Source organism: Ovis canadensis, chromosome 12 (genome assembly GCF_042477335.2).
Source record: "Ovis canadensis isolate MfBH-ARS-UI-01 breed Bighorn chromosome 12, ARS-UI_OviCan_v2, whole genome shotgun sequence".
Classification (NCBI taxonomy): domain Eukaryota; kingdom Metazoa; phylum Chordata; class Mammalia; order Artiodactyla; family Bovidae; genus Ovis; species Ovis canadensis.
The window spans coordinates 81485400-81628405 of record NC_091256.1 but is presented as its reverse complement, the minus strand read 5'-3'; the positions used below and the strand labels follow the sequence as shown (position 1 = coordinate 81628405).

Below are 143006 nucleotides of genomic sequence, written 5' to 3'. Positions count from 1 at the left end.
TGATTTTAGAGTCCAAGAAAATAGTCTCTCACTGTTTCCATTGTTTGCACATCTATTTGCCATAAAGTGATGGGACCAGATGCCAGAAGCCTTACTATCATTTCGATCCATTGAGAGACCACAGTCTTGGTGTTTGTAGAAGCTTTGGAGCAGGTCTGAGTGAGGAGCAGTGTAAATCTAGCTACAAGCACACATAGCAAAATTCTAATAATCATAAATAATATTTGAAGTCCTGATCTTATCTAAGTGCCCAGAGCTGAAGACAGCCAGCTGAAAACGTTGACAGGGAACAGAGAAGCTTTGTGCTATTTTTCTAATGTTTCAAGTTCTACTTCAGATTCACCAGAAAGTTTGTGTGTGTGTGTCTGTATGTTTTTAATATTTATTTATTTGGCTGGACCAGGTCTTAGGTGTGGCCCTTGGGATCTTTAGTTGAGGCATGCGAACTCTTAGTCGTGGCTGTGGGACCTCGTTCCCTGACCAGGGATCAAACCCGGGCCTCCTGCATTGGGAGCATGGTGTCTTAGCCACTGGACTACCAGGGAAGTTCCGAAATTCACTGCAAGTGTTAATCTAGGTGCAGCAGGAGGTGTTGGCTAGGTCATTCTATCAACGGCTGCCCCATGCTGCAAGGAGATAATGAAGCCCTATTTGATTATCTAATACAACCCTCACTGGGGAACCCAGGGATTCCCATTGTTGTTGGGCCAAGCCTCAAGTGGTAGATTTTGTTAATTCAGCTGTGGTCCAACAGGTCAGTATGGACTGCACCAGTTCAAGGAACAAATCCTTTCACATGGCAATCAACGGAGAGTACATGAGGGTATAAAAAGCAGGCAGCCGAGTCTCATCTCGACCAATGAGATTTTGGCTGGATTTCTTTCTCTAACAAGAACTTGAAGTTAAGTGAAATGCTATGGTATAAAAAGGCATTATCCTGTCACATACCAGCTGTGGAAACATTCATAAGTCTATGGTTCTCCTTTGAAATTACTTACAAAGGTGGAACCTGAAGGAGAACATAGTCTCCAGTCAAGAGTGTGATTATCCCCGAAAAAAAACGAGTGTGATTATTCATGTTTCCACTGACAGGTTATGGACTTAGGGGTACGTTCCAGTCATGGACCATGCAGCCGTTACAGCCTATTAAGGGGCCAACAATCACTTGGCCCCGGTGCAGCAAAAGGCTTAACACAGGCTTGTGAGGTCACATTTCTTAAACATTTTAGTCAGCCATTTACTTCTCAACAGAGGTAAAAGAAAAAAGAAGATCCAAGCAGGTGAAATGTTAGAGGAATAGGACTTTAGAGAAATGTTTTGTAACAGTGTCAAACAGAAACAGAGTAGAGACCACGATCTTATCATTTTACCCTGTAGACAACTTTTACCTCGATAGAGGTAAAAGAAAAAAGAAGATCCAAGCAGGTGAAATGCAAGAGGAACAGGACTTTAGAGAAATGTTTTGTAACAGCTGAGGGTCGGACAAGACTGAGCAACTTCACTTTCACTTTTCACTTTCATGCATTGGAGAAGGAAATGGCAACCCACTCCAGTGTTCTCGCCTGGAGAATCCCAGGGACAGGGGAGCCTGGTGGGCTGCCGTCTATGGGGTCTCACAGAGTCGGACACAACTGAAGTGACTTAGCAGTAGCAGCAGCAGTGTCAGACAGAAACAGAGTAGAGACCATGATCTTATCGTTTTACCCTGTAGACAACTTTAAGGGCTAAGTGCTTAAAATCTACCAGACCAAGGAGAAATTGGTGATAAGGTGTAACTAGGCTTCCCTGGTGGCTTGGACGGTGAAGAATCTGCCTGCAAAGCAAGAGACCCAAGTTCAACTCCTGTGTTGGGAAGATCCCCTGGAGAAGAGAATGGCAACCCACTCCAGCATTCTTGCCTGGAGAATTCCATGGACAGAGGAGCCAGATGGGATGCAGTCCATTGTGTTGGAAAGGGTTGGACATGACTAAGTGACTAACACACATAAGTAGACTGACCTTAAATCTGGAAGATTGAGGTCATGGAAACATATCCCACCCTCAGAAAGAAGTCCTCCAGCCTCTATAGTTTGAGAATAGATCACTAGAAGAATATCTCCCCATTTGCCAGGAAAGTGCCCTCGAGGAAGGTAAAAAAATTCAGCTAACATTAAACAAATTCCAACAAAATGCTGACCGGTCATCATCTTGGACAGAGTAAAGTCACTAAGTGATATTCTGAGACCACCAGCCAACTGAACAGGCCTTCTTTAGCAAGGATATTGAAGTAGTATAATTAAACTCAGTAAGTTTATCAGAACAGTAGAGCAGCTTTTATGAAAGGCTCCGTAATGAGGTTAGAGTAGTGTGTATGTCCCTGGAGAAGGAAATGGCAACCCACTCCAGTATTCTTGGCTGAAGAATTCCATGAACAGAGGAGCCTGGTGGGCTATATATAGTCCATGGCATCACAAAGAGTCAGACATGACTGAGAGACTAACTTTTCATTTTAGTGTGAGTGTATATGCCAGCCTGCTTCTGAATATTGGGAAAGCTGTGAGCATCAGACATTATCTGCTTCACTTTCTAGTTAATTTTTATTTTATTTCTCCAGTCACTTCACAAGTCCAGTTGGGCACTGGAGCCTTTTTAAGATGAGAAACACGGGAATTCCCAGTGGTTAGGACTCCACGCCTCCAAAGCTGGGGCTGGGGTTCAATACCTGGTTGGTGAACTAAGATTCCCACAAGATATGTGGTGCAGCCAAAAAAAAAAAAAAGAAACATGAATCCAAAAATTAGCACCTTCCAGCGTTGTAGGACAAGACTTAGTTAAGAGTGCCCGTTATGGTTCTTTTCATCTAGGATGTAAAGAGTCTTTAAAAAAAAATTTTTTTTAATTAAAAAAATAATCTTTTCGAAGATGTTATTTCCAGTAGACAAAGCCACCTGCTTATAGAATATGATGTGTGTTGTCTCGTCTCTGAGGAGCACCCTGTGGACAGATAGTACTATGAGGGTATGTTTTTTATCTAAGGCTCTGATTAGTCCATTGCAATAATGAAGCATGTCTCCTTTAATCAGTTGAATATATCGAGAGCAGAGAGAGACAAATGCGTAAGTCTGCTGGTGATGATTTCTAGTGGTGACAGACTGCTTCCCAAAGGAAGTGCAGAGTAGGCCAAACCCCACAGACTTGCTTCATAATATGGCCAGTAGAATGCATTCCCTGGCCACCATGCAGTTCTGAGAGCACACGCCACATAGGTGTAACCTTTTCTCTTTTTTAAAAAAATACTTATTCACTTATTTTTGGTTGCCCTGCATCTTTGTTGCTGCACTTGGGCTTTCTCCAGTTTCAGAAAGCAAAGCAGGGGCTACTCTCTAGCTGTGAATGGGCTTCTCGTGACGGTGGCTTCTCTTGTGTAGCATGGGCTCTGGGCATGTGGACTTCAGGAGTTACGGCGCACCAGGCTCGTTGCTCCGAGGCAGTGGACTCTTCCCAGACCAGGGATCGAACCCATGTTCTCTACATTGGCAGGTGGATTCTTATCACCGTACCACCAGAGAAGTGCCTAACCTTTTCTAACAATATTGCTACATTCTTCAATCTAATGAAGAAACATAAATATCATAACAAGCACAAATTTATAGCCTTGGGAAGGACACAACTGAATTAAATCCATTTGCCATATCTTAACAGAGAAGGCAATGGCACCCCACTCCAGTACTCTTGCCTGGAAGATCCCATGGGTGGAGGAGCCTGGTAGGCTGCAGTCCACGGGGTCGCTAAGAGTCGGACATGACTGAGCGATTTCACTTTGAATTTTCACTTTCATGCATTGGAGAAGGAAATGGCAACCCACTCCAGTGTTCTTGCCTGGAGAATCCCAGGGACAGGGGAGTCTGGAGGGCTGCCGTCTATAGGGTCGCACAGAGTCAGACACGACTAAAGTGACTTAGTAGCAGCAGCAGCCATATCTTAAAAGCCCTTTGTAGTGGTGGTGGTTTAGTTGCTAAGTAGTGTCCGACTCTTGCCACGCCACTGACCACCAGGCTCCTCTCTCCATGGGATTTCCCAGGCAAGAATATTGGAGTTGTTGCCATTTCCTACTCAAGAGGATCTTCCAGACCCAGGATCAAACCCATGAACCTACATCTCCTGCATTTCAGGCAAATTCTTTAACCCTGAGCCACTGGGGAGCAAATCAAAACATCCAGGGACAGTTTGGATAGTTTCTCTGTTTGTTTGTTTGTTTTTTTTTTAAAGGATGTACAGCACAAGCTAATTGTGCCTCCTTGGAGGCCTTAAAAATATTTCCTGGGTCTTCCCTGGTGATGCAGTAGATAAGAATCTGCCTGCCAATGCAGGGGACACAATTTCAGTCTTTGGTCCGGGAAGACCCCATATGCCGCAGAGCAATTAAGTCCACGAATCACAAGTAAAGAGCCTGTGCTCCCGAGCCAGCGTGTCTAGAGCCTGTGCTCTGCATCAAGAGAAGCCACAGAAGCGAGAAGCCCTCCCACTGCAGCACAGAGTAGCCCCTGCCTGCCAGAATTAGAGGAAGTCCACGCGGAAAGCAGCAAAGACACGGCGCAAACAACAGGAAATAAACAAAACAATTAATTAATCAAAAAAATTCCCCAACAGTATTATCTCATTTATCACAGCCCAGTGGGTCATCTGATGAGTCATTGTCATCAGGAGTCTTTACATGGACTCTGGCAAGACAGCTCTTCTTTGAGGGCCATACCATAGATTAGTTAATAGGCTAAAAATACAGCTATTATCAGCCCAATAAAACCTTTGTGCACTGCTTTCAATTGGCCTTCTTTGATTACTTCCATGAGATCCTCTTTGAGAATGTAGACAAAATTTAGTAAAATCTTTCAGGTTGGGTGGCTCATAAGGTGGCTGTTCTCGCAGCCTGATCAACCAGATTATTTACTTTGGTTTCATTTGAATTTAATTTGAATGTCCAAGCACCTTCATGATGACCAGGACAGATGGAAGTTGGATTGATTCCAACAAATCATTCACCCAATTTCCATTCTTAATCTGGTTTCCTGGAATCTTTGTTTCCAAAGTGCCAAAGTTAGAAACTACCACAAAGTGACTGTATCAAACCTAGTTGAAGCACAGAGCCCTGTGTGCTGGGCTGAAGTAGCAGCAGTCACTGGAGCTTCTTCAATTACTTCAAAGAAGGAAGTGATTGCGTACAATGTGTTCGTTTGCCATTGTTCATATACAAAAGATCAGTTAAAAACAAAAAAAAGGAAACATCAGTAAACTTAAACTTGAGTGAATTTAAATTTCAGCGTTAGCTAGGTATTTCTTCTAAGTCAGCTCCAAAGATTAATAACTGATCAGTCAGGGTTAGACAGTCATAAGGAGTTTGGTCAGTAGGTAAAAGGAGAAGGTTTGTAGGGTTAAGGTTGTTGTGCTGGGAAAGGGTTTTGTGAGACGTTAGTAACAGCATTTCATGTGAGGTAATATGGCTTACAGAAAGGCATTGAGTGTGATAAGAACTGAGCAAAGTTTCTTCTGCTCCGGGAACATAGATGATGAGTGGACAGCCCATAACCATTTCCTGAGTTGATTTTCTAGAGCTGCTTTTGAAATAGCTCTCAGGCACAGGGGAAGACCTCTGGCTACAGGGACTAATTATTGACTGCAATGACCAAGGACTCAGTGTTGACCTTTGTGCCTTTTTGTAAACATCCCTGAGGCATTCTCCTCCCTTTCCTACACAAAGAAGGGGGAAAAGAAGCTGGTAACTGCTGCTGCTGCTGCTGCTAAGTCGCGTCAGTCGTGTCCAGCTCTGTGCGACCCCAGAGACGGCAGCCCACCAGGCTCCCCTGTCCCTGGGATTCTCCAGGCAAGAACACTGGAGTAGGTTGCCATTTCCTTCTCCAATGCATGAAAGTGAAAAGTGAAAGTGAAGTCGCTCAGTCGTGTCCAACTCCTAGCAACCCCATGGACTGCAGCCTACCAGGCTCCTCTGTCCTTGGGATTTTCCAGGCAAGAGTACTGGAGTGGGGTGCTATTGCCTTCTCCGAAGCTGGTAACTAGGAAGACCTAAAGCAGATGCTCTGAGGACTTCCCTGGTGGTACAGCGGATAAGAATCTGCCTGCCAATTCAGGGGACATGGGTTCGATCCCTGGTATGGGAAGATTCCACATGCGTCAAAGCAATTAAGCCCGTGCACCACAACTGCTGAATCTGCTCTCTAGAGCCGGCATGCTCCAGGGCCCTGAGCCACAGCGAGCGAGCCCAGTAACCTAACTACTGAGCCCAAGGGCTACAACCACTGAAGCCTTTGAGCCTAGAGCCTGTGCCTCGAAACAAGAAAAGCCACCGAAATAAGAAGCCTGTGCACCGCAAAGAAGAGTAGCCCCTGCTTACTGCAACTGGAGAAAGTCCAGACCAACCAAAAATAAAGTAAAATAAATAATTTTTTAAAATAAAGCAGGTGGTTTGAGAAGTTTGATTTTCAGGATCTGGAGAGTCATAAAGGTGTTTTCTTCCCAATTTAAAGGCTCTGGTCTTTCAGCTTTAAGCAATGTATAGAGTAGGCTATTAAGGAAAAATAAGGTATCCAGTTCCCATAGTATCCAGCCAGACTCCAAAATCATTGGTGTTGTCTTTTGGTCTGTGGCTACTGGAAATTTAAGACACTGAATCCTATTAGGGTCTAAAAGGAGTCCTTATCTGATAGCAGGTATCCTAGGTATTTGGAGAAGGCAATGGCACCCCACTGGATTTTCCAGTACTCTTGCCTGGAAAATCCCAAGGACGGAGGAGCCTGGTGGGCTGCAGTCCATGGGGTTGCTAGGAGTTGGACATGACTGAGCGACTTCACTTTCACTTTTCACTTTCATGCATTGGAGAAGGAAATGACAACCCACTCAGTGTTCTTGCCTAGAGGATCCCAGGGATGGGGGAGTCTGGTGAGCTGCCATCTATCGGGTCGCACAGAGTCAGAGACGACTGAAGCAACTAGCAGCAGCAGCATCCTAGGTGTTTAACTGGCATTTGAACAACCAGTAATTTCTCTTTAGAAACCTAATGAACTATAGTTGCTAATGGCTTGAGGAGACTGATGCCATTTTGCTTACTTGTTTCCTTAGAAAAGGAGCAGAGAAGAAGCTTATCAACATGTTGTAAGAGGGTAGATAGATAGACCCTTTAGATCTACTAAATCACTGTTTAGGATCTGTGAAAAGTAGAAAGGGCTTTCAATCTAGCTAGGTGTGTTGTTCTTCCCACATGAAAGCAAATAAAAATTGACTTTCAGAATCCACAGGGATGCTGCAAAAGGCACCACAGAGGTCTTCTATGGTGAAAAATTTACCCTCTCTAGGTATTGTCATTAAAAGGGTATGAGAGTTAGGGGCGGTCAAATGATGAGGGATAACAATGTTCTAAATAGCCCTCGAATCTTGGATGAATCTCTATCCTCTTCCTTGGATTTCATAGGGAAAATGGATGTAAAACAAGGGTTGGTGCAGGGACTGTGGGGCCTTGTGTCTTATATTCCCTTGTTATTGGTTTGAAGAGAAGTGAAGCGAAAGTTGCTCAGTCGTGTCCAACTCTTGGCAACCCTATGGAGTATACAGTCCATGGACTTCTCCAGGCCACAATACTGGAGTGGGTAGCTGTTCCCTTCTCCAGGGGATCTTCCCATCCCAGGGATCGAACCCAGATCTCCTTCATTGTAGGCTGGTTCTATACCAGCTGAGCCTCTAAGGAAATTCCTGCCCAGGCCTCAGGAGTTAAAGGATATTGATTAATGCTTGGAAGAAGTTTACCAGGATCAATTTGAATTTGAATTGGGGGAGCTGGATGAATCCACGCAATGTCAATTGTGGATTTTGCCCAGCATTTCTCAGGGACTTCTTTGAGGAGTTTTAACTTTCAGTTCTTTCAAGCTTGTCCTAATGGCAAAAACTGCTAATAATAGAACTGAGGAGCTGGAATGCCGTGAGTTGTCCAGGGAGCTGAATCAATCTCGAGAATAATTTCCCGTTTTGAGAAAAAGAGATGAGAGCGTGATACTGTTGCAGTAAAAAGGAAGAAAAAAGAGGAATGAGGCTTTTTTCTTTCCCTTTCCTGAGAACAAAGAAGATAAAGAGAACAGTGAGCAGGCCTGAACACTCCTAGTTTTTTGTTTCTTTTTTTACTTTAACTGCTCCTAACTGCATGTCTGTAACTAAGTTTGCTTTGCCCTCTAACTCTGCAGGAGCTACACTTGGCACCTATTTCCCTTTGATTCTAGGCTAAATACATCTTGTATCTGTTTACCCTTACAACACCCTTAGCCTTGTAGTTAAGAAGGCCGCAGAACTACTGAACTGCCAGACTCACAGGATTACTTATGCCAGTCTATGACTGTCTTGTAAAGGGCAGGAGGAAGAAATCAAGATCCAAACACTTTTGTTCCTCATCACCGACTCCTGACTGCGAGCCCTTGTCTTATATAAGCCCCCAGACTCCTTGTGGAGGCGGGAGAGGGGGACGAACAGTCCTTGCGGCACGAGCCTACTGTGCTTCCCCTCTCCACCAGCTGGGAAATAAAGCCACCTTTCTATTCCCTCTAAACGCTGCTTCTGCACTTTTTATTCGGCTTCAGTGAGCAGAAAAAGCCAAGATTTTGGCCAGCAACAATATTTCTCTAAAACGGTCTCTTTCTGGGAAGTTGACAGGAGCAGAACTGACCAGAGGTAAGGAATGATTGTCCTGGAGGGAGCCCAGTTGGAAAGGGAAGGGAGTGGACTTGTAAAACTATGGAGGGTTTTCAGGATATTCTCACCATTTGAATTCTCAGAGGAAAGGGTTGTTTGAGATTGGTGGGGTTGAGCACAGAAAGTGTGTCTCCAGTGTCAGGGAAGACAAGAAGGAGCTCACTTCCAATCATAAGTGAATTGTTACCCAGTTTGTTCTTGGAGCAAGCACAGTCCATAAGAAGAACTAAAGGATTAACTTGAGACAATTGTTTAAAGTGTTTTAGTTTAAGGCAATCCTTTTTCCAATGGCCAGGCTTCTTATTCAAATGGCAGACATTTTTAAAGTTTGAAGGCTTTTGATTTAGTTTGTTGAAGCCTCTGGGAGGAGTCTGATAGCTGTTGAACCAGTAAATTAATGATTTTAGTGGTCTTTAGTTTATTTGAATTGTGAATGAAAAAAGTGAAAACGTTAGTTGCTTAGTCGTGTCCAACGCTTTGCGACCCCATGGAGCCTGCCAGGCTCCTCGGTCCATGGAATTCTCCAGGCAAGAATACTGGAATGTGTAGCCATTTCCTTCTCCAGGGGATCTTCCTGACCCAAGAATAGAATCTCAGTCTCCCGCATTGCAGGCAGAGTCCAATAGGTTTGCCAAATTAACCAAATCAGGAGTTGCCATGATTTCTCAATTAAGTCAGGCTCACTCTGCCCGAATTGAGATCTTCACCTGGGCCATAAAGACTATTATCTAAACAGAGTCCAGCGTTTTCCTTAGAAACAGTTTCAAGTCTGTTGTAATATCATGCACAGGTTTGTTAGTCCTTCAGTGGATGCTTTGATTTTATTCCAATCAACAGGTGTTAGGAAGGCCTGAGAAATGGCTTTGTATAAAATTTTGCTATTTCTTGGGCTTTAGGGCTATCAGCTGGCAGGATACATTGTAGATCCTTCAAAGGAGGATTCCAGCCAGCTTTAGCCATCCAGTGTTGGGCCTGACCCCTCAACAAAACTGATAAAAGATCAGGAAACAAAGGCTCATAGGTTTGAATGACAATGTTAAATTCCTTTGTAAAATGTTGAGGGTCTGCAGTTACCCGGGAAGTTCTTTGACTATAACTAGCAACTCTTAGTCCAAAGTATATAACGTACATTTTAAAAGGTGCCCTCATCACTAGGTTTCGATTTAAATGTATGGGTTTTCTATTTATTTTTCAGCTGCACTACACAGCTTGCAGGATCTTAGTTCTCTGCCCAGGGATGCAACCTGTGCCCCCTGCAATGGAAGCGGGAATTCCCTAAACGTTGAGTTTGAATTGGTTGAATGAAAGAGATTGGGGGTGGAGCTGAAGAAGGGGGCCTCAAGTTTTGGGGGGTAAAGTGGGAGTTCAGCAAGGGAAGCAGAAAAGGAGGGAGATGGGGGTAGATGCAGAGGACAGACTTGAGCAGGAAGGATGACAGAATTATGTCTTTTGTAATTGAGAAATCTTTTCAGAAAGTTTAGAATTTGTATCTTGGAAGCAAGTTGTTTTGCTGTATCTCACTGTTCATTGAACCCAGGGGAGGCAAGGCACGAGCAGGGAAGCAGGGAAAAAACTCAAGGAGCTGTAGACCCTTATTCTCTTCTGATTGCTAGAGCAGCCATTGCCGCAGAACGTTGTATTCGCTCCTCTCGTGGTTTACGCAGCCATAATGCACCCTCACGGGCGTTTCAGGTGGAGCTTATATAAGTACACAGAACAAAAGCGCCCTGTGGCCAAGCGGGTTCATTGTGATACGCATGCGCAGTGCTACAAATGATCTCAGCCATTACATAATCATTATTTACCAAACGTGGGGCCAGAGTGAGAGGCTGTGGGGTGAGAGCCTGACCACCACCATCTTGGCTAACTTAGTCTTTCCCTACGGATTGGGATTTCCCTGATAGCTCAGTTGGTAAAGAATCTGCCTGCAATGCAGGAGACCCCTTTTCGATTCCTGGGTTGGGAAGACCTCCTGGAGAAGAGATAGGCTACCCACTCCAGTATTCTGGCCTGGAGAACTCCATGGACTGTATAGTCCACGGGCCACAAAGAGTCAGACACGACTGAGGGACCCGAGGGACTCTCACTTCACAGAATTGATTGGGGATCAAAGAATTGCAATTAAGGTCACATAGATTCTGATAGCAACCCAAACAGTGTCCTGCTAGGAAGTGAAAGTCAGGAGCTTTTAAAGGCAGAGAAAGGAGGTTCGTATTACAAAGAATTTTAAGTGGAATTGGAGGCAGAAGCTAGGCTAAACAGGTTTGGGTGCAGAGGCTAACACTAGAGGGAGGGGAAAGCTCAGCTCATGATTGTGATAGGTTTCAGGTGTTCTTGCAGAGTCCTGTGAATATTTGTGGTTTGGCCCAGTTCAAAAGGTCATAGTTCCATCTCTGTGTAAGATTCACCTTGTTAATGGCCTCCAGGCTCCATTTTAAAACACCTTGCTATCAGTGAATTCATTTTCTTTCACATGAGAAATGGAATATTTCCTGCCATATCAGTAAACAAGGGTGTCACAATCATCAGCAATTGCAGTCCTCCACGGTGAGCTAGTCACCCTCGAAGAAACTCAAGAAGGAGAGTAATACCTGCCATCTAGCAGCCATTAGCGGAGAAGGCAATGGCACCCCACTCCAGTACTCTTGCCTGGAAAATCCCATGGACGGAGGAGCCTGGTAGGCTGCAGTCCATGGGGTCGCAAAGAGTCGGACATGACTGAACGACTTCACTTTCACTTTTCACTTTCATGCATTGGAGAAGGACATGGCAACCCACTCCAGTGTTCTTGCCTGGAGAATCCCAGGAGCCTGGTGGGCTGCCATCCATGGGGTCGCACAGAGTCGGACATGACTGACGCGACTTAGCAGCAGCAGCAGCCATTAGACTGCAGCCATTCCCTACAGGGAGCCCTGAGGAACTCAGGATGTGAAAAACACTAGATACTGGCCCCAAATAGCTGAGGTGCATGTCAAAAGAATGGTTTCAATGAGCCCAGACTCTTGCATTCCCATACACAGAAATGTGCTAAATTCCTTAACCTGGGTTATCTGGTTTTCTTTAATTTACAAAAAAATCTGCCCTTTGTTGCAAAACATCTATATAACCTGGTTCTACCCCCAACACACACACACCTCCCTCCTCCCTCTCCCCCCCTTACCGGCCCCCCCCCCCCCACTCTCAGAGTCACTCTCTCAGGATCACTTAAGATGCTACCTCTAAAAATTTCCACCAAATAAAACATAACTGTCAGGTTGCAGTATTTTTTCAGTTGATATACATTTTACAAAACCTTACTAAGGTCATTCCCACTCTAAGGTTATAGGATACAGTACTAGGCATGTGGCCAACTATGTAAAATTAACTGTTTTAGTTACATTTCAGAAGGGGGAGAGGACATGATTTATCATGTAATACAGATTAAATTTTAAAATCGAGGTTCACATGACCCCCTCCTTGGTTTTGATTAACTTGCTGGAGCAGCTCGCAGTACTCAGACACACAGTCTACTTACTATTTACTGGTTTACTACAAAAGAATAAGATAAAGGATACAGATGAACATCAAGATGGAATAGGTGCACAGGGCAGGGTATGTGGGGAAGGATGTGGATTTTCCATGCTTTCTCAGGAGCACTACTCCTCCACAGCTTCAGGTGTTTGCCTGGTGTTAAAGAAACTCTCCTAATCCAGTACTTTTGGGATTTTGTATGGGGGCTCCAAAATCACTGCAGATGGTGACTGCAGCCATGAAATTAAAAGATGCTTACTCCTTGGAAGGAAAGTTATGATCAACCTAGACAGCATATTCAAAAGCAGAGACGTTACTTTGCCAACAAAGGTCCGTCTAGTCAAGGCTGTGGTTTTTTCCAGTGGTCGTGTATGGATGTGAGAGTTGGACTATAAAGAAGGCTGAGCACCAAAGAATTGATGCTTTTGAACTGTGGAGTTAGAGAAGACTCTTGAGAGTCCCTTGGACTGCAAGGAAATCCAACCAGTTCGTTCTAAAGGAGATCAGTCCTGAGTGTTCATTGGAAGGACTGATGTTGAAGCTGAAGCTCTAATACTTTGGCCACCTGATGTGAAGAGCTGACCCTGATGCTGGGAAAAATTGAGGGCAGGAGGAGAAGGAGACGACAGAGGATAAGATGATTTGATGGCATCACTGACTCAATGGACATGGGTTTGGGTGGACTCGGGAGTTGGTGATGGACAGGGAGGCCTGGTGTGCTGCAGTTCATGGAGTCACAAAGAGTCGAAGATGACTGAATGACTGAACTGAACTGAACTGATAGAGGCTTTCTCATATAGGCATGATTGATCATTCATTTCGTTTCTAGCCCCTCTCTCCTATCTGGAGAATAGGAGGTGAGGCTGAAAAGTCCATGCTTCTAATCATGGCTTGGTCTTTCTGGTGATCAGCCCTGTGAGGGGCCCACCAAGGGTTGCCTCATTAGAAGCAACTAGCGACACTGCTGTTACCCAGGAAATTCCAAGGGATTTATCAACTCTGTGTTAGGAACCAGGGTCAAGGACTGAATATTAAAACAAAAATGCTCCTAGTGCTCTTACCACTTAGGAAATCATAAGAATTTTAGGAGATCTGTGTCAAGAACAGTGTGTGGGGCAGGGTGGTGAAAGAGACTGATATGTATTTTATGATCCCACAGCTATAAAAAAGTTTCTTTGTAAGCAGTATTTTACTGTTTAAGGAAATTTGTTTTAACCAAAAGTTTCGGACTTACTAAGTTTGTAAGTAGTATTTAAAATGCTTTGAATGATCTGTCTTGTTAGACTTTTAGCGTTGGTGCATGGGTAGATGTAGCATTTGCCACTTTCATTGTGTGGATACTCCCATTATGGTCAGTTTCAAGCTATCTACATATGTCACTGAAGCTGAAGTAGAAATCTGATATTAGCAACTTTAACAAATTATGTATTGATTTAAACACAAGTAACCACGTTTTGTTTTCCTGAGCACAAAATCCTCCCTTACCATTAAAAAACAAACAAAATAAATTCAAATGAACACAGCTGGAGTAAAGGAGCAGTCAGTCAGAGATGAATGTGTGAATGGAGACCTTTAAATTTGTTTTTCTGAATCTCACCATCTTTAAAACCAACATGCCAACCAGAAATCTGATAAATCCATTCAGGTAAAGGAAACAGGAACAAGATGTAACATGGACAATTTACTGTGATTTGACATTGATTATATTTAAATCACTCAATGGGCAAGTTTTAAGCAAGATAGGAAATGCAGGACCAAATTTAGCAAATCTGTGGGAGGTTTTAGGGCAGGATGTTCTTCCCACTGCAGCACTGAATTCCTAGCACACCTACACAAAAAAGTACACATAATTCCCACCATCCTTCCATGCCACTACAATGGTATGCATGAATTACTTGGCTGATGCTCTCAAGAGCATCAACAATGTCACAAAGAGACCCAAACGCCAAATTCTTAGGCATTGCTTCAAAGTCATTGCCTGGTTTCTAACTGATGCTGAAGTATGGTTACATTGGTCAATTTGAAGTCATTGATGATCACAGAGCTGGGAAAATTGTGAACCTTATGGGTGGTTAAACAAATGTGGAGTGATCAGTCCGAGATTTGGTGTGCAACTCAAAGATCTAGAAGTATGGCAGAATAATCTGCTCTATCCTGTCTGTTTGGTTTCATTGTACACTAAGTCCCCTACATACAAACAAGTTCCATTTTGAGAGCACGTTCATAAGTCTAATTTGTTTATAAGTCAAACAAATCAGCCTAAGTACCCAGTTAACACAGTCAGCTATATAGTACTGTAACAGATTTATAATTCTTTTCATACCAATAGTGCATAAAAACAAACACAAAAAATGAAGAAAACATTTTTAATCTTATGGTACCGTACCTTGAAAAATACAGTAGTACAGTTAGTATTCAGGGGCTGGCACTGAGCAAGAAGAGTTACTGATTGGAGGAGGGAGTGGAGATGGGAGATGGTAAAATTGAGGGATTATCAGCAATAGGAGGTGGAGGGCAAGCTGCAATTTCATTCATGCCTGATGCTGATGGAACATCCGCTTGCCTCTTTGAAAGTTCACAGCTTGATGTTTCGTATGTAGGGGACCTACGGTACTGATGGATTCAACTAGCATCGTGGATGAAGAAGAAGAAAGATGAAAACACATAGAAGGGAAATTCTAGGATTCTTTTTCTAGGAATGTAGTGTATACATACAGATAAATCACTTCAGTGGCGGGGGGAGGTGGGGGGCAGGGGGGAAGGGATACATTTCAATGGGGAAAAGTACATCTGGGAGGATTCTAATTTCCAGCTTTCTCCACTTCTCTATTCCCAACTTGACCTTTCCACAGAGTAGAACAGCATTGCCTTGGCTGCTCAGGGAAACAGACATGGTAATACTGGTGCCAACTGAAAACAATGCTGCTAAAATCTACCCCCGCTCCGTGACATGTGGATTTGACATCTAGTGACTTTGTTCTGGTTTGTAACATACTCTCTTAGTCTTCAGGAAACCTTTGCTCAGGAACAGCCACATCACTCTTAATAGTATCTTGGACCTTGGCTCCTGAGTATCATTCAGATCTCACATGGCTGAACTATTACTTATTCAGATCTGTCTCAGACTTGCCATTCCACACCCATAAAGTGGCTCAGTCTCCTCTTGACTCCCAACGAAGTGATGGTCTCAGTACTGTCTTCTCTTGCAGAGATAAAGTTTCGTGTTATGTTATATATCCAAACATGTGATATTGTATAAAGTATGAGTCATACTAAATAGGTTAATAAGTACCTACCAATGAAGCCTCAAGATAGGGGGCAGGGGTTAAGACATTAGAATGATAATACAGAGAGACACTACTGAGTTTTCTCCTTTCCGTACTTCATTCATTACTTTCTGGAACTTTGTTGAAAGAGCATATGAATTTTGTCAAATCCTTTCATAGGAAATACCTTACTTTTCATAAATCAAAGAAATTTAAAGTCAGAAGAAATCTTAAATCTCACGTAGCTCACTTTTCCTTGGAGTTTGGGCATTCTATCCACGACATACCTAGTCCAACACCCATTGCCTCTTGCTCTTGTCTAGACATGTCACATGTTGTCTAGACAGGTCAACTCTTGTCTAGATGTGGCAACTGCTGGCTCCCTCTTATGGTAAGTGTAATTAGTATATGCCACTGCGTGCTACCCTTTACGGACATCCTCAGATCATCTTCCAGGGAGGAGGTCTACCACCATAAATTCGGTCTAAAGATCCTGTTATACAGAGTGAAGTAAGTCAGAAAGAGAAAACAAATATTGTATATTAACGCATATATACGGAATCTAGAAAAATGGTATTGATGAACCAGTACCAATGATACTGATGAATATTTGCAGGGCAGACACAGAGAACGGACTTGTAGACACAGCAGGGGAAGGTGAGAGTGGGATGAATTGCAAGAGGAGCATTGAAACATATGTATTACCATACAAAGAACAGCTAGCTAGTGGGAGGTTGCTGTGTAACATAAGGAGCTCAAAACACTTCTCTGTAACAACCTAGAGGGGTAAGATGGCATGGTGGAGGGTGGGAGGTTCAACAGGGAGGGCACGTATGTATACTTATGGCTGATTCACGTTGTTGTGTGGCAGAAACCAATATAACATTGTAAAGCAATTATCCTCCAAGTATAAAAACAATAATAATTTTTTAAAAAGACTTCACCTTCTAATACAAGCGGTATGGGTTTGACCCCTGATTGGGGTGCTAAGATCCAACATGCCTCACCACCAAAAAACAAAACATAAAACAGAAGTAATACTGTAACTAATTCAATAAAGACTTTAAAAATGGTCCACCTTAAAGAAAAAAAACAAGATGGGATGAAAACTAAGAATACATGAACATGAGATATGACTTTGAGGAGATACGAGTTGATAATAATGGCTCTGGACAACATTTTACTGAGTATTACTATATATCAGGGGTCAAGACACACTGAAGTTCTTTATATTTATTAGGCATTTATTTCTCACAACAATCTTATGAAGAATATCGTCCCCCCCTTTCCCTGTGGAAACTGAGGCACAGAGTAACTAATCCAGTCATGCAACTAGTAAGTCAAACAGCTAGGGTTTGAGTCTAGCTCATTTGGCTCTGGAGTGTGTGCCCATGTGAAGTTGCTTCAGTCATGTCCAATTCTTTGCAACCCTATGGACTGTAGCCCGCCAGGCTCCTCTGTCCATGGGGTTCTCCAAGCAAGAATATCAGAGTAGGTTGCCATGCCTTCCTCCAGGGGATCCTCCTGACCCAGGGATCGAACCCACGTCTCTCACATCTCCTGCATTGGCAGGCAGGTTCTTTACCCCTAGCACCACCTGGGAAACCTATACTAGACTGTCTCAATAACTAAGAATACCTGAATCATGTGCCAGGTGTTCTTTACTCACTTAATCCTCATGTTAACGGTCTAATAAGGCATGTGCTATTACAGATCAGCTCAGTAACTTGTCCAAGATCACACAGTTACTGCTAAGTCTACTGCTAAGTCGCTTCAGTCATGTCCGACTCTGTGCGACCCCAAAGACGGCAGCCCACCAGGCTCCCCTGTCCCTGGGATTTCCAGGCAAGAACACTGGAGTGGGTTGCCATTTCCTTCTCCAGTGCATGAAAGTGAAAAGTGAAAGTGAAAAGTGAAAGTAAAGCCGCTCAGTCGTGTCCAACTCTTTGCGACTCCATGGACTGCAGCCTACCAGGCTCCTCTGTTCATGGGATTTTCCAGGCAAGAGTACTGGAGTGGGGTGCCATTGGCTTCTCCAAGTGAGTACTAAAGTTGGAATTCAACTCCAGGTAGCCAGGCTCGAGGTCGGATACTCTTCTCTACTATTCTAAATCCTCTTGCTGCTATGCTCCATGATAATTACAGGGTCAGAAACAGAACTTCGTTAAGTGCAGGGAAGGCAAAAGATAAAGTGGGCAAGAATAAGACAGGCTTGAGCTGGTGATAATGTGGAGGGCAATTTTCTATTTTGTTGGCCAGGTTGCACGGCATGTAGAATCTTAGTTCCCCAGCCAGGGATCAAGCCTGTGCTCCCTGCAGTGGAACCGTGGTGTCTTAACCACTGGATTGCCAGGGAATTCCACCATGGAAGGAAATTAGATACCATGCTAACTGGTGTCCAGGACACTCAGAGGACTCCCAATCCCATTTCTTCTCGCTAAGGACCACAGAAAAGACAAGTTATTTTTAAACAGATGGAGCCTCAACAATCAGAGAGAAGGGCCTCCCTGCAGGGCATTCAGGAAGCTCTTCTGTGCTGAAAGAAAGAAAGAAAGTGAAGTCGCTCAGTCATGTCCAACTCTTTGTGACCCCACAGACACCAGGCTCCTCTGTCCGTGGGATTTTCTAGGCAAGAGTACTGGAGTGGGTTGCCATTTCCTTCTCCAGGGAACTTCCCGACCCAGGGATCGAACCCAGGTCTCCCACGGAAGTCCTCTGTGCTGAAAAGTGAAAGTGAAGTCGCTCAGTCGTGTCCAACTCTTTGCGAGCCCATAGACTATAGCCTACCAGGCTCCTCTGTCCATGGGATTTCCCAGGCAATAGTACTGGAGTGGATTGCCATTTCCTTCTCCCGGGGATCTTCCCAACCCAGGGCTCGAACCCTGGTCTCCCGCTTTGTAGACAGAAGCTTTACCGTCTGAGCTACCAAGGAAAGGAGAAGTTATCTTTCCAATCTGGCAGAAGACAATCTCCAACCTTCACTGAATAATGGGGAAATGGGGCCTTCACTGGATAATGGGGAAATGGGGCCCTAATGTACTTTGCTACTTTTTGGTTTCAGGAAGGGGATGCCTGAATGTTTACTGTAAACATGTGGATTGGAGGTACTACTGGGGGAAGTAAAGAAAGGTCCATTTAAAATTCTACCCATTGCTGGTGATCATTTTGAAATGTATAGAAATACGGAAACACTATATTGTGCACCTGGAATTAACATGTTGTAGGTCATTATACTTTAAAAAAAAAGGGGATCTAAACTTAAATTCTATGCACAGATTCACTTTCTGAACAGTTGGTTTTTTGTTTTTTTGGTGAACTATGTAGAAGGTTTCCTAGTACATGAAGGTATTTTAAAAGCCTCAGAATAATGAATAGTAAGTTGTGCTGAATATCATGCAATGCAGTTAGTTCATATCTCAGAAATCCATACAGACTTCTTAACAGAATGAAGTCCTTTGGATTTAGTTATTTGTTTGTTCACTCGGGGACATTACTAGGTTATCTAAAATTATAACTAAATCAATGTTTAGAAAATCATGTTTGTAGAAGAAATTTGCAAGTTTTTTTAAAAAAAGAAATAGATTCACTTACAAAGTAAGCAATTATTTAAAATATACAAAGCTTGTTAGTTGCAATCATTCAGTAAATATTTATTGAAAACCTACTGCTAGGTACTGTTTCAAGTTCTCAGTATACAGCAACAGCAGCAATGCAACAAAACTTTCAGCCCTGCCTTCAAGGAACTTACATTTTAGTGGGGAAGGAGGAAATAACCAAAAAAAAGAAAAGAAAAGTAAAATATAGGACATTTTAGAGTGTGCTAAGCATTAAGGAGAAAAATAAAGCAGGGGAAGTGGTTAGGGTGATATATGCAATTTACATAGGATGACTAAGGAAGACATTAAAATTCCTTAAGGTTTAGGATTATGTAGTTTTCACTTTCACTGAGAAGTATCTGACAATAGGTTTATACGCTACCAAAATAATGATATTCAGTTCAGTTCAGTCGCTCAGCCATGTCCGACTCTTTATGACCCCATGAATCGCAGCACACCAGGCCTCCCTGTCCATCACCAACTCCCAGAGTTCACTCAAACTCACGTCCATTGAGTCGGTGACGCCATCCAGCCATCTCATCCTCTGTCGTCCCCTTCTCCTCCTGCGCGCAATCCCTCCCAGCATCAGGGTCTTTTCCAATGAGTCAACTCTTTGCATGAGGTGGCCAAAGTATTGGAGTTTCGGCTTCAGCATCAGACCTTCCAACGAACACCCAAGACTGATCTCCTTTAGGTTCAATAAAGTGTATCGGGTTTTAGCATTCTAGGTAGCAACACTGTTTAATATTAAGTCCATTGTGAAATACCCCTAGTTTCAATTTCACTTTAGTAATGAATACGTGTCTAGAAAAATGGTCCATAGATAGCCAGGGGGAAGCTGCTGCTGTATGGAACAGGGAGCTCAGCTTGGCGCTCTGTGATGACCTAGAGGGATGAGATGGGGAGCTGCCGGGTAGGCTCAAAACAGAGGGGATATACACATATATATAGCTGCTATATATATATACATATATATTGCTGCTATATATATTCGTCCATGGGGTTGAAAAGGGCCAGACACAGCTGAGTGAATGAACAACAACAAAGAGGTGATTCACATTGTTGTACAGCAGAAACAAACACACTGTAAAGCAATCCTACTCCAATTAAAATACATAAATAAACAATGTGAAAGTGAAAGTCATTCAGTCCACCTCGACTCTTTCTGATCCCATGGATTGTAGCCCGCCAAGCTCCTCTGTCCAGGGAATTTTCTGGGCAAGAATACTGGAGTTGATAAGCCATTCCCTTCCTCAGGGGCTCTTCCTGACCCAAGGTCAACCCCAGGTCTCCCTCATCCCAGGGAGATTCTTTACCAGGGAAGCCACTTGGAGTCTTTTCTCTTTTTCTTCAAATTTAGTTTCCCAAGAAGTAGCAGGGCTGAGATTTTCTGTTGTCCAAAAAGACTTACAAGGCCACGTGCGCTCTTGAGAGCAGGGAATATGTCTGCCTTTTACTTTTTTATTCCCCAGAGTCCATGACGGTGTGAGGCACATTCCTTTCAAAGTAAGTCTGGTGCCTGGAAGCCAAAGAATGAGTTCAGTTGACTACTAACTTCAAGCGTGGGTGCACGGGAGACGGTTAAGCAACTGGGCCTGCTCAGACACAACACATCCCCAGGAAACTCCTATTTCACAAGGGCAGATTTCTGAAGAAATCTCTTTACTTGGAACAGAATGCTTTCTTGCGTTTTTCCAATGTCGAGATAGCACGAATTCATGAAACCTGGTCCAGTCTGCTCTACAAGCAGGGTCTGATATCGACAGACAGCTGCACTGGGCCAGAAGGCCAAGTTCGTCCTCTGCCAGTATCAGACTTGGCTCTAGGGGAGCCCCTGTAAGCGGAAACACTGATGACCGCTTCTTCGTCTCTGCTCTGTTTCTCCTATCCCCTCGCTCTCCTCCCAAGCTACTCGATCCAAGGGTCGCCTCTCGCCCGCCTGTCCGCCCATCCCCGAGTCTGAGGACTTCTGCCCACGGCATCCTTCCAAGGGGCGATCACCCAGCCGCGCGACCTCCACCGTGGCCTTCCTCCTCCGCCACCCGGCAAAACGTGCCTCGCCCCGCCCCTCCGGGCGCGCCCTGATTGGCTCCCGCAGGCGAGGGCGCCCGCTGATTGGCTCGCGGGCCACCGTGCGGTGACGCTGCGTTCACCTACCCGGCCTGGTACCCGGGGGACGCCTGCCAGGGCCGCGCGTGGGGACCAGGACCTCGCCTGCTGACTGAGGCGGCACGGCTTTGCGGTTCTCGGTTCACACCCAGGCTCCCCCGGCTGGGGAGACCGTCGCAGGAGCGCCGGGCCGAGGGGTAGGGGTTTTGGGGGGGGTGGCGCCGGGAGGGCCTTGGGGCGCAAGCTGGGGGAGGGGTGTAGGGCTGGGAGGAGAGCTGGGGTGCCCGGCGGCTCCGGGTAGCCCGGGGACATGGCGCGGCCGGACGATGAGGAGGGGACCGCGGTGGCGAACGGACACCCGCCCGCGAACGGATACCTGCCGGTGCCGGGGGAGGCGCCGGCCGGAAAGGTGAGCGCGGAGACGCAGAACGGGCCCACGGCCGGGTGTCTGGCCTTGAACGGGGTTTCTCGGGACAGCCCCAAGGCCACCGCCTCGGGAACCCCGGACGGGCCGAAGACTCCGCTGGCCCCGGAGGAGGAGACCCAGGCCCGGCTGCTGCCCAAGGACCCGGGTGAGGAGACCCCGGGGGGCGAGGGCACGCTGGTGCCCCGGATCGCGCTCTCGCCGAGGCGCTTTGTGGTGCTGCTGACTTTCAGCGCCTACTCTCTGGTGAACGCCTTCCAGTGGATCCAGTACAGCATCATCAGCAACGTCTTCGAGGGCTTCTACAACGTCTCCTCGGTGCACATAGACTGGCTGTCCATGGTGTACATGCTGGCCTACGTGCCCCTCATCTTCCCGGCCACCTGGCTGCTGGATACCAGAGGCCTGCGGCTCACCGCCCTGCTGGGCTCCGGCCTCAACTGCCTGGGCGCCTGGATCAAGTGCGGCAGCGTGCAGCAGCATCTCTTCTGGGTCACCATGCTGGGCCAGTGTCTGTGCTCCGTGGCCCAAGTGTTCATCCTCGGCTTGCCCTCTCACATCGCTTCAGTGTGGTTTGGGCCCAAGGAGGTGTCCACAGCTTGCGCCACCGCTGTGCTAGGGAATCAGGTAAGGACTGGGTGATAGGTGAAAATTGAATCCTGAAGGACCAGATAAAACGGTTTAGGCTGCGGGGTCTAGGAATATGGATGAACCCTTGGGAGGCATCCTATAAAGGAAGGAGAGATGAGTAGTCACAAAATAGGAAGCAGTCTTGGATGAAAGAGGAGTTTTGGTTTATTTGTGGAAACAGAACTTTCAAACCCAGTTTTAAATGACTACCTTGTCATCTCTGAGAATTACCTATAAAGTAATTAATGGTATATGCCCATAAATGCATAACACTTGTGAGTGTAGCTGTGAATGAGACTAAGGTAGGTATTATTTTTGTCACCAGTGTATTCTTTGCAAAAGGAAGGTATTGGATTCAAAGAAGTTTGTTTTTAGTTTGAGTGGTCAATGTGAACAACTTCTGTTTAATTTTATGTATTAGCAGTCAGTGGAGTGCCTGGTACATAGCAGACGTTTATAAACGATTGCCAAATGTTCTAGTGATAAGGACCTCACAGCATTACTGTGTCCAGTTACCAACTTTTAATGGTGAGAAAATGCAAGACAAATCGCAGATCATGGAATCCATTGTAAAAAGGTGGCTTATTTTGCCCAGTCTCCATTAAGGTGTTTCCTAGACTTTACCAACACCATAGTTTCAAATTCCATTAGCATTCCAGTTCCATTATTAGGTAAAATATATGTGTGTGTGTGTGTGTGTGTGCGCGCGCACATGTGTGTGTGTGTTATTTGCAAAATGGTCCTTTTAATATAATTTAAATTTTGCATATGGAGTTCTGTGATAGTTTATGTAAATTATATTGAGTGTTCAGCTTGAGAAGAATCAAGTTAAAAAAGTATAACAAAAACGTCACTTCTGTCTATTCATATATCACTTCATGTAGCTCTGTAACCCACTTCAGTACTCTTGCCTGGAGAATCCCATGGACAGAGGAGCCTGGCAGGCTACAGTCTGTAGGGTTGCACGGAGTCGGGCACGACTGAAGTGACTAAGCAGCAGTAGCAGCTATGCAGCCAAAGAATGTTACTCTCTTCTGATCTGACACTTGCTTCAAGATCAGAGTAAAATCTATTTAAAATCCGTGTAAAGAGAAACTCTACATGTGGGCCTACTGCTTTTATTTATTTCCTTTAAAAGTAGAGAAGAAGGGATAGTTTGAAATATAGTTGTCTATTCAAAATAATTTGTGACATATTTTAGTTGGTTGCTTCTGCATGTTTGGATAGGAACTGTTCTTTAAAATATTTTTCATTTACAAAATCATGTTCAAGATTAATACTTCATTGAGCATGATAGAAATATCAACTCCTTACCTATGGATTATCTATTTCATGAATAGTAAATAGAAATGTTTTCTTATAGATAGATTTCCCTCTGACACTTAGCATCGCTCTGGGCCTTCCTCCTACATTCTCCCTAAGTGTTATCCTTTCTTGTCTCTGGTAGCGGTGCACTTGCTCACGACCCCCAGCTATGCGTCTTAAGCCTGTTTTATAGAGTGATCATTCATAATAATATTCAACATTATTGAACATTCACAAAGCCTGGTACCATGCTAAGTACATTACACACACTGTATCATTTAATTTAATTTAATAAGTTAGGAACTATTAGTCTTCTCCTTTTATGTATACAGAAGCAGAGACTTGAAGGGATAAAATTATTTTCCAGAAGCCACGTACCTCATTAGTGGCAGCATTCACACTCAGGTCTGTCTGATTCCTGAATCCTGTTTTTTTTCTATCCATCTACAGTACCAAGTCTCTAACCTGAGAGAAACCTGTTTTAAGAAAAAAATTTTTTTTTAATTTTTAATGTTTCAGCCAAATTGCACAGCTCATGGGATCATAGTTCCCCAACCAGAGATTGCCCCAGCAGTGAAAGCATGGAGACATAACACTGGGCCATCAGGGAATTCCCAAGAGAACCTTATTTATTTATTTATTTGGCTAGTCTTAGCCCTGACATTTGGGATCTAGTTCCCCGACCAGGGATGGAACCTGCACCCTCTGTGTTGGAAGCTTGGAATCAACCACTGAACCACCAGGGACTTTGTAAAACATAGATCAGATCATGTCATAACTGTGCTTTGAATTCTCCAGTGATTTTCCATAGTAATTAAAATCTAAATTCTTTACTCTGACAGTACTTTACTAATATGTTTTTGGTTGCTTAAACAACACTAAGCTTGCATTTTGCATAAGGGCCTTTGCAAAAACATTCTTTCTGCCTGGACGGTTCTTCCTCATAGGATCACATTGTTACAACCTTATTATCACTCTGCTCTCAGTTTAAATTCATTTAAAATATCATTCAGTGGCATTTCTTGAGGATCCCATTTAAAGTTGCCCAGTCAATCTATTATTAAACCATTGTTCTTTAATCCTGTGTAGTGCTTATCAGTGTCTGATATGTTTATGAAAGTGTTAGTCGCTCGGTCACGTCCAACTCTTTGTGACTCTATGGACTGTAGCCTGCCAGGCTCCTCTGTCCGTGGAATTCTCCAGGTGAGAATACTGAAGTGAGTTGCCATTTCCTTCTCCATAGTATCTTCCTGACCTAGGGATCAAACCCAGATCTCCCGCACTGCAGGCAGATTCTTTACCATCTGGGCCATAGTAATTGTTAATTATTGCTCATCTCCTGTCCCCACCATTAGAAGCTCAGTTTCATTAAGTAGGCACATAGTCTGAATGTACAGCATTTACTATAGTGCCTGGCACATTGTAGTTTCCCCATAAGAATTTATTCAATAAATTAATGAGCTTCAGACTCATATAGATACTGGTCAGCCAGATATTTCCACTTGACTCTCCCACATGACCCCACCAATCAAAATTTGCCTTGTCTTCTAGCTCATTGCTTTCCATTTCTATGGCCTTAGCTTAGCCTTGGCCATCTGCAGCTCTCGCCTAGAGCTTTGCTAACGGATTTTCCTATCTGTGCTCTTGCTTTCTTCCCTCTAATTCTCCACATGCATCCAGTGTGGTCTTTCTAATGTGCAAATCTGTCCTGGGCACTCGCCCCCCCCCCCCCGCCCCACCCCGCCTTCATTGTCTTGCATTGCCCTTAGGGGAAGAAAGTCAAACTCTCTTAAGGACTAAGTGAGACTTCCTGTTCTGCCTTCTGCCAGTTGCTCAGCATCACCTGTCTGCAGCCCCTGTTTCTCACATCCACCCGCTTCCTTTGCTCTGAGGGAAGCTGTGCACTGCGTACAGTTTCTCAGGCTTCCCTGGTGGCTGAGACAGCAAAGAATGTGCTTGCAGTGCAGGAGACCTGGGTTCGATCAGTTTCTCACAAGGCCATGCTCTCTGTTTCCTGTGTACATGATGTCCTTGACTGGGAACATTTCTTGTTCAATTGGCAAGCTCTAACTTCTTATCTGGATCTTTGCCCCTTCAGAAATTTTTCTGGAACCCCAAGTCTATATAAGATGTTCCTCCAAAGTACTCTCTTAACTAAGGTGACCATATGTTCCAACCGGCCTAGAATCGTTCAGATGTACACCTGTTGTCCAGCGCAACTGCTCGTGGAGTCCCCTTCACTCCAACTAGTATTCTTGCTTGGATGATCAATTACACAATCCTCAGCCTTGACAGCCTCTCCTCATCACAATACTGTACTTAGGACACTCTTAATTACCCACTAAATTGTCTCTATCCAGCTTCTTATAGGGAGAAAGTGAAATATTTGGTAAATGTTACTATCTCTGCCTCAGGCTCCTTTTTGAAACCTATCTTGGGCCCTTCCTTATCACATCCAAAGAATCAGATCTCTCCCTCTGTTGAAGCTCCTTTAATATCTCGGTTTTATTTCTCTTGTTATGATTATCATCAGTTCAGTTCAGTTCAGTCGCTCAGTTGTGTCCGACTCTTTGCGACCCCATGAATCGCAGCACACCAGGCCTCCCTGTCCATCACCATCTCCCGGAGTTCACTCAGAATCATGTCCATTGAGTCAGTGATGCCATCCAGCCATCTCATCCTCTGTCGTCCCCTTCTCCTCCTGCCCCCAATCCCTCCCAGCATCAGAGTCTTTTCCAATGAGTCAACTCTTCGCATGAGGTGGCCAAAGTACTGGAGCTTCAGCTTTAGCATCATTCCTTCCAAAGAAATCCCAGGGCTGATCTCCTTCAGAATAGACTGGTTGGATCTTCTTGCAGTCCAAAGGACTCTCAAGAGTCTTCTCCAACACCACAGTTCAAAAGCATCAATTCTTCGGCGCTCAGCCTTCTTCACAGTCCAACTCTCACATCCATACATGACCACAGGAAAAACCATAGCCTTGACTAGATGGACCTTTGTTGGCAAAGTAATGTCTCTGCTTTTGAATATGCTATCTAGGTTGGTCATAACTTTTCTTCCAAGGAGTAAGCGTCTTTTAATTTCATGGCTGCAGTCACCATCTGCAGTGATTTTGGAGCCCCCAAAATAAAGTCTTGACACTGTTTCCACTGTTTCCCCATCTATTTCCCATGAAGTGATGGGACCAGATGCCATGATCTTCATTTTCTGAATGTTGAGCTTTAAGCCAACTTTTTCACTCTCCTCTTTCACTTTCATCAAGAGGCTTTTTAGTTCTTCTTCACTTTCTGCCATAAGGGTGGTGTCATCTGCATATCTGAGGTTGTTGATATTTCTCCCGGCAATCTTGATTCCAGCTTATATAGTCAGCCCAACTTTATTTTACTGAGGTGAAATTCACATAAAATTAATCACTTTAAGTGTATATGTCTGTGGCATTTAGTCCATTCACAATGTTGTACAACCATCGCCTCTAGTTCCCAAACATTTTCATCTGCCCTCAAAGAAGACCCAGTTCCACTAAGCAGTCACTCCTCATTTCCCCCCTCTCTCTAGCCCCTGGCAACGACTAATCTGCTTTTTCCCTATGGATTTTCCTAGTCTGGTATTTCATATAAATAAAAGCATGCAGTATGTGACCTTTTGTGTCTGGCTTCTTTTAGCATGTTTCCAAAGTTCATCCATGCCACAGCGTCTGTTGGTATTTCATTCTCTAAATAATATTTCATTGAATGATATACCACATTTTGTTTATTCGTTCACTGATGGACAGTTTGGTTGTTTCCACCTTTTGGCTATTGCAAATAGGGCTGCTTTGGATATTCATGTGCAATATTCAACACCTGTTTTCAGTTTGGGGGGTATATACCTAAGAGAGGAATTACTAGGTTATATAGTAATTCTATGTTTAACTTTTTAAGGAACAGCCAAATTGTTTTCCTTGGTAACTACGCTGTTTACAGTCTTACTAACATTGTACAAGAGTTCCAGTTTCTTCACATCATAACGTTTGTTATTTTCTGGTGTTTTTTTTTTAATTATAGCCATTCTAGTGGGTATAGTTTGATTTGTGTTTCCCCAATAACTAATAATATTGAGCATTTTTTCATGTGCTTGTTGGGCACTTGTATATCTTCTTTGGAGAAAAGTCTGTTCAGGTCCTTTGCCCATTTTTGAATTGGTATGTTTGTCTTTTTTGTTGTTGGGTTGTAAGAGTTCTCTATATGTTCTGCATAGTAGAGCCTTATCAAATATATGCTTTACAGATATTTTTCCCATTCTGTAGGTTGTCTTTTCTCAGCATTTTGTGTGTGCGTGCACGTGTATTTTTATTCTCTTTTCTGATTTAGGTTGCCAAAAGGTAAGGAGTGTATCTTACACAACTTTATAGCCGCATCATTTGAGTGTGATTGGAGCTTAGTAAATGTTTATTGACTAGGGAAGACATTTGTCAGCGATTTTCCTTCAATAGTAGAATGGTAAAAACACATTAGAACATGGTTCTTTAGAGCTTACGAAAGCACCTTATACATAGTAGGTTTTTTTTTAAATGTTGTATTAATTACTTTTTTCTCTTATAATAGGAAGAATTAACAGAACTGTTTATTTTACAGCTTGGAACTGCAGTTGGCTTTTTGCTGCCACCAGTTTTAGTGCCCAGCACACAGAATAACACACAACTGCTGGCTCGTAACATCAGCACCATGTTTTATGGAACATCAGCTGTCGCCACACTTTTATTTATTTTAACAGTAATTGGTAAGTGAGTTACTTTCCCTGAAGCTTAACTAGATAAGTGCATGACAAACATAGGAAAATAAAAATAACCGGCCCTGAAAACTTGTATTGATGATACTCAAGTGCCGTTTGCCTATTGCATTCTCGCTGTTCACTTTCTTGATTAGATCATGAATGCTGCAACCCTAGGGATATGCTGTGGTCCATTACATCTGTCTTAATATTGTTCAGGGTTGGAAGACTAATTTCATCTCATTTATCTCCCTACTAATTTTTCTTTCCTGATAACTGTTGGTTTCACGCATATTACCTGCCTTCTCTTTGCATATCCATCTACACGTTCTGCATCTTAGACACTAACCTCTCCAGGAACAAGTTCTTGTCATGCTTTGCAATGGTGCGAATAGGCCATCACCTTCCTTTGAATGATAAATCCTTCCAGGGATCCCCAATTTAACAATTAACTGGATCTGACAATGTTGGCCAGAGAATGATCCTGGGCAGCAGCCAGCTATTCAGCAGAATTTCAAACTGTGGCAACTGTCTGCTTGTTAGGCCACTCCAGCAGAGCTCTGTTGCCACCACTCGTCCCCGAGTCCTCCCGTCCGGGCCTGTCTCTTGAAGCAGTCAGTCAGGATCAGCTGCAAGCAGCCATCATCAGTTTGGAAGACGGTTTGGGAAGGTCTGCTTTTTAAAGTTTGTTTTTCATGGGAAACAGTTTTGATTTCAGGGAAAAGAGTAGGTGAGGCTTACTTAAAGTAATACCGCTGCTAGCATGGCTTTTGGGCACTCAGTATATCTTAAATGGATTTGAAGAAGAAAGGAACCATAAAGTTGAAAGGCTGTCTTTTAATCATTAAAATTTATAGTTAAATTTCATTACAGCTGGAGTTTTAAATTTTATATATTAATTTTTACCATGGTTATAATAGTAATGAAAAATACAAGTTTTATGATCACCAGATTAAAAAATCCTCAGTTTTCAGAGAAAATTTGTGTTTCAATAGAGATCGCCTTTAGAGATGAACTGCTGGACCCAGGGAGAGGAAACTCAGCCCACGCATTTAATTTCCCTTAAAATAATGAACAAAATATTCTCTTGGTAGCATTTAAAGTATTCTGACATGTCTAGGCTACTATGGTTGGTTTTTTATGTTCCAGTTAGGAAGTGGCATATTTGCTCTGTGCTGACGACCGAAAAAGGACAAATTATGCCCTGTAGTCTTTTGGCAGGCTAACAAAATTTTAAAAGAAATCTATATTTTTTAAAAAACAAATACCTCTATCTACTTTTCTGGTATCCATATTTGGTTTGCTAGATGAAATATGAAATATAGTTTATATACATTTTGCATAAATGGATCTTCCATTGGCAATAGGAATTATTAAAATATAAAATCCTTTTTGCTTGCTATGTATCTTTGCATAAATTCTGGTTTTCCTTTTTTATTGTCTTCAATTGCTTATCTCTTTGGAAGAAGTGAGAGTAATAGATTGTATATAAGATATCTCTAGATATAAAATCATATATATTACACATATGTATTTAAACGTATATATATGAGATGCTACAAACGCAAGATTTTTATTTGTCAAAGGAATGGGACAAAAAATAATAATAGGTGTGACAATTGGCATATCACCCTGTGTTACTTAAGAAATTAAAAGAGAGCTATTCATGTATATAATTACTTATTTATATACTTATGGCTTATGAATAGACAGTGGAAGTGGAAATGGGAAGGAAGAATGGAAAAAAAAATGGAATGGAAATGTAATAGGAAAAAAAAGCTCGTTGTCAAGTTTTGTTTGGTGACCTGTAATCTTATGATACTAAACATAGTATATAAAAGCAAGATAATATACAGTTGTGTTATGCAAGTGTAGTTTAAAATTGTGACATTTAAATTTAAAATGTAACTGTTTTCCTTATTAGTAAATAATTCCTGTTGAGGAAAATCTGGATTACTTTAAAAACCTCAGTTCAGTTCAGTTCAGTCGCTCAGTCGTGTCCGACTCTTTGCGAACCCATGAATCACAGCACGCCAGGCCTCCCTGTCCATCAGCAACTCCTGGAGTTCACTCAGACTCAACGTCCATTGAGTCCGTGATGCCATCCAGCCATCTCATCCTTTGTCGTCCCCTTCTCCTCCTGCCCGCAGTCCCTCCCAGCATCAGAGTCTTTTCCAATGAGTCAACTCTTCGCATGAGGTGGCCAAAGTACTGGAGTTTCAGCTTCAGTATCAGTCCTTCCAAAGAACACCCAGGACTGAGCTCCTTTAGAATGGATTGGTTGGATCTCCTTGCAGTCCATGGGACTCTCAAGAGTCTTCTCCAACACCACAGTTTAAAAACCTACTTTCTTAAAATTCCTCAGTTATTGAGGCAATCCTATTTCCTTCTAAATTCTACCCATAAATACTTTGGAAACCAACCAAATCTTATAAAATAATTTAGTTTTGCTGATGCTTTTCAGTAATGTGATATATACCAAATTGGTATTGAGCATTCTTCCAAAAATACTAACTTGAGGATTCATGCCATGTAATCCTATTACCCTTTGCAAGTGTAATCCATCTAGCATTTCTAAAAATTGATCCCAACCTTCCACTGAATTTCATACTAATACCCCATTTTTATTGGGAGAACACTTATAGTCTCTAACATTTGATTTATATGCCCTAAATATGTTTAAAAACATACTACACGGTATATTTCATTTAATCTTCACAGCCCTATAAGGGCAGCACTATATTATCATTTCTATTTTATAGATGAGGAAACTGGGGCACAGAATTTAAGTGAATTTAACTTACCCATGGTCACAGTTAGTAAATGCTAAAGACAAAATTTTGAGCCTAGGCAGTCTAATTCCATTAATAAAATGTTACTTATGCAAACATATCATTTTAATTTTTACTTAGTCCAATTTTCAATTCAGATTCCTTTTGTGTAAGTGATAATGCTGTTCTATTTGAAAGTTGTTCTTATGCAGATCGGTAAACTGTATCACCTAAGTATGTCAGTTAAAATCCTTATCATCCTGACTCACTGAAATGAATAGATGACAGAAATCAAAAGTTAATGGCAGTCAAAATATTTACTATTAAAGTTTTAAAAAATATAAAACATATATGCCTAATTTTACTTTTTATTCTTATATTCAAGATATTTATATATTGGTTGCTATTATAAACTTCTAATAGATATATATTTTATATAGTCTATCAGAATTTCAAGTCCTGAGAAAAGTCTCTGATTTTATTTTATTTTTAAAATTTATTTATTTATTTATGGCCACACTGCCCAGCATGTGGTATCTTAGTTCCCTGACCATTGCCCCCTGCAGTGGACCTGCCAAGTCCTAACCACTGGACTGCCAGCGAGTTCCCTGAAAATTCTGATTTTTAAAAATAAATATTCCTCAAAAGGAGAGTGCTCAATAATTACAAAATTATTTTACATATTTTATATCATGTAATCCTCATACCAGCTTGTTGTTATTATCTCCATTTTATGGATGAGAAATCTATCTTAGCTGAGAAGCAGGAATTGATTTCTTCAGAGTCATATTGTAAGTTGAGGCAGAGCCAGGATTAAAACCTGTGTTTGTGTTATAATAAGTTAATATGTGTAATGTCTGCTTGAATCACACAGGAACAAATAATGAAATCAAAAGATAATATTATAATCTGATTTCAAAAAATAGAGGTGGTCCTAAATACAGTAGATTTGTTACTCACTCATCATAGGAGAAGTGTGAATGTGTTGCCCAAAAACCCTGTGGCTACTTTCCATGCCTATTGCCAAGGGTGGAGAATAACAGTTTTATTAGTTAATTATTTTATTTGTACAACTTTTTGGTGGGGAGAAAGTAGAAGTCTGTTTTTCAAAGGAAAAAGAAAAAAGAGCAATGCAGCGTAAAAAGGGTGACAGATCAGTGGTTTTTTGATTCTTCTTTTTCTTCATAGACTGAAGCCTGACTTTACTATATTGCGTTGCTAGTAGATAAAGGCTTGATTTTGTCTAGGAGAGCAGCTAACTTCCTGAAACTAAGAGATAGCCCTTGTGTTGAGAAAACAAGTCTGATGGAATTATAGACTACCAGAACTTGTTTTCATTTTGCATTTGAGTTAAAATCTGAGCCATTTAGACTTATTCTGCCACAGTAAATAAAAAAATCTTAGAGACTTAAGACTCACTGAACACCCATGACTACATCATAAGCATAGCTTTTACATTCTGAAATGTTAAACTGTGTGAGTTCTGTTTTACCACTATTAATAAAAAGAGATATCTCCTGTCTTAACTAGGATGCAGAGTCTTTCAGGAAAGGGCAACAGACGTCCTCAACAGTGCAAGGAGCACATAGGGTGAAAGGAAGAGGAGGGATTGCAACCACTTAAACGCTTTATGTCTACCAGTCCTCCAATGTAAAGATATTAAAAAGTAAATATTTATGTTGTAAGACCTATAATAATAGAAGTCTTTTAGCTTGATGTTTTCTTTGTATCATAATTAATCCATGGTTTGATGAGCAAAGAACTGTAATTTTTAAATTTTTTAGCAGCAGATAGAGAATTAAAATATTGTATACAAGTTTAAAAACAGTTTCTTTCTCTTGCAGTAATTTTCAAACCTGGCTGGGTGTTGAGTTTTGTGTTTAGTACAGATTCTAAGGTTCTGTTTTAGACATCCTGATTCATTGAGCCTTAGGTAGACTCTCAGAATCTGTATTTTTAAAAATTTCCACATGATTACAATCGACAGCCAGGTCCATCAGATCTAGCCCACTGTCAAACTGCAAAGCAGGCCTTCTTTGTTGGAAGAAAGAAATAGCCACTATTTAAAGAGAAAGAGGAAGTTCTAATATTTTAGAAAATATTCCTTTATTCTCAATCCATCAGTGGCATCTAAGATGAAAAAGTTCTAGAGCTCTTCTGTATAACATTATGCCTGTAGTTAACAATACTTATTATACACTTAAAAGTTTGCTAAGAGGGCAGATTTCAAGTTCAATATTCTTGTATCAGTAAAAAAAATACCAGAGGCAAGTAACATTGGTGGAAATTGAGACATGATTATGTGAAAACTATATAACTATGTTGATGCCTGCCAACATCATTGAGTGCCAACATCAGACCATTTTAGATTCAGTGAAATACAGCATTTCCCATCTATTTTAATTTAAAATTTTGAGCCAATACCCAAACTAGATTTTAATTTCTGCTGTACCAGTCTTAGCAGATCAGCTCTTCTAGTCTTGATTCCCAGCTAGCGAAACCCTACAGAAATCTCTCCTTTGCCATCTGTTGCAGGAAGTTGGTAGATCCTCCGTTGCTCAGCAAAAGGGCAGTCTCTAAATGTCTGGCTGAGAAGGTTGTGTGATATAACTCCGTAGAAATGAGCAGTACTAGAACTTAAGATCTCTGAAACCATGTATCATACTTTTATGTCTCTCAGCTCTACCCCTGGATTTTCCATATGCAGCCAAGGTGGGTCAGCAAGCAGGACCTAGCTCTGCTCTGAATCCTCTTGGACCCTTTCAGTTCTAGAAATGATGAACTTTGTATCAGGTTTCAGGAGAAAAGAGGTACTAACTCAAGCCCGTCCTCTAAAAGTTCAATAAGGTATTGGCTTACTCATATCTAACCTTCTCTCTAATTACAAATTGAACCAAATTTAGAAATAGAATACTTAACATAGTAAAAATTAATCTTGCTTAACTAAAACTGGAATAATCCCTGGGCAAAGTTTAACGTAGTATTATTGATGGTTTTGTAGTTCAGTTATGTGAATTGGCCAAATCTCTGAGTTTTAGTCAGTCTCAGAGGGTTGAGATGATAATACCAAACTATTCTTCACTTAGAAATTAGTGAAAATGAAAAGCCTTACCACAAAAGACTTTTACTACCTCTTTAAACTTAAACTAAATTTAGTCTGCTTACTAAGGAAGACACGTATATTGAATTTCCTTTTCATGTATGTTGCCAGCATTCAAAGAAAAACCTCAATACCCACCAAGCCAAGCTCAAGCAGTTCTCCAAGACAGTCCACCTGGAGAGTACTCCTATGTGAAATCAATAAGGAACCTATTTAAAAACATTCCTTTTGTCCTTTTATTGATCAGTTATGGTAAGTGGTTTTCTTTTATTTTTGTTGATGTCTGTGTAAACCTTTGAGCATTGCAGATTCTTTTCCTTTAGTGGTTTGAGTTTTAATTAATGAGATAATGAAATAGGTTTATTAACTCTATAATAATAGCATAGTCATAAACTTAAATTTTGAACTGAAAGCAAAAACTTCAGAATGAGCTTTTTAACATGTTTTTAAACAACAAAAACAAGTTATAGCTATTAAAGACAGACGCACTTTCTTCTTTCATGATTTCTTCCAGGCTATTTTTAGGTCCTTAATGAATTACAGTTCTGACTGCCAGAAGGAAAATGTCATCAATAATTCCTATCTTTGACCTTATGCAAGCTGTCATCTAACTGGAGTATTCTGTCAGAATCTCATCCTTCTGGATCTCCCAGCATAGCAGACAGATATTCTCCTAACACTGTAGCTTTGACTGTAGGCACCAACACATTTGTTCCAACTGTTTATTCTTTATTTCTTATATTAACACTGTTCATTAGCTAGTACCCCCTATTTCTCTCTTACTTGCCTTCAGATGTCACCGTGATTGTCTTTATATTTTCAGGTGTGGGGGGTGCACTAGAGGACAGTTCACCCAGAAGCTGAGGAGGAAGCATTTGACAGAGTACAGTACCCATAGGTTAAAGACTCTTAGCTATCTGTGAGAAAAATAAACTTTCTGAACCTGACAAAGTTTATCTACAAAAACCCTGTAGCAAACATCTTTCCAAAGACAGAAGCTCAGAAGCATTACCCTTGAGAATCAATAAGAAGTATCCCTTAGAACAAGGATGCTTATTGTCACCACTTCTGCTCAGCATCCAGCTGAAAGTCCTGGCAGGTCCAGTAATGCAGGAAAAATTAAAAGTACATGAATTGGAAAGAAAAAAGATGCTTTATTCACAGATAACATGGCTGTGTATATCAGAGGTCAGCAGACTGTCTTATGAGCCAAATCTGGCCATTGCCTCTTTTTATAAATAACATTTTATTTACTTACAGTTTTCTACTGTGGCTGCTTTTGCACTACGAGAGCAGCACCAAGTAGCCGCATCAGAGACTGTACGGCCTGCAAAGCTAAAAGCATTTACTGTCTGTCCTGTTACAGAAAATGTTTGCTAACCCATGGTCTAGAAACGAATGCAAGAGAACATACCTTCTCTGTTAGAATTAACAATATTAAATACCTAACAATGTGAAAATATCAACTGCATGTCTATAAAAAGATGACTTTTTATAACAGTGGCCAGAAGTATAAGATGCCTGGGAATAAATCTACTCGAAAGAACTTCATGGAAATCAACTACGCTAGTGCTCACACTCAGTCACTCAGTCGTGTCCGACTCTGCGACCCCATGGACTATAGTCCGCCAGGCTCCTCCGTCCGTAGGCAAGAATCCTGGAGTGGGTTGCCATGCTCTCCTCCAGAGGATCTTCCCAGCCCAGGGATTGAACCTGAGTTTCCTGCGTCTCCTGCATTGGCAGGTGGGTTCTTTACCAGTGAGCCACCTGGGAAGCCCCCAAATCAGCTATACTTAAAGAAGAACTTTATAAATTATAAAAACACTGAAAGATGTAAGTGAAGGACTAAATTAAGTGGAGGGATATACCATGTTTATGGAGGACTCAACATCGTGATAATGCCAGTTAACTGTACAGGACCACTGTGTTAACAAATGCCGGTTGTAGATTTGGGTTGATGGAAAGGTCAGACACATACAGAGGCTCTGGAAACTGAACAGAGTTTACTTGTTGAAGGAGTTAGCAAGAATGAGTTGGGAAACACTGTAGAGAGTTCAGATATTCCCGAGAACAGTTGGAGAAGCTTGTTGACTTAATGTTCATCGCCAAAGGGGTCATAATGTCCAAATGAGTAAGGGTCATATCCCACCTTTTAGAAGTGTACTTGGCTGCTCCACCCATGCCTAGTATTATGTAGAAAAGATGGGGGCAGACTTGCACAGGGGATAGTTTGGCTAGGCACCACACTCCTAGGACAGGCTTCCAGCGGCCAAAACTCAAGAAACCAAAAAGACTGAGAAACTTTTTTTTTTGGTGTTAGTGCTCTTTGGAGAAACTTACCATCACTTATATCCCAACTGTAGCTACTTGCTGTCTGAAACTCAGACAAGTGTCTCACTCTAGATTCAGGTAGCAATACTCGTGGCTATTGTAATTCTTTATCCAGACTCTGGCTGTCCTCGCTGAGTCTGGAGGAGGAGTGAGACCACCACAGGGTACAGTGTGGTAGAGTACACTCAAACCTCCGCACAGGGCTCTTTTGCTTTCCTTGGCCTCCTCAGCCTAACCTGACTGGGTCTCTGTGTATTCCTGAACTCAATGGGAAGTGAGTAACAAAGGCTCTCTACCCAGGGGTTTCTGATAAGATCTCTGGACATAGCCTCATCTAGCAATCTCCAACTTAAAACAGGGTTTGTAATGGAACTTGGCTAATTGTAAGATTCCGGTGAAAGAAGTAAGGGCCAAGAGCAACAAAGATAGTTTTGATAAAGATTAAGGTGAGGAACTAATTCTCAGATATCAAGGTTTCTAGAGCTGTGGTAATGAGATGCCATGTATTAGTAAGGGATAGACTGTTAGTTAGACAGTCATTCACAAAGAGTTGGACACGACTGAGTGACTGAATTGAACTGAGACAGATCACTGGAACCCAATAGAGAACCCAGGGGCCTACCCCTGTTTATCAGTTGGCATAGGCTAGGTTAGTAATGAAACCCCACCAAAAAAAATCTTAATGGCCTACCATATCAAATGGCACAGCCTGCCGATGCCGCATGTCCACTGTGGACAGCAGATGACTCAGAGATCCAGGCTGATCTCAGAACATGCTTCCATGATTACTAAGAAAAGGAGAACCAGCACTTATGTTCGCTTTTATAGTCGTATGTCCATGCCACTAAGTGTCCATGCCTGCGAGAGGAAAAACTAGAATGTTTGCAAACAACAGAAGATCCCCTGGAGAAGGAAACAGCAATCCACTCCAGTATTCTTGCCTGGGAAATCCCATGGACAGAGGAGCCTGGCAGGCTATAGTCTATGGGCTGTAGGCTATAGTCATGGGGTCACAAAAGAGTCAGACACAACTTAGCAACTGAAGAACAACAGCATGATGACTAGACTAGAACATTATGCATATATGAAAACTTGATATTTGTAGAAGAGAAACTACGTAGTAAATTGTCCCGGGACAATCGATTATCCATAGAGGAGACATAATGTGCAGTTAGAACATGAATTGTGGATTAAAGACCAAAGGGTAAAAATCAGAACTTTAATTTTTGGTTTTTATATTTTTTGGCTGTGAGGGCTGGCAGGTGGGATCTTAGTTCCCTAAACCAGTTTCCAAACCCACTCCTGCAGTCAAAGTGCAGAGTCTGAAACCCAGGGAAGTCGCCAGAACTTTCATGTTTTAGAGGCAAATATAGGAAACCATCTTTATTATTATTAAAAGAATTTTCTGATGCCAAAAAAAAGCCCTAAATTAAAAGACTGATAAATATGATTAAATTAAACTAACGATATTTTGTAGAAAGACATGACATAAACCATGAGAAAATGTCTGCAGTGCATGTAACCAACAAAGGCTTTGCACCTACAATAGAAAATTGACTCCTGCTAATTAGTATTAATAAGAAAAGAGCAAACTGTCCAGGAAAATCAGAGGCATTTACATGTTTGTGTGTGTATGTTGCTCATATATGATGCTCAGCCTTACTAGGAATCAAGGAAATGCAAATCAAAACCAGAGTGAGATACAATATCACACACATTTGAATTGGCAAAAAAAATTTTTTTTTTTAAATCTGATGAAGACAAATTTATCGAGAATGTAGAGTAAAGGAACTCTTGGTAGTATAAACTGGTACAACCATTTTGAAGAGCAATTGGGCTATATCCAGAAAGTAGAAGTTTTACTAGATTTTTGCTTAGAGAAACCCTTATATACATAAGAACAAAAGCAATATTTATTGCAATATTGTTTTAAATAGTGAAAAACTAGAAAAAGCCTTAAAGTACCTATTGACTTAGGACAAGAGATAGTTAAAGTGAAGTATATTGGCATGGTGGACTATTAGAAACCAGAGAAAACTGATGAGGTAGAACTAAAATATCCATGGATAAACGTCAAAACCATGATACTGAGTGATAAGAGCAGATTGCAGATGGACAATGCCATATTATTCATATAAAATTTAGATACAGGCAGAATAATTCTGTTGTTTATTGGTACACATATGTTATAATATCTGCAGTGATAAATATGAAGGTCAGGGTAGGGATTACCTCTGAGGAAGAATAGGATTAAGGAAGATCTGAAAAAATGAATCTGAAGCAAAGATAGCAAAATGTTAACGTTTGTAAGAGAGTGATGAGTAAGGGTATTTGTTACAGTCTCTGTACTATTTTGTGTGCTTGAACTATTTAATAATAGAAAAATAATAAGCTTAAATTTCAGCTAGGTTAAGAGACTTAGACTTAAAGTGGTACAACATATATGAAGAAACTCCATTATTCAAACCTAGTCATATGCTTCCTGATAACCATCTGTTTTTAACTTTCCCTTCTAAAGTATTCTTTAATTGACATTGTCTTCCTAATTTCCTTGTGCGTCTTTGACACAGGGGCCAGATGGCTGCAACAGGGGTTCTGTCTTAATGCTTTAGCATTCATGAACTTGCCTAGGTGCTCAGGAAGCAATCAGTTGCTTGATTGCTATTACACAGTGTTATGCATGGGACTGTGATTTCTGGCCCGTATGTCTGAATCTAAATAATAGGAAATGATGTAATGACAGGATTCTACAATCGTCATCTCTCCGAAGTTTAGGTGTTAACATTGATCAGTCTACATCTTGAAAGGGAACAGCGAGAGGTCTCAATTTTTTCTGTCAACTAAGAAGACATTGTATTTTCACAATTGTCACAGAGTGCCCCATATCACTTTATAAGCTAGTACATGGCACATTGATAGTTTTCTCTTTATTATTGTAGGTATCATGACTGGAGCATTTTATTCAGTCTCAACATTATTAAATCAAATGATACTGACACATTATGAGGTAAGCTTCTGCCAGTACTGTGTTCCATGACTGGTCGAGAACTTTTCTTCAGCAATATAATTCCTGTGAACATGATCATAAGACTAAAGATGTATGACATTGTTGCTATAAAAGATTTTATACTTGTTTCAATTATGTTTAATTCAATTTATAAAACAAGTTAGAATGCAGAAGTCATTATAACAATACCTCTGTCTTTTTCTTTATTCTTTTTTAAAGGGATAGTGTGACTAGTTATATGAGACAAGACCAAAAAAATGTAAAAGAAACCAACACAAATATAAAGAAGTAAATATCCAGCCCTGATCTCTCTTTCCTTTTGAAAAGAGAAAGCAGTTATATGTAAAAGCTATCAGATTTTCTTTTCAGACACCTATAAATTACTTAAGAATTCTAACAAAAATCATTGTTCTTCTAACCATGGAGGATCAAGAAAAATTTCCTTTTTGATTTCTCCCATATGTCAGGTTTTGTTTTGTTTTGTTTTGCTTTAATGTAGAATGTCCATTCACCCTAATACACGTACTGAATTCTTCATGTTATATTGTATGCTTAATTGTATCTGCTTATTTCCATTGACATGAGAAGGCATGGGAATGTGAAGGATCTTTCTGAATTTGAGGTGTCTGATCAACTTCTTTTGAAAAAAATTTTAAGGGAGAAGAAGTGAATGCTGGAAGAATTGGGCTAACACTAGTATTAGCTGGAATGGTGGGATCTATTCTTTGTGGCTTATGGCTGGATTATACCAAAACATACAAGTAAGTGAAGCAGGCAAATGTATGGTCTACAACCTAAGGTATTTTGGTTTTATTTTTTTTTATATTTTTTATTTTTTTTGGTTTTAAAGGAACCTTTACTTTTCATTCTAAGAAACTTAAAAAGTGTTTTTACTAAAAAACTTGCATTCTAGACACTCTTAGGTTCCCTTCCCTTCTGAATGCTTCAGTGCTCTCTCTGTTATCTTATTGGTCATGTTTATTCCAACTTGAGAATGTGGATACCTTATGAACTCTCCTCTCCTCTAATAGTACTCGATGTATACCACTCCAGAATAGATCAGTTCTATTCTAAAAGGAGCCCTTCCTGAGAAACATTTGACTTTTGATAGAGACTTTTACATTGCTATTTTCTCATGTTGTGAACTTAGAAACAAATAAAAAGTTTTTTCCTATCAAAAAATTATTGGTGAGCATAAGGCATTTTAATAAAAAGTTTTTGGCTAAAATGCCCTAAAACTGTAATAACGCTTGACTATAATACTGTAATAGATAATATGAAGATTCTATATTAACTGTGTATCTATATGGAACCAGAAAAATGCTAATACAAAAGAAAAAGTGAGTAATACCAACTGGGAGACTGAGAAAGGGGCTTTCCGAGGCAGCATCTTTTGCACTGGGCCTTAAAAGAACAGCTACATCTAAAAAAAAAGTAGAAGAAGAATAGCTGCATTTCTTAGTAGACAGAAATTTCTCATGTGTTTGGGAAAAATGAATGAATGAAACTGTGAATGAATGAAGTAATGGAACTGTGTCCTCTACACCTTTCAAGGCCTAAGATATATTTGCTATATCTGATATGTTTGATATTTGATATCATTATCTAAGCCCTTTCAAAGTACCTCTGATCTTAAAATGCTCCAAATAATTCTCACATGATTTAAAACAGCACTTACTGGGGCTTCATTGTAATGGAATGGTAGCTTAGAATGAAACCCATTAAATTTGTAGATGAAGAGAGTATGTGTAAAGGATTTATATTTATCAGTAGTCTTTGGTCCGTCTTATAATTAGGAAGTGGATCGGCATACAGATGTTCTTTGTTGCCCTGGCTTTCTTCTCAGGGTAACTGCCGTTCATTCCCCAAGCTCTTCTCATTTGCATCACTCTTAGCCAAGAACCGTGGGAAGCAATACTTGATCCCTGTCCTTAGGACCTTTGCAGTCTGATTGGGAAAAATTAAGGTGTTCATGCATGTAAAGTTCAATAATCATATAACAGACTAAAATAGATGTCAAGTGTCAATCATGTACATAGAAAATGATCAGGGAGTTTGAAAAAAAAAAGGAGAATCTTGTAAGCTGCAGTGGTTAGGAAAAGTATTATGGAAGAGGCAGAATTTGATCTGAATCTTGAAATACAGATAGGGAACCGTCTGTATCCCATTTGGTGCCATAAAAATGATTTTTATCCTTATGGGTATTCCTTTGTTTGAGCATTGGACTTTTGTTGTCAGCTGCAAACTGAAACTTTTGAAACTTCAATTTAGTCTTTCAAGTCCATGCCTGGTGGAACCATTTTCCATAGATAAGAAAGGGTAAGTCTTGAAATCTGAAAAATTTATTACCGTATGGACAGAGCAGAATTAGCCGCATGACTTTTATGTGCCTAAGAAAATCTGACAGAACACTAACAATTCTGTTGTTTTTGTTTTAGACATACTACTCTGACTGTTTACATTCTGTCTTTTGTTGGAATGGTTATCTTTACTTTCACACTGAACCTTGGACACATTATCATCGTGTTCGTCACTGGAGGGTTGCTTGGGTAAGCATTGCACGTGTTAAAAGGAATGATAGTGTGCTGTTAGAATTCTGAAGTATTACTGCTGTGGCTTTCATTTTTTAGATTTCATCCAAAAGTCCTTTAATATTTTAAACTTTAAAAAAGATCCCTCTTGTGCACACAAATGTGTAATTCAGAATTATTTTTTGCGATGCTGTAGGTGAAAAATGGATGAGCCTTACTTAACCTGAAGTCTCTTTGCTTGGCTGGAAAGACAGCTGACTTAGAAAACTAGGAGTATATTTTTCTCTGGAAAGAAGTTAGAAATTGTTTTGCTTCCTAGTTCACGGTTTTTCTTCGCAGTTCCCCTGTCCTCGGGTTAATTGGTGAATCATAATAGTGCCTTCCTTTCACACGCCAACCTCAAAGCTTTCGCTTATTTGATAATTGTAGCAAGTCTGAGAAGTAAAGCAGTTGCATCGACAGGTGATATCGTCCTTCCAGTGATTTCTTCTGTAATTTTGAATTTATTTCCTGTAGTTTCTTCATGACTGGTTACCTCCCACTGGGCTTCGAATTTGCTGTTGAAATCACTTACCCTGAGTCTGAAGGGACGTCATCTGGTCTTCTTAATGCCGCCGCACAGGTGAACCTCTGATTTCTCTTAAATCTGAGACCGTTAGTTTACCAAATATTCTAATGAATAATGAATTTGGCTGTAGCTTTTGTTTTTAAAAATTCCACCTTTCAATGCATGTTTCTAGAAGCCATATCATATGAATAAAATAGTTAAGTTCTGAGGGAAATACTGTAATTGCTTTTAAAAGCAATCTTAATAAAATACTTCTCTTATTTTATTTTAGATATTTGGAATCTTATTCACATTGGCTCAAGGAAAGCTTACATTAGCATATGGTCCTAGAACAGGGAACATTTTCCTCTGTGTCTGGATGTTTGTAGGCGTCATTTTAACAGGTAAAGTAGGGTGTATGCCTGCTGGAAGTACTAGTGCCACACTGTCTTTGTATATTTAATTTCCATTTCTGTTGCTTCTCAAGGATATTGTTTGCCTTCAGGAATATGAATCTGTGGATTCATTTTTGAGGTTTCAAATTCAATACAGTTACCATGCTTGGAAAACAAAACCGTTGTAACAAGTGTTAGTAAAGACTTGGAATGGACAGAACTGGCCTCAGGTTCAGATTCTGCAGCTCGTTAGCTGTGTGACTTTAGACAAGTTACTCAACCTCTCTCATTCTCCTTTTCTCATTTATATTAACAGGATATTAAAAGCCTGCTTTTAGGGCTTTCTATGAGGACTAACTGAGATGGTTGATGAGAAGCTCCTGGCAGGGCCTGGCACCTACGGCCTGTCGGATCACGCAGGCTGCTATCTCAGCCCAGTCTCCCTGGGCTCAGCCCCACCTCCCCACACGTGCTCCCCCTGGGGTCCACCCCTGGTTGGGGAACTAAGGTTTGACAAGCCAAGGGGCGTGGCCCAAAGAAACAGAAGCGAGATTAATACCCAGTAGTGCTTCCAGGCCCGTCTTGGCCTCTACTGTTATTTTACGTTGTTAGTTTCTTTCTGCATTCCTTGTCTACATGAGAGACAGAAGCCATGGAGACTCAGAGAGGGTTTTTTTTTTTTTTCTTTTGATCTGCTATAACTTTTGGGGGCTTCCCTGGTGGCTCAGAGGTTAAAGCCTCTGCCTGCAATGCGGGAGGCCTGGGTTCGATCCCTGGGTTGGGAAGATCCCCTGGAGAAGGAAATGGCAACCCACTCTAGTATTCTTGCCTGGAGAATCCCATAGACAGAGGAGCCTGGTGGGCTACAGTCCACGGGCTCGAAAAGAGTCGGACACGACTGAGCGACTTCACTCACTCACTCTGCTATAACTTAATTCAAGGATAGACTCTAACAGAAAGATGGGAATCAAGGCTTCTTTTTATATTTGTTGAACACCTGGTCATCCTTTTTGAAACCCCCAGAATGAGCTCTTAGCAGTGATAAGCACTTACTTTGGGAATATACAGCCACTTAAGGTCACTGTCATTTATCCATTACACTCAGAGGGACTGAGTGCACTGTTTCCTCAAAGGAAAAATCCTGCCAAGGAAGCGTTTCCCCCCATTCTCTTCAGTTAGTGAAATGAAACACATAAAACTGAATGTTTTGTGACTGAACGTATGTAATGTAGTACATAAACTGCCTTAACTACTGATCTGTCATAAGTAATTCCATATTGCTTCTTAGTTTCCAGGAGAGTAGCACATAGGCATCAAATAGAGTGTTACTGTTGCACCAAAAAAGGGAACAGTTTTGTGCTATTCTCTTTATCTTATGGTAAGATTCATAAATGTTAATTCAAACAGGTCAAGTACAGAAAGTTAAGAAGTATAAAAAAAAGATCTTTAAAATCAGTTTTACATTGACAGTTTTATCATTTAAAAACGCTAATTAATGTTTCTCATGTGTTGAGTGTTTTACTAGAGGGAGTATGATGGATTTGTATCCAGTAGTCATTTGTACAGACAGAGGAAAGAGGGCTGAGAGATTGCTGAGGTGTGCTGAAGGTGATACCTTTTCTTTTTTACATTTTTTTCCTGAGATTTGTTGGCAGGTCTTATTTTAACAGAAGAATTACCATTTAAATGCAGTGCATTCTGCTTTTCTAGGGTTGATTGTTCTCTGTGAAGCGGTGTGCATACATATCCACTCCTTAGCCCATTTACGCACATTGAAATAAAATGTTTCTAAACACGTCATAGTGTTTCTCAATCCTTTGGTTAATATTAATAGTAGAGAGTTTACCCCTGTAAAAAAATAAAATGAGTAGCATCTTTGATACAGTGGACTTGTAGAACAGTGTCAGGCAGACCAATTGATGTCAATCACTGGTGCAGTTTAGAGAGTGATTTATTTATTTATTTTTGGCTGCACCAAATCTTCATTGCTGTGCACAGGCTTTCTCTAGTTGTAGCAAACTGGGGGCAACTCTGTGTTGTGGTGTGCGAGCTTCTCGTTTTGGTGGCTTCTCGTTGCAGAGCATGGGCTCTAGGGTACGCAGGCTTCAGTGGTTGCGGCGCGTAGCTTAGTAGTTCCGGTGCCTAGCTCGGCAGTGGCGGCGCGTAGCTCAGCAGTGGCGGTGCCTAGCTCAGCAGTTGCATCTCATGGGCTCTGGAGCACAGGCTTGGTAGTCGTGGTGCATGGGCTTAGTTGCTCTGCAGCATGTAACATCCTCCCAAATCAGGGATGGAATCCATGTCTCCTGCATTGACAGGCGGATTCTTACCCACTGGACCACCAGGGAAGCCCAAGAGGAGGTTTTAATATCAAGCTGCTTGAAATTGGGAGCTCGTTACATCACCAGTTTCTTTAAAATCATTTAAATGCAGTCAGAAAGGCCATTTTACATATATCCAAGTATGTTTGTGTAAATAATCTGAATTTCTAAAATGTTGCTATCAGTAACAATTCTAAGGGGTAGTGTGAATTTCTAAAGAAGCAGTAGTCTAACTTTTAAGACTGATTTTACTTTTACCTTTCATTTCGACTTTGCTTTATGACCAATTAGATTATTTAACTACCCACCAATTTGTCCCTTTTCTTATTTTACACTCTTTGTGTAGTCTATGGCTTTAACTGCCACATTAACACTAGTAACTTTCAAAACTGTACCTCCAGACCCTGATCTCTTTTACATTTCAGACCAATATGTCTAATCATATATTTATCCTTGGACCTGAATGTCCCATGGGATTTTATACTCGACCTTACCATCTGGTAAGAACAGAACTTACCATCTTCCCACCACACCTATCCTTTTTGTATTTTCAGTTTCAATAAGTAGGACCAGAGAAAGTGAAAGTGTTAGTCACTGTCATGTCTGATTCTTTGTGACCCCATGGACTGTAGCCTATACCAGGCTTCTCTGTTCATGGGATTCTCCAGGCAGGAATACTGGAGTGGGTTGCCATTCCCTTCTCCAGGGGATCTTTCCCACCCAAGAATCGAACCTGGGTCTCCAGCCTTGGCAGACAGATTCTTCACAGTCTGAGCTACCAGGAAAGCCACTGTTCATTCAGTTGCCCAAGCAAGTCGCCCGCTTCCCCCTTCCCAACCCCCATGTTTCGTATCCTTTCAAACCGCTGAGGCTTACCTGTTCGATTCTAAACGATCTCTGGATTCTGTCCCTGTGTCACCATTTCTCACATGTTCAGGCCTTACCAGCTCCAGCAGGATGAAAGCCTCTTGACCGGCTTTGCTGCCTCTAGCCTTGTTGCCGATCACACCCCACCACACACACACACACAGCTGCCAGACTGAGCTCCTCCCCAGTCACTCACAGTGTCCCCCGTCTCCCTCTTGGACGTGATGCTTCATCCATCACAGACCGCCACGGGCGCCGAGAGTAGACTCCACTCTTCCCGTCCTGATCTCTTGGCGTGTACTGGCTTCCGCATGCCTGGAATGCCTTCCGCTCTCCTCTTATCTGCTTGACAAGTTCCCACTTATTTTTTCAAGCTTCAGTTCAAATGTGTCTCCTCTGATAAGCCTTTCCTTATTTCCTTCGGCTGCCACAGACATTTTCTCCATGCTTCCACTGTATCCTGCCCCTGCCTGCATTACTGGGGTTGTTACACAATGTTAAAATTGTTTGCATGTCAGTGTTTCCCATAGATTGTTGTTGTTTAGTCACCCAGTTGTATCTGACTTGTTTCAACCCCATGGACTGTAGCCCACCAGGGTCTGCTGTCATGGGATTTCCCAGGCAAGAATACCCGAATGGGTGCCATCCCCTTCTCCAGGGGATCTTTCCGACCCAGTGATCAAACCCATGTCTCCTGATTGTAGGCAGATTCTTTACCATCTGAGCCACCAGAGAAGCCCTTCCCTAGACTAGAGGATCCTTTAGGGAAAGAACTGCACTTTTCATCTTTGTGTCTTAGTTCTTAGCATCCTGTATTTATTCACTAATAAATGACTTGCTAATTAAGGTAATGACTTAGGTAGTGTTCTTTTTTCAGGCTACAAGAATGTTATGGGATATTATGGTATTATAGTGTGCTACATTTGACAATATCAAAAAAAATTTTACACTGCTTAGAAAAAAGTATATTTATACATACTCTGTGGTAACTTCATTGTTCCTTCTCTGTTTGCAGCATTAATCAAGTCCGATCTGAAAAGACACAATATAAATAAAGGAATTACAAATGGCGATATTAAAGCTGTAAGTAGTGAATATTTTTATGATTATACTGTTGAGAAATGTGCATAGAGTAAGTGTAAATCCATCTATGTAATCAGCTTGTTGTTTAATTCCTGAGTCAACTGTGGATCTGTCATGATGACATATACCAGATACGTAATGTAAATTTTTTATCTTCTTATTCTTTCTACAGATACCAGTTGATAGCCCCACAGATCAAGAGTCAAAAACTATCCTGATGTCCAAACAGTCAGAGTCAGCAATTTGATGTGAAAGGAAAAGTAACATCATGTGATAATTGAGTAGTAAAGCCTGATTTATAGGTTATGGAGAATGGACACTTACTTGAAAATTATTATGTGACTCCTAAATGCAGTTACTGTCTTTATTTAATTGTTAATTTAAAGTACTTTTGCTGACATTTTAACATAGAAAGTAGAAGCTTAGGAGGCTTTCTAAAGTGATAATATGGAGGTCCATGCCCTTCAAATTGCATAGGAGTACATGCAATTTGTTTATTTAAATATGCTATCCAGTGGAACCAAGTGAACAGTATATTCCTAATTATCTCCCTTTCCACCCCTGATAGCTCAGTTGGTAAAGAATCCACCTGCAATGTAGGAGACCCCGGTTTGATTCCTGATCAGGAAGATCCTCTGGAGAAGGGACAGGCTACCCACTCCAGTATCCTTGGGCTTCCCTTGTGGCTCAGCTGGTAAAGAATCTACCTGCAATGCGGGAGACCTGGGTTTGGTCCCTGGGTTTGGAAGATGCCCTGGAGAAGGGAAAGCCTACCCACTCCAGTGCTCTGGCCTGGAGAATCCCATGGACTGTCCATGGAGTCGCAAAGAGTCAGACACGACTGAGCGACTTTCACTTCACTTCACTTGGCGTTGTTCACACCACTGTCTAAGCCCCTCAGTGTGAAAACAGTATACCAGTACGATACTTTCAACCCACCAGATGACACTATTGGATGAGACTTTGAGATGACCTCTATGATTTTCCCCATTTCTTACCATTCTCATTAGAAACTGCTTTGTAACAGGTACTGTCTGTGGCCATAAAAACCCTTCCGTGTGTAGACGGATCTCATACCTTTGGTCTTAGGCTTATATTCTTGTTAAGCGAAGAAGCCCAGACACAGACTCGTCACCCTGAGTTCGTCTCTGTGCTGCCTTCCTGGCCATTGTAAGCAAGCTAACACTATATTTACTATGTTTTTTCCTCCAACTTGAAATTGAGTAGTTTTGTATCCATTGCCTTTTTTCCTTTTGTTCCCCCTTTAGTGTATAGCTTTCCACTAAGAACATTTCACCCTGTGTTTCCTGGGCTTTTTCACGGTGTCTTGTATCACACCTTAGACTTTGGCCTTGACGATTCCTGAGATAAGGAAATCTCTAATAACTTCAGGGAGACCTGGTGTTCCCCATTAGGGGAGGCCTCTTGAAATGTTGTCTGTTCTGATTCTACAACATGGTTTCTTCAGACCATTCTCCTCCGAGGAGTCCTGTGCCCACGTCTGTGCTCCCTCAGTGCGCTGGGCACGTGGACTCCTTTCTTCACCACAAAATGTGCACAGGCTCCGACCTGCTGGAACAGCCTGCTGTTTTCTGTGCTCAGGGTAAGGAAAATAGGACCAAATGCGTTTCCACAGTGCCTACCACTGCGTTTTGTTTACAGTGAGAATCTCAATGTTGTTCACGTCCTGGCTCTCCAAGCTGATAGGGAACATCTTTAGGGTAATGACATTGAAACAGCCATGATATTATGTCCACATAAACACAAAAAGCCAATCAGGTGTTCCCTTGAATACCCTTGAAGTGAATTAGCAATTCTGATTTGGGCGCGCTATGTGCATTGCTTAATATTAAAATTATAGCAATCTCCATAACCAAACGACAGTAAATGATGTGGAATCTTACCCTGGAGAACTTGTTATCAGAAGAACTTAGCTGGGAATCAGGAACTTCAGGTCTGTGTCCTGGTGGATCTGTTTCTAGCTTCCCTGTAAATCTCCAGGCAGCATTTTCCTCATCTGTATATAATGAATGTAAAATCTGATCTCAAAGATCATTTTTTGAATCTTAAATGCACTCATCAGGGGATAGACCAAATCATTGTAGCACAGGAACTTAAATCTAGCTGGAGGAAAATTCCCTGGACAATTGAATAAACAACTGTGGTTGTTACCTTGTAGATACAGGGAATTTAAAGTCTGTTTTCAGCCTTTTTGTTCAGTTGGTGATAGCTCAGGCAGATGATGCTGTATCACTAACTTCCTCAGATAATCACATCACAGATTTTATGGCCAAAAATATATTTTAAGGTCCCTCCTTTAAATGATTGTTTTTATTTTTAAACTGTCAATGTTGTTTCAAATAATCATGTCCTTGTCAAGTTCCTGAGGTTTTGGACAAATTACAGGTAAAAGTTGGAATATTTTATTCCTGAAAAGTGTATATACATATATGTCATGTGTATTTGTCCTAGTTGATTAGAAAAAGAATGAAATACTATGGGGCAGAACACAAAATGAATTGATAAGTTTTTTGTATTTTTAGTTAAATTTGTAATATGTCAAACAAGAATATCATATGATTCTATGTTGTATCTTTGAAAAATGGACTTGGGTAACTCGTGTACATTTTAATTGAGTGATTTGAGAAAGAAACTGGATGCTTTCAAAAGTATTTTGAAATGTTGCAAATATAGCTTTTGCCTTTTGTGAATGTTGGAGAAATATCTTTTAAAATGTGTTTTAAAAATATGTGTAAACGAATAGAATATTGCCAGAAGAATGCCTGTCTGTCTTAAGTCATTTTTTATGTTCTAATTTCTGCTCTTTGTACTATTTAGCTATATGCTTGTTCTTCAGTATTTCAGACCTCAGATAAATTTATTTTTTTAATGTTAATTTTGTATGGCATTTTTTAAAAAATTCTGATACTTCAATACACTTGGGGAATAGGAAAAGAGTTGTAAGATTTCAGAATGAGCCAAGAGAGAAGTGGTTTGTGGATTACCAGGTAACAGATCTCACCAGGGTCAGGGTCAGGGTCAGGGTCAGGGTCGGAACCACAGCGGAGCCAGGGCTCAGTCTCCCCGCCTTGCTTTGGTGTCTGCCTCTCCCTGGCCAGTCTGGCGGCCCCGCCATGAGCCATCGTGCACACTCCACCTAAGCTCCAGACTGTTCTCTGCCTTTTTTATCCTGCTAGCGTGTGCCTGTGTGAGACCTTATACCTAGAATATGTGTCATTGTTCCTAAAGGCCTTGTTGCTTAATAAAAACAATTTACAGGTTTCTTCACTGAAAATACATGTTCATAGTTCATAACATTAAGTGAGATAATACATGAAGTGAAAGTGAAGTCGCTCAGTCGTGCCCGACTCTTTGCGACCCCATGGACTGTAGCCTACCAGGCTCCTCTGTCCATGGGATTTTCCAGGCAAGAGTACTGGAGAGGGGTGCCATTACCTTCTCCAGGGGATATTCCCAACCCAGGGATTGAACCCAGGTCTCCCGCATTGTAGACAGATGCTTTACCATCTGAGCCACCAGCATTTAGAATTAAGGTTGATACAGTCAACACTCAAAAAGTTGGGTATTATTTTAATGTATTAATGACTGGTAACTAGCAGCAATCACTACTTACATGTGTTTAGATTTGAAGAGAGGCATTCAGGTGACTTAAAAGAATACCAGTGAGGGAACTCTGAGGTCCTGTGGAGGGTCAACAGAGAAGATAATTGGGGAGCAGGGCAGTGGAGCCTGTTCTATTGAAATCAGACCAGGCACAGGGCTGCCCATTCCAAATCCTCCCAAAACTAGTCTTATGTTCTAATAAATAGGTTACTATCTGTTAAGGAAATTGTAATGAAGACTAGAAGCCAGATAAAAGATTAATCTACAGCAGAGACTCCCAAAGTTTTTATTTTTTAATTTTTTAATTGTTTGGCTGTGATGGGTCTTAGACGCGGCATGTGGGATCCTGTTCCCGGACCAGGGCTTGAACCTGAGTTCCCTGCATTGGGAGTATAGCGACTTAGCCACTGGACCACCGGGGAAGTCCCTCCCTAAGGTTTTGATCTCGGAATTCTTACACACTTAAAAATCCTTGAGGATCCCAAAGAACTTCTGTTTTGTGAGTTATATGTCAACGTGAATCATATTAAAAACAAAACCGAAACTGTTCATTTAAAAATAACTATATCGACATAAATTTCATTATTATGAAAATAACCTTTCTAAAACAAAGGAAGTGAGACAAGTGACTCTAAAGAATACAAAACTCTCTAATGTCTAGTGTTATAGAAGATAGCTGGATTCTTAGATTCTTCATTCAAACTGTAAAGATTCCCTATTTTGACGTTTGAAGAAAAGCCTAGCACGTATATGGACTTGGAAAGGGAAAAGTATTTCACTAGTCTTTTCAGATAATTGTGGGTATTCCTTAATACTATACCAAAATCTGAATTGGTAGTGTCTTAAAGGTTCCTGCTGCTGCTAAGTCGCTTCAGTCGTGTCCAACCCTGTGCGACTCCAGAGACGGCAGCCCACCAGGCTCCCCCGTCCCTGGGATTCTCCAGGCAAGAACACTGGAGTGGGTTGCCATTTCCTTCTCCAGTGCATGAAAGTGAAAAGTGAAAGTGAAGTCGCTCAGTCGTGTCCAACTCCTAGCAACCCCGTGGACTGCAGCCTACCAGGCTCCTCCGTCCATGGGATTTTCCAGGCAAGAGTACTGGAGTGGAATGCCATTGCCTTTTCCCATCTTAAAGGTTAGTTGCTGTGAAATCTGAAACCAGAGTTCCTACTTTGTTACATTAAAACCTAACGCTCTCTCTTGTTCTGTAAAAATATTTCATAATATTATGCATTTGGAAAATAGGATTTCACTGAAGTGTGCAGCTTTTCCAAATATTGATTTATTTCATCATATGATGCCAGACAAGTCACCTCTGATCTCATTAAAAAGCCTTTCAAGTATTGGGAAGCAGTCAAGCCCATATATGAATTCTAAATCTTGTTTTGGCAGACGCGGGATTTCCAAAATGCTAATTTTACTTTGAAAACTTGGTTCTTACCACTGTATAAAAAATTCTGCCAATTGTTTCTTGAAGTGACTCACTTCGTGGTTTCTTAAGAAAATACCTGCCAAATGCCCAAGTCTGGGTAACTGTAATTTACATCAGTCATTATTTCAAGTGAAAATGCTTGTAAATTCAGGCGGTAGTTCAGCCTGTGACTCAAATAATTATACGTAGGCTTTCCCTCTAAACAGCCCTCATACTTTGGTGTATGGCAGTATGTTATGCATACTTCCAATGTCATCCCAAAATATTAAAAAGTCACATACCCGAGGACTGGGATACAATAGCTTGTTCCTTCATTGAGGACATTCTTAGGTAAAACTGACTTTTTTAAAAACTGCAAAGGCATGGTAGTGAAAAATCCAGTGGCCACCAGTAGTATGGTTTGATGTCACAGCCCTTTTTGGGCTAAGATGCCAGCAGTTATATACATCACTACATTTGCAAATGTCACCCAGTAAAAAAATGTAAATAACTTCTTTGTATTATTATAAGAGTTTTGACATGGATTCCCTGTAAAGGTCTTGGGGACTCTCAAGTTTCTGCCAATCACACTTTGAGAATCACTGTTCTAGAGAAGAGACTGTCTTTCAATCAACAATTGACAGTGTGAGAAAAAAAGAAGAGTGGATATGTGTGGGATGAGCTGGGAGGTGGGAATCCACACACATACACCCCCATGTGTAAAACAGATAGTGGGAAGCTGCTGCGTAACACCGGGAGCTCATGTTGGTGCTCTGTGATGACCTGGAAGGGTGGGATGGGGAGGGGAGCAGGTCCCAGAGGGAGGGGATATATGTATACATATTGCTGATTCTCTTTGTTTTACAGCAGAAACTAACAGAACATTGTAAAGCAGTTATTTGTTGTTGTTTAATTGCTAAGTTGTATCCAACTCGTTTGAGACCCCGTGGACTGTAGCCCACCAGGCTCCTCTGTCCATGGGATTCTCCAGGCAAGACTACTAGAGTGGGTTGCCATTTCCTTCTGCAGGGGATCTTCCTGACCCAGGGATCGAACCCACATCTCCTGCATTGGCAGCTGGATTCTTTACCACTGAGTGACCAGGGAAGCCCAAAGCGATTATACTTCCCAATTTTTTTTTTTAAAAAAGGGCAGAAAGTAAGAGGGGGGTCAAGGATCAAAGGTCTCTAATGACCAGGCAGAAGAAAGGAGACTCGTTGGAGACAGAAAAACCCGTGAGAAAGAAAGGCAGAACTGGGTGTTTTTATCAGTTGACCTGTAGTAAGCAGGGACTTCAGCATCTAAGCCCTTAGTGATTTATTTGGCTTCATCAAGCCTTAGTTTTGGCATGCTGGGTCTTTTGCTGCAACACCCGGCCTCTCTAGCTGTGACATGCGGGCTTAGTTTCCCCACAGCACGTGGGATCTTAGTTCCCCAACCAGGGATCAAACCCGTGTCTCCTGCATTGCCCAGCAGATGCTTAACCATCGGGGAAATTGTTAAGCCCTTTCTTAGATCCTATTGAGAAGCACCAAAATTACATTTAGATTTTCAGTAAAACGAAAGACTTCCATTCAGAAAAAACGTACCATTCTCATATTCCACCGCAGGCAAAGGTACACAGATACGGGGCACATTTCTGAAATCAGCTCTTCTGTAACCTGCCTGCCTAACCTCAGCTTCTGGGACCAAGATGCCTGTCCCCACCCACTCTTTGCAGGTGGAACCAGTCATTCATTCTTGTAGGTGACCACCGTCCTGAGCATGGAAAACGCTTCTATGACTTCTCACAGGAGATAAAGTACCTTTGGGTCCGTAAAGAGAGAAGGTTCAAGGTGCACTGACCTCGGCTTAAATCTGTACTGAGATCTATGGATGTCCTGTGAACAGGTTTGAATCAGGAGGAGGACATGGGCCTGGAGGCCCTAAAGCCTTGAGAAACCAAGGGAATTCAGGAGAGAGGGGGAAATGACTCATAAGGTAAAGTCTATGAACTTCACGCCCCACTGAGACAAATGACAGGTCAAGCCTCTGTCTAGTCCTGTCTCATGAATTCATTTGCACTTCATTGCTATTGTTTTAAGTCCCTGATGAAATGTTGACGAAAGAGAACTGTCCACAGTGGGGAGACACTTGATTTCCGGTTGCAGCCTCTAGGTTTTGTCTGACACATGCTGCTTAAGCAGACATCTCTTCCTCAGGAAAACATCTGCTTCCTCCAGGGACTGAAGTGGCCCCAACCCCCTGAGATTAATGGACAGAGTACATTTTCATAAAGCCTCATAATGCGTAAGAGTAAAACTGACAGTGACAATGACCTCTTTTTCAGTCAAAAGCCCAATCCTTCAAAACATTAGTTCAGTCGCTCAGTTGTGTCCGACTCTGCGACCCCATGGGCTGCAGCATGCCAGGCTTCCCTGTCCATCACCAAACATATTTGACTCTTCAAACATATTTTCACCAAAAACCAAGAGGTGAATTCCAGATCATCAGCTGGGGTGGGATTTTGGGTGGACAAAGCATCCCCATTAAACAGTATTAGAGGAGTCCCTGAGGACACTACCCTGGGATTTTGGGTGGACAAAGCATCCCCATTAAACAGTATTAGAGGAGTCCCTGAGGACACTACCCTGGGCATAGATTCATCACATCCAAACCTACGCAGTGCTTGCTACTATTATGCATAACACTTTTTTGGTACAGTTAGACCATATTTAAATTTGTTTTTTTTTTTTTAATCTTTGGCTGCAATTGGTCTTCATTGCTGCACGAGCTTTCTCTGGTTGCATAGAGTAGGGGCTACTCTTCATTGCAGTGCGCAGGCTTCTCATTGAGGTGACTTGTCTTGTTGCAGAATACAGGCTCCAGGTTCCTGGGCTTGCATAGTTGTAGCACACAGACTTAGTTGCTCCGAGGCCTGTGGGATCTCCCCAGACAGGGGTCGAACCTGTGTCCCCTGCATTGGCAGGTAGATTCTTAACCACTGGACTGCCCAGGATGCCTAGACTATATTACTGGTGTGCATTATGTTATTGCCTCTGCAGTGCTGTGAGCCCTTTGAAAGCATCCATCAGGGTATGTTGGGTTAAAACAAGAGCAGCTGTTGGGAGCCTAAAGTCTTAGGTATGATGAAACCCAACTGCTGATAGTCTTGCAGCAGTAATAGAAACCCTCTGAATTTCTGTTTCTTCCTTTACAAGATGGGATAACATTTCCTTGCTTGTAGGTTTGTAGTGAGGATTAAATTTATGTAGAAGGTCACTTCTGAACAAATGAGACGCATTATTATTCTCACTGACAGTATAAATAGGGACTTATTATAGATAACACTTGAGAAGCAGTTGACTGGGGAAACTGAAGTTTAAGTGTTTGAATTTCATGTTATTCATAGCAGTTGCCAGTAAAATTATTAATATCCAAAGGATTTCTTCTGTGTGCAAGTGGGTGCAGTGCTGGACATTGTGACCAGCACATGAAACTAATGAGTTCTGGAGAGATATAGATCTGAGCAAACACGATAGGAGTCAACATACTTTGGCACCAAAGAACAAAACTGAGACGTTCTTGTGGGCAGGAAAAAAATGGTTTTTATGTGTATTGCACAACCCACAACAAAGGAGATTAAATCACAAACTAGGAAGGAAGCTACTGACAAGTCCACTGCCCATCCACAACTCTTCATTTCTCCTTGTTCCCTTTCAATTCACATCATGAGTAATTGTCCACAGACATAAAGCAATTTGTATACTCAATATCATAAGCACTTCCCATTTTGCTACATGGCCTTTGTAACCATTTTATTTTTTTTTCCAGTTTTATTGAGATATTATTGACATATAACATTGTATTTAAGGTGAACAACATAATGATTTGATTTCTATATTGTTAAATCATTGTGTAATATTCCAATAAGGCTGACACACTATAACTGACCTAATGGTTCCTTACTCGTGGCCATTCATTTGTTCACTTAGCATTTACAGAGCATTTACAATTGTGTCAGAGTCTACACCAGGAACTGGAAATATGAAGCGGTGTCCTGACCTCAAAATGCTCAAAGACAGGAAAAACCATCAGGGTCCACAGCACTTGATCCAGACTGTCCATATGCAATTGACCACTGACCCCCAAGGAGGCGGCACCCCTCCGTGGTTCTCTCAGCTCTTACTGTGGGAAGCACACAAGGGTTTTCCCTTCTTTGGAATGGAGGAGGGTTGTGATACTTGCCTTTGAGACCCCAATTTCATTGTTTTACGCCGCTGTGCCTCTGCGCCCAGCCCAGCACGCCCTCACCCTCTCCTGGTTTGTCAAAACCCTCTCAACTCCATCTCAATGAGACAGGAAGCCCTGAAGTGTAATCCTGGGTTATATTTGCATTTTAAATAGATAAGCCTCAATCTCCGTTGTCTGGAGGCGAGGCTTTTCTCCCTGTGTCCCTGAAGTCACTTTGCTTTAGGCTCCTGTCTCTTTTACCTCCGAGTAAATCTATCTTTTCCTTAACGCTGAGAACCTGGCTGCCAGACCCGCACCGGGCACAGGGCAGGGAGGGCCGGTTCTGCCTCAAACTGGGGAGAGGACGCCCTCTACTGGTCATCTCATAAAGTGCTTAAATTCAGTGCCGCTCTGTCGCTCAGAATCCGACTCTTTGCATCCCCATGAACTGCAGCACGCCAGGCCTCCCTGTCCATCACCAACTCCAGGAGTTTACTCAGACTCATGTCCATTGAGTTGGTGATGCTATCCAACCATCTCATCCTCTGTCGTTCCCTTCTCCTCCCGCCTTCAATCTTTCCCAGGATCAGGGTCTTTTCAAATGAGTCAGTTTTTTGCATCAGGTGGCCAAAGTATTGGAGTTTCAGCTTCAACATCAGTCCTTCCAATGAACACCCAGGACTGATCTCCTTTAGGATGGACTGGTTGGATCTCCTTGCAGTCCAAGGGACTCTCAGGAGTCTCTAACAGCACAGTTCAAAAGCATCAATTCTTTGGTGCTCAGCTTTCTTTTATAGTTCAGCTCTCACATCCCTACATGACTACTGGAAAAACCATAGCTTTGACTAGATGGACCTTTGTTGGCAAAGTAATAGCTTTGCTTTTTAATATGCTGTCTAGGTTGTACTGTTTCAGACTCACTGCCAAAATTTCACTGGGGATGGCAGTGTGTGTTTGTGGGGTGGGGCATAGGATGTGCTGGTTTATTTCAGCCATATCCAAGCCAGCAAGAGCTACTTTAACCCAAACACACACACACACGTGCACGCGCGCACACACGAGTGTGTGTCCCGCCACTCCCAGCTCTGGGCAGCACCTAACAGGGCAACAGCAATCTCTCACCTTCTAGTGACGCTTCCAAGCCCAATAATGGGATGGGTGGTGAATGTCCTGACTCCTCCCAACTGCCCTGGACAATCTCTGTAAAATGGAGCCCAGCTCAGTGATTCTTCCCTGGAGGCTGCTCCCGTGCCCCTCTGGGTCCCTCGGGCCACGCTGTTCTAGACTCAGCCCGATGTCCCAACAGTAGGCATCCTTCCACTGACCCCTCACAGCTCGGCAGTGGACTCTCACCCTTCTCCACTCCTGCCGACCAAATATCAAGAAGTAGTGGCCTGTGCGGAATGAAGCTCTTTTTTTATGTTGGGCAAAAGGATGTGCAGCAGTGTTAGTCTCTAAACCGGGTTTACCAGAGGACTCATGGAAACACACTCTCCAAGTTGGGCTGAACACTTGTCTGCACCTGGAAGATGAGCCTCCTTCAACAGGGGACTTTACTCAGCATTTCTCCCGGTCACCTGTTTCTCAGGCAGGCTCCCACACCCTTTCCACCTGCCGGCACTCCTAGAAAAGGATCCTCTTTGTACAACACCCTGGGGCAGATGGGCGGAGCTGCTCTGAAGTCCCCAGGCCCCAGGCCCCGCCTCCCACACCAGGGCTCACTCTCCCAGTAGGCCTGATCCGGACACTCAGCAACTTGGGCCTGCCTCCGAATCCCCTGGGGAGGGTCCTTGGTAAACCCCAGCGTGCTGTGGCCCACCCCCAGAGGTTCTGATTCTGCAGGTGCGAGGTGGGGCCCGAGGACTGTGTCCCTCACAAGTTCCCAGGTGATGCATTGCAGCAGGTCTGGGGCCCACACTTTGAGAGCTCCCACCCTACAGAAGCTCCCTCTGATCTCACTTCCCTGGGTGGGCTGAGCGCACAGTGCCTCTTTAGGGGGGGTCTCCCCCAGCTCAGCCTCTCCCCCTGAACCCCGTACCTGCTCCCCTAGGTTGCCCCAGAAACCCTTCCTCCAGCCTCACTGGAAACAGGACCTAGCTGTTTCTTTCATGATCCAGAGGGGAGGCTTCTGTCTTTTCCCTGTGAAGAGGAACAAGGTAGAGATTGGGTTTCTTAACCGTCTGGATGGCTCTGAGCCCGGCAGGTGCATTTGTGTCCATGGAGGGGAGGCATGCAGATGGCACCGCTGGCCCATCTCCAGCCTGCGCAGGACACACGGCATTGGGCACCTGTGCAGAAACAACTCGAGCTCCCATGGGAGACACGGGGCGGGCCGGGCCGGTCCCTGGAGAGAGTCAGCTGTTGCTCTTCCCTATCAAGTGTTTATCTTCCTCCCTTCCCCTTGCTTTTGGACCACTTCAGAGAACAGGGTGGATCTGAGATGGGGGCAGTGGACTTTGCTTCTAGGAAAGGAGGGTTGGAAAAACCAGCCTCTAGGAAAGTAGCTTTCTCCCTGGTGAAGACGGCATCAACGTACATCTGGTTTCCGCAGCATCCTGATCACCATGAATCGAGGATGGCAAGCAAGCAACACACTTCCTTGTTTTGGAGAAAAGGTAGCAAAGGAGAGAAGAGACTCTGTCCCAGAGTCTGGGCACAAAGTCCAGCACTTTCAACAGGCCAAACTCCTGGGCTTGATGCTAAGGCCTCCTGAGCAAGTAAAGGCGGGGAAAAGGGACTTCCCTGGCGGTCCAGCGGTTAAGACCCCATGCTTCCATTGCAGGCAAGCACGATGCGACTAGGAAATTAAAAATAAATAAATAAATGAAAGGCGAGAAAGAGATGTTTGTGGGCTTACTTTTTACGTTCTAGGAGCTACCTAGTGATCCCGGCATGGCCGCGCTGGGTCAGACTCATACGAGACAACCGCTTCCCGGAATTACGTATTCACTTCTAGAACTATCAAGCATGGGTTCGCCCAACCCTTCCTCTGCCTGTTTATGTTTTCTCTGTATTATTCATAAGGACAATGAATTGTATGATTAGGACTTCCATTTTTTAATTCTTCTTTAAATTACCTCTTAAAATTCAAGATCTTCCCTGGGTTTCTGTCTCACAGGTTAATTATGGGGTTTATTCGTTTGTTCATTCAACAAACATTAAACAGTAATTTCGGGCCAGGGTAGAAGAGCCAAGCAAGACCTGCTGCTGGGTCTGGCAGTCTGGTGGGGACAGACATACGGAGAATTTAAATGGTGAGAAAGTGCTGAGGAGGGGATCTGAGCCCAGTGCTGAGGCACATTAGCGAGGATGAACTCTGGGTGGGGCTGGGGAAGGCTCTGAGCCGAGCTGCTGTTGGAGCTGCGTCTGGCAGGAGCATCTCCAGGCCCCTGTGGGACCTCTCCCGAGTTTTCTGTCTTCTCCAAACAAGAGCTTAGCAAAAGCTGCCCTGGGAAAAAGCTCTGCCCTTAGCAAATGCATTTGAAACCCTACCTCCCCAGTGCTGTTTTTATTCTCGAGTTCCCTTCCGCACTAGCTCAGCTGACTTCCCCAAAAGGAATATGTGGTTGGTATATTTGGTGTGTTCCTATCACTTCATCGCCTCCTAGGAACAAGTGAGCACTTTAAAATTGGGAAAGATTCTCCTGAATTTGAAGGGTTTACAGGAACTCTAGCTGGGCAGGGGACCAGAGCCCATGAAACACCTTTTCCAAAACTCAAATTCAGTTTGTATAACAATAATCAGGGATGCTTGCGATGGAAAAAAAAAAAAAAAAAAACCGAAAGAAAAAACCTCACGGGTTGTTCCAGCTCACTCCCAGAAATTGATTCTTTAGACCCAGGATGCTGCCATGGAATTTTTCACAAGCAAACCACTGTTTGTGCAGGTGGGTTGCTTGTGAAAGCAACTGGCCATCTTTGCCTCTGCAGGTTCTTATCACTTATTTGGAGGACTGCTTGGGCTGCTCCTACGTGAAGAAATTCCTCCAGTAAACAAGTTCGGGGGGTGGGAGGGGGCTTGGAGGATACATCCAAGCCTCCGGCTTAAGAAGGAGCCAGAGAACCACTTGGGGCATCATCCACAGCTGGGAAAAAGCTCACTGAAGGCCTCACTGCAGAAGGGTCCACAGGAGCATCACTGATCCATCAGCAAGCAATGCTGGTCAGGCTCCCGACTGAAGGGCTAAGGTCCTTCCAGAGGAGGAGACAGTAACATACCCCATCTGCTGAGAGCATTACAGTTCCCAAAGGGCTTCACGGCATGATCTCATCTGACCACGGTCATCCACGGTCACCACATGGGAGAGGCCGGTTTTGATTCCTGTAACCCTGGGAGCACCAAGAGATGCTGCGTGAGACTTCAGCATCACCCTGGCCGGCTCCCCGTTCCCCAACCCACCCCCAACAAGCCTATCATCTAAGCAAAACAGTGTACATGTGCTTGCTGACAGTATCTCAGCCTCTCCTTTCTTAGGGCCCCAAGCGCCTCCTATAATAAACTCTGAAGCCTCACTGATCGCAGCCATTTTGCAGAGAGGTAAACTCAGGCTCAGCCTTGCCAAAAGTTGTGTAGCTATAAAAAAATGGAGCTGGGACTAGGATAGATTCGCAAGGCAGGCCTCTCCCTTGCCTCATATGAGCTGCCTCCTTGGGGAAAGGAAGGTCATAAAACCCAAGTGGGGAGAGGCAGGCACAACCTCAGCCTCAGACTCTGACCTGAGGGATGACCCAGAAGAAGGCACGTCCCTAAGGCTTTGGCACGGATGGTCAGCCTGGCTGGCTTTCTTAGCCCCTGCACCAACCTGTTGCTGGCACTCCTGCCTTCAGCACCCACGGGACAGTTGCCTGGACTGCTCTCGGGCATCGGGCCCCTTGTAAACTCACTAGTGCGCTCAAGGCAGCCCTCTTTCTATGTACGCTCCATCCTCTGAGACTTGCAGCGAGGATCTGGGTCAGTGACGAAAGTCAGATAGACAGGTGGACACTCTGGGCTGCTAATTATGACAATGATCATAAGCCACACTTCTTGCTCTGTTCAGTCGCACAATCGTGTCTGACTCTTTGCAACCCCATGGCCTGTGGCACGTCAAGTTCCTCTGTCCTTCACCATCTCCCAGAGCTTGCTCAAACTCATGTCCATTGAGTCGGTGATGCTATCTAACCATCTCATCCTCTGCCACCCTCTTCTCCTTTTGCCTTCGGTCTTTCTCAGCATCAGGATCTTTTCCATTAGGTCAACTCTGCATCAGGAGGCCAAAGTATTGGAGCTTCTCCTTCAGCAACAGTCCTTCCAATGATTAGTCAGGGTTGACTTCCTCAAGGAGAAAATCAGTCACATTAGTGATTCCCAAACCTGGAGATCTGGGGATCTTTTGCCATAAAGTTGAACAAGCCACACCTACTTGCTCCTGAGTCAGATACCCAGAGGGAGCTGGAGGTTCAAATACGTTAGGCTCTTTGATAACGCCTGTATGTTGAATAAATTTTGAATTTTAAACCCACCCACACTTTTCCTGTGTTTATCTTAGTGATGGTTATGTAGTTTAGAGTCTGCAGCAGAAAATGTATCTCAAAAAGCTACCTTGGTTCTTTCTTGTCTGGTACCAGGCGCTTCAGGATCTGCGGGCCCCGATGCAAATGTGGCCAAGTCCAAGAACCACACCACGCACAATCAGTCCTGAAAATGGCACAGAAATCCTGATCACAAGAATATGAGTCTCTTAGGTGGTGGACCCCAAGAAACACAACAAGAAGGGCCTGAAGAAGACCCCAACAATGCCAAGGCCACGAGTGCAGGTGCTGAGGCTGTCAAGGACCTCGTGAAACCCAAGAAAATCAAGCCCAAGATCCCAATGGGCGGTAGCCGCAAGCTCAGCCAACTTGCCTATACCGCTCACCCCAAGCTCAGGAAACGTGCCTGTGGCAGCATCATCAAGGGTCTCGGGCTCTGCTGGCCAAAGTCCCAGGCCAAGGCTTCAACCAAGGCCAGGGTACTTGCGGCTGCAGCTCTGGCTCCCAAGGGTGCCCAGGCACCAAAGCTCTGGAGTAGAGACCTTCATCTGCCAGTGTGAGGACAGAAGGGCTGATGTGACCCCTGGGCTGCTGTCTGTATAGCGCCGGTGCCCTCCTTTGGGATCTGAACAAATAAATCTGAGACAAGATCTGTCAAAAACAAAACAAAAAGCTACCTTGGTTTCCAGTGACCTGTAGCATGAGGTGTCTGTGGCCTACCCGATGGACCCAGGAGACAGCGGGGCATCTGGACACAACATCAACCATCCCAGGCTCAGCTCGGGTTCACTTGGCTGGCCACCTGCACGTGGGGGCTCGAGGTGGCCGCGCTGCTCCGGGCGGCACGAGGGGCCCCGTCTGTCCTGGGATGGAGAGGCTCTCCCTCTGAGCTGGGAACACAGGCCCGTGTCCCTGGTTTCTGAGTTGGCTGGAGCATCCTCCGTTGTCAGCGCTGCTGTTGAGTCATCAAAGAGGACCCTGAGAGCTGAGGGCAGGGCAGCTAGGCAAGGACGCTCTCTTGCTGTGGGATCCCATGGGTTTCTGGGTTTGAGAACTGTCTGGCATGATAGCCAGCCCAGAAGGGTGCTGCAGTGGGGAAGTGGGCAGCTGGGAGAGATGGACAGAGCACACAGAGGCTTGGTTTTAGAGCTCACCAGCTGGCTACCTGGAGGCAGGTCATGCTGAGAATTCAGAGTCAGTGGGTTAAATGAGGTGGAGATGGCAGGTTCCCCACACAGTACAGGACGCCCTACCGATGCTGGTTCCCGCGTCCTTCCCCTTCTCTTAGAGTCTGTGTCTCCAGGGCACAGTCAGGGCAAGCCAGATGTCAGGACCAAAAGCACAGCCTTCCCAGCAAGCTGGCCACCTCCCCAGGACCCCCACAGCTGCCAGCTCCTTCCTTAAAAAGACACTAAATCAGAGCAGTGCCCTGGAGCACTGTCAGGGGCAAGGGAACATTAGCTCCTGGTTGAGCTCAGGCGGCAGCCCCATCTCTGCAGTGCTGGTCACACAGGCTGCAGGGGACTGAGCCCTGAGGGGTCATCTCTTGTCCGCTCTCCTGGCTCCCCAAGCTCCTGGCAGAGACTCAGGGAGGGCCAAACTGGGTGAAGCGCCTTGCTCAGAGGGTCTGGATAAAGCTGTGTGCTCGCCCAGGGACGAGGTGGCTCTGCTTCTCCTGGAACCCCCTGAGCATGACAGCAGCTTTTGGCCCCTGCCCCCTGATGGGGTCACCGTCTGAACACCGAGGCCTCTTCCAGCCCACTCTGCCAGGTCCCCATGAAATGTAAACATAGGTGGGCTTGCCCTTCTGGAAACAAACTTTGGGTTTGGCTCTGGGCTGGACTCTAAGTATAAAACTGTCCACAAGGCAGCCTTGGGTGACCAGCCTGTGCGGCCTGTGGATTCCCGTGTTTTGCATTACTGTTTCCTCGGAGATGGATTGTATGAGCAGTGCTGCCTGCTCAGTCCAGTCTGTCCCCCTTGCTGTTCACTCTGCGGTCACTGGGTGGCAGAGTGAGGCACCGTCCTATTGGCGCCCTCCAGCTGGGGCTCCATCCCTTTGTGGCAAATAGATGGGGAAACAATGGAAACAGTGAGAAACTTTATTTCCTTGGGCTCCAAAATCACTGCAGACGGTGACTGCAGCCAGGAAATGAAAAGACACTTGCTCCTTGGAAGAAAAGCTATGACCAAACCAGACAGCATATTAAAAAGCAGAGACGTTACTTTACCAACAAAGGTCGGTATAGTCGAAGCTATCATTTTTCCAGTAGTCATGTATGGATGTGAGAATTGGACCATAAAGAAAGCTGAGTGCTGAAGAATTGATAACTTCTGAACTGTGGTGCTGGAGAATACTGTTGAGTATCCCTTGGAATGCAAGGAGATCAAACCAGTCAATCCTAATGGAAATCAGTCCTGAATATTCATTGGAAGGACTGATGCTGAAGCTCAAGCTCAAGCTCTAATACTTTGGCCACCTGATGTGAAGAACTAATTCATTGGAAAAGACCCTGATGCTGGGGAAGATTGAAGGCGGGAGGAGAAGGGGACAACAGAGGATGAGATGGTTGGATGGCATCGCCTACTCAATGGACATGCATTTGAGCAAACTCCTGGAGTTGGTGATGGACAGGGAGGCCTGGCATGCTGCAGTCCATGGGGTCACAAAGAGTCAGACATGACTGAGAGACTGAACTGAACTGATCAGGGGCTCCACGGATACAGCCCAGATTCTCAGGCTTGAAGAACCATCCAAGGACTTGTTCAACTGCTTTTGTCCTGCCTCTTACTAGCTGTGTGAATCTGGCAGGTTACTAACCTCTCTGAACCAATTTTCTGATTCAGCAGTCAGAGGTGGGGCTAAGAATTTGTATTTCTATCAAGTTTCCAGGTGATATGACAGCTACTGTTCAGGGGAAAGTGTCAGGGGCTAAAAATCCCTCCCTGGCTCCCGGGAGTCCAGTGGCCTGGGATCAAATGCTCTGATCTCATAAAAAGTGGGTAGAGGTGACCACGCACAGACCTCCTTCAGGAAGGCTCCGGTACTGGCATTTCCCACTCCATTCCCCTCCCAACATCCTTTATCACCATCCCTAGAGCGTATCTCCACTGAAGCACTCAGTGGCCAAACAGTCAACCTGTCTGCAACCACAGAAGCCCAACACCGGGTAGACGCCATTGAAGAGAGAACAGAGATTGGAGGAAAGTAACAGGAGAAGGGGACAGAGGACAGGAGCAGAGCCATGCACAAGCGCACTGGTCCCAGTGAGACCCCAGATGGGATAACGCCCGCCTGTACTGGGGTTTGAGACGGGAGACAATCCAAGAAGACCCTCCTGCCCTTCTTCACTGCACCTTTCCCAGGCTCCTTGTGGCATGTGACTGGGTTCTGGCTCAAGGCACCCCAGGGCTTTGACAAAGCCACAGCACACAAGCTAAGCGAGACAGAGAGAAGTGTACAGAGAAACATAGAACAAGGGAAAGAGAATATAACTTGGGAGCTTTTGTATCAGGGTGGGAATGGCATCACTTCCACTGACATTCCACTGGTAAGAACCCAGTCGCATGCTACAAGGAGCCTGCGAAAGGTGCTGTGAACAAGGGCAGAAAGTGGCTCTAGGATTTTCTCCCATCTCAAAAGTGCAAGTGTTAGTCACTCAGTCATGTCCCATGGACTCTTTGAGACCCCCCATGGGCTGTACCCCACCAGGCTCCCCTGTCCGTGGAATTCTCCAGGCAAGAATATTGGAGTGAGTTGCCATTTCCTTCTCCAGGGGAACTTCCTGATCCAGGGATTTAGCCCAGGTCTCCTGCATTGCAGGCAGATTCTTTACCGTCTGAGCCACCAAGGAAGCCCCAGTCCTTCACGGCTGCATGGAGCAGAGCACCCCCTTCCCCACACCCATTAGGACTTTATGAGAGAACAATGAACTCCCACTGAATTAATTTGCTGAAATCTCGGACTCGATCTGTCTACCTGCAGCTGAATGTAGCATTCCCCAACCAATGTATGAGACACAAATGGAAAGGGAGGAAGACAGCAGATGCCCCCACAATATACAACCTTGCCGGTCATGCCATTAGTTTGATCAGAACAAGCTCATTTAGTATCTGGGGCTCTAGGACGGTGACAATTACCACCTGTGGAGCGTGCTCAGGGGCACACTGCTTTTCCTTCAGGAATTCACTTTATTCCTTGTAAGAATGTGAGAGGTGGTAAGACTGTAATCCCTGTTTTGAAGATGCAGACCTGAGGTGAGCGGCCGGCGCACCGTTAAGTACTGTACCCAAGGTCATGCAGTGATCACCTCTGGGAAAAGGCAGTGGCAAGATCTGACTCCAGGCTGCCTGTCTGCAGCCCACATGCTCTAAACTACACCAAACCCTCCCTAAAGACTCAAGGCTGTGGGGAGCTTAAACTGAGTTGGGAAGACATCATGGTGTATATTTGAGAGTATGGATTTTGGGTGGAGGAAAAGAATTTGTCTAACCCTAAGATGGCTTGCTAAATGCAAATATGATGACTCCACAGTTGAAGGAGGAGGTTGGGAGTAAGGGGAGATGGGATTAAGGCAACAGGAACAGATCCCTGGTAACCTTAGGCGTTTGATGAAACAGTGTGTCAGTCTGGAGAACTCTGTGTGAATCTCAGATGCCCCAACTTCCCTTCCCCTCCTGCTCCCCACACCGTCCTGCATTCTCCTCTTCAGCTTCGCGATTTCAGGTCTTTTCCAAGAGCTGAACTGTTGTATCCTTCACTGTTGTATCCCCAGCCCCTAGAACGGGGCTAGGCCTATAGTACGTGCTCAGTATTTGTGGGATGAATTGATGGGGAGAAATATAGCTGGTGGGGGCTTGGCAGCAAGAGTTTGTTCACTTGGAGCCTCAAATCTGTGAACGTTATGGGCCGTGGAATCTCAAGAGGCCATGTGGTCCATGCCTTGCTTCCGCTGGTGACTGCCTGCCAATCATCCAGTCTCTTCTTTCCTTAAAGACCTAATATACGACAGCAGGGCTGACAGAGGCTTTTAGAGACCACATAGTTCGGGTGATCTCCAACTTGGATCTGTACAGTACTCCAGTTTATGGGATTTCAATGCCTGGACTTGCTCTTGGAAAGATTCTGATCTGATTTGTCTGGGCTGTTGCCCAGGTATCAGAATTTTTAGTGGCTCCGTAGGTGTTCTTCTTGGGCTGCTGAGGCTTAGAACTAGAGGTCTAATCCAATCCCTTTGTTTTATAGAACAAGCCTCAGAGAATGGAAGGGGGATGCCCAGGATTATTCAGCCAGTTCTTGAAGGGATGAGCCCCAAGTCCAGAGAGCACATTTCTCTACTCCAAAGGCCTCTCCATCATCTCTTCTGAAAATGCATTTTTTGGTTTCCTGGTTTTGGGGGCTGAAAGTGATTCCTAAGGTTAGAACCTTTAAAACTTTCCTTGATCTGCCCAGAGTGGATTCAGCTTTAACCCAGAGTTTCAATCCAGTCCCAAAGCAGTTTCACCCAGGTCCTCCTTCTTGCTCTGTATGGTCCTCCCTTTACGACTGCATGCCAGTTCTTCAGCTTCTTTGGGAGGTCTCCCCTCATGCCTCGGGAGCTCCACAAGCCTTCCCCGCTCAATTCCTTTCTGACTTTCTTTCCTTCACTCAGTTGCCTTTGACCCACTTATTCTTCTCCAGGCTAAAGTCCTCCCTGAGCACTCCTCGCCCACTGAGCTGTCCCCAGCAGGAAAAACCTGGCAGACAGTGGGTCTTGCCTCCTTTTGCATTTCTCCTCCTTGATGACTCCCCTCTGGCTTTGCAAAGGGAAAACTGCCCCCAGAAAACTGCCTCTGTCCTCCTCTCAGCTGGCACACAGCTAACTTGAGTCATGCCCTTGAAACACACATAATCGGATCTCATTTGTTAAAAAAATAAAACAAACCAAACCCCAGCCGTGCAAAACATACACTGATAAAGGCTTTGGTGAAAGATGATACAAAGTAGATCGACTGTTCCTTAATCAGGAGCTCAGTAAACACCCTCTTCCTGGGAGAGCCTCCCAGAGGGTATTTTGGGCAGCCGGGAGAGTTTTTAACCCTCATTAGCTCCAACTAAAAATGGACCCACTGGAGTTTTTACAGGCAGCTATTAGGCAGGAGTAGAACTCACAGGGCATTATTATGAACATGGTTACTAATTATGCCTCCCAAGCCGGGGGTGGGTGGTGGTGTGTGTGTGTGTGTGGGGGGGTGGTGTGCCGAGGCCGGGCAGCTGGGGTCAGAGGATGCTGTTGGGTTCCTGCCTTCCAGGGGGTGAAATCACTGCTCTGTCATCCTTGACAATTTCTCCATCTCCCAGCCAGGCCTCTGGGATGTCCAGGTCACCCTCTGGTGAACTTGGCCGATAGATTCTCTTTCAAGAATGTTACAGCCAACTAAGCCATCCGCGCCCCAGAGGTAAGGAGCTCACACACCCATCATTGAGATGTCTGATGATGTTCAGCAAGTGCTGAGCCCAGCAGGGGCTCCACACACAGCTAACTCCTCCTCTGCCAGTTGCTTCCTCCTGCCTGGTCTTATTTAATCCTTCCACAACTCCTGCGAGGTGGCTGTCATTGGATCAATTTTCAGAAGAGCAAATGGGTTCAGGTTGCATGGCTTAGCTGAGTCTGCACAGTATTCTTTGCACAGACTGTACCTGGAAACCCTCCTGGATCATGATATGGTGATAATTTTCCTGAAGGCAGGGGACTTAGAGATGCCACAGGAACATCTCAAAAGGCAGAGAACCATGGCCAAGGAGAGAGGAAGGAGGAGAAGAGAGGGTTACAAAAAAATCCTCTACTCCAGAGGGGACACTATATATCAGACATGGCCCGTAGACATGTTTTAATTGGCTACACACTCTTATATGATGGAATTTGTTGCTGATATTTGAAAAACCAGAGCATTTCCCCCAAAGAGCCAGACTTCCAAGTTTGTCTCTTTCACTTTTTTTGGCATGCCAGGTCTTAGTCGCAGCATGCTGGATCTAGTTTCCTGATCAGGGATCGAACCCAGGCTCCCTGCATGGGCAGGCGGATTCTTAACCACTGGACTATCAGGGAAGTCCTCCAAGCTTGTCTTGAAAAATTGCAATCACTTGGCCAACCATTGGTGGAGGCAGACTAGGGCTTCCCTCCTCTTTAGAGAGGACAGTACCCTCCAGCCTGCCACTGTGCCCACTCGGCCAGCGTCACCCATTTCTGTTCCTTGCCTGACACGCTGACAATTGAGTTTATGGCCCCTGGTCTATTTCCACTGACCTCTTCCCTATAAGAAAAACAGGACCCAGTGAGGTGACAAGATCAAAGGCACACGGGGGACCTAAGACAACCACTTAGCGTCCCTATGCAGCAGTTTCCTCACCTGTAAGATGGAAATATTGATAGTGCTTGTCTTAACTTGGGCTGCTGGAACTACGTACCACAGTCTAGATGGCTGAAACAACAGACATTTATTTGCTCAGAGTGCTGGAGTGCGAAAAGTCCATGATCCAGGTAAATTTAGTTTCTGGTGAGAGCGCTCTTCCTGGCTTAAGGCGGTCACCTTCTTGCGATGTCCTCCCATGGCCGTTCCTCAGTACATACACTGCAGGGAAGGGCAAGCTATCTGGTGCCTCTTCTTGTGAGGATACTGACCCTATTGGGTCAGGGCCCCACCCTACGATCTCACTTAACCTTAATCCTTTCCGTAGGGACCCCATCTCCAAATATGGCCACATAGTTAGGGCTTCAGCATACAAATTTGAGGGGGGACACAAGTCAGTCCTCAACATCCAAAAAACTAAGATCATGGCTCAGTGACAGATTTATTTTCTCAGGCTCCAAAATCACTGCAGATGGTGATTGCAGCCACAAAATTAAAAGACGCTTCCTCCTTGGAAGGAAAGCTATGATAAACCTAGACAGTAGATTAAAAAGCAGAGACATCATTTTGCTGATCAAAGTCCGTTTAGTCGAAGCTATGGTTTTCCCAGTAGTCATGTACGGATGTGAGAGTTGGACCATAAAGAAGGCTGAATGTCAAAGAATTGATGCTTTTGAGTTGTGGTGCTGGAGAAGACTCTTGAGAGTCCCTTGGAGCAAGGAGATCAAATCAGTCAATCCTAAAATAAATCAACACTCAATATACATTGGAAGGACTGATGCTGAAGCTGAAGCTCCAATAATTTGGTCACCTGATTCGAAAAGCCAACTCATTGGAAAGCTTTACACTGATGCTTGGAAAGACTGAAGGCAAAAGGAGAAGGGGGCAACAGAGGATGAGATGCTTGGATGGCATCACGGACTCAGCGGACATGAATTTGAGCAAACTCTGGGAGAGAGTGAAGGACAGGGAGGCCTGGCGTTTTGCAGTCGATGGGGTCACAAAGAGTTGGACACAACTGAGTGACTGAATAACACCAAGAGTTCAGTCCATCAGTTCAGTTCAGTCGCTCAGTTGTGTCTGACTCTCTGCGACCCCATGAACCGCGGCATGCCAGGCCTCCCTGTCCATCACCAACTTCAGGAGTTCACCCAAACTCATGTCCATTGAGTCGGGGATGCCATCCAACCAACTCATCCTCTGTCGTCCCCTTCTCCTGCCCTCAATCTTTCCCAGCATTAGGGTCTTTTCCAGTGAGTCAGCTCTTCACATCAGGTGGCCAAAGTATTGGAGTTTCAGCCTCAACATCAGTCCTTCCAATGAACACCCAGGACTGATCTCCTTTAGGATGGACTGGTTGGATCTCCTTGCAGTCCAAGGGACTCTCAAGAGTCTTCTCCAACACCACAGTTCAAAAGCATCAATTCTTCGGCACTCAGCCCTCTTTATAGTCCAACTCTTGCATCCATACATGACCACTGGATAAACCATAGCCTTGACTAGATGGACCTTTGTTGACAAAGTAATGTCTCTGCTTTTGAATATGCTATCTAGATTGGTCATAACTTTCCTTCCAAGGAGTAAGCATCTTTTAATTTCATGGCTGCAATCACCATCTTCAGTCCATAATGGTGCCCATTTCCTAGGGTTGCTGTGTGAGGCTGGACTGAGTCCATATGGGAAAAGCACTCAGCGTCTGGCGCATCATATGTTCTCAGTAAATGTCAGCAATAACATGTGACAATAACAGTGAGGGCATAGGCTTCCTCTTTAGCTTTTTGTAGCACTTCCTCTGCCAAGAGAGATGCTTGTCACAGTCTCTCAACTGCTCCCCAGACAACTCTTGTCTTTCATAAGGTCGAGGAAAGTGTTAGCACTAAGGAAGGAAGACATGTTGGCACGTGTCTAATGCTGACTCTTTCCTCTGGTTAGACACTCAGGGAGCCTCCAGGGAGACTGACAACAGGAGACCCCTTGGTCATCTCCCCTGGGAAAACTGAACACCCCGCTGTGTAACTGGGCTCACACTCCCTCTTCAGTATTCCCGGGCGGACAGTCAGCCTCTGAATGTGCTTAGCTCGTGGCCCAGATACACAAATGCCTGGTTTTCCTTCTTGTGTAGAGTCCTTGTCCCGTCTTACCTGTCTTTCCTTTTCATCTCCGGTTGCCTTTCATTCCCTGGAAGGCACCGGGCCTGCGTCCGGGCCCTGGAGATCCAGGTGTACTGGTCAACTCGGTTTGCTCCACTCCCTGCTCTGCGCTCTGCCGGAGGCTGTCCTTGGTGGACTGGGCTCCCGTCTCCTGCCCTCACCTGCTCCTTCAGGCCTCAGACAGGTAACAGCTTCTGGGTTCTGCACCATCCTTGATGGTCCCCTTCATCTCCCCTCTGCCTGTCAACAGGCCCTTCAAAAAATATCTTTCACTTAAAAACCAGTTCGAGAGTCCCACTTGTCTTTTGCTTGATCTCTGACTCATATAGAAGGAACCTGATCTGTACAAAGATTTTCAGGGCACAGTAGAGAGGTCTGAACCCAGAAAAGCTGCTCAGTGGCAGGGTGGTGAGTCAGGCACTCATTCTGCTCAAGGATGATTTTCCTGCTCCAATTTCCATGATTATTCCACATACACACCCTGTGGCATTTGCCAAACACCTAGAGGTGGCTACCTGCCTCAGATGGGATGCTGTGGGCAGCTAAGATTGGCAGATGGAGTGCTCTTTGTATCACTTCGGTTCCTGGACCTTCAGAAACTCACCAGGGTAGGTCCTGTACACCCTGATCATGTGTCTCCGTAGCAACTGCCTTAGGTCTCATTCATCAGCTGGGGCAGGCCTGGGTCACCGGGCTTCCCTATTCGTTTGGGAAACAGATGCTATCTTATTAAACTGCTTCTTTTTGTCTTCCTATAGTGCCCAAGAGCCAAAAGAGGAGCTTCCTCACATAACCCCGGTGTCCCAAGGCATCTGAGCAGTGGCTCCTCTCTGCATGAATCTCAGGAAACCCACAGAAGCCAAATTCAAGTATTTGCAAGATGGCTGCTGCTAGAGACTGCATTCTATTTACCTATTTATTTACTTACTTACGGCTGCACTGGGTCCTCATGGTGGTACACGGGCTTCTCAGTGCGGTGGCTTCTTGCTGTAGCTCGTGAGTTCTAGAACACGAGCTTAGTAGTTGCGGCATGCAGTCTTAGTGCTGCGTCGTGGCATGTGGTATCTTCCCGGATTAGGGATCGAGCCCATGTCGGCTTCACTGGCAAGTGGATTCCTCACCACTGGACCACCAAGGAAGTCCCGAGAGACTCGATTTTTGTGTCCGCCCAAAATTCGTATGTCAAATCCTTAATTCCCAGTGCAGTGGTATTAGGAGATCGGGCAGTGATTAGGTCATAAGGGTGGAGCCCTCATGAATGGGATTAGTGTCCTTGTAAAAGAGGCCCTGCAGAGCTCCCGTGTCCCCTCCACCAGGCGAGGGCACACTGAGAACCTGGCTGTGCAGGAACCAGGAAGTGGGTCCTCACCAGTGTCTGGACTCTGCCAGCGCCGTGACCGTGGACTTCCCAGCCTCTGGAACGGTGAGAAATCAATGTTTGTTGTTTATAAGTCATGCAGTCTGTGGTCTTTTTGTGAAGGGGCGGGTCTAGGGCCTCTGACTGCACTGTCAGGAGTGACAAGAGGTTTCTTCTCTGAAGGCTGCCATTGTTATTTCAGAGGAGATGATCCTCTTCCTCTTCGGGAAGAAAAGTAGCTGAAATCCAAGAAAGTTTTAAATTTCTGCTCCCTCTAGCCAAATGTCCTCAGAGCACCTCAGCACCCTAAACCTGGCAGGAAGAACCATTGTCCAGAGCCCACTGCTGCCAGTGGGTCGTTCAGGCCCCAGTGCGGTCCTCTCCCTGGTGCCTCCCTGGTCTGAGTCACTTTGCTCCTCCTCCTCTGGTGATCCCTCTTCAGGGCTTTGGTTAGGAAAACTAATGAACTTGAAATTCAAGGGACTTCTCTAGGAGACAAAAGTTTGAAACATCTGGACAGTAAAACTTTTTGATCATAAGGACATCTGGGTCTTGACTGTGATGACCATTTAAATCCACATTCTTCTTGCTATTAAAAAAAAAAGAATAGAAAAGAGTTGGATTAAGAGAATCTAGGCATAATTTCTAGTTCTGACACTTATTAATTGTATCATCTTACACAAGTTACCTAACCTTCTAAACCCCAGTTACTTCCTTTGTAAAATGGGAATAATAATACCTGCCTTACAGGCTTAGTATAATAGACGGTTGTTATGTTTTCAGGAGTTAGTCAGTGCCCCCCCTCCACCTCACCTTTTAAAAACTTTTCACTTGGAAATAATTTCAAACTCACAGAAAAGTGGCAGGAATAAGAATAGTGCAAACACTGTCTGCATACTCTTTACCATTAACATTTCACTTTAAATCTTTTATTATTTTCTTCTACACACGCACACAGAGTGAGGTTTTTTTCTGAACCACTTGAGAGTAAGTTACACATTGAATAGCCCTTCCCCCTGTATACCTCAACGTATATTTTCTTTTTAAAATAAATTATTTATTTCTTTACTTATTTCTTTTTATTTAAAAATTTTTTTTGCTTGCACTTGGTCTTTGCTGCTGCTCTCGGGCTTTCTCCAGTTGCCGTGAGCGGGCTCTGCTCTTTGTCACAGTGCTCGGGCTTCTCCTTGCGGAGGCTTCTCTCCTTGTGGAGGCTTCTCTCCTTGTGGAGCCTTCTCTCCTTGTGGAGCACAGGCTGTAGGCACACAGGCTTCCATCATTTCACCTCTCAGGGTTAGTTGCCCTGTGGCATGTGGAATCTTCCTGGTCCAGGGATCGAACCCACGTCCCCTGCATTGGCAGGGGATTTTTATCCACTGTACCACCAGGGACGTCCCCTAAGGTACATTTTCCAAGAAGAGGAATCAGGATATTCTCTCACATTACTATAGTACAATTACTAACTTCCATAAAGCTGACAAAGACACACTACTTTTATCTAATTGAACATCTAGATTCCAGCTTTGTCAATCGAACCGCTAATGTCATTTACACCATTTTTCCCCTCTTAGGTCAAGATCTAGTTTATGATCAGATATCACATTTAGCCATCATGTTTTTTTAGTTTAACTGTTTTTTTTTTCTTTTTTTTTTTGGCCTTGCCATGTGGCCTGTGGGATGACCACCAGAGAATTTCCTAGTCTTTCCTTAATCTGGAACATGTCCACAGATTTCCTTTGTCTTTTATTACACTGACAGTTCTAAAAACATAGTTTTTTGAATGAACGTTTCCTTATTTGGGATTGGTATGATGTTTCTTCATAATCAGATTCATGTTAAGGACGCTTGTCAGACTGTTGTATAGGGGATGTTGTGTTCTCTGGATATCACATTTAGAGACACATGATGTTCATCAGCCCGTAATTGGTGATAATAATTTTGATCACCTGTTTAAGGTACTGTGTTACTCCATTGAATAGTTACCATTCTTCTCCTTGAAACTTACAAGCAATTTGAAGTAAGACACTTAAGATCATGCAGTATCCTGCTTCTCACTGAAATGTCCCCTAGCATGCATGTAGGACTCTTGCCTGGAAAAAGTCTATGAGGATTGCAAAGTGATGATTTTCTAACTCTGGTATTCCATTCACATTTACATCCTACTGTAAACAAGGCTCTTCCCTTCTACACCACTTATTTATGTATCTATTTATAATCAATACGGACTTGTGGATTTCTATTTTTCCGCCAGCTGTCTGTCTGGTTACCCTGGGGAGGGCTGCTGTATTCCAGGCTCAGTATCAGTCTTCGCTGTCGGCCAGCTGAGCTCCCTCAACAGTGGCAATAGCTGTGGACCAGATCTGGTTTCAATTTAGAAATGAGGTAAGGGTGTATGGTTTTTCCCTATGGTGACTGAAGCTGGCCTTTGGCTCATAGCTCTCTGTTCTTTCTAATTATACAAATCAAGTAATACTTTATTGCTGCTCACCCATCACCCCTGGTAAGGTGACCATGGGTATCAGTTTGACTGGGATGGTTCTAGTGTACACTTATTTCCCCCATATAATCATTACTAGCACCCTTTTCACTCTTGAAAGTGGCTCAGTTTATACAATATGTGTGTGTGCGTGCTAAGTCACTTCAGTCGCGTCCAACTCTTTGCGACCCCATGGACTGTAGCCCACCAAGCTCCTCTGTCCATGGGATCCTCCAGGCAAGAATACTAGAGTGGGTTGCCATGCCTTCCTCCAGGGATCTTCCCTACCCAGGGGAACTGTGTCTCATGTCTCATGTCTCCTGCGTTGGCAGGTGGGTTCTTTACCACTAGTGCCATCTGGGAAGCCCAATTTAGGCAATAAATCCCATGAATACCCTCCCCTTAGGAACACCATGATTTATTATCCAAACACCAGGGGTTCTTGCAGATAAAGGCACCCCGGTCTTCCCACCTTCTTGCTGTCCATTGTGGTAAGTATTCCACCTCGTCCTTTATGATCATGTGCTCCCACCAGGGCTTTGCAGTTCTGAAATTTTTATCATCTCCACTAAAATCATGGAGCTCAGTCCCACAGCAGCTTCCCCCGTACCATCAACCTTGAACTACAAGGTCAGTCGTGTCATGCTCACAAAAAATATCTTCCTTACTAGCACACTCTTTATTGCTTTAGTGAAGAGAATGTCCTCTGGGCCGGCCCAGGGAACTAATCAGGTGGTGGACTCTTGAGCCGTATATAATAAACACTTGTAATAGCCCCTCCTTCCTGAATCTTCTGACCCCTTCCCCAACACTGCACATGGAAATTTGGCTTCTCCGCTTTGCTTACTGTAGGCCATTTTTGAGACCAGGCTTCAAAGAGCCTCCCCAGGAAACTCTCCGGGCAAGCTCCAAGCATCTTTACTAAAATATTAAATCTCGAGTTCTATGTGAATATACCCAAATTAGTGAATTCTCCCAACTGAGCTTCCTGCTTCACCCCCACCCCCCAATAGGACATCTTCCAGATCCACTCCCACATGCTTCTACAGTTCCTGCCGTGCACACCAGCCAAGTCCCACAAGATCTGTGGCAAGCATGCTCTTTCTCCCTGGAGCAGGACTTCTTCCAAGTGTGGGCTGTGCGACAGCCTGACTCTGGGTTTTGGCAGAGGCAGTAAGTGGCGGGGCCAGGTCTTGAGAAGAAGCCATGAAGAAAGGGACCTTCTTTGGGCAAGAACATTCAGGAGATCTGAAGGGTCAAGAAACTCATCCACTCCTATCCCGGGTCTCAGGGTCCCAGTCTTTCCCTATCAGGGCTCTGCTTTGACATGGATGCCTATCAAGGCCATGCATTTAGTCTTTTTTTTGCAGTTCTGCTACCTTTGTGATCAAACCGGTCCATCCTAAAGGAAATCTACCCTGAATATTCATTGGAAGGGCTCATGCTGAAGCTGAAGCTCCAATACTTTGGCCACCTGATGTCAAGAGCTGACTCACTGGAAAAGACCCTGATGCTGGGAAAGATTGAAGGCAATAGGAGAAGAGGGTGACAGAGGATGAGATGCTTAGAGAGCATTACCGACTCAATGGGCATGCATTTGAGCAATCTCCGGGAGATGGTGAAGGACAGAAGGGCCTGGTGTGCTGCATTCCATGGGGCTGCAAAGAGGTGGACATGACTCAGCGACTGAACAGCCACAGCCACTTGTCTTCCCAATGTTTCCCTCTCCATCCAATTCACCCCAATTAAATACGTGAAAGCTGTGATGCTATTGCATACCAAAGCTACTGCCATCTCTCTTGTCACCAGCAAAGGACTCTATTGATTTCATACAGCTAGGAGACACAACCCCAAAATCCATCCTGAGGACTTGCTTTCTAGAACCACTTGTAAAACCAGTTGTCTTAGCTCTGTTTCTCTAGAAAACAGGATCTGAAGGCAGAGATGAAATCTGACTGAGAAGGCAGCAAGAGTGAGTGAAAAGGGAAATGAGGTGGGCTGGGAAGAGAAGCAGTGCAGGACGGTATGTTCTCTTGCGGGTAACTGCTTCACCCTCTGCAAAGAGCCCTGGCAGGTGCTTCAGGAAGTACATCTGCTCAGCCATGTGGGATGTCTTCAGACAGTGTTAGAAAATCACGACTCAGAACAGTCCATAGGAGGCAGGAAGGAAAGATAATGTATTTGCCCAGCTCCCTCTCATTTCCTCTTTCTATCAGTCAAATGTCCCTTGTGGGGGCCGCAGGCTCAGTCGCTTCAGTCGTGTCCGACTGTTTGTGACTCCATGGACTGCAGCCCGCCAGGCTACTCTGTCCACGGGGATCCTCCAGGTAAAAACACTGGAGTGGGTTGCAATTTCCTTCTCCAGGGGAATCTTCCCAACCAAGGGATCAAACCGTGTCTCTTATGTCTTAGTGGTAAAGGCAGGTTCTTTACCACTAGCACCATCTGGGAAGCCCCACAATGTTCCCCAGAGGGAATTAATTCCCTTAGATTCCCCACTGAGGGCTGCTTAAAAGCCACATCCTTCAGTGTGACATTTCATCTGATGCAGAAGTAGTAGAAGGGTCAGAGACTCCAGACATGCAGTCAGCCAGCCTGGCTGTAGAGCAGCAGCCAAGAGGGACCTGATGGGCAAGCGACTGTCTGTCCCAGATGGCTGAACTGCACATATTTGGTTGGCTGTGAAGGGAGCTGTGGAGGCAGGAAAAAAGGCAACATCTAGCCAGTGTGATTAGGCTCATAAGATGTATCTCATACATCCATCAAGAGGCTATTAATATCAACAGGTGGTGGAGCTAGACATATCATCATCAAGTTAGGATTTTGTCTTATGTATCTTTGAGACCCTAGCAACTGGCACTTGAAGACACGATTTGAACTCAGTTTTTATGGTTCCAAACCTTCCTACTACATGTTTCTGCTATGCCAGTTGTTACGCTGGTGAACAAATAGGATTATGCTCTCAGACGTTGAGCAGCTGATCATCACATGTCCCTGTTCAAGTTGCAAGTTGGCCTTGCCCCACTGTGTGCATATGTGGCTATGTCACTCTTACTAACCACCTGAGCCCTGGCTGCCAAAGGGGAAAAGGAGGCGATAAATTAGGTTTTTGGGATTAACATATATGTAGTACTATATATGGGCTTCCCTGGTAGCTCAGCTAGTAAAGAATCCGCCTGCAATGCAGGAGACCTTGGTTTGATTCCAGGGTCAGGAAGATCCCCTGGAGCAAGGATAGGCTACCCACTCTAGTATTCTTAGGTTTCCTTGATGGTTCAGACAGTAAATAATCCTCCTGCAATGCAGGAGACCTGGGTTCGATCTCCAGGTTGGGAAGATCCCCTGGAGGAGGGCATGGCAACCCACTCCAATATTCTTACCTGTAAAATTCCATGGACAGAGGAGGCTGGTGGGCTACAGTTCACAGTGTTGCAAAGAGTCAGACACGACTGAGTGATTAAACATAGCACAGTACCATATATAAAAAAGGTATCCAGCAAGGACCTACTGTAGAGCATAAGGAACTATACTCAATATTTTTTAACAACCTATAAGGCAAAAGAATCTGAAAAAGAATACATATATTATAAATAAAAGTATATATATTATATATTAAAGAATATAGATACCTTAATACTTTTCTGTACACCTGAAACTAATACAACATTGTAAATCAACCATACTTCAATTAAAAACAAACAAATGAAAAAACCCTAAAACCCATAATCTGTCTGGCCTGGGTTCACTTGAGTGTTATATAACACAAAATACACAAAGAAATGGAGAACAGAGTTGGCTGGTCCACACAATGAGTACAATTCTCAGATGCAAAAGGATTCTGAACAAAAGGGCCCTTCTGACTTCCAGTCCTTTCAGTGGGACAGCACAGCTCACATCAGGAGCTGTCTCAACCACCTCTTTGGAAAATTAACCAAATGTCATAGCTGTCTGCTTAGACCGTTTCACTTGACTCCCCACTGCATCCCATCCCCTGGGATGGAGGATGGATAGTTGGAATACAGGAGATGAAAACCAAAAGCGTTTCCTTTAACTGTGAGGGAGTCCTGAGGTGCCTAGGCCAGGAAGATGATCGATGACCCTCTCTGGTCCCTAGGATCTTGATCCGGGTGAACCGATCCAGGCCCTGGGTTGACAGGGACCTTGTAGTTGTTTGGATTTGGCCTGAGTGGGGACACTGGAAATTGATGCCAAGGACACTGACACTTGCCAGACACTCTGCGATGTTCTCTAATGGGTCTGATCACCTGAGCTTAGGGAGCTCCCTTTTCTCCTGAGGGCTTGTGAGGCCGTATTCTCAACCCTGCATACAGATGTGCATCCTGAAACCCTAGTCTCCTGGACTTGAAACCCCGGGGGAAGCGAGGAGAAAGAGACGGATATGAAAGACGAGTGAGCAAAGGGAGGAAGGCTGTTTGAGGTGAGAATACAGCTCATTCCTCTGAGGCATGTTTTCTCCTAATCAGGAAATGAAAACCGAGGCAATTATGTATTGAGAAGATAACTCTCTTTCCATCTATTTTTTCCAGGTGTGCTTGTACTTGAATTACTCAGATAATTTCCTGAATGTTATTATTAGGTCCATTTCCTCTGTCTATCTGGACCTGAGTTATTCTCACTGTGGAATCTATAAAGTCCTGGGCCTGGGCTCTGTCGGTGATGCTGCAGGACTGGTCAGGAATCCAGGTCTCTACTTCAGCTTTCTTCTGAGCCAGGAGCTACACTCCAGCACCTACCCCTCACCACACCCTCCTCTGAAAGCGAAGTTCCAGTTCCACAGGAGCAACTAACCCATAGCATCCAGAAACAGATCTGTCATCAGTGGTTTTTGATGACTGCATCTTTTTCCTCTTCATTAAAAAAAAATTATCTATTTTAATTGAAGGATAATTGCTTTACAGTGTTGTGTTGGATTCTGCCTTATGTCAACATGAATCAGCCATAAGTATACATGTCCCCTCTCTCTTGAATCTCCCTCCCACCTCCCATCCCATCCCACCCCTCTAGGTTGTCACAGACCCCAGGTTTGAGTTCCCCGAGTCATAAATTCCCACTGCCTGTCTATTTTACATACAGCAGTGTATATGTTTCCATGCCACTCTTTCCATTCCCTCCCCTCCCCCCATAAGTCTATTCTCTAAGTCTGCAGATGACTGCATTTTTAATTTGAGGTTAACCTAGCATTGCCGTCACAGATGCTTCAACCCCTCAAAGCTGGCAGGCTGGCCTGGAGTTTAAAGAGAAAGGCTTTACAGCCAGGTTCTGAAGTCTCCATAAGAGAGGAAGTCAGAGGATCACAGAATCTTAGGGCCAGAACAGACTTTGGAGATTGAGCGATCTTGCTCTTCTCTTCTGAGATAGAGGCCAAGGCACAAAACAGGCAAATGGCTTGTCCTGGGTCACACAGCTTAGCCAAGTGATAAACCTGGCCTTAGGGCTAGCCCTCAGGTGAGGACTCTGGTGCTCTTCCCCTCTCACCTTGCTCTTCTCTTTAAAAAGAAGATGTCTTTAAGACAAAGGTCTTTCCCTGGAGAGTGTGGGAGGGCCTCCACTTCACCCTGGCTCTGAAGCATCTCTCCCTCCTCTCCTGAATCAGTAGCTGTGACAACAGTGCGAACCTCGATGGCCTCTCCCTCGCATATCAACTTGGATGTAAAGGGACTTTATTAGTCTCTCTGGACTAATATCTCACAAGGAAAGATGCTGAAGCTGAAGCTCCAATACTTCGATCACCTGATGTGAAAAGCCGACTGGTTGGAAAAGACCCTGATCCTGGGAAAGACTGAAGGCAAAAGAAGGGGACGACAGAGGATGAGGTAGTTTGGATGGCATCACCGACTCGATGGACATGCGTTTGAGCAAACTCCTGAAGTTGGTGATGGACAGGGAAGCCTGGTGTGCTGCAGTCCACGGGGTCACAAAGAGTAGGACACGACAGAGCGATTGAACAACAATAACATCAGAGGGTCTATGGCTCTGTCACCTAGTGAGTTTTGGGTAATTTGTAATGTGGGGTTAAAAAAAAAAGTATATATATATAAGCATTGTTCCATCATGTGAACAGCCCTGCCTGAACCACCCATCACCGCCTGGGAGCGGCAGGTGAGTGTGTCCAGTGTTCCTCAGGGAATGTGTCTTACCACTAGCCCTCGTCTACCTCGGGGTCACTTCTTGGGCGGCTTTACTTCTCTGCTTCCCACAGTTGCAACCCCCGCAGTACCACGACCCTGGGGAAACTCGGTCCTAAGTCCCAGGGACCCACGCCCCTGCCGCCGCGGGGGTCCCAGGACACGACAGCGATCGCATTTCGCGCGGCTGCCAGCCCCCTCCTCCTCTTCGCTCCCGCCCAGGAGCCTCCGGAGCCAATCAGAGCGCGGCGGATCCCCGGGTTGTGAGAGTCCCGCGCTCAGGCCCCGCCCCTCTTTGTTGCGGCGGCCAATGGACGCAGTCAGAACATCGGCGGCTGCCCGGGTGACTCGGTTATCTGTCACAGAATAACATTCGAGAATGGGACATGGAATGAGACGACGGCCGCAGCACCCCCAAGCCCAGGCCCAGGCCCAGAAGCAGCTCCCGCCTTCCCCGCCGCCCGGAGAGGCTCCGCAGCCATGAGGCCGACTGTCCCGAGGTAAGGTTCCGGAGCTGCTGTGCGCCCTTTCCCGCGCCCCGCCTGCAGCCAGTCCCCCGCCCCGCCCGGGGTGCCCGGCGCTGGAACTCGGAGAAGGAGGCGGGTGGAGCCACTGCCCCTGCAGCCCGGGGCCGGGGGCCGCCCCTCGCGCGCCCGACTTCCAGAGGGCTTCCTGGAAGAAACGCGGCGGTCTTTGCAAGCCGAGGCTACCGCTTGCGCCCTCGCGGCAGCCCCGGTCGCTCACGTGCCGGCACGTTCTGGCTCAGCTCTCGGCCACATCTGGCGACCCAGGACCGTGCGGAACCTTGCGAGGACCTCCGGTTCCTTCCCGCGGCGTGTCTTTCTTCTCCCTTCCCCGTCCACTCCGCAGCCTCCACGCTCCTTGTATTTCCCTCCCGTGGTTTAGGTGGGTGTGAAGCTTTGTGGCAATATCCAAGTCGCCTTGCTAGGTAATTGCAGGGCTGTACGCTGGTGTGCAATTCCCTGGTTGGGGGTGGGCTCTGTCCGCGCGCAGTGCCGAGCGGACAGTGAAGTGGGGATCCAGCAAAGCCCCACTGCCTTGGCCACGGCCCCCTCGGGGCTCCCTCTGGGTGTCCACTTACCCGTGGTGTGTGCTGTGTCTCACTGATTTCAGGCACGGCCCGTAAGCAGAGCTCCGGCCGCCGCTCCCACTTGGTGCGTCCTGCCGCAGCGAGAGGCATGGAGAAGGCCGCCCCCGCCGGGCGCTGATCCCCGCGCTGCGCCCGCGAGCACACGCCCCCTGCGCAGCCCTCCGCGTCCCCCGCCCCGGCCCCACCATGACCGGCTCCGCGGCCGACACTCACCGCCGCCCCCACCCCAAAGGCGCCAAAGGCACCCGGTCCCGGAGCAGCCACGCGCGGCCCGTAAGCCTCGCTACCAGCGGGGGCTCGGAGGAGGAGGACAAAGACGGCGGGGTGCTGTTTCACGTTAACAAGAGCGGCTTCCCCATCGACAGCCACACCTGGGAGCGCATGTGGCTGCACGTGGCCAAAGTGCACCCCAAGGGGGGAGAGATGGTGGGCGCCATCAGGAACGCCACCTTCTTGGCAAAGGTTAGTAGCTCCGAAGGAGGGGGTGGGCTGGGCAGCGATGGGACCATTTTACCTGTACGTAGCGTAGCAAATAGAGGCAATTTCCATTTTCCTGGTCCTGCTGCAAACTCCCTTCCCCGCCTAATTCTTCCCGCCAGCTCCCACCCCCTTTGCTTAATGGAGATGTTTGTCTTGGATGTCTTAGCAATGGGAGAGAAAAGGAAGAAGGCTTACTGTCCTGGGACTGTGTGGTCGACTTGTGCCAAGGTTTCTTTGAATCTGGAGCCAAATTCTCTTATTTACTTACCCGTGTACATCCTCCTCCTGCGAAAACTGAAGCCACCAGGTAGCACCAGTGATGCCAAGAATGCATAGACTCCCTAGGCATGGCGCCCTCTCACCCTCTTTGGAGTCTCTTGGTCCTCCTCTGTGTTCCCCTCGAAAATGATGTATTAGACTGTGAATGAATTTACAGCCAACCAGTCAGACTTCTCATCGTGAATCATTCCTAGACTTTCTGCCAAATTTTTTTTTAAATGACAATGACTCTCACCTCTGAAACTTGCAAAAGAGTCAACCCTCTCTTTTCCCAGCTTATCTGGGCTCTGAGAAGAAAGAAAAAAGAGTTTTAACCATGACTTAAAAGGGACTTTCCAGTACACGTGATGAATGAATCTCACAGGATAAAGAAAGAGACTCAGGAATGAAACTCTTTCTACCTTGGAGAGAAGCCAGTGAGCCAGATGAATTTGGTGGCCAAGGACTATGTTAATAAAATGGAGGGACATGTGCAGGGGTCTCTATGTGAAACGTCAGAATGCAAACTCGAGGAGGAATGACGCAGAGCCTGGGGGCTGTAGCATGGCAGATGGTTTCCCGTGCACCCTGGGGACTCTGGTATGGCTGAGAAGATTCCTGGGCAGGTCTAGGAATGCCAGACCCGAGACCTGGAAAGCCATCTGGTCGAGTCCCCGACCTGGAGCATCTGGTTACTTGAGCCTCTGAGCCTGCAGGCCAGAAAGCTTGTGTGTGCCCTTGGGGAAAGTGGCAGAGCCTGTCAGCTTCCTGTGGCAGCTGGTTACAGTGTTTTATTATCCTGCTGGTCAAGGAGATCTTTCATTTTGCCCAAAGAGAATCTTGCCTGCTTTCCTGTCAGCTGTAATTACCCTTGCAGAGTCCTCCTGAAGGACTCAGAACCTGGAAACAACTCTGGTACCGATGTACAGTTCTGACTTCAGAGTTGGTCCTTATTTAAGTGAGGCTTTCTCCTATAGCACCCTCAGCACCCACCCTGCTTCTAACTGTGGCTTCATCCTTCTCCTGACATTGTGGGTGATGACCCCCTTTTCTCTATAGGAATCAGAGAATGTCAGCATTGGTAGAGATTAATCCCTGTCTCTCAGCAAAAACCCTCCCTTTTTCTGAAGACCTCTTGGGAATGGAGGGCTCGCTACCTCACAGGGCAGCCTCCAGGCTTGGCCAGATTTTGCTTACTGGGGAACTCTTAAACTGAACAGAAGTCCGTCCCCACCCCCTCACCCCCAGTTACGTGTCATCAACAGTTCTTCTGGTCAAGAAGCAAAGGGCAGCACCCGTGGACTTCCTATGCTACTCACAGCTCCCTTGAATGTTATGAGATGGTTCTCTTGGAGTGAGGGAAGACTTGGAGTAAAAAATCAAGCTACCGAATCCTAGTCCTGGTTGTGCTACCTCTAGCTTTGTGACCTAGATCACTGATTTAAAAATCTCCCGCCTTCGTTTTCTCATCTATAAAATGGGAGTAGATCAGGTAGGATGTAAAGTTCTTTCCAAGTCGCAAATCCTGTGGGGTTATGACCCCTTAATCTTCAGGTTTCCGGTGATCTGTGCGATACCAGAGGGGCACTGGAGTATTCTGCATCTTCCTTTAATCATCTTTGTCTACAGGTAGTTCCTTTTATCTTTTCTTTTTTATGTATCGTAGTTCCCAGATCAACTCACTTTCCTTGTCCTCTTTCTAGGACAGTTGCTACCTTGTCATCGGTCAGTCCCGGAAAGCAAGCACAATATGAAACACAATATTCTGAATGTTGTCTGAGCAGCTTAGAACACACACCACTACTTCCGGAGACCTGTACTTTGATACTTCCATTATTGTGGCTGAATTCTGGTTCTTAAAAAAGTGTTCTTTCTTTTTTTTTTTTTTTTAATATAGTGGCCAGCCGTATCATATTATACTTTCACAGTAACACTAAGGTCATATGAGAGCTTCTGCCAAGCCAGGACAACCCCACCCTGAACGTGGGCATCGGCTTGTTGAACCTAAATAAAGAACTTCACTTTTCTCTCCTATGTTGTATCATGATGCTTGCTTCTCCATCCTCAGCCCCACTGTAGCATCCCCTCTCTCCTGGTTCTGACATCCCCCAAACTCGGACCCTGCACAGGCCCTGGGATGGGAACAGCTCTTTTCTTTTTTTAAAAATTTGTATTGGCATATAGTTGCTTGACAGTGTTGTGTTGTAAATCAGCTACATGTATACATATATCCCCTTTTCAGATTTCCTTCCCATTTAGGTCACCACAGAGCATTGAGCTGAGGGAATAGCTTTGAAAACTCCCACTTCCAGGAACCTCTGATTCCAAGGCTATACCTGCACTCAGCTCAGCAGAGTTTTTCCTCTGAGGCCAAGTCCTTTTCTCTTTTAATCAAATCAGTGTCTTGCTGAGGAATTTGTACAGAAGCGGGGGTAGGCGGAGCGGTGGTAGAAAAGTTGGGGAGTTTCAGGGAGATTAACCTTTTGGTGGGCTTCCCAGTTGGCTCAGCAGTAAATAACCTTCCTGTCAATGTAGGAGCTGTGGGTTTGATCCCTGAGTTGGGAAGATCCCTTGGGGAAGGAAATGGCAACATTCTCCAGTATTCTTGCTTGGGAAATCCCTTGACAGAGGAACCTGGCAGGCTGCAGTCCACAGGGTTGCAAGAGAGTCAGACATGACTTAGTGGCTAAACAACAACAGCAAACTTTTTTTTTTTTTTTTGACAATTGAATATGGATTAAGAAAAGAAGTGAGCAGGGTAAAGTGTCAAAGACCTAAAAGGAGGACTGAACGACACTTGCTTTGATCACAGGCATCCTGTTAGTAAGTTCCGTCCAGAGATCCAGGTGCCCCCACTGGGGAAGGGGGGACAGATGTCACCTGCTCTGCGATCCTCCTCCTAAATGTGTGACCACAGGCCTCTGCCCTACTGGTTACTGGCTCTGAAGTTCCAGCTGACTAGATGAAAGCCAGGGTTTTTTAGGGATAGTGCAAGAAAGCAGCACGAGTTAGTTGGCTGATAATCAAGGTTGGGAAGGAGAGGCAGAGAAGATGGCTGGCTCAGAAAAAAACAGCTGAGCCAACTAGGAGTCAGCGCCTCCTGCTTGACTGCCTGGAGCCCGACTCTCCTGGGGCAGACAGGCAGATGGATTCAGCGGGAAACGTCAAGCTGTTTCTTGCAGACGCCACGTTTTTATAACTCATCCTCACGTTGATCCCAAATTGGGACATAATTCACATTTAGTGGACTGCGCTTGGCCTGAGTGAAGAAATGTGAGGGCTGTGGAGCCAGGCTTTGCTGCAGTCAGGGCTCCTCTCCTGCTGCCTGCTGGCACACACGGGCAGCTCACTTTTTCCCCTGTCCTGCGTTCCAAACCATCAGTCCTCCCTTCCTGCTCAGCCTGAGGATGTGACCCCTGACCTTCAACCAGTCACCATCAGCAGATTTCTGGGGCCCAGCCTGGGCTCAAGAGTGATGTTCCGTGCTCCCCTCCAGCTTGCCTGGAAGATTCTTCTGCCTGGAACCTGCACAGTGTATGGTACATTGCCAGGGCAGGGATGGCAAAAGGCTGTGCTTTCTCTCTGTACTTTCTTGTCAAAGACTCCTGGTGCCCGGGGCTCTCGATGCCTCCTGGCTCCTTTCCTGGCTCCCCCTTCTCGCCACATGGTGATGTATGGGGATGACACACACTGGTGTCTGTCCACATCCTTGCTCCTTGCATGCTTCTGACAGGTCATTGTGTTTGGCAAGGATGGAGTGAAAGAGCCTGTCCGCAAAAGCTGGCCTGTGGTCTGTTTCCTGCTTCTTGAACAACCGTCTTCCTGTCTACTCCCCTTCCCCGACCCCGACCATAGGCACAGTGCCTACGGTGATAGGAGCTCTTAGAGGGGGTGGTTTAGATTTGTGCCCTCTAGATTCAGCCTTCTTCAGTTGGGATGTGGCTTGAGAAAGTTGGATGCAGTTGGCAGGAGGGACTTGACAGGGACAGGAGAAATCTAGGTTGAAGTCTCGGGTGAATCGGGGCAGGAAAATAACAGGAGAGACTCTCAGGACCCCTGTCAAGGAGGAGGAGAAAAAGAAGTGTTCCCTGGGCTTTTCATGAAAAGGCTGTACCAGTTAATTTTCCCATCATGCCACAGGAGAGCATCCTACCAGGACTGGGTATCCACACTTCAGGAAATCTCTCTTTTTTGGAGAGGCAAAAAATGATATTCTGCAGTGGCTTTAATTTTCCATTCTTAAATTGTGCACTGGCACATTTGAAAAAATGTTTATTCACTATTTACATTTCTTCTTTTGTGAACTGTCTTTTCATGGTCATTTTAAAAATTGTGGGAACATATAATTTACCATTTTAAGTGTGCAGTTCATGTTATACTTACAATTAAGTACATGAATTACTTACATTACTTACATGTAAGTTCACATGTACTTACAATTAACTTCATGAGTGACGGATATTAACTCATGTAATTCACATTGTTGTACAACCGTTACCACCTTCCATCTACAGACGTTTTTCTTCCTCGACTAAAACTTTGTACCCGTTAAACACTGAGTTCTTATTTTTCCCTCCCTCAGCCCCTGGCAACCACACTTCTATTACTACTTGTCTCTATGAGTTTGACAGCTATAATAACCTCATATAAGAGAGATCATTCAGTATTTGTCCTTTGGTGACTGGATTATTTCACTTAGCATCATGTCTTTAAAGTTCTGGCTTATATAGCCAGTGTCAGAATGTCCCTTCCTTTTAAGGCTGCATAGTAATGTGTGGCCTGTATACTACATTGAGTTTACCCATTATCTGTTGATGGACACTCCATCTGGGCCATTTGCCTTTTTTGAAAATATAAATGTGCCTGTTTTTATTGTAAGCTTACCTGTATTACCTTCCTGACCATGTACTTTAAAGAAACTATGTTCTTTTAATTTATTTTTTTATTGAAGGATAGTTGTTTTACAGAATCTCTTTCTTTTTAAAAATATTCACTTATTTATTTCGGCTGCACCAGGTCTTAACTGTGGCATGTGGGACCTTCAGTCTTTTGTTGGGGCGTGCTGGCTCTTTAGTTCTGGCATGTGATATCTAATTCCCTGACCAGGGATGGAACCCGGGCCCCCTGCCTTGGGAGCACAGAGTCTTAGCCACTGGACCCCCAGGGAAGTCCCTGGGGCCGTTTTCTTTTCAGGAAAGCCCAGAGAGTTTAATTAACCTCTTCAAAGTGTGAACTCTTCATGAATTAAGGACATTAACACATGGCTCCCACTATCCACAGGGCCACGTGGACATTTTCATTCTCTTCCTTCAGGCTGAGAAGGCGTCTCTGTGCTGCTCCTGAGTTGAGCCTCCAGGGGCTCAAACTCTGCTGATTCTGTTTTCCAGTTCCTGAAAAGTGGACACCATTCAGACTCCTCACCCCCCATTCTAGACCTCTGAAAACACACAGTTGATGAATAAAGATAGCACAGCTAACACGTAAAGAGCCCCGTGCGCTGAGCCCCAAGTTGCCTGCTTTTTACATTAGGTCATATAATCCTCACCGCCAGCCTGGAAGGTCTGAAGTAAATGATATTCTTTCTTATTTTATCAAGAAGGACCTGGAGGCTTAGAGAGGTGGGGGCAGCTTGCCCAGGGTCCCCAGCAGTTAGGTGAGAAAGCAGGGATTCGTAATTACCCTGCAAGGAGCCTGCCTGGTTTGCCATCCGCTGGCCTGTGGGGGCGTGGGCGGCCGGAGGCTGACCCCGCCTGAGCCCCCCGCCAGCTGTCCCAGACGGCAGGGTGGGCTGCAGCCAGATGACCTCATCCTCTCGGCCGTCCCCAGCTGGGGTTTGGGGAATGTGGCCACGGCTCCTGCACTCGATCTCAGCGGGGCTGAGGTAAGCGGGCAGCTGTTTTGAAAAGCCTTTGGGCGCCACTGGGCTTGCTATTCTGAGGACCAGCTGCCCCCTGACTCCCACCCCCGGCATCCGGCTCTTGCGGGCTCCGTCGGGCTTGGGGGAATTGAAATCACTTGGTGGTCGGCCCTGAAAGCTGACTCAGAACCAAGTGGCTCTGGGTTCCTCAGGGCTTTGGTCAAGGGATGTCCCTCTGGGGATCCCTCAGGTGGCCGGTGACTCTGTGGGGCGTTTTGCGGCCAGCTTTTCTGCTAACTAGGCACCATCCCCGCTCTTCTGTGTCGCTGGGTGCCCGTGCCTTCATGAACTGTGCCATTGCCCTTTTTGGTGCCTGTCCCACCTCCCGCTTTGTACCTGGCCCAGAGCTCGGAACATGGGAGGTGTAAAAGAAACAGTTGTCCGCGTCTCCCCTGCTTCCTCACTTCTGTATGAAAGCTCTGGCACTTTCTTAAACAGAATTCTGGGTGTGGGTAGATCTGTGGATGTTACTGCAAAAAAAAAAAAAAAACAGGGACAAGCTTCCCCGTGTTTGCTAGGGCAGAAACACAAGGATACGCTTCGTATTTTGACCCCTGGGGGGTTGTGGGGAGGGCCATGTAAACAAATGTTCAGATGGGAACATTTTGCTCCCAAAAATGACTCTCCATGGCAGGAATGTGATTAGAGTTGATGTGTCGTAAGCGAAATGTTTGCAGCACAGCTGTGTGAGCGTGTGCACTCCCAGTCTCACGTTTTCTTTTTCTCTCAAACACACACACACACACACATTGCACCTTGGCTGTGAATAGGATGTGTGGCTAGTTCTTTTTTAAATAAAAGCAACGGAAGGTGTAGAAGTTCGAAGGACCTCCAGCTTCAGGCCCAGAGGCCCTGCGCCCTCCAGCTTGGATGTAGGGCCTGAGCCTGCAGAGCTGGGGGCAGAACCGGGGACCTTCGTGGGTCGAGTCTGGCTTTGGTGCCCACAGGCTGTCCAGCTCTGCCCCCAGGTCTCTTCACCAGTGGCTTCCCCTGTCTCAGCTAAGTCCCCAGGGTGTCCCTTTCCCTGTTTTCTTCGAGAGTGGAACTAATCTGACCTGCGGCCCCTTCTGCTCCTCCCTAAGCGACGCAGGCCTCCTCTCCTGCTGGAGCTGCCAGCCCGCATGGGCTGGGGGGCCCTGTCCCAGCGTCTCCCCACCAGAGAGGCCAAGGTTAGGAGGAAAGTAAAGGAGAAACTGCCCCCTTTCTTCCCAGGAATGACTGGATTAGAAACACTTGCTTATTTTCACTCTTGGCCTGGTCGGCGTGGTGGCTCAGAGCTGAGTGCCGTCTCAGCTCTAAGCTCCTAAGAAGAGGCACTTACCTCCCACTTCCCTGTCCTGGGCGCTTTTGCTCCCTTCTCTTCCTGGCGGAGGGTAAGACCTTCAGACACTCAGTGTTGACCTAGAAGCAGATTAGGAAATGCAGGGGAGACTGGCCGCCAGGAGGGGTCAAACGGTAAGATGGCTCCTGAGTTGGAAGGGGTGCCCTTCCCTGGGAAGAGTCGAGACAAGAGGGGCATCTTTATGAGTCCGCTCGGGGCTGGACCCAGAGAAGGGGCGCCACGGGCAGTGCAGGGGGTGGTGCGGAGGAGAAACGCTTGGTGCAGCGCCATGTTGCCTCCCTTCAGGGCACCATCATCTTGTATTCAGGGGTGCCCTGGAGAAGAACACAGGTTACCCCAGCCACACAGAAAAGTGTCGTTGTGCAATCGAAGTGTGAGGATTAATGGAGCACCTTGAAACATCCCAGCCTGGGAGGGGAGGGCGGGACACTACAGGGCATGGTCCTTGGCCTCAAGAAGAGCAGAGGCTCCTGTGGGGAGACAGGCCGTGTTCACGCAACACACAGGGAACCGTAGGGAGCCCTTGCGACGACCCAGGGCGGGCTGTGTGCCAAGGGGACGCAGAGGATGTCGGCAGGGGACTGACTGGCCTGGGGAGACCTTATCCTGGAGGCACCAGCTGAATGGGTGCCCGGGGCAGAGTGGCCAGCTGAGCTTGGGAGCAGCTCTGTGGTGGTCCTGACCCTTGGTCCACCGTGAGGCACTGGGCCCCACAGCATCTCCTTGATACGACCATCTCTCTCTACTTCTCTGCAGCCTTCAATACCCCAGGTTCCAAACTACAGGCTGTCAATGACGATCCCAGACTGGCTCCAGGCGATCCAGAACTACATGAAGACACTACAGTATCCTTCCGACCGGGGTCAGAGGAGAAGACCCAGCCAAGGGGCTGGGCATGGTGATCGCAAGTCTGATGGCCTGTCTGTTCGCAGATGGTCAGCAAATGCAGTGTGAGGTTGATGAGGCCGGGGATGGAGGGACGCCGTGATGTGAGACTCTAGGAGTGACACTGTGATGCTCAGACCCTCTCCCTTTAAGCAGGGTGTGGGCCAGCCGGCAAGGGGTGGCCAGGCAGTGGCGGGCAGTGCCCGCCCCTGCTCCTCCTTCTCTCTCCCTCCTCCCTCTCAGTCATCCTCGGCTCCTTCCATCTCTCCTCCTGTGCCAGCTTCCTTTTCTCTGTTCCCTCTAGTCTTCTGCTTCCTTTTCTTTCCTCTCTCTTCTCGGCCTGATCCTGACCACGCGTCATCAGCCAGAAGCCCATCCGGTGCTGCCTTTCGCACCTGGTGCTCTTGCTCTGCTTTGCACGAGTGAGTGAGGCTCTAGGCTGGGGTCCCCTCCACTTTGTGGGAGTTTGAAGAAGAGCCAAGGAGCCTTGTGGTTCCCGGCTGGGTGCAGACCCGGCAGCCGTGGCTCTCTTTTCTTCTCTGACCTAAGGAGTGTCTGCAGTCAGGATTAGATCAGTTCTGAGCACCTGCGTGAGCTACGGTGTAAGAACCAAGGGGGCAGGGTGAGATGGTCCCCTTGCCGTGGCTGGTGCTTTATCCAGGATAGGGGCAGACGGGAGCCGGGCTGAGAGCGATGTCAGTGAGCGGGAGGGGCTGTCTGCCCCATTGAGTCAGGGAGCATCTTGGCTCAGCCAGCGTCGGGCTCCCTGCTGCCATCCTGGCCCCCAGCACATGGTCCATGAGGTCAGGCCTCTGCTCACCTCTGTCCTTCCTCCCTAGAGACAGAGAGCTTAGCAGAGAGGATTTCATGGGGCCCTGTACACGTGTCCCACCTGCCCCGGAAGAGGCCTCCCCTCTCTGCTACGGGCAAGAAGCTTTCCTGTGGACTTGTGTGTTTGCCCTGAAGGGAAGGGTACTAGCAGAATGGCCCCTTGTTTGGGTGACCCCTCTCAGTCCCCTCACAGACTGTGAACTCCTTGCGTGGTATTTTCCCAGTAGAATCCTAAAGTAATATTAGGGATAGAAGATAGCACCAGCCTCTAAGGCTCAGGCTGACAGCCCAAGCCCAGGGAAGGCTGTCTGATTCAGTGCTGATCACCGAACTGGGAACTCGCGTGGGGAGCTCCCTGTGACCCAGAAGCATAAACTCTTGCCAGAACCCCAGGAGCTGAGCCTTCCTGGATGTGACTGACTCCTCACAGACCATTCCAGAAGGTGATGGAAATTAGAACTTAGAATTGCCCACCCCACTTCTACTTGGGGCTTCCCTGACAGGTAAAGAAGCTGCCTGCGATGCAGGAGACACAGGACGCTTGGATTTGATCCCTGAGTCGGGAAGGTCCCCCGGAGGAGGAGATGGCAACCCACTCCAGTCTTCTTGCCTGGGAAATCCCATGGACAGAGGAGCCTGGTGGGCCACAGTCCTTAGGGTCACAAAGAGTCGGACACAACTGAGCCGCTAAGCAGGTCCCTTCTACTTAGGACAGGGTCTTCACAAGGATCGTCTGGCTGGAGATGAAAGAGGATAAGCCTGGGGAGAAATGCATTTTGCCGGCACGTTTGCATGTGCTTTACATATAACTGCTCTTTCTCCCATAAACCCTGCAGCACACTCTCAGTCCTGAAGGATTTGCTTTTTCATTTTTCTCTTCGCTGACCCGTTGTGATGGTCACTGACCTGGATCAGTGACTGCAGAGAGGGCCAGAGAAGCGAAAACACGCCCCATGCTGCCAGGACCAGGTTCCGGGTCACCTGACCGTTGGAGTGTCTTCTCGGTTCTTCCCTCTGACCAGCCTTTTATTTTGCAGTTCCACAGGCCTTCCTAGTGCTTTGTCCTGGAGGCAAGGACTGGTGCTAGGGTATGGGGACCACTTGGGGCCAGCCCTGACTGTGCAGGTTCTCAGCTGGGGATGCAAAAGGGTGAATCCTGCCTTCCCTTCTGTCAGCCTCACAGCCTTGGCCAACAGGAGTGCTGGCCTCGCACAGGATTCTGGGAAGTGAAGTCTCCAGTCCTGAGCTGTTGTGTGGGGTGCAGCCTTCTGAGGGTGAGGGTGAGGTCTCTCTCTCTCTGAAGTCAGCTGTTTACTGGAAGTTCTCCTCCCCAGCCCACTTTCAGGGCTGATAACTGTAAGGGACTAAGAAAGGATGGTCAGGTAATTTTTTCTTAATTATTAATTTATTATAGGTTTGTCTCACTCTGTGCACTAGATGTATAAACTAGCTATAAACTCGGGGGGAAATCTGGGCATATAAATAGAACTTTTGCCAATTGCATTCTACTTTTACATTCTTCCCTGGTGGCTAAAGAAAGGTAAAGAAAGTGAAAAGTGAAAGTCGCTCAGTCATGTCCAGCTCTTTGCGACCCCTTTAATAGTCCATGGGATTCTCCAGGCCAGAATGCTGGAGTGGGTTGCTGTTCCCTTCTCCAGGGGATCTTTCCAACCCAGGGATTGAACCTGGGTCTCCTCCCGGGTCTCCTGCAGTAGAATGAACCACCGCCTGAACCACCAGGGAAGCCCAGAAGGTAAAGAATCTGGCCGCCATGCAGGAGACCCGGGTTGATTCCTGGGTCAGGAAGATCCCCTGGAGAAGGGAACAGCAAACCGCTCCAGTATTCTGGCCTGGAGAATTCCATGGACAGAGGAGTCTGGCAGGTTACAGTCCATGGGGTCACAAAGAGTTGGACACGGCTAAGCGACTAACACTTTAAATATAACAGGAATCTCACTGTTTGAATGAAATCTTTGGTAAAGTGAAAAACCATTTCACAATGAGACTGCGGAGCCCTTTATCTTCCTGTTACCTCCAGGGTTTTGTATATTGTATTTTTAAAAGCTGAGCGGGCCTTTATTGTTACGGATTATTCTTATGGCTCATGCTGGTTATTTCCCAACAGCTGAGTCTCTTAAAATCATCCCCTGGCACCCCCCAAACCTCCAAGCCATCAGTCCCAGATGGGGTGACTGAATAACATCCAGGGCCTGAAATCTGAATCGCCAGAGGTGGAGCCCAGAACCTGCTTATCACAGACTCTCTAGGAGGTTGTTAAACACGCTCGTGTCCTAGGGGGCCAAGTGCATCTTTGCCAAGACAGGAATCCCAGCCCTTCTTGGGAGGGTGTGCAATGCCTTGAGGTGATCATTGCCCCCCTCTGCAGCTGCCTATACCATTGTAGGGGCACGCATCTAACCTCATACTCCACTCCTGGGCTACAGGTTCAGGCTTCACTGGCACTTTCCCAATATGCACTTTTTCTGTAGGATTTTGTTGGAGGCAAAAAAAAAGAAACAGAAAGTAACTTTTCTTTAGGTTCAGAAAAAATCAAGATCCAGTGTCAAGAAAGCCTGCTAACAGAGAATCTCCCGTCCCCTTCAGAATGAGCTGATGTGGGCTTCCAGGTCTCTGAAACCTTGTGGGCAACCAGCTAAACCCCTGTCGGGTAGTGGTGTCAGTCTCCTCAGATTTAATAATCCATGCCAAGTGTCAGTCAGACGGGACATGAAAGAGATGTCTCCCCAGTAAACTCTGCTGCAGTCAGTATGCTCTTGAGAAACTCTACTGCCTTCCACGCATCACCCTTCCATCCTTCCGTTCATCCAGCCAGCCATCAACCTACCCTTCTGTCTCCAGCCAGCCAGCCAACCTTTCATTCATCCATCCACCTATCCTGTCTTCTGGTTTTTAGTATTTATTTTATGATTTTTTTGGCTGTGCCTGGTCTTAGTTTTGGCCACAGGATCTTTGGCTGTGGCATGTTGGCTCTAAGAATATCCAGGAAAGTCCTATCTAACCACTCTTCTGTCAACCCCATTCTTCTTTCCTTCCTTGCATCCACCCACTTATTCATCCATCCGTCCACCCAGCCATTCACTTATTCCTCATATTTAATAATTTTTGCTAACTGGAATATGTTGGATTTGTGCCATGCTTCAGGGTGATACAAAGATGGCAGAGAAACAGTCCCAGCTCTCAAAGAGATTGTAGTTTGGTAGGTGAATTAAGACATGTAGTCAACAAAACAAAATATAGAGCATATTGAAAAGAGCTAGTCTGAAGTTCCAGGGTGCTTTGGGGCCTCCAGGGCAGGTCAGTGAGGAGGAAGACGCTGTTGGTGATATTCTGGCTACTGGACACCTGGAAAGCCCTGACTCCCTCATCCCTTCGAGAAATCAAGCATAGTTTCCTCTGTTGGATTACTGGGGCCTTTGGAGTTTTCTGTCACTTTCCCTTTACATGCTTCACACAGATACAATCATACAGGGACCCAGTTCTTTGAAATTAGGAAGATGAGACCGCTGAGTGGGTAAGTGGTGCATGGTCTATGGACCAGGAGACTGTGCTTCTGTCTAAGAGCTGTCATCTTTCTCTCGTACTCTTGGTCCTTTATCCCAGTGCTCAAACTTTCTGGTCCGTAAGGGGTGAGGGTGGGGCTGCCCCAGGACCAGGGTGGAGGTGAGACTGAGGTCTGAGCCACTCTGGACAGCCAAGCTCAGTGATGGAGACTAACCCAGGGATGGGGGAGGCGTTTGAAATTTGTTTTATGTGGCCTTTTTCACTTGCTCCCTTGTAACATCCCTTGTGCTGGGTTAGTAGGAGGGTACTGTGGATAAGGGGCACTAACCTCACAAAGGGTTTCCCAGGTGGCGCTGGTGTTAAAGAACCCGCCTGCCAACGCAGGAGACCTGGGTTCGATCCCTGGTTTGGGAAGATCCCCTGAAAGAGGGCATGGCAACCCACTCCAGTATTCTTGCCCGCAGAATCCCCATGGACAGAGAGAGGAGCCGGGTGGGTTACAGTCCATGGGATCGCAAAGAGTCCAACATGACTGAAGTGATTTAGCATGCATGCATGCAACCTCCCAAAACTACCTCTTGGAGAGGGGAGTGGAGAATTTCGAAATTTTGGTTCTGCCAAGTACTTTGCCAGCCTCCTGCAAGGCCAGTTCTCCCCTTTTCCTCTGTATTCCTGCATGCTGGGCCTAGCGTGGAGACTTGTGGGTTGACACACAGACCAACTGCATAATTAAAGGAACCTGAGATCCTTCCTTGTGCTCTACCCTACAGGTTAATGGAAACAGCTAAAGAAATGACTCGGGAGTCCCTGCCTATCAAATGCCTTGAAGCTGTCATCCTGGGCATGTATCCTTTAAGGAATATGAGTTTAAATGTGCTCTGTAGATGGTAGCATCACTCTGGGCTGGTTGTGCCTTTCGCATCCTAGGTCCTCAGAGATGATGCTGGTCATCTGCGTGGAGGAAATTGTCAAGTTCCGCTGGTGATTCTCTTGAACTTTCACCATCTGGACTTGAACCAAATCAGAGCTCGGCTGCTCGGCCATCTTCAGTGTAACCTGTGAGCTGAAGCCTGCTTCGAGGCCAGCTCCCAGGCCAGACTGCATTCGTCGCAAGGAAAAGTCTAGCTTCGGGGGTACTAGCGAGAGCGTGTGTGTCATTATTTTTTTTGCATTTACCTGGCATTGCAACAGGAAGGACATGCCCATGGGATTACTCAGACCCACCTGCAGGAAGAATTAGTGGACTGTGGAGGGGCTGTCCATGCAGTGTAGTGTCCTGACCCTACAGGACATAAGGCTGAAACCAGGGTCTGGACTCTTCACACTTCCCATTCCATTTTCCACTAGGCGCCTGGCTCCTCAGCCTGAGGGGAAATACAGTCCAGAATAACCGTGATGACCCTTGACTTCTTAGTGGTGGCGGCAGTAGAACCTGATCTGGTAGAAAAGCAGAGGAAGTCCCCATCCTGGGACGGACGGCTTGGGTGAACCGACCAAGGGAATGCAGCCAGGCGTGAGCTCGAGAGGTGGCCCCAGGTCAGGACAGTAGGTCCTTGAGTGCCGTGCTGAGAAGGGTGACTTTTTCCAAAGAGCGTGAGCAGCCCCGCCAAAATCTCTGGAGTAGAGACAGGACATGATGAGCGTGCACTCCGGAGAGACAGTTCTTGGGGTGGACGGAAGGGCAGCTGGGGAAGGTGAGACTGCATCTGCAAAGCCAGTGAGGAGCCGTTCCCTGAGGGGGATGGCGGTGCTTGAGCCATGGTCTTGGCCATGGGGATGGCTTTGAGGGGACAGTTTCAGAAGCTCTCAGGGACCGAGAATTAGCTGGTGTTGATGCAGAAGGAAGTCCATGAGTACCGATTTCTGGATCAGTTGACCATCTGTGGAAGATGGGTGGGAGGAGGATGAGAGACTCTGAGCGCAGACCTGAATTCAGACGTAGCCGTGAAGGTCAAGGAGGGGAGTTGGACGTGTCTTCAGCCCCATGCGGGGACTCATATGTGCGGAGCTAGAGAGAGGCCATGACTCTGCATTTCTGGTTTGGCAAATTGAGTGATCAGATAGTAATGCCCCTGTCCACAGGGAGGACTGACAGGAGGGTCAGAGTTACGGGGAGGTGAGTTCCGATCTTGTCGTGTTGAATCTGAGGTGCCTGTGGGGTGTCAGGTCGTGTATTAGACTGTGGCGCTCAGGAGGAGGGTCCTCGCTGGAAATAGAAACTTGCAGGTGGGCGTTCGGGGTGGCCGTGGTTTCAGGGATGACACCCAGGGTTTTCTGCTCTAGTTGGACACAAGGAGCCCGTGACAGAGCCTGAGGAGGGCGGTTAAGAGAAGTGGAATGGAAACCAGGAGAGAGAGGAGACTCGGAAGTCACGGGAGTCTTCGGACTGGGGACGGTAGGCTGGGTCTGGTCCGTTTTACGGGCCCCCGAACATCTTCATGGGGAAGGGAACTTTGCCCCTCTCGTCTGCAGACCGCTGTCTGGCCGGATCTGAAACTCGACTGTCCACAGGTGCCCAGGCTCGCCCCTGAAGAATGGGAACTCGTGGAGGCCCTTGGCCACCCCTCCCAGTCATACCTCCCCGCTGCTCCCCACTAGGGAGATGGACGTGTCTGGGAGCCCAGCAGGAAGGCAGGGGTGGGAGGCGGGAAACAGCAGATGGCTCCAGGCCCCACCCTTTGGAGGCAGGAGTCCACACAGCTGTTGGGCAGAGCCTCCTGTAAGTATAATGGGCGAACAGTTGTCGGGGAGTTGCTGGTGGTGGGTGAAGGAGCCCCTCGCTGTGGGCTCCAGCTGCCTCCAGACCCTGTGCTGGTGGGGTCGCGGGGCCCCTGGACAGAGGTCATCTGGCGTCACACGACAGTCCTGTACGCGGTAGTCTTGTCGCCGTGAAATTGCATCAGTCCAAGTGGAAATTAGCTTAGGTTCCTGGAGTTGCTTAAAACCCTTGGGGTTGGGGGGCTGTACCTGTGGCCAGCCCCTGCGCCTGTCCGGATCAGAGGCAGCCTGCTCTGGCTCTCTTTTGTTCTTACCGATGTGTCATTTTGGAGAAGTGGAGGGAGGGTGGAGAAATACTGCCGAACTCAGGGAAATTTGACTCCCACATAGACAAGAGACACAGAGCTGGATTCTAAAAGTGACGGCTTCTTTGTCTTTGCTCCGTCAGCGTCCCTGTGGCCTGCTTTCCTCCCGGGCACAGCCAAGGGCCAACTCGGGTCATCCGTCTGCCTCCCACGGGTCCTTCGCAGGTCCTGGGGGACGAGGGGTGCGTTGACGACTCTGAAATAGGTCGACTTGGCTGCTTCTTGGAACCCTGTGTCCGTCATCTTGTCCTTATTTTCCTCCTGTTTGACGTGAGCGTGGAGTTCAGGATTCATTCGTGATGGGCCACTTCTTTTGATCTTGGTTTTGTGATCGTGCTGGAGACAGCGAGCCTTGGGGGTCATGGCACTTCTTTGGGGGGGCCCATTGGCCCTGCTGGGGCTTAATCCTGGGGCTCAAGTGTAGGGTTTCTCCAGTAACAGCTGTATTATCAGAGGCGGGGGTGGGGGGGCATCGCCCCAGCAGGCTGGGTGCTGGGCCGAACCTCCCTAGGCTGGGGGCACTGCTGCTCTTTTCCCAAGAAAAGCTCAGGCTACTTCCCAGTCCTCATCCAAACCTTCTAGTCCCCTCCCTCTCAGTTCACAGAGACTCCAGGTCCCATTGATTGCCGGAGTGATGGAGCAATTCTGAGTGAGTGATGATTCGTCACAGGATGGGCTGGCTAGTCACTCCCCACTCTCTTCTCCCCTTGACTGACTGCTTGTCCCATAGAAATCCTGGTGTGGTCACACCGAGGCCTCTTCTCTGCTCTCCCTGAGGTGGCTGGGATTCCTCTCTCTCAGCACGGATTGCACTGGGGTGGGTTTTTTCAGTTTTACTGATAACATTGACTTAGAGCACTGTGTAAGTTTAAAATGTACACCGTAATGACTTGACATATATATTGCAAACGCAGGGTTTCTAAGAATTGTAGTGACATATTCACAACTTCAGTTCAGTCACTCAGTCATGTCCGACTCTGCGACCTCATGGACTGCAGCAGGCCAGGCTGCCCTGTCCATCACCAACACCCGGAGCTTGCTCAAGCTCATGTTCATCGAGTCAGTGATGCCATCCAACCACCTCATCCTGTGTCGTCCCCTTCTCCTCCTGAGCTCAGTCTTTCCCAGTATCAGGGTCTTTTCTAATGTGTCAGCCCTTCCCATCAGGTGGCCAAAGTATTGGAGCTTCAGCTTCAGCATCAGTCCTTCCAGTGAATATTCAGGACTGATTTCCTTTAGGATGGACTGGTTTACATTTACCATTTTTAACTATACGGTTCAGTAGCATGGAGGACATTCATGCTGTTATACGGCCATCACCACTGTCCATCTCCACCACCTCCGCTTTGCAACTGAAATGCTAAGACCATTAAACGGGGTCCCCAGCCCCTAACAACCACCACCCTACTTTACGTCTCTAGACGTACGTCTCTTCGACTCCTCCAGAAACCTCATAAAGTTGAATCATACAGTATTTGTCCTTTTCTGACTGGTTTAATTTCCTCAAGTTTCTTTCCTGTTGTAGCATATGCTAGAATTTCCTTCCTTTTTAAGGCTGAACTATTCCACTGTATGTATATACTGCACATTGTTTATCCATTCATCGCTTGAATAGACCCTTTGGTTGTTTCCACTTTTTGGCTCTTGTGAAGAATGCTGCTGTGACATTGGTATGCAAGCATCTGTTGGAGTCCTCGCTTTTGCTTCTCTTGCGGGGTCATATGGTAATTCTGTGTTTAATTTGCTTGAAGAACTGCCATGCTGATGGTATTGTGTCCTTCTTTTTTCCCCCAGCCACATCATGTAGCATGGAGATCTTCCCCAGCTGGGGATCAAACCCTTGTCCCTGGAAGGAGAAGCATGGAGCCTTAGCCCCTGCACCACCAGGGGAGCCGCAGTGTTGCGTCTGTGTTGAGTCTGTCTCTCTGTCAGAGAGCTGTGTACTTCATCTTTGACTCCACAGCCCTACCTAGCGGTCTGTCTGGCATAGGAAGTAGTGTTTGTTACACTGACTTAACTGAGAAGTGCCCTTGTTCCAGCCCCAGAGAACTCGCCCCAGAAAGCAGGGAAGAATTTATGTAAGAGGACCCAGAAGGATGTGATTTCACTCCCTTACTGCCAGTTAACCTCACGTGATAAAGTGAAGAGAAAGCAGGTAACCATTTTTATAGAGAGGAGCCATCTGTGATTAAATTGAGGTCAGATGACTTCTTCCTTCTAAGGGTACCTGGATTAGCTCTATCCCCTGTGCAGTCCTTTTTTTTTTTTTAATTACTTTTATTTGAAAATTTTTAATATAATTTTAAAGGCTACTTTCCATGTACAGTCACTACAAAATATTGTCTCCCTTCCCAGTGCCGTATAATACACTCTTGAGCCGGTCTTACACCCAACAGCTTGTTCCTCCCCACTTCCCACCCCTATGTTGCCCCTTCCCCCTGCTGGTACCTACTAGTTTCTTTTCTGTACCTGTGAGTCTTGCTTCTTTTTTGTTATGTTTACTGGTATGTTGTGGTTTTTGGATTCCACAAGTAGGTGATATCCACCGTTTGTCTTTCTCTGTCGAGTGCATTCCCTTTAAGCTTAAGGAGATGTGTCCTCACAACGTAAGGTTCATCCTTTCAGCAAGCATTAACCAGACATTTCTGTGTGCTCGGCCTGTGGGAGGCCCAGGAGGCAAAGTACAACTCCTGCCCTTGTAAGATACGAACACTTACACACAGTGCTGGGCGAATAAGCACCAGGGGCTCTGGGAGCTCTTGCAGGGGATGCAGAGGATTTCATCCACACCCAGGAAGGTCAGGGAAGGTATCACAACCAGGAAGTGAGGCTCTTCTAGTCAGGGTGTGGCCTGTGTAAAAGCGAGAAAGTCCGTAGCATCCTTACCACTCATGATTCTTGGGAGACCCCAAAGATCTCTGCCAGGTTTAAATCCCTGGCCTGCAAGAAGCCAAAAAAAAGAAGTTATACTAAAATAGGGACCTGAGGTCGTGTACAGTGGGTATAGTGGTTTATTTTTGCACATTTCATAGGTCGCTTTGGTCTCATAGCTTTGTAATGTGTGTGTGTGTTGTTCAGTCACTAAGTCATGTCTGACTCTGCGACGCCATGGACTGTAGCCCACCAGGCTCCTCTGTCCTCCACTGTCTCCCAGAGTTTGCTCAAATTCATGTCCGTTGAGTTGGTGATACTATAATCATCTCATCCTCTGCTCCCCGCTTCTTCTTTTGCATTTAATCTTTCCCAGCATCAGAGTCTTTTCCAATGAGTCAGATGTAATCTAAAGGTCATTTAAGATTTTCAGTTATATTCGACTTCATATTCTGGGGGAACACATGTGCTGAGGGCAGTGGGCATAGATCTGTGGACTCTATGGTCTTGGGGTGTATTCTGCAAAAATGTCATGGGTCAGGAATTCCCCGGCGGTCCAGGGGTTAGGATTCTGCGCTTTCGCTGCCAAGGGTGCTGGTTCAATTCCTGGTTGGGGAACTAAGATCCTGCAAGCTGTGCAGCCACCAAAAAAAAAAAAAAAGTTTTCACAGATCAGATCAGCTGTAGGTCAGTGTGTGGGAGAGATGAGACGGTACAGAGGATGGTGAGCAGGGGCTGAATCATGGCAGACTTTGCGGAGGGATTTGGACTAAGTCCTGGAGAAGGTGAGAGACACTGAAAACTTCAGTAAAAGAAGGACATGTGCTGCATTTTGGCTTCAATAGGTCATTCTGGCCACCGTGTAGAAAGTTAATTGGAGCAGAGATAAGAAACGGTGAAGACAAGTTCCCAGAGAGTAGAGAACTGTACCCACTAACGAAGTATTAACACTTAGCATGCACAAGCCAGCTTCCTAGGTGGCACCACTGGTAAAGAACCCGCCTGCCAGTGCAGGTAGCTGTAACAGACACGGGTTTGATCCCTGGGTCAGGAAGATCCCCTGGGGGAGGGCATGGCAACCCACTCCAGTATTCTTGTCTGGAGAATCCCATGGACAGAGGAGCCTGGCAGGCTACGGTCCGTGGGGTGGGTGGCAAAGAGTCGGACACGACTGAAGCGACTTAGCGTGCACACGTGCACCATGTTAAGAGCCTGGCTTGTTACTTACTTTAGCAAAGGCCTGGTGACACCAGCAGTTTTCAGCAGAGTATCTGGATTTTTAGTGTCTCTCTTCAGAAGAGCTGGATCTGTGAGGCACCATAGCCACACCAGGACCGTCCAGAGACTTGGATATAGACCTGAGGATGTGGTGCCTCTTGTCCAGTGTTGCAGCGTTTGGAGTCTGTGGGGCAGTTACTTGAAGCTGTGCACTGTGGAGTTGCTGAGCCCAAACTAAGTTAATAGAGACTGGATGGCTCGATCCCAGTGAGCCAGTCCGTGGAGAGGGCTGAGCTCTGTCCCAGGTGGTCTGGGGACTGAGGGGAGCCCGGGGGTCGGGTGTTGCAGGCAGCTCTCCGGTGGTACCCATGGCTGCTGGCATGGGTGTGCCAGGGCCAGTGAGAGGAGCAGGCGAGGTGCGGGTGTGACGCTTCCTGACACCATCCTGTCCCTTCCCTTTCCATCGGTTGCTCTGGGTCTTTTCCGTCTCCACTGCCTTGCCTTGATTCTGGTCATCATTTCTCCCCGCACCGTATCGGAGGCCTTTGATTCCTGGTCTGCCCCACATACCCGAGTCAGAATTAATGACTGAGACATCATTCCAGTGGCATAAACCGACTTTTAATAGCTCGTCATCACCTGTAGAGCACCAAGTAAAGAAAAAGTACCTTGTGGTGGTTGTGCCTGTATTTATTTAATTACTAAGGAAGAAAAGAACTCTTCACTCTTTGTCTCATAAAATTTGGTTTGGTGTGCAGCAGACAGCAGGTAACTCAAAGATAGTGAGTAAATCCTTTATAAGAGGATTGATCTGGAAAGATGAGGTCTGGGTCTGCTCAGAGGCAGAGGAGTGGATCCCCTGGCCATGTGAGAGTGCAAGTTCTGGTATATTCAAGGCCTCTTTTCTCTTCCTTGACTCAGATTGTCTTAAGATACTTAACGAACGGACAGCCTTCCATCGAGCGATTCCCCATCAGCTTTAAAACCTACTTCTCAGGAAACTACTTTCACCACGTTGTGCTGGGGATTTACTGCAACGGCCGCTATGGCTCGCTGGGCATGAGCCGAAGGGCTGAGCTGATGGACAAGCCATTGACCTTTCGGACTCTGAGTGACCTCATCTTTGACTTTGAAGACTCCTACAAGAAATATCTTCACACAGTCAAGAAGGTCAAGATCGGACTGTATGTCCCCCACGAGCCTCATAGCTTCCAGCCCATTGAGTGGAAGCAGCTGGTCCTCAATGTCTCAAAGATGTTGAGGGCTGACATAAGGAAGGAGCTGGAGAAATACGCCAGGGACATGAGGATGAAGGTGAGTGCAGGGGAGGCAGATAAGGGATGCAAGACCCTTCTTTCATTTTCCCTCTCTTTCTCTCTGTGTCTCTCTCTTGCCATGTGCCCTGTGTTTCTGAGATGGCCAACAGTTTCTCGAGGTTATCTTGCTTATTAGCCACCCTTTTAAATAATTTTGGGGACTTCCATGACAGTCCAGTGGTTAAGACTTTAAGCTTCCACTGCAGAGAGCACAAGTTCAATTCCTGGTCAGGAAACTAAAATCCCACGTGCCACGTGGTGTGGCCAAAAAAATATAATAATGATAAATTTGTAAAGGATTTTGTAAGGCAGTTGCAGAGAAAAAGAGAGCGAGCCCGGCAGTTAGGCAAAAAAAGGGAAATTTATTAGAGGGAACAGAGAGGGTGACTGGCTCTTAAGGAGAACCAGCATTCTCCCTTTCTGATGGAGTCCTCTTATACCCACCAATGAAAAATTCTCTGAAGGGGTGGTCGCATAGGCAGAGGTCTGGAATCTGGTGGTCTCACAGCTTTGAGAAGATAGGCGCCCGTGAGATAACAGGATGCCATTTGGGCAGTTTCATCTCACAGATCACTGTGATTTATTATTTGCCAGGTCAACATAACGAGCCATCTTATCAATGAGACACCATGTGGGCCCTATCAGATTTGATTTTTGACATGGACAATTTAAGTTTCTTTGCAGTTACTACTTTAAAAACCAGAGCTAAAGTCCGTGCGGGTGTTGCAGCTGAAGCAAAGTCTTGGCATGTAGTTCCTTCTGTGAGTTCATCGAAACTGTTCATCACTGTATACTAAGGCTCCAGTTTTGTTCTGTTTTGTCCTAGTAATAAGAGCGGGCAATCATCTCAGTTTCCCTGAGACTGAGGGCTTTTCAAGGACAGGAGACTTGGAGCATTTAAAGCCAAGAAAGAGACTTCCCTGGTGGTCCAGGGGCTAAGAATCTGCCTGCCAGTGCAGGAGACATGGGTTCGATTCCTGATCTGGGAAGATTCCAAGCCTGTGCCCCACAGCTACTGAGCCTGAGCTCTAGAGCCCGGGAGCCTCCACTGCCGAGACCCGGGCGCCCTAGAGCCGGAGCTCTACAGCACGAGAATTCCCTGCACGGAGAAGTCCACGTGCTGCGACTGGAAGGTGGCAATTTCCCTGCTTGCTCCAGCTAGAGAAGGCTGGCACGCAGCAAAAATAAATGGATAAATAATGAAATGGTTAAAAAAAGTTAGAAAAGCCAAGGAAGTCGCAGGCAAACCAGGATGAGTGGGTCACCCTGCTGCATAATTTATCAGATTATACCGAGTCATGTTTCATCTCGGGTTTGCTTTGTGAGTTGCAAAGCCCTTGGCATAAAATTCTGACCTGGTGTCACAGTAGCAAACAAAGGAGCAGACGTCCTGCCGTAGTTTCATAAGCGCCCGCGTCACTGCCGAGGGGACAGGACGCCTGCTTGTCCTTGTCCCTCCGGGCCTTGTGGAGTCACTGAGGGCTGTGTCTACACCGAGGCCCACAGGAGAAAGTGATGATGCCGAATTTAGGCTTGGTTGTGGTTAGCACCTGAGGACTCGTCATCTTCTCTTGGTAGCACTTGCAAGAACGGAGATTTTTTTTTTTTTTTCCTAGCCACACCATGAGCATGTGGGATCTTAGCTCCCTGACCAGGGATCGAACCTGGGCCCACTGCAGTGAACGTGTGGGGTCCTGACCACTGGACCACCCGGGAATTCCCTGGAATGGAGATTCTTGATCCTTTGAACCCACTCTGTGTATGCGTGTGGGCTTCCTGGGTGGTACTAGTGACTAAGAACCTGCCTGCCAATGCAGGAGATGTCAGATGCAAGAGAAGAGGGTTCGATCCCTGGAGGAGGGCACGGCAACCCACTGCAGTATTCTTGCCTGGAGAATCCCATGGACAGAGGAGCCTGGTGGCCTACCTTCCATAGGGTCGCAAAGAATCGGACACGACTGAAGCGACTTAGCACGCATGCACATGTGTGTGGGGTGGAAGGATCCAGGGAAGAACAAACTGGCTCCTGGGGCAACATGGATGGGACTTTGTCTTCACAAGAGGGAAACTTACTGAGCAACCAGACAGCCCCAGGAGGCTGAGGCACTGGGCTGTCTGATACGGGGGAAGGGGCACAGGGTCATCCTGTCATCCTCTGAGCAGTGGCCCCTCTGCTTCCTGTGGTGACTTCGTGACACCAGGTCAGAATTTTATGCCCCAGGGCTTTGCAACTCACAAAGCAAACCCGAGATGAAACATGACTCCGTGTAATCTGATAAATTATACAGCAGGGTGACCCACTCATCCTGGTTTGCCCAAGACTTTCTTGGCTTTTCTTTTTCTTTTTTTGACTTTTTAAATAATTTCATTATTTATTTCTTTATTTTTGGTTGTGCTGGGTCTTTGTTGCTGCACTCCAGCTTTCTCTAGTTGCAGCAAGGTGCCTCATGAGAGAGGCACCTGGATGGCTCAGACCTCCTCTCAGAAGTCTTCCAGCCCAGAGCCTTGGGCAGCATGGGATGACGAGTGGGCAGGGCTGGGATGCTGGGCTTTAGGAAGGCACGGGGAGGGTCCCTGGGGAGCCAGCACGGTGACTACTCCTATCTCCTCCAGATCCTGAAACCTGCAAGTGCCCACTCTCCAACCCAAGTGAGAAGCCGGGGGAAATCCTTGTCCCCCCGCAGGAGGCAGGCAAGCCCCCCGAGACGGCTCGGCAGGCGAGACAAGTCGTGAGTAGTACCCTCCCCTCCCCACCGCCACTCCCCACTTCAAGGCCCAGCACATACACTCGTGGGGTTGTCCTCGGCTTGGCATTCGAACCAAATGGTGATCTCCAAGAGATGGGCCTCTTGCATGGGGGACATCTCTGACAGCAAAGGTCCCCCATGCACGTCACCCCCCCCCGCCCCCCCCAGTGCTCTCACCTTCCTGACGGTCAGATGTAGAGACAGCTGGAGGGATAAGCCCCAGATGCTGTGAGATGGAGAAGAGCCTGGAAGGAGCCCTGGGCTTAGAGTTAGGAAGCCTGGGTCTGGAGCCAGCTCAGCTGCTTAGGGAGCTGTGGGGCCTTAAATGTGTCATGCAACCTTTCTGGGCTCACGTTCTCTCACCCCAAAATTGAGACCGTTAGAAGGGATGAACTTGCCTGTTAATAGAACCTTAGCCCTCTATGCCCAGTAGAAAGTGCAGTTGCCCTCTGTGGATGGCATCAGAAACAGCGCTTGGCCTCTCCTCTCTCCTTGGCTGGCTGTATCCTCCTCTGTTTTAGCCTCGAAGCTGGTGACTCCTCGCTTCCTTCTTAGATCAAAGTGATCCACTTAAGAAATGATAGGTGGAGATGCTGAGGCTGCCCAAAGTAGCCAGTGATAATCCCCCGGCAAATATGTGGGCCATAAGTATGCTGGGAAAAAAAAAATACTGCCTTGATGAATACCAGTGGCCTGCTGTGTCTGTTCTCACCTTGCAGGGATCCAGGGGTCCAGGGCACAGGGGCCCCAGCTCGTGCGCCCATTCACCTTGCAGCCTGGGCAAATGCTTGGGGGCGTCTTAGTTTCCTTATGCGTCAGAAAGGATCAGAATGCTCTTCTTGCCTATCTCACAAGGTGCTGTAAGCTCAGGTTAGAAGATGTGATAAGAGCGATTTGTGGATGCTGAACTGTGTTACACAGTAGGTTGTTGTTGTCACAGCATTCCTGTAGTGCGAGGAGAGAGTTTCACAGTTTCCTTTTCAGAGGAAGGAACCAGGGCACAAAAGATCCTAGCTGTGTCGTGTAACTGGCCAGCGACAGAACTGGGGCTGGAACCCGGCCTCTTGACTCTGGGAAGGTGGTGGGGGAGGAGAGCGTTGCTTCGGTTTGGGGAAGAAGAGGACAGGATGAAGTATGTCATTTCCAGGGAAGTTTTCCTGTTCATCTCTGTTCCGCCTCCCACTGCCAGTCCCAGGCTTCTGCACCAGCAGCCGGGAAGGTCTTGGGACTGGAGCCCAGGGTTTCAAAGCGGAGGAATGACCAACTGGGAGGGGTGGGTGCTCCTATAACTGAAGGTCAGAGTGGTTTCTTTTTCTAAAAGGTGTTAATTGGAGGATGATTGCTTTACAATATTGTGTTGGCTACTGCCATACAACAACGTGAATCAGCCGTTAAGTATATGTGTCCCCTTCTTCTTGAACCTTCCCCCTCACCCCCCTCCCACCCCATCCCACCCCTCTGGGTTGTCACAGAGTGGGACACGTTGAATTCCCTGTGTTATGCAGTAGCTCCCGGTGGTTTCAATGTAGGTTTGTCCTTTTAGGGAGCAGGGTGGCTTTAGACCTATCATACATGGCCTCTGACCCTATTCCTGCCCCTGATGCTGGGCAGCACCCTTGATCCTGATGCTCGCCCTGTCTGTCCTCTCTGATTCAAGCAGCCATTCATTACTGTCACTGAACAAAAGCAGCTGTGGTCTCAGAGGACTATGGACCTGGAAGCCCTTCCCAGAGGGTCACTGGGCAGAGTGTAAGGGGCCCCACCCAAAATGGAAATCTATCTGGTGACCGCTGGACTGAGGGAGGGTAGCCTTTAATCTGCTTGGTTATCCTGACTGCCTGTGGAGGCCTGAGTCCTCTCCTAAGGAGTTCTCAACTCTTCAGCAAACGTTGCACGGTCCATAAAGTCTTGCTCTACCCTCGAGACTCTGGCATCCAGGGCCCAGGAAACCCTAGGTGTTCTATCTGATTGGATTTTTGCACAGGATGGCTGTTGTTGGTTTTTAAGGCAATTCCTGTTGGGGTCATTTTACTTGGATCCACAGGAGCTTTGCAGTCCAAGGCAGATTACATTTTTAACTGCAAAAAGTTACTATGATTGCCCAGGGATGGTAAAGCCCATACAATCTTAGAAGCTGGTTGTAGAGACAAAAGTTGGAAAGACAAGCGGCTGGTGATGGTCCTGGTGTTGGTGCTAGTTTGAGTGGAGGAAGAAGGGAGTTTGAATTTGGACCATGGGCTTTGAGGTGCTTCTTAGGCATCGGAGGTGGGGGTTAGGCGAAACGTCATAGAAGCTGCTCAAAATGCAGATGTCGAGTTCAAGGGTGTTGGGGAATAGAGATCCTGCTTTTAGAGCCATCTACTTAGAAGGGACAGTTGAAACAACAGCTGGATCAGTTTGCCAGGAAAGAAAGCAGAAAGAGAGCAGAAAAGAAGAAGTCATGTCAGGGTCCTGAGTGTGCGAGAAGACGACCCAGCATAGGAGATGGGGAAGAAATAGAAAGTGGGAGAAAGGGCCGGCATGAAGGCATCCGCCTGTGCACACCAAGGACGGTACGGAAGGGCTTAGGGGCGCTGAGGCGGTGGAAGGTGACACCATATATCACGTGGCTCTGATGCTGCTGTGAGGGAGCCCGAGTTATCCGGTGCGAGTGGGGAAGAGGCTTATCAGTACAGAGTGGAAAATGGGCACACGGGGCCCAGCTGAGGAGAGATGGAAGCATCGTATAACCTTGTTCACAGGGCCTCCCTGTGGCTCAGACGGTAAAGAATCTGCTTGCAATGCAGGAGACCTGGGTTCTATCCTTGGGTCGGGAAGATCCCCTGGAGAAGAGAATGGCTACCTCACTCCCAGTATCCTTGCCTGAAGAATTCCATGGACAGGCTCCTCTGTCCATGGGGTCACAAAGACTCGGACATGAGTGAGCGACTTTCACTTTAATGCTTGAGCACTAGGAGGAGGGTTTGTTAACATAGATTGCCCGGCCCCACCCCCAGTGGTTCTGATGCAGCAGATCTGGGCCGGGGCCTGAGAAGGTGCCCTTCTAATGAGTCCCCGGTGACCCTGGTGCTGCTGGTCTAGGGATGCCACCTGGAGAGCCAGCGTCTGGTCAGTCATTGTGGGAGAACCGATTTGGGGCTTGACCTTCAAAATATAACAGAACGTCAAGTCTCAAAGGTCCTGGGTCTGCTGAGAGGGGCAGATGAGGCCATCGAGCGTGGATCAGGGACTCAGCCCTGCCTAGTCCTGCCTGGGCCCCTGGGTAATGAGGTTGCTGTTGTGAAGTCAGAGGGTGTGGCCTTGGCATGGCCCTGTGGTTGGGCCCCACTGAAGTCACCCTGGGAGGAACCTGATGGATCCTTCTCCTGGGGGCCAGAGAGAGAAGTCCCGACCTCAGTCATCGCCCAGGCCATGCCCCTGCCCTCGTCTCCGGCTACTCTGTCACGCAGCCAAAGCAAGCGAGCATGCCGGCGCCTGCAGCGGACAGCTGTTAGATTGCCACGGATGCGAGTACATAGCCACCCTCGAGTGTCAGGGCCCCCTGCCCTCCCCCGCCTGCCCTCCCGAGGCCTGGGAGTGGGCCTGGGAATGGGGAGGAAGACTGGGTAGAGGGCAGTAGTCATCGAGAGGTCAGGAAGGAAGACCTGTGGGGAAGTGAGGTTCAAGTCCATCACCCCTCTTCATTCCCTGAACTGGTTCCGGCTCCAGCCAGGCAGGCCCCAGGAGCACAGAGGTGATGGCTCTTGGTTCAGTGGAAATGTAGACTTTTCCAAAATGATGAAGAGGGGCTGCAACCAGCCTCAGATCCCCTGAGACTCATGACCCCTGCTGGCAGCCCCTTCTCCTGGGCCGAGCCCTGACTCCCAGGGGTCTTCATAAACTCTTCCCTAGGGCCAGAATTTTGGGGGTGGTGGTTCTGGCCCACACCCAGGGTCAGGTGGCCTTGGTTGCTTGACCAGCCAGGGAGCCCAGGCGGCCTGTGGGTTCCTGTGGACACTCTGATGTGAGCAAGTCCAATAAGACCATGGGTGATTCTTGGTGGTGGAAGCTCCCGCTGCTGCTTTTCTCTGCTCCCGGCGATTGGAGGCCAGGAGAGGAATCTGTGAGGCAAGCATCTTGGCTCGAGTTTCACAGTGGATGGAGGCATCACAAGGGCTTCCCAGGTAGCACTAGTGGTAAAGAACCTGCCCGCCAATGCAGGAGACTTAAGAGAGAGACACAGGTTTGATCCTTAGGTCGGGAAGATCTCCTGGAGGAGGGCACAGCAACCCACTCCAGTATTCTTGCCAGGAGAATCCTATGGACAGAGGAACCTGGTGGGCTGCCATCCATGGAGTCTCAAAGAGTCGGACACGACTGAAGCGACTTAGCATGCATACATGGAGACGTCACAAGGATGGCAGCATCTCTTCCATGGTTCCTCCTTAACCCTGACTTCCGGATTGCAGGGTGGGATGAGGGATGACGGGGCCCCCATGCAAGAAGAGAGGGAAGAGAGATGCAGGAGATGAGAGTAACATGAAGGCTGTGGTTGCTGGGGACCACGAGATGCACCGAGCACCAAGCTCCTCCCTCCCTCTCCAGATCCCAGCTTCCTCCAGTGCAACAGACTGGGACCCAGGACAGCCTGGTTCCTAGAGGTGTGTCTGGAGAAAAGCAGCTTCCCAGCCTCTACCCATGGCCTTCCCCAAGCAGGCTTTCTCTAGGTAATCTGGCTTTTGGGCGAGGAAACGAGAAAGTGACAAATGTGGTTATGATCCAGTAACAAACTCCAGACCTCTTAGTGCGTAGCCTGATCGGAACCAGGAAGGGTTTGGTGACTGTTCAGTTCAGTTCAGTTCAGTTCAGTCGCTCAGTCGTGTCCGACTCCTTGCGACCGCATGAATCACAAAGCGCCAGGCCTCCCTGTCTATCACCAACTCCCGGAGTTCACTCAAACTCATGTCCATCAGGTCAGTGATGCCATCCAGCCATCTCATCCTCTGTCGTCCCCTTCTCCTCCTGCCCCAATCCCTCCCAGCATCAGGGTCTTTTCCAGTGAGTCAACTCTTCACATGAGGTGGCCAAAGTACTGGAGTTTCAGCTTTAGTATCAGTCCTTCCAAAGAACACCCAGGACTGATCTCCTTTAGGATGGACTGGTTGGACCTCCTTGCAGTCCAAGGGACTCTCAAGAGTCTTCTCCAATACCACAGTTCAAAAGCATCAATTCTTCTGTGCTCAGCTTTCTTCACAGTCCAACTCTCACATCCGTACATGACCACTGGAAAAACCATAGCCTTGATAGATACACCTTTGTTGGCAAAGTAATATCTCAGCTGGTGACTCTTACTATGTTGTTATTTCAGCGTTACTTAAGGCCGCCAAGTCATTTCTAAATGTGGCGGGTGCCGCCGTGAAGCTGGGGAGTGGCCCCAAGAGGGAAGAGTTACCATAACAGCCAGGAGGCTCCTCAGCTGTGGGATCCCAGCCCGTCTGTGCGTGTGGATAATTTTAGTGGTTTTGGGTCCCCCGCCCACCCCCCTCTTGCATCTGGGGCTCCTTCCAGCCCTGCATTCCTCGCCATTTTTGCACTTGTCTGAATAATCCTTCTCGAAAGGAGCATCAGTGTCACTGGGTTGACAAGACAGTCAGCTGAGTGGGAGGGCAGACGGCAGTGACTCCGTTGGTGTCAGGTGAGACAGAGTTCCTTCTAGAGAGAAACAGGGACTCCCACCCCCCTCCCTCCGCCCAACAGTCCTTCCGCCTCCTCTCTGCTCCTCTGGGAGTGTTTAAAGACCCTTCCACACTGAACAGTCAGGTTGTTTCCTGTGGTTCGTAAACAGATAGAGCTTGCTATGTAGGTGGGAAAGGCCTCCGGTAAACTTAAAACCAGCTCCTTCAGGACAGTGGGCCTCAGGCTCACTGAGATTCTCAACAGGGGCCAGGGCCCCCCCTGGGGAAGACGGGTTAGAAGTGCAGCGGAATGGGAGGGTTTATAATGATGCTGCTGCCCATGAGTGCCTGGGGGCCCAGAGGGTGAATGTCCTGCAAAGCTCAGGACCATTCCCGCCCCCCAATAAAGAACCAATCCACCTAAAATGCCCCCACTGAGAACCCTGAATGCTCCCTGGAGTCCTTGCCATCTCTGACAGTCCCCAGGTCTCGGCTTCCTGATCCATGGCCTGAACTTGAGAGAGTGGTGGTGAGTGGACAGTGGTTTTCTGGCTGGGCTGTGTGTGTTCCCATGAAGGCAGCTCCTGCCAATTCGAGTGACCCCGAGAACACGCTTCTGAACTGGGGCAAGAGTCCCTCAGGGTCCATGGGAACACCCTCTCTCCCCCATCTGGCTTCTTCGCTCCCTCGGTCTCTTCCCCTCTCTTCTTTGCTACTCATGACTTTTTCTTCCCTTTGTCTTCCTTTTTGGTTTCCCTTCTTTGTCATCCATCTCGAGGGCGATCCGTGGCTCCGCTGGGCTCTGCTCGCCCCGTGGAGACCCTCAGGGTCACAGAGGTTCCTCAGCCCAGTGAGGTCTCTTTCCACTGCTGGGCCACGGTCGGACGAGGGAACTCCTGCCCCGTTCTGTCTCCAGGCTGATGAAGCTGCCTCCAGGCAACGGGGCTGGAGAGCCCTAAGTCACTTCTAAGTGACGTCATAATGAAGAGAGCAGCAGTTCAGGTCCTTGGTCTAACCACACGGAAGATATTTTGAATGGGCCCCAAGAAGTCATTCTCTTTAGATCCCAAGTGAGGAAATCTCCCCGGGCAGGGCTGGGGGGTGGTTGGAAAGGGGAGAATGTCCTTCACACGGAACGTAGAGGAGGCGCAGAGAGGGAGCGAGAACTAGGAAGGATATGAAGGGAGAAGTCAAATCTCCCGGATGAGGTGGGGTTTCTTCCCAGGTGCCCAGAGAAGGAAGTTTCCAACTCAGAGGCCCGCCCTGCTTCATCCCTCGGGGGATTTCATGGTGGTCCAGGGTGCCCAGAGATGCTTGAACAAACCAAAATGAAGTGATGGGCCTTATCAAGAAAGACCACCTCTGGCAGAGTGAGCCAAGAGCCTCCAGAGCTGGCAACTGAAGATAGTTACGCAGGGCTGGGGTTCCTCGGGGGCTGTCTGCCGCAGAAAGGAGAGGTGAGGTCAGAGCCGGGAAGCGGTGCCTGGGACTGTCAGCGGCCTTGGCTCCTGGTCTCCAGCCAGAGCCTCCTGCCTGGGGAGGGCTTGAAAGAAAGGACAGGGGGCTGGAGCTCTCTCCAGAGCCGCATCCCTCTTGGCTCAGGCCTGTCTGATCACAAGCAGCCTCAGCTGTCTTCCCTGTCAGCTGCCAGCAGTGGTGCCTGTGGTCCTGGGAAGTGAGGAATGTCAGAAGCAGGGTGGGCTTTGAATGAAGGTGACAGGTGGGAGGGAGCCCCCCTCAGTGTTCCTCCCCGAGGCGTACAGGCCGTGAGTCCTAGATCGAGTGTGGCCTGGCCTGACTCCTGCCCAGCTAGATAGGAGCAGAGGGCCTTGGGTCTCCCTAAACTTGTGAATGCTGGGCTGATGCCACCCCTGATTTAATCTGTTCCACCCCCTTAACATGGAGGAGAAAACGGCAACCCACTCCAGTCCTCGTGCCTGGAAAATCACATGAACAGAGAAAGCTGGCAGGCGGTAGTCCCCGGGGTCGCAGAAGAGCTGGACACGACTGAGGGCGCTTGCGCACGCGCGCGCGCGCGCGCACACACACACACACACACACACACACCCTTAACACTAAGGACTGAAAGATTTAACATTGCACTGTTGTGATATATCTGTTTGTAGAATCCAGAGACTGTGGAGAGTACAGCTAAATTGGTCCTTGTGAGTGTGCAGTGTGTGAGAGTGTCACCTGTGAACACGGGCGTGTGCACGCGTGTGAGGGGTTGTGACCTCAAGGGAGGCAGGATCGAGAAGCCTGAGCAGCCTGGCTGGTGGCCTGTGTGTCCCCATCAGGCAGCCCGGAACTGGGCTCAGCTGGGCCGCGTCCCTGAGGTGTCTCACACCTGCAGGGGAGAAGGAAGGGGTACATTTCCACTAGAAGAGGGGGAATGGATTTTGGCTTCACTGACCAGCCATTTGTTTTGGTAACCCCAAGACCTGTAAGGCGCGTGGCACAAAGTCTAAGTATGTTGGTTTCTCAGTTGTGTCCGACTCTGCCACCCCATGGACTGTGGCCCGCCAGGCTCCTCTGTCCATGGGATTCTCCAGGCAAGAATACGGAGTGGGTTGCTATTCCCTTCTCCAGAGATCTTCCCAAGCCAGGGATTGAACCTGGGTCTTCTGCTTTGCAGGCAGATTCTTAACCATTTGAACCACTAGGGAAGCCCAAGTGCCACTTAGTAAATCCTTGTGAATGAGTGAGTGGTGCCCAAGTTCCAGGAGCCCTGCTGGCCGTCTGCCCATCCTGCCCAGTGACGGCTTGGGGGCTGGGGCTGCGAGGAGAGGAGATGCCCCTGATACAGCCTTTGTCCCAGGGACAGGGAGGGACCTGGGTGGTTTAGGGGGAACACTCTAGGCTTTTTCTCCACTTACTGCGTCTTTCCTGAAGCCCAGTCTCACACAGACATACCAACTCGTTCAGCCCCAGGTTGGGCTGTCGCCCCGCTTGCATCCCCGACGTGCTCCATCCCTTTCTGATTCCGAGGCTTCTTGTGGCTTCCCTGATGCCAACGTCCAGTCTAGCCGAGCTCTTCCTTGGCCCTGAGGCTGCCCCAGGTGGTGCATGTCGGAGATGGTTCACTGTCTAGATGCAGTTAGCCCGTACTAGGGTATGTGGTGAACCCCAGTGGCACATCCCACAAAACACTTTCTCTGTGGTCACCCTGTCCCCTCACCAGGCCCCCTCCCACTCTGCAGAGCTCTGCTGCGCTGGCTCCGGGATACAGGCCTGAGGGTGGACCCGGGACCAGGCCATCCGGCAGTTAGCCTGGTTCACACTTGGATACATTGACATGATAGCAGTGAGGCTGGGATAGTCCATTTTTGTGCGGAGAGAAGTGCTCCCTCCTTCCCTCCACAAAGTGCATCAAAGGAAACCTGAAGTCCCTACCCCACGTCCCCTAAAATAGAAGGCGCACGAGAGCCTTTCAGAGGGAAAGGCTTCCTTGTTTGGGCTAGGGAAGGATTTGGAGAAATACATTGTTCTAAAATAATAACCCTGGATCCGATGTGCAAGGTTCTGGGCAAGTGCAGACCCAGCTGAATCATCGTCCTGGGGCTTGTGTTTCTTAAAAATAAACCCCCTTGCTATATTCTAATTATAGCCGGGGGAGCACTTGGAAGGGCCTCTCCACAATAGCTCCCCCAGCTTTGGCCCTGAGACGAGCTGGCGAGGACTGAGCCGTTATTTCTGGCTGGGCTCCCAGGCAGGTGGCATGCTGCGATAACCCACTTGTGCCCTTCGCCAGGCCAGGAAATTCAGCCAGTGTTGCCATGAAAGAAAAGGGGTTCGCCTTGCAGACGGTTGGCCAGGAATCTCAGTTTCTGCCGGTGTTGTTTAGCCGCTCAGTCGTGTCTGACTCGTTGGGACCCCATGGACTGCAGCATGCCAGGCCTCCCTGTCCTTCACCAACTCCCAGAGTTTACTCAAATTCGTGTCCATTGAGTTGGTGATGCCATCCAACCATCTCATCCTCTCTTGTCCCCTTCTCCCACCTTCAATCTTTTCCAGCATCTGGGTCTTTTCCAATGAGTCAGTTCTTCGCATCAGGTGACCAAAGTATTGGAGCTTCAGCTTCAGCATCCATCCTTCCAATGAATATTCAGGGTTGATTTTGTTTAGGAGTGACTGGTTTGATCTTCTTGGAATCCAAGGGACTCTCAAGAGTCTTCTCCAGCACCACAGTTCTGCCAGTGTTAGCCTTTTTTCCTTTGCCCCTGTGTTCTGGGCTGTTGTGGGAGGCATGAGGGTGGGGATATGGAGGAAGGAGACAACTTAGTCCCTTTCCTTTGGAAGGCTCCATGCTGTCGTTGCAGAACCAAATTCAGCTGTACAGATAGGCAGGTTCCCCAAGTGACCTTCGAAGATAAGGTGAAGCCTCTCCTATATACAGAAGACAAAAAAAAATCTTCCAGTCAATTCTTAAAATGTTTGTGCATGGTAGCTTGAATTCTGGCTTAGGACTTTGTGAAAATAAAAATATCCCATCACAAACGTACCATAATGAAATCCTATCAGTAGTAGGAGCTAGACTGGCTTTCCTGGTAGCTCAGCACTAAAAGATCTTCCTGCAATGTAGATGAGAGTTTGATCCCTGGGTCGGGAAGATCCCTTGGAGACGGAAATGGCAATCCACTCCAGCGTTCTTGCCTGGGAAATCCCTGGGACAGAGGAGCCTGGCAGGCTACAGCCCATGGGGTCGCAAAGAGTAGGCCCCAACTTAGATTAAAACCAGCAAAGGAATTAGACCGGAGTTTATTGAGAGGCACAGGATATTCAGCTGTGCGGATTCGCAGATGGAGTTGCTTGATCCCTTCTCTACAGTTGTTTGCAGACTGTGAGGCAGACTCAAGAATTATGAACCTTTGGGGTTCTTTAACCTAGTGGACCCCAACCTTTTTTGGCACCAGGGAAGTTTCACGGAAGACAGTTTTTCCGTGGGGCGGGGTGAGGTGGGGCTGGTTCAGGCGGTAATGTGAGTGGTGGGGAGCAGCAGGTGGCTCCCTGCTGTGTGGCCTGGCTCCCAACAGGAGTTGGGGACCTGCTCCAGCGATGTGCAAAAGGAAGTGATAGAGCGTGCGGAGCGAGGGGCGCGCGTTGTGGGGCGATCTAGTCAGAAGATACTTCACAGGGGACGTGGCGTCTGGGTCGGTCCTCGAAGGGATGAGCAGAGACATGGGGGAGGCATTCCAGGAGCCAGGATGCAGAGACAGGAGCGGCCTGACGTCTTCCTCAGATGCTTGGGAGGATGCTCTGAGTGGGGGGCAGGAGACCGAGGGTCAAGGTCATCGCATCTTGGTTAAGGTCATCTGCTTTTGATTCTGGAGGAGAATGCTGGTTTCTACCTCTTGCTAACCACGTGACTTTGAGCACGTTTCCTGACTTTCATGGCCTCTCTTTCTTCCTCTGTTAGACGGATGGTAACAGTATCAGCCCCGTAAGGCCGTGGTGGGAATGAATTCACCCGTGTAAGCCCCTTAGAACAATGCTTGGTACAGAGTAAGTGCCTAATAAATAAAGCTATTTATAGTGGTGGTTCCTCAGCACCTGGGGGCGTGGGGAACTGGCTGAAGTGCTAAGGAAAGGTTTAGAAAAAGGAGGCCAAAGGACCCCAAGGCAAAGTGCATCTATTTTTAAGGATGCTGAGAGCAGAACGTGGGAAAGATAAAGGGAGAAGTTTCCGGAACATAGGAACTTGAAAAAAAGGTGAAAATTCTCTTCCTTGCGACTGAGAGGCTTCAAGATTCAAGAGGAAGCCAGAAGAGTGGCCAAGAAGTGGCTTCAGAGCAGGTGGCGTCCGAGTGGCCCATGCTTGTGGCCCGTCGCTGCCGTGACCCCAGGGAAGCCCTCGTTTCGGGGTCAGTGGGTGGGGTTTGTTCATTCTTTGACCTTCCTTGTTGCCTGTCCTGCCTCGGACTTTGCAGCAGGTGCTATTGGTCGCAGAAATGAGGGAAAGAAAATAGGCGAGTGTGGGTTTATCCGAGCCCCTGAGAAACGTTAGGAAGCTAGGGTCTTACTAGCTTCCATCTCACATATGAAGGGCAGGCAGCACCTTTAGAGTTTCAGGAAGAGAGGTGTGACTTGGTGTTGAGGAATATGCCAGGACAGGGAGGAAGCTTGTGCAGGAAAGGCTCGGAAAAGTGGGTCGAGTTGATTGGTAAGTGCTGCGAGGACCATGGAGCAAGGGGTTCTCTCGTTAAAGCACGAGGAACTGCTTAACCTTGGGAGGCAGTGGGAGATCTCAGAGCCGCCACAGCTCAGGGCCCAAGTAGTGTGCGAGGTCCCAGGGGAGAAGACAGACTCTTAGAGATGGGTTTCTGGACTTCATTTTGGGTGTGGCTGCTTCTCTGAAAGGATTCTGGAGCACTTGCTTGAACTTGTTCCTATTCCGCATGCTAATAATGCAACACCATTACTAGCATCGTGTCTGAATCAGCTGCTAACTAGTGAGTTAATGGCTTCCCGATGACTCAGATGGTAAAGAATCTGCCTTCAATGCAGGAGACCCATGTTCAATCCCTGAGTTGGGAAGATCCCCTGGAGGAGGGAATGGCTACCCACTCGTTTTTAAAATGGAGAAAAACATTGTGAGATAAATCCTGAGAATGCTTAGGCATGATCTTATGTCGGGAAGTCTCCCACGAAGTAGCTTTAACGTAGACAGACGATGCGCTTCTGAAGGACTTCTTCCCCCAGCTTGAAGTACTTTCTCGTATGTCTCCCGTAAATGCTTGAGTGCAGTGTCATACTGCAAAGTACATGAGAAAACATATTACATTTAGGGAAGAGAGGTGATTTGGCTTGGAATGATTTTCCACATGGACATGCTTTTTCAGATGAATTCTGAAAGATTCATCCTAAATTTATACCCTCAAGCCTGGAATAGAGACGGAGAATGTCTACTAGAACCTGAGTCACCCCAGACATCTTGGAGGTGCTGGGCTTCCCCAGGGCACTGAGGAAGCCAAGGTTTCTAGGAGAATTTGGTTCAGGTGCTTGGTTCTGTTGTATTCGAACTTCAGATTCTTGCAAGGGTTACAGATACGTGTCAGAAGTTAGTGTGACCAAATTCAGGCTTGAAGCTAAACCAACTCATTCAGCAACCTATACATTTTGTTTCGAACTCTACCTTGAAAACCTGTTAAAAGGCTCCTTAAAACTTATAAAGGCAGACTTCAGAACAAGAAGCAGAGTTGGGAGCTAGGCCTGGCATGTGGTGGGGGACGGGGTGGGGTGTACTGTGTGTGTGGAAACACCGAAAGGGTAGAGGGCCCTGACAACAAGGCTAAATGATCTTTCTGTACCCCCTCCCCTCTCCCCAACCATCTTTCTTTTACCTGTAGGCCTGCACTGCCTGAAAAGAAGGTGGCTGACGTCAGCACTCTGAACGAAGTGGGCTATCAGATCCGGATTTAGGCTGGCCGTACCACAGCCACAGGGCTTCTATGGTGCTTCTCTCTGCACTTTACCCAGCATCTTCAGGAGGAACTGCAACTATTTATTGAGAACTGGGGAATTTTATTTTTAAGGATTCACTTGGAAGTAGACTCTGAGTGGCTGGTAACAAACAAACAAAAAATTTCATGAAGGGACAACCATGAAAAGGCTGTGATAGACCCCACTGGGGTTGGACTGTCCCCCTCACTCCAGATAGAAAGGCTAAGACCATAACTGTAGTTTTTTATATTTTCCCATTTACCTACTTTCTTTTACTTGCTTTGAACATTATGCCTCACTAGTAGTCCATGTTCATGAAGCCCTCCCCCCTCCCACTTTTGATACAGTAAGGTAACTCAATCAGTATTAATGTCTTTCTCAGCAATAACAGAGGCAAAGATTGGTGGGGTTTTTTTTTAAGCAGTCAATATTACCTCAGCATCTTGACATCAGATATGCAAACGTAATGGTGGGTTGTTTTTTTAATTCTATTTGTATTGTTTCCCCAGTATTTCCCATGGGGATCTCCACAAGGTTTGGAAATTTTTTTCCTGGTGCACACGTGATGAGATTTTAGGTATTATATGCAAGTGTTTTACTTAAAGAGCACTGAAATTCTTCTGGCAATACGGGAAATCATTTTCAGGATCTTGGAGTTACTACTTTCTTAATCTTTCTTACAGCATTCACTGACAGCAGCTTTTGTTCTTTCAAAACAAAACAAAAAAGCACGCTCAGAAGCCAGTCTGTGTTCTGTCACTAACATTTAAACTTTGCAGACTCCAGTGAAAAGCACATGAGTTCATGTACTGTTACCCAAATTCAGCAGTATTGCGATTACCTCTGACAATAACACCCTCAGACAGAGGCCGAGAGAGAATCAGTAGGTTTTGAGAACTAGATAACCTTTCTGTTCACATTTCACCTGAGTTTTAAACTCCGAGTCAGGCCTTGGTTCTGAAGGACTCACTGTTGGTAGGTAGGTGTTCTGATGTCTTATATTAAGACCAAACACGGCATGATGTGATTCTTTGCCAGTACCGTTTTTAGGTACCACTTCGTGATGTTTAGAACTGGTATTGGGAAATGCAGTGAATTGGAGAAGCAGAACCTGTTTTTTAAACGGAAAAGCCTTCGGGTATGGTGTTACACCTTAAAGCGTGATGCTCTCCATGGGGCAGGGTATGAGTATCTGGCCTGCATAGTTACAGTGAACTTCTGCTGCAGACCACACAGAATAACTGGCATACCAAGTCCGTGTGTTATCAGGAGTACAGCTTCGACTTCACTTGTTTGATCTTAGCAACCATGCCAACTCATGAGACCAAAAAGCGTATTTTAAGTAGAAGTCTGTTAGTCAACAAAAGTGTTATTTCAGTCTTGGGGCCTCCCTCTCTGGCTTTCTTGACCTGAAGGTGATTTTGGGAAGGGAGTAAAAAAATAAGAATCTGCTCACTCAGATTCTTTACCTCTGAGGGCGACACAGGAAGGAAAAAGACTCTATCCTTCAGCCATGTGCAGCTGAGCTCACTATTGGTGTTATTAATGGAAAGTACTTTCCTTGAAAAAAGAAGTCGAATGTCCTTTACATGAAAAAGGACCAAGTCAGTCCAATCTACGTCTCAGATTAGATTAAAACAGTTAAACACATTCAGGACTTAACCACTTTTGAGAATAGTACTATCAGCAGAATTGAAAATGAGTTATTTTAACCTTCTCAAGACAAACCCATTTGCAGCCTCCTGGCCACATGTATTTAGATGTTTGGAGTAGTCTGCGAATCATTTCATTTTCATTCTAAAATACAGACTTAGCTCTCTAGATGAAATATAATCATGTTTATCAATCTGAAAGTTTATTATATCCAATAAGTAGACTACTTATAGTATTGATATAATACTGCAGTCATTCTAAGGGCTTGGAATAGGATTTTCCAAGTATTAAGTACTGTCCAGTCTAAAATATGAAGTGTCAATATTTGCATATCCTTGTCTCCCACAGAATGGGGGAAGGAATTAGGAATACAATCTGTTTCTAATATGCTGATGTCTAAGCCTTAAAACTGCCAACTGGCTTGAAGATTCAATTAGTAACCTGATTTCTTCCACACTCACTTCTTGACTTTAAGATTCATTTCCCCAAAGCAAGAGTTAGTCAACAGAAACATGAAAATAAGTCAAAATGTTCTTAGTTGTTACTCTATTTTTATTGCCTATGGAATATGTTAATTTCTAAAAGACACAAGAAAAGTACCAAACTCTTACATTCTAGTGAACTGATAATAAGGTAAGAAAAAAAATGACATAATTTACCCCACAGAATTTATTTTAAATCTGGTTATAATTCAAAAGATAAAAACCATGAAATGATTTAAAATCTAGTTTTTAAAAAAGTTAATGCAAAAGAAATTTTATGCTTAAGCCATTGTGATAATACATGCAAAGTTTAAATGAATGACAGAAATCTTGATTCTAGACTACATGTTGTGCTGTTTTGAGTACACTTTTATTTCAGAAAGTGATATTTAGTATTTTCTATATACTCTGAAATCATGAGCATTTCACTTTTTCTAAGTCAGTTATTTCATAAGGATTTTATTAATAGATATTGGTAAATAGAACTTTGGAGATCTTAATTCCGTATTCTTACTATACCCGAGGCTTTTGTAAGCTCTAGTTTTATGTACAACCTTGTACAGTTTTTTTGACATACAATTCAGAATCTTGTTTATTCTCTTGGACTTTGTTCTGGCCAATACATTTTTTTTTAGATCTCTTAAGAAAAACTGTGACTGTTTTAGTGGGTATTTTTCTAAGTAAATGAAAACTTGTATAATGGTATTTTAGAGAATGCCAGATAAGTGCATGTTTCAATTTAATGTTTTTCTCATCACTTGTATGTTTATACACAGCATGGGACTTTCAATAAAATCATCCTGGAAACTCAAGGATTGTTTTCCTTCTGAAAATATAAATGGTATGATTTTTTTCCTTATTCTTATTATATACTTGTTCTAGTAAACTAATTTCACTCTCACCCTTGTCTTCTTCCACAATTTTCAGATTCTGTATTAAATTTATCTCTATTTTGGTGTATCTTAATTCACTTATTGGCTTCCTTCTATTTTGGCATCACCCAAGGCAACAAGTGAGTTACACAGCTTACTTCATCTGCCACAAAACCTTCAGGCACAAATGTACTAGTACAATAATTTATTAGGTAACTTACATGGACGAAGTGCAAATGACTTGACAAAGTGAATGTTTTTCCAACCCTTTGAACTCTGGATCTCTAACTTAAAGATAATTTTAAACACACCTACTGATAACAAAAGCTAGAGTAAAATCAAAATTTCATTACTGCAATTCTGCAATGTATCCCTTTCCATTTAAAACCTGGATAGCACAGCAGGTGAGACAGGGAGATTTGGTTTCGGCAGTTAACCAAATTTAATTGCTTTTGGCAGGTAAATACAAGGCTCCAACAGTTACTAACTCTTCTGATCAAACAAAGTAAAGACAAGTGGACAGTTAATTTTAGTGGAGCTTTAAAAGCCTGTGAGAAAGTTACAAAGGACTCCTTGGCCTCCAGCACACATAATAATACTTCATTCTATAAGGTAAAGCAGAAAGCAATTTTATGGGATTAATTCAAAGTGACACACATGAAAAGGGCCTAAAATCACAATATATTAATCAGGATACAAAAAATTAAGTTTTCAGAGGTTTTCAGGGATGTTCGTTTACCAAGAATAGCTATATATAAAGTAGTTGTTAACAAATTCATACAACACAACACAGTTATCCATGAATCTTCATTTTTCTTTCCCTAATACTAAAAGGGATAAATATACTATCTGCTGTTATCATTTGCTGATGACAATATCTGCTAATCAGAACATGTAATACTTTGAAAACTGTTACTACAAAATGTGGAAAATCCTAGAACTATATGGTTAATACTGTTAAGTTAAAAAAAGTGACACAATAAACAGAAGTATTTCTATAACACTATAACTTTTACTAGGGAAATCCTTATAACCCACATGCTTGGGGGGGGTATTTATCTGGTTTATTTTTTAATAACTGTAGTAAATATACTTCAGTAGAAAAAGTCCGAGCTTATAAAGTAACTACTGCTGCTAATTTAAAATGAAGAGTTATATTCAGAAAACCCACTATAAAAAACTTTTATAATTCAGCATAATTCAATATAAAATTACTTAGTAAAAATGGACATAGTTCTTTGATCCCAATTCTAGAAAAGAGTAAATTTTCCCTTAGGTTTTAAAATGTTTGGTTCAAACACTCACTAAGAGCCAACTGCAGGATTTTTCAGACCCACTCTTAACCGCTTTATAAAAAAGACCAGCACCATCTCACACTACTGAATCATGATAAAAAAAAAAAAAAAAGACAAAAACCCAAACATTATAGAAACGACAACAGTTACACCAAACAGTTAACATCAACTATCAAAGAGTCTTAGGTCTCCAAGTTGCTATCTCCCCTCTAGAGTTCTGCTGGCTTCCTCTTATTTCTGAGGCAAATAAAAAGAATCTTATAGCTGCCACTTTGTTCCAAATACAAGTTTCCTAATAAAGTAAATTTCTACAGGATTGGTTAAGTAAAGTAAAATCTTTCCTTCAATCCAGAATCTTTTCTTCAAACTAAAAAAAAAAAAAATTACTAGGGAAACCCAAGGCATGACCCCAGTCCCTGCTCTCTCAGGCACCCTGTACAGTCCACTATAGGATGGAGAGTGGGCTTGTCCAAAACACCTCAGCCTACTAGTTATGGTGACCTACATTTTCCCCATAAAATGCAGGCACATTGCATGGCTCAGGATGGTAATAAAAGGGATTAAGCAATTTGTACAGTTCTAAAAAGCACTGTCAAGCCCCATCAAAGACAGACTAAAACGGTTAGATATTGTGAACAACCCAATGATTTCTGAGATGAATGAGTTAAGACTCAACAGACATGATCCTTGTGATGAAATCAGGCCTTCTGGAAGGGAATGAGTTGTGGTTTGCAAGAACTCAAAAGATATTTTGGATCCACTGTAAAGCTTGCTAAAAACACAAAATTTTTTCTTAAGAGAACTAAAGAAGTTGCGCCGTATTTAAAAATCACTGTCAATTTTACTAGGATTTAGAATAAATATTTACAACTTTTTTTGCAATGAACAGCATTTAGATCTCACTTGTCAGGAAAATATTTTTTCATTATTAAAAAAGAAAAGTGTAAACTTGTTTCTTCTGTTACCTGTTTCAAACATTTAACATAAACCTCTTCAGAAATTTCATAGCGTAAAAATAAATAAACATGCAAACTCTTAAGAACAACTTTACATTCTTTGGGGGGGGGTGGCGGACAGGAAAGCAAAGTATATATGTAATCAAGAGTCAGAGTTCAAGTCTGAATTTAGCCAATAAAGGCAAATGATCTGAAGAGTTATTTTCATTTGGAAGTCCATTAACAGTCCATAAGTCTTGTTCTGTAAGAAGTGACAGTCTGGCTAGAAGTTTCAAGCCACCAACCAAAGCAACTTCAGCTCCTACATTAAAAAAGCACATACATATTTAGAGAAACAACAGGTTGTGAATTGACTACAGAAGTCTTTAAAACAAGAAAAAATGATATGTAATTTGACACTGCCCTGGAAATCTAATATGAAACAGTTTAAAATATGGTTAGCTTTTTATTGAGTTATAACCTAATTATGGAGAGAAGGCAATGGCATCCCACTCTAGTACTCTTGCCTGGAAAATCCCATGGACGGGGGAGCCTGGTAGGCTGCAGTTTCATGGGGTCACTAAGAATCAGACACGACTGATCGACTTCACTTTCATGCATTGGAGAAGGACATGGCAACCCACTCCAGTGTTCTTGCCTGGAGAATCCCAGGGACAGAGGAGCCTGGTAGGAGGCCGTCTATGGGGTCGCACAGTCGGACACGACTGAAGCGACTTAGCAGCAGCAGCAGCAACCTAATTATAACTCTCAAACAAACAGCAGTCTCAGATGTTTGTTTTCCTATTTCAGATTTTTAAAATTTCAAGTTCTACAAATAATCTTTAGAAGAAAATATCAATGTAACACGTAAGAATGTTAACAGTAATTTGAGATTGCCAACTACCTAAGAAATTCCCCCATCAACTTTTCTGTAATTGTATAAAACTGAAAGACTAAGCCACATCTAAGTAGGACATTTATTAAGTGACTGCAGAATAAATTAGTATAATTTGGTCCCAGAGAGTCAGTACCCACAGAAGTGGAATAAAAGACAGGCTCTTCATGTTAACATTGGAGATGCTGGTCCACGGCACACTCCCGCCATCTAGTGGGTATATATAGTATGACAACTACCAGAACTAAATTACAAATTCAAAGCAGCAAGGTTATTTTGTAGAGTTGATCTAAATGGAGAGGAGTTGGCCATCTCCTGAGTGTTACTAGTAAGGTTATTTTTGGAGAGAAAGAAAAAAACAGAAAGGAAAACTGGGAAAGAAAAGTAGCATTGAAAAAAATAAAAAGGAAGAGAAAAAAGAGGAAAATCAGAAAACAAAATAGCTGCCCACATTTAGGATTTTCAGTTTTCTGAATACTTTTTTGACTCCTGGTTCCCTGGTGTAAAGAATCTGCCTGCAATGCAGGAGACCCAGGTTCAATCCCTGGGTCTTTTCCGAGATCCCCTGGAAAAGGGAACAACAACCCACTCCAGTATTGTTGCCTGGAGAATCCCATGGACAGAAGAGCCTGATGGACTAGTCCATGGGGTTGTTAAAGAGTCAGAGACGACCGAGCAACTCCACTTTCACTACGTTAAACCTCACTTTCTTCTCCACGTTAAATCCTTTGACCAATATTTAATACCTTGTTTTCAATGAATCATACAAGGGAAAGTGTTTTATCACCTTTGCTTTTTGAAAACACACTTTTCAGACTTCTCTTTCCAGAAAGAACCAATATTCCAGGGTCAGCATGACAAACTGTCAGCTGTTGGCAGGCAGGCAAGGCCCTACAGTGAAGGCGGCAGACCTTAGTAAAGTTTAAGTGCAAAACTGCATGATGCTGCTGTCGCAAGAAAGACAACAAACTTGTGAATAAAGGCCAAAGGCAATATCAAAGATCTCAAAAGTAACTCAGAAGCTGGCTGGGATTGGAGGCTGCAGCTGAGGACGTAATTCACGGGGAATCTGCTCTGAGGTATTTCACTGCCTCCATCTTTTGCAAGTGATACACTGATTTACTCAGATATATTACCAATCTGCCAAATATATTACCAGTTTTAAAATATTTTTAATTTCTAAATTGAGAACTTCATACAGATGTTTGGCTTTCTCAGCTTCAGCCCTGAAGTTTTTAGTTACTGTGTTCTCAAGCAGTATTTAAGATGACATGCATTCTTTACCTGGCTGCTCAGCAACACCTTCCTTTTCAGCAGAATAGAAAATATAATCCACAGTTATGGCACTTCGGGAATGACAGGTGGTCACTTCTGGGATTCCAGTGTCAGGAAAATAATGTGAATAAACAGATGACAAGCTGAAATGGTGCTGTAAATTTGAAGATAACCTAAATTGAAGGGAAAAAAAGAGTAGCATCCATCAAGGTTTTAATGATTTTTATAATTCCTCCTACTTAAAGCACTTTTTCAAATTTCCAGACAAAATCAGACATTAGGACAATATTAAATTAGACCATATCACAATCTCACATTTCTTTATTCATGTAGTGATATCCAAAATCCATTAACAGGGGTATAATATGTGGGGTGGGGTGAGGGAGCTCAATAATTAACATACTAATGTGATTTTAAAAATTAATTATAACATATTTGAGAGCCTCCACTTACTAATGAACACATATTCTAAAACAATTTGTAAGTTTTTTGCTGCTCCTAAGAAAGAAAGTGGCCTTTAGGAATACTATTTAGAACTGACAGACTTTTGATGTCAGAGGGGCCATATTTTTCCATGGTTATCCTTGCTATGGTATGTGAGATAATTTTGTACTGCATCTTAAAACAGCTTCTATATAATGGCTTACATTTACCCCATTCTTCAAATACACATGATGTCACAGGCAAAAGATTTAAAAATCATCCCCATTAACACATCATGAACTTTTTAAGGATATTTTAAGTCACGAAACAAAACAAAATTTAAAAGAAATTTTTTGTTCACATTTATCAAACATCTCCTAAGTCCCAGGCACTATCTCTTCTTAAGTGCTAAGGATACACTGATAAAGATGTTACCCTGATTTTAAAGAGCTCATAGGTCAATAAGTACAGGTAATTGCTTCAAATCGCTCTACTGCCAAGTTTTAGAAACTTTTTATGTCTGAGGACTTATATTTACAATATTATTAAATGTAAAATAGGTCTACTGCAAACAGTTCTTACTACTAACATTTTAGTTTTCAGATACAAGTATGCATATAAAGACACTATTTTAAAGATATAAGTAGCTTTTCTTATACACTATTTTGTTATAAAAAGATTTTAGAATTACTCAAAACTAAGTATTTGCTAATAAGAGTAGCCTTTTTAATAATCTCACTCAGGGAAGTTTCTACTGTAAAAGGTTTAAAATTTTAAAATAAATTTTAATTTTTAAAAATTGCTCTTTTCTTACTAGTTCTTATATATATTTTCCCAAAACAAGAGATACAAAATATAATAAGACTGAGAAGAAGGCAGACAAAAATGAGAGGTGATTCTGAAATTTAAATGTTAAAACAAAAGTCAAAGCTATAGAAGAGTCATACTATGAAATAATCAAGACATTTTGAGAATCTCCTAAGACATAAATGTAAGTCTCCATCCTGTTGTATTAAATATATGTTTTTCAATCACAGCCCTAAGCATCCATGATTCTTTAATAAAAAGAAATCCAGGCATCTTTACCTGGCTACCTATGACAACCTTTCCCTGTAGTTTAAGAGATAAGTTTAGGTAATTATCTTTTCTACAGCCATATTCTTTTTTTGGATCAATTCTCCTATAGATTTATTTTTGAGAGCCAGTAAGCAGTTAAAGGAGGCTAAAGAGTCTCTTGAAATCTGAAAGATATTTTTCTGTGATCTTCACCTTTGTTTAAATACATAATAGCAATAAATGTTAGTGGGTTCAGGTCCATGGACAAATTGTTTCTATAAACAACAATGCTTAAGTACTTACTGTATGTCAAACACTGAGTTTTACATGATTTGTCTCATATAGTTCTCACAACAACCCAAATTATAAAGAAACTGAACCTTTTAAAAATGTTAGATTTCTTAAAATCACACAGCTAAAGAGCAGCAAAGTTAGGGTAAGAATTCAGGTCTGCTTGACTTAAGAGCCAGCGTTCTTCACCAGCACAAATTATCATCAGCTTTTTAACCAAGTGATTTTTGAGGAATGGTTTCTTCACTCAACTAGAGTCAGCAAATGTCTACTGCTGCTTTCCAGAACTCACTTTTCAGCTGTTTCCAGGACCTCTGCTTTGTCCAGCTCTGTTTGCGTCAGATCACCATCTGTAAGAACAAAGAGAAGCTTATTAATACTATCAGTGTCTTGCTCTATTTTCACTCTCGGAACAGTATTTAAGGCATTCTAGTTTAGATAGATGCCTCGTTAAATGGTTCATCCCAGAATCTGTATTATGGTGGTCTCCAGAATTAGCAAAAATAAAACACAAACATGTCCAAAGCAACATGCAAGTAATTCATGCAAAAGTAATTTTGGAAGTTGATTTTCAAAAAGGTAATCAGAGTTCTTGGGAAAAAAAAAAGTGAACAACTCTATGCTTTTATATATGAATATTCATCTCTGAGATGTTATCCCTTTAAAAATTTAGTTTTATGCCTTCAAAGGGAACACTATTATCAAGAAGACTGCCAAAATGGATTGCAAACACTTACCTGGCTTTTCTACTTTTGGTACCTGCTGTACCTCATACACACAGTTCTGTGAGATACCTAGGTTTGGGGGCCAAATTGGAATAGATAAAATTCTTTGTCCCCGTGAAGACTGTTCCTGGCCAGATACCTAAACAAAATTTCAACAGGTATCTTAGGTAAATAGATTTTAAATTATGTACTGAAAAGTTTGTTTCTTAAAATAAAAGGAAATCCAAGAATGGTAAATATTATCCTTTATTCATTATATCATTCATGCTTGTAAAATTTTGCTCAAATACAGTCCAGAAAACATTATTACTTCCATAAAAATGGTAATCTTTTCCTATGCATGTTTTTCTCAAATTTGGAAATCTAAATGATCTATAGCTTTGGACTAATACTGCTCCTCCTTTTTTTACTACCTGCATTATAGTTCCTGATATATAAAATACTAAGAAAGATCAACTCACAAAATTTTAAACTATCATCCAAAACTCAGTGGTAAGGGCTTATTTTGGTTAAATGTACTGAAGAGGAAATGATCTGAACTAAGCAGAAGAACAAAAAAAATAAAAACATGGGATAAATTATACTCAGCTAAAGAACTGAAATATTTATCCTTATGTAAAGGAAAATTTATATAATAAGCAAATATTAAATTACTGTTTTTCCAACTCTTTTGCCAACATCCGGCATTCAAAACGCTATTCTGCACCTGTGAGTAGTTCCTTATTTATGAAGCACTCATGTCTGTCAAAGGTTTTATTTTCCTTCATCAGCCCCATTCTGAATTTTTTGTTGGCTCCTACTTCCTCCAAGCAGAATGCTGTCACAAATAGATGGAAAAGTGAATTAAATCCAGTGAATATAATTACTTATGAGTAGCTATGGATCATCACTGCAGCCTGGTAAAGTGAGGGTACTGGTTCATCTGAGGTTTTCAAACAGCTCTGGGATGAGTTTACAAGGTAAAGCTCTGTCCTCGCTTTACAATGAAGACAGAGACTCACACCCACCTCCTAGTAAGAAGGAATGCCTTACCTTTCCTATGGCGAGTCCTTCATAATTCAATTTTCCTTCCTTAATAAAACTATAGAGTGGAGAACCAGGAACAGAATTGAAGTCCCCACACATAACAATGGGGCAGAAGCTGCCGTCTTTCTGATGGGCAACACTGGAAATCTCTGCCAGAAGCATTGCCAATTGGGTCAGTTTAATGTCACCTCGCCTTGGATTATACAACAGATGTGTGTTAGCTACACAGATGGCAGGGGAGGCAGCACTTGGAATCTTGGGTTGCAAGAGCAACACTAATCCAACATTGTCTCTGTCCAATAGAGGAACATCACGGCGGTAGAATTCCACTGGGTTCACTGATAAGAGTGAAAATTTGGAATGTTTGAAGCAAATGGCACAGCCATCAGGTTTCCTTCCTGTCCGCATCTTGTATTCACAGTGATAACCTGTAAGAAAGAAAAAAATTCTTAACAAAGATGACTGTTTTTTAATATATATATGAAAGAAACAGAACTGTGTTTTGCCACACTTGCAAAAAATAATAAATATGGCAAAACAAAATTCTAATTTTTGGACAATGTTTGCGAGCGAAGTCTCAGCCGTGTCCGACTCTTTGACACCCCATGGACTGTAGCCTACCAGGCTCCCCTGTCTGTGGGATTTTCCAGGCAAGAATATTGGAGTGGGGTGCCATTTCTGTCTCTAGGAGATATTCCCGACTCACGGATCAAACCTGGGTCTCCCCCATGGCAGGCAGATGCTTTGCCCTCTGAGCACCACAGAAGCCTGGACAACGTTTACCAAAGTGTATTAATAAGGAAGGATGTTAAAAAGTGTTGGAATCAAAAAAGTCTACATCTGGGTCAAACAGATTTTTTTTTACCGGCAGACTGCAGTGTCACATACGTGTATGTTATCACACTCTCATGTCCATCCTAACAAAAGTCAGAGTCAAGGCAAAGACAACGACCTTACAGTAATCTGTCCCCTCTCTCCCGAGCCCAGATCTCTTACCTTTTGGCCTCTAACTCTTCCCTGCTTGTTCCACTCCACACAAGGCAGTTTCTCTTGCCTCAAGGCACTCCAGCCTTCTCTTAGCCATCTCCACCAGCTGGAATGCTCCAGCCACCACTTGTTCCTTCACCTCCTTTAGGTCTTTACTCAAAAGTTGCTTTCTCCAGTCATTTTGTTTAAAACTGAAAACTGACCCATATCCCCCTTCCTATGTTTTTCTCCAGAAAACTCTCATTACCTGAGGTACTATTTACTTGTTCGTTCAATTTATTCTTGGCCTTTCTCCACCAGCACGTATGCTCCGCAAGGATAGAGACCTGTTATCTGTTCTGCTCACTGCTGTATCCCCACTGCCTTCAATAGTGCATGGTGTAGACACTCAAAAACATACGTGCTGAATGAATGAAGGCAACGTAGGCAGCATTTCTCAGAGATGACCTGTTTCTAAAGGTATTCATTCAATTAGGCACCGCGGACATAGGTGTTATAAAATGATGAACTAGATACAATGGTCCCTAATCTCACGGAACTCAGAATCTTAGGAGTCTGCTGCTGTCGCTGCTGCTAAGTTGCTTCAGTCGTGTCCGACTGTGTGTGACCCCATAGACGGCAGCCCACCAGACTCCCCCGTCCCTGGGATTCTCCAGGCAAGAACACTGGAGTGGGTTGCCATGGGCAAAGACTAGAAATGTAGCTATGAAGAGATTCTTGCATACCTTTCCACTTGAATTAAAATATGTATCAACACAAAAGTTCCCATTTGAAATACTTCAATCTTTTCTTGAACTCTTAAAATGGGTATTAAGCTGTTTTTCAAAATTAAGATTTTTAGTTCAAATATACCACACACCTTTGTTAGCAAGGTATGTTTTAACAACTCATTAAGTAAATCTGGCTAAAATAAAAGTTACATTTGTACCCAATGATTCCAAACTTGGCCTGATCTCGGTTCCATAATGATCTTCTTGAACTTCTTGTAAACAAAGTACCTTAGAAGAAAAAATGGCTTGAATTAACACACAAAAATACAAATATGAATTTTCTGGTGCTTTTGTTTTAAAATGAGGTTTCTAAAATATTTAAAACCTGATGAAACCTGAAATAATTTTTTCTTGTATAAATCTATCAAATTAACGTCTCCAAATTTGATCAGTCCCCAAAACCATGACCTTTACTCACATGAATCCCTCTTATTATCCAAAACTGGTATTCCCCAAAGGAAATATTTATAATTTATATGCTGGTCAATGTTAACATTATTTATTATTTTTAAGAAAGCTATCTGGGAGCACATGATTAAAATCAATGTTAATATAATTTATATGCTGGAATATTTTTCCTGAATTTACAAGTTCATTCATACTAAATCCTTCTAGTCTTTTGAATGCTATCATCTAAATTAATTTTTGCATGATTATTAAAATTTTCAGTCAAAGGAAGCATTTACTGAATACTTAATATGGTACCAGCCCCTGTCTCAAAACTGATTGATACTTAAAACTTTTTGGATCTCTTCTGAAAAGTTATATAATCATTTATATCAACAACCATTAGCAAGTTATGCCTCCAAAGTTATAATACCCTATTCAAAGCTGTTTCAAAAAAAAAAAAAACAAAGCTGTTTCATCATCTTATCTATTAAAAAAAATTTGGGGTGGGGGCCACACTGTGGCTTATGGGATGGATCTTAGTTCCCCGACCAGGAATGGAACTCGAGCCTTGGGCATGTTAAGCACAGAGTTCTAGCCACTGGACTGCTAGGGAATTCACCTATAACTATATACGCCTTCCCTTCTCACTTCACACACAAAAGGGATAAAAAACCATTTAGTTCAGAAATGAATCCAACTTTTCCTTATATGAAGAATTCTGATGATATTTTACACTTACATCTGCATCAAAGTGTTTAATTTCTTTCAGAATATTGGGAAACCTAAAACTCCAGTGTAATACCGGCCGCCGGCAGTGTTTATAAAGGTGTGAATTGTCTTCCAGTAAATCTTGTGAAAGTATATTATAGGACATCACTGAAAAGTCAAACTTGTTCTCACTGTCTTCACATATGGGATCAACATTTTCGTCTCCTAGGATCTTCGTGTTTTCTTTATTATGGTTACATATATATTCCCAATGCCGCTGTATTGTGCCTGTTAAAATATATTAGACAAAATACAAAGAATTAATAAAAAACAGATCATATATTTTCCTGCATGTTAAGTATTTTTTGCCTTTAAAAAATTCTTATAAGCAATGAACAGAATGTTTTCCCCTAGAAAATGATACTGTAGCACCTCATGACTAGAAGTGGTTGTCAAATTGTTTACAAAGACCATGAAATGATACACTGCCTGATCCAAGAGGCACAAACATGTTTAAGAGGGTTCAGGAAGTCATTCTGGAGGCTCTGAGTGTGTGTCAACAAAGCTAAGACTACACGGGGTCATGGCTTCTCACTTCCCCATGGTTATGACATGGATGTGCCACAGACATGCTCAGCAACTTCACAGCCAGGACAATATACTTGTATGGCACAGCTGGTCTTTCAACAAGATAATTTCACATTGCATTTTTTCGTCTACTAGTATGACAAGATCATCAAATGCTTAACTATGTTCCTGAGACAATTCATCTGAGAAATCTGGTTTAGACGTGAATGAAGGGTATAAAATGACAGTAAATGGAAGCAGTATTTACTGGAAGAATGCTAACGAAATAAAAGAACTATTTTTAATGCACGCCAAAGCAGAAGTTAAATGTAACACAGCTATACAATGCTAGTGAATGATAATTCCTGATTGACAAACTTAGCATGCAACAATCGGGAATGTGTGACAGTTTATATTCTGCAAAGATACCACGCACACTGAAAAAGTATTGAGAACAAGATGAAACAGCAAGAGATTCTGAAATTATAAGCCGGCTTTGATTTGGACATGATTACTTAAAAAAATACATATATACACACATACATATATGTATCTATAGATACATAAACACAGTACCATATATATGTATAAATACTCATACGCAACACACATACTCCTTCGATCTTCCTCTCCCCATCAATAAAGAGAATACTCTTACTGTCATGAAAGCCATAAAGACAAACGTGGAACTTTTTAGAGAATCTATAAGCTTAAAAGAAGGGAAAAACAAGAAATGGGATGAACTTGGGAAACAAAAAGATTTGAAGATGGACTTTCAAGCACAATTAGATGATATGAGAAAATCTCAGCCCTAGATATCTCCCTTTTCCTGTAAGGCTTTCATTTCACTGATTTAGAATCCCTGCTGCTGCTGCTGCTACTAAGTTGCTCCAGTCATGTCCAACTCTGTGCAACCCCACAGACGGCAGCCCACCAGGTTCCCTGTCCCTGGGATTCTTCAGGCAAGAACACTGGAGTGGGTTGCCATTTCCTTCTCCAATGCATGAAAGTGAAAAGGGAAACTGAAGTTGCTCAGTTGTGTCCGACTCTTCGAGACCCCAAGGACTCAGCCTACCAGGCTCCTCTATCCATGGGATTTTTCAGGCAAGAGTACTGGAGTGGGTTGCCATTGCCTTCTCCTTAGAATCCCTAAATTTCTCCAATTAAAAATTAAATAAAAAATAAACTGAGGAAGAGTATTCTAAACATGGGGGGGAAAAGACTACAAGGAAATATACCACTATTTTTAAGAGTAATTATCTCTGATAGGAAGGACTGTGAAAGATTTTTCCCAATCTTCTGCAATTATGATATATTGACAGAATATCAACACACTCTAGAGGGGTGGGGGAACTAGCTGCAGGCAGTCAAAAGGTACAAACTTTCAGTTATAAGATAAATAAGTAATAGGGATGTGATGCACAACATGGCAAATTTAATTAACACTGTAGCATGTTCTATATGAAGGTTGTTAAGAGAGTAAATTCTAAAAGCTCACATTACATACAAAATATTTCTTTCCCCTTTCTTTTGTGTCTCTTTGGGATGATGGAGGTTCATAAAACTTATTGTGGTAATCCTTCCATGATGTAGTAAGCTAAATCATTATGCTGTTCACCTTGAACTTAGACTGCTGGTAATATCAGTTATAGCTCAAAAAAGGTGAAAGAAAAAAAAGTATCAGTACACTCTAGAAATGTTAATGAAGTAAAAATTTTAAGTGACTTTAATCTAAAAGCTGATATCTGTTGCACTGATATCTGCTGCACTGAAGGAACAGGAAGTCTGACCAGAGGACAGAAGAAGGTAATTTTTATGAACAGCGAGGTCTGAGTGGAACAGGGGAGTTGTGGTCCTAGGAGCCTGAGGAGAAAGGTGAAAAATGATGAAGGAAAGAAAACCAATTTAAGAAAAGTATTCAACTATCACATAATTTAGCCCAGTGCTTATCCTATGCCCAGGAAAGAGAAGGAAACTATCCCTTATCCTTCACTGAATATGGGGAATCCTACTCCTAAAGGCCTTTATTTGGGGGGGGGGGGCTCCAAAATCACTGCAGATGGTGATTGCAGCCATGAAATTAAAAGACGCTTACTCCTTGGAAAAAAGTTATGACCAACCTAGATAGCATATTAAAAAGCAGAGACATTACTTTGTCAACAAAGGTCCGTCTAGTCAAGGCTTTGGTTTTTCCAGTGGTCATGTATGGATGTGAGAGGCCGACTAGAAAGAAAGTTGAGCACAGAATTGATGCTTTTGAACTATGGTGTTGGAGAAGACTCTTGAGAGTCCCTTGGACTGCAAGGAGATCCAACCAGTCCATTCTAAAGGAGATCAGTCCTGGGTGTTCTTTGGAAGGACTGATGTTGAAGCTGAAACTCCAACACTTTGGCTTCCTGATGCGAAGAGCTACTCATTGGAAAAGACCCTGATGCTGGGAAAGACTGAGTGTAGAAGGAGAAGGGGACAACAGAGGATGAGATGGTTGGATGGCGTCACTGATTCAATGGACATGAGTTTGGGTGAACTCTGGGAGCTGGTGATGGACAGGGAGGCCTGGCGTGCTGCGGTTCACGGTGTCGCAAACGGTCGGAGATGACTGAGCGACTGAACTGAACCCCTAAAGGCCAGAACTAAAGCTACTGATACTGACTCTGCACAGCTACTCTGAAATTTTAACATAGTTTCTATGAGGAAAACAGAACTGATTCTTAAGAACAGATTATTGAGAACATAATTCCCTCATAAATTAGGGACTGTCTACAGTTTTAGCCACAAATCATTAAATCTTTTTATGTAAATGAGATGGAGAGGGTTCTAGTCATACAACAAAATGTTAGCTATCATCACAAACTTACAGCACTACCCTGGTGGCACCGCTACATTAAATCCATTCATGCTTTCTTATAAAATATGTATATTTAATGGCATATAAAAGCATAAAGATTTGTATAGTCCTGGCAATTAAGAGTTTAAACCAACTCTCTTGGCAATTCCATTTTTTTAAATAACCAAGACCACAAGATGATCAAATCAATACAGTAGCTTTCAGACTTCTACAGTCTGTATAGCTCTTTGGCATTATTTTTCATGTCCTGACCATCAACACCTGGTAGGCTGGGGCTGGGATGACGGGGTAAACACATTTCATTTGTCCACATTTGCTTTGAATGAACATACAGAAATTTGTTCGAATGCTTGGGTTCCATGGAAGACAATTTGAAAACTACTGAGAGAGTGGACAGTCTTTGGCTTTCACAGACTTCACAACATAAATGCACACTACGAAAGTTTATATACCTTCCATGTCAGGAGGAACAAGGTGGTCACAGCAGAGAAGACAGATGAGTCAAAAAAAGCAAGCAATTAGGCCTGATTGGGTTTCTAGGGTGCCTAATTAAAAGGTCATAATTGGGTCACACAAATCCTTCAAACACCACTTTAAAGTGACAGGCAAGTTAGCAATGCTGTTCTCTTGATTGAAAAGTAGTATTAGTGAAATATCAGAAGTCACAAATATGGCTTAACGAAGAGCATTTTCCTTATTCACAAAACCTAGGAAGAACGGACATATAGAGAGTCAGGTTGCAATCAAAGTTTATCGGTCTGTAAATGTAATTCCCCATCCATTAAAGGGAAAACAACACCACCAGGATTTTCTGAGTACCTACTATGAAGCCAGCAATGTGTTAGGCACTTTGAATATGTCTCACTTCATCCTCCACAGGCTTTCAAAGCAGGCATTATTTTACACTAGGAAACCAAGGAGCAGAGAGGTTCGTAACCTGTCCAAACTCACACAGTTAGTGGTGGAGCAGAATGAGCGCAGGAGTGTTTCCTAAGCCCATGCCTGGGGTCACTACACCACGTCTCCACCAGAGAGCCCACCAGATTTACAAAAGGCTAAACAGAAGCGGAGTGTATTAACCTGATGAACAATGATTCCATGAATGAGCAGCCATCTCATGTCCTCATACAGCCTCAGATGATGGGTTGTTCTTAGGAACCTAACTTTAATGATTCTAAATGTACCTTTCAATCGTTCAAATACTTGTTTACAAACACATTGGTGGTTAAGCGCTATACAAATAGATTGCCACTTCTGAGTAATTAGAATTTCTACTTAAATGTGTAGTAGAAGTCCTACTTAGAAGAGTTCTAACTAATCTAGCTCTTACTCCCAGGTGAGACTCGCTCTGAACACCTTTCTTCGACAAACTTATGTCCGCTCCCTGCCAGTTAACACCCACACAGCCTATTTCTAAGTATTTTCAGAGGAATGATCTTCATCGACAACCGTAGCTCAGTAAGAATGACAATTCCAAATTTACTTAGACTACTCATGTATCCTTTTGGAGGAGGGCAGGGCTGGAAGCACAGAGAGTCTGGTGAATTGCTGAGAGTAAAAAGAACAGGAGAAAAATAGAAATAACCAAGATAGCTAGAAAAAACTGTCTTAAAGTTGAATAAGATGTAGTTAAAAGATAAACTTCCCAAAGACTTTCGATTATGTCTAAAGACCCATCATGAGAAATATAAATTTAATAAGCTAAAATCAGATTCCGTAAGAAAATATTTTTCACTTATGATTGTTTCTATTTAAGGAAATTCTTTCGTCTTATAACACATTAAAAATGAAAACATAATGTTTTTTAATATATCTGTGAAATCTCAAGAATACATGTTATCAATTTCTAAGAAATCTAAGAATCTTTGTTTCCAAAACACTGAATTTTAAAATTATTCTTAATGTTTCCATCTGGTTCTCCATTGTTTTCCAACTTTATATGAAGAGTGACTTTTATTTTTACTGCCAGAAATACACAATTAATTGAAGATTTTTTTTAAAAGACTTAATTAAAAAAAATAATTTCCGTTTTCCTAACAGAAAAGTACTGGTTAAAAATAAAACACCAAACACCTCTAAAACCTGCAGGAGGTTTTCTTAAAGATTAACTATGAAAAGTTTCAATTATGCTATGGCTTATGTCTATTTCTGCACCAAGATAAATGTCACCTTTACCTTGGTGTTTTCTTCGTTTTGATGAAGGCTCATCTCCCTCAGAGTTCATGATGTAACTAGAGAGATGAATCAAAGAAGTCTGGCTCAGGCTGTCAGGCCTCCAGTTCCAGTACTGAAATGGAGCTCTAGACTCAAACAAACAAGGTGGTCTCCAATTTAGTGAGAAATGCCTACTACTGAAGTATGGGTAAGGAGCGCGAGAATAATGTCCAGGCCACCTCATACAACTAGAAATATGTCTGTTCCAGCAACACTTTTGCAGATTCTCCCACGGTGTAGTCCAGTCTCTGCCCAGACTCTTCTGGTGGTAGGGTAACATGGGGTATCTAAAAGAAATAAATACACTCCTTGAGGCACCACTTTTTGTTCAGCTATATAGCACACAGAATCTAAATCTGTTTCCTCAAGGGAAGGTAATGTCTAATATTTAAAATCGGACTTCTCAACCTGAAGGATTTCACTTCTTGTGGCAATACCTCAAAATGCTCCCTAAACAACTATGAATGGTATTCTAAACACTTAACAGAGAATCCACCAGCCTCCCCAAGTACCAGATAAACTTCTAAAAGTCCACACAATTCAACTGAGAGATAAACCAATCACCAATCTGTACTGAGTAGCTTTCTAGCATCTAATAAAACCTAATGGACAAATAAAACCCACAACACACATAATACTTAAATATAGAACACAGAAGCTTACTATAATAAAAGTGAATCTCTCTAACCTGGGTTTGGAGTAAAAATATGTTTCTGAACAACCTTTTTATACCAAGGTTTTATTTTCCAAACATCTTTATAGCTAAGAAAACAAAAGCCTATCACTATTTCACGAAACTACCTACCTCTCCTGCTAATCAGTACATAATTTATTTTTCCATGCTACTTTTTTCTCTTTTAAGCTCACTCCTCCTTGAGGGAAATGAAAAAGAATTACTTACTAGAAATTCACCAACACTCCAAACCCAATAGCACCAATTATCTGATACCAATTATATGATAGGCTCTATCATGAAAAATGTCTCCGAAATAGTGTTATCATTATTTTGAATAGATATATTGCCCTCAGGCTCTCTTATAAAACAATGCAACTCAAGCACTAAAACACTATTCTGGCAAATAGCTGCAATCCTGAGAAAGACTCCTCCTGTCCTCCAGAATTCATTAAAGCTATATTTCCAAGTCAGTGTCAATAATGTCCACTTTCATCACCAAGGAATTTTGTTTAAATTGTATTTCCTGTTACTTGACTTTTTATATTTGTTTCACCAGCATTTACATTTTTATATAAATTTATTGAGCAGTTTACTCTTTCTCAAATTGCTCTCTAAACTCAACATAATTGTAAACTTTTAAAGGCATGACATGGGTAAGTCTATCCTGTTTTGTGACAAGTCTGAAAGCCATTGAGATTTGGAGAAAAGCCATACACTTTCCATCCCAATAAGCTACCGTATTCTAATATAATATTTGTACTACAAAACTTATTCACTGTATTTGTAGTTACTTATATAGACTTTTTATTTTCTCTTAAATTGATGGGCTCCTTTGGGGCCAGAGCACCCTAATTCCTTTTAATCTGGGTCTCTTCCCAAGTGCCTAGCACAGTGCGTGGCACACAGCTGGTACTCAGGAAACGCTGCCTACGAACAGTAACGTCCCAAACTACAGGAGTCAAAACCTGATCCCCGTAACTGATGTAAAAACTAAGACGGTGCTGTATTTCCCACGTGTGATAATACACCAGTCAGTTTCATATGGTACACAATTAAATAATACCTAAGCATTTACTTTAAAGTGTATCAGAAAAAAAAAATCAATGTATCAAAGCCAGCAACTCGTGGATACTACTTAGAAAGGCGCTAATGTGGGCAGCACCTCTTGAAGTGCTTTTTATTCAAAGATAAGTCAATTTCACAAGTAAATTATCCGGTAGTATCGATGTGGAACGAGAATTTGGCAATCATAGTAAAAGGTTGGGATCCCAGGGGAGGGGAAGGGAAGTTTGCGAGGCATCCACACACCAACAGAGCGGCCCCTGGGCGTGTGCACCAGGCGCGCGCCTCCCGCGGGGTCAGGCCGCCCAGAACCCGCGGCGAACGGCGGCCTCGCTAGCTGACCCGCAGCTCCCCGCCCGGGGCTCTGCGGGGCTGGGGGAGGAGGCCGGGCACCCGGAGGTTCGGGCTGGGTCACGGGAAGTGGGCCGGGGCTCCGAGGCCAGCCCGGCCAGGGGAAGCACGAGCCTGGCCCTCGGCCGACGCGTTCGGCGCTTCGGGCCCGCGCTGCGCGGGCCGCGCGCCGGGTTTACCTATCCCTCAGGGTCTCCAGAGGTCTGTCCTGGCGGCATCGCGGCCCGGACCCTCTTCCGCTTCCAACCCCGACACCCCAGCCCGCCCCGCCCCGGTTCCCCCGGGCCGCCCGCTCCCGCCCCCGGGCCGCCCGCCCCTCCCTCTTCCCTCCCGCCACCCAGCCCTACTGACCGGCCTCTCCCCACCACACAGCGGCCGTAGCCCCTCCTCACACAGCGCCACGCTTCCATCTTTCCACTCTGCGGCTCCCGGTCACGACGTCCACCTCTACGGCCGATTTGGCGGCGTCAAGCACCAGGGGCTCCCCATGACTAGACGCGGGGCCTCGCGGCCCGACTGCAAAGCATGCCGGGAAGCTCGATCTTGCCCGCGGCCAAGTCCCCATCTTGCGCTGCAAAAGTCGCCGAATTGTCTCGGCGCCAAATTGTGTTCAGGAAGCATGCGCAGAGCCTGTGAAGCCGGCGCAGCCATTTCTGAGTAGGGCGAAACAGCCGACTTGGGTGTTCAAGAGACAGGAAATTCACTAAGAACTGAAAACAGCTTGATTAAAGATGATGGGAGGGTTCACTGCAGTTGGGTTTCCCAGGTGGCGCTAATAGTAAAGAAACACACCCCACCCCTGCCAATGCAGGAGACTGAAGAGACGTCGGTTAGATCCCTGGGTGGGGAAGATCCCCTGCAGGAGGGCATGGCAACCCACTCCAGTATTCTTGCCTGGAGAATCCCTGGGACAGAACCTGGCGGGCTGCAGTCAATAGGGTCTCACAGAGTCGAACACGACTGAAGCGACTTAGCAAGCAAGCACTGCAGTTACTGTTAAAAAGGGGGGGGGGGGGCGGCGGGGAGGGGGGAGTGTTATTTGTATCCGCTCAAGGTAGGGAAAAACTTCTCTGGGTTCCCACAGAATTGTGGTACCAGAGATTTTTTCAAGGAAGTTTTCGGGACCACGTCTGCAGAGCTCACTTTTAAATGCCCACCTCTGTTCAGTGCAGATTGCGGGTGCAATGCCCTGCTTTTGCTCCTGGCTCTTCAGGAGTGGCAGTTGGGTTTTTTGTTGGTCTCTTTTTTGTTTTTGATAATCAGCCCCAACTGTGCTGTGCTTAGCCACTTAGC

General features: G+C 45.3%; 3 protein-coding genes and 1 long non-coding RNA gene across 8 annotated transcripts; 2 read left to right on the top strand and 2 right to left on the bottom strand.

The window, feature by feature from the left end:
* Positions 1-21235: 21235 nt before the first annotated feature.
* FLVCR1 (FLVCR choline and heme transporter 1) lies at positions 21236-50558 on the top strand. The gene is made up of 10 exons (XM_069544962.1): positions 21236-22256; positions 28178-28322; positions 34296-34436; positions 39455-39522; positions 40180-40283; positions 41961-42071; positions 42570-42675; positions 42893-43004; positions 47196-47263; positions 47436-50558. Exons 1-10 carry the CDS (start codon positions 21516-21518, stop codon positions 47508-47510), a joined length of 1671 nt encoding a protein of 556 aa, XP_069401063.1. The 5' UTR covers positions 21236-21515; the 3' UTR covers positions 47511-50558.
* On the bottom strand, positions 44929-46524 carry LOC138416167 (uncharacterized). Its single transcript, XR_011247560.1, has 2 exons — positions 46377-46524; positions 44929-45298 (listed from the first exon to the last, which is right to left on the bottom strand). It is a non-coding gene; the product is annotated as an uncharacterized lncRNA (long non-coding RNA).
* A 31266-nt stretch (positions 50559-81824) lies between the features above and the next one.
* On the top strand, positions 81825-123159 carry VASH2 (vasohibin 2). Its single transcript, XM_069544961.1, has 8 exons — positions 81825-82037; positions 82672-83110; positions 91402-91490; positions 95837-95893; positions 96654-96728; positions 103988-104369; positions 106985-107100; positions 120119-123159. The coding sequence occupies exons 2-8, from the start codon at positions 82835-82837 to the stop codon at positions 120189-120191; spliced, it is 1068 nt and encodes a 355-aa protein (XP_069401062.1). The 5' UTR covers positions 81825-82037; positions 82672-82834; the 3' UTR covers positions 120192-123159.
* On the bottom strand, positions 122400-142464 carry ANGEL2 (angel homolog 2). 5 transcript variants are annotated; one of them, XM_069544959.1, is made up of 10 exons: positions 141893-142016; positions 139586-139911; positions 137863-138117; positions 134027-134283; positions 133056-133125; positions 131147-131568; positions 130127-130253; positions 129682-129739; positions 127629-127792; positions 122400-125771 (listed from the first exon to the last, which is right to left on the bottom strand). In XM_069544959.1, the coding sequence occupies exons 3-10, from the start codon at positions 137867-137869 to the stop codon at positions 125620-125622; spliced, it is 1257 nt and encodes a 418-aa protein (XP_069401060.1). In that variant the 5' UTR covers positions 137870-138117; positions 139586-139911; positions 141893-142016; the 3' UTR covers positions 122400-125619. The 5 variants fall into 5 exon arrangements, with proteins under 5 accessions (XP_069401060.1, XP_069401057.1, XP_069401056.1 ...); XM_069544956.1 differs by lacking the exons at positions 137863-138117; positions 141893-142016 and adding an exon at positions 142065-142464; XM_069544955.1 differs by lacking the exons at positions 137863-138117; positions 141893-142016 and adding an exon at positions 142106-142293.
* Positions 142465-143006: the final 542 nt, after the last annotated feature.

Coding starts and splice junctions, on each gene's coding strand:
- FLVCR1 (XM_069544962.1), top strand. CDS start 21,516: ATGGCGCGGCCGGACGATGAGGAGGGGACCGCGGTGGCGAACGGACAC. Junction 42,072..42,569: donor GTCACTGGAGGGTTGCTTGG/GTAAGCATTGCA, acceptor TATTTCCTGTAG/TTTCTTCATGACTGGTTACC. Junction 43,005..47,195: donor TGTAGGCGTCATTTTAACAG/GTAAAGTAGGGT, acceptor CTCTGTTTGCAG/CATTAATCAAGTCCGATCTG.
- VASH2 (XM_069544961.1), top strand. CDS start 82,835: ATGACCGGCTCCGCGGCCGACACTCACCGCCGCCCCCACCCCAAAGGC. Junction 91,491..95,836: donor AACTACATGAAGACACTACA/GTATCCTTCCGA, acceptor TGCTTCACACAG/ATACAATCATACAGGGACCC. Junction 107,101..120,118: donor CTCGGCAGGCGAGACAAGTC/GTGAGTAGTACC, acceptor TTTTACCTGTAG/GCCTGCACTGCCTGAAAAGA.
- ANGEL2 (XM_069544955.1), bottom strand. CDS start 142,278: ATGGGGACTTGGCCGCGGGCAAGATCGAGCTTCCCGGCATGCTTTGCA. Junction 134,284..139,585: donor AAAACGAAGAAAACACCAAG/GTAAAGGTGACA, acceptor ATATTTTAACAG/GCACAATACAGCGGCATTGG. Junction 125,772..127,628: donor AGGTGTTGCTGAGCAGCCAG/GTAAAGAATGCA, acceptor TTTTTAATGTAG/GAGCTGAAGTTGCTTTGGTT.